This window comes from Anopheles ziemanni, chromosome X, assembly GCF_943734765.1.
Source record: "Anopheles ziemanni chromosome X, idAnoZiCoDA_A2_x.2, whole genome shotgun sequence".
NCBI classification, from domain to species: Eukaryota; Metazoa; Arthropoda; class Insecta; order Diptera; family Culicidae; genus Anopheles; species Anopheles ziemanni.
The window spans coordinates 7,371,404-7,514,877 of NC_080707.1; the positions used below are offsets into that span (position 1 = coordinate 7,371,404).

A 143,474-nucleotide genomic window follows, 5' to 3' on the forward strand; every position below is an offset into this window, starting at 1 on the left:
ACAAAATAATAAAACAGGAATCAAGAAGATACATTTTCATACGCATAATCGTAAACATTCTAATTTCTCCTGTTTGAACTGAAAATTAATTAGAATAGATTCTTTTCCCAATAAGAAAAATTGAATCTTTACAATATTGTACAGTTCATACAAGGCTGAAACACGCATGTCCAAAAACATTTATAGAAAGTAAAAAGAAGCTCATAAAGATTTAGAAAACCAACTAATACAACTATTGTTATGATAGGTCAACTAAAAGCATAAAACATTTCACAATTGACCTTGAATTTGAGACAAAACATACAAACAAAGTTAGTATTAGCTCCTGAGAGCCTTTCTATCAAATTTCATTAGATAAAGAACAAACAAAACAGATAGATTTAGAAAGTAAAAATAACCTGCTTAATATTAAAAACTAATACAACTAACGATATAATAGATCAACAAAAGGAGTAAAACATTTCACAATTGACCTCGAATTTGAGACAACACATACAAACAAAGATAAGCTAGCACCAGCTCATGAGGGGTGTTTTTTTAAAACAAATTTAATAAGATAAAGAACAAACTTCAAAAATTTTACATTGTGTAAAATCACATTGTTTCCTTCGTTTCACGAAGCCAACGGTGGGATCAACGATTAAAAAGAATTAAGATAGCTTCGTAAAAGGAAACAACTCATTCGAGACAGGACAAACGAATGTGTCAAAACGAGTTTATCAAAATTGAAAGTTTTGAAAAACATATTGAAAAATGTTATGTCAAAGAAATGTCATAGAAAAAGTCCCAACTTGTCAAGCATTTGACATTCGGATGCACGTAACGAAGAACGATAGTACACAGGGAAAAATTGTGGAGCAAACAGTTAATGAGATGAAGAAAAAGGCAATTGCAATTGGCGATCTTGCAGTCCGCAAGAAGTGAGCTTAGCTTGCCTCGGCCCGTCGTACGTAACGTTCGTAACATAGAGCGTTACGCAGCGTTTGACATTTGGAGACTTGCTTCAAGGTGTCGCCAACAGGTGGTCACTCCAGCAGGTCATATGTCACACTCGCCGTGACCTAGAAATCGGCGGCGGAGAAAAAGGTCGTCCGGGCAAAACGAAACTCCGAGCTGCAGCTAGAAGGGACGTTTTACGCCTCCCCCACAGCCCTCACCCCCCTGATAGAAGGAGTCCCCCGGACGGGTTATCTAACGTCGTGCAGTAAATGTAAGCTGTTCGCGAGCGGTATTCCGTTAGCTCGATCGCAGAACGGTCGTTACGGCACGTTCTCGGGCGGTTAATAGGTCCTGCAATATATCGCTTAATGAACACCCGACCCTAGCAAATGGCGGGATCGGTTGACTAATTAGGCGGTGCCCCGACTGGCGTCGCGGGATCAAGCCAATCTGTTCTACTCCGAGTCATCGTGCGTTCGCATTGCGACCGCGTTCGGAGCAGAAAACGAGAACGAAACGCCTCTAGATTGAGGAAGCGGTAAAAAAAGAGCAATAATAAAAATCGCATCGAGCACAGTAATTACACACCGCTGTAAGTGAAGGTGAGTGCGGGGGAAAATAAGCAGTAGCAGGTTGTCAGCTGGCTTGGGTTCCGGTCCATCGGACGGGGTCCAATCACTACTGGAGTTATCAAACGGCACCGGCACAAACCAGCTTCCACGGCATCGAGAACATCTAACCGAGTTGTTGCCTAGTATCTTAAGACAGTAAGCTATTTTCTTTAGTAATAAAAAGTAGAAAGTTAATAACAAAAAGTAGAAACCCCACTGAGGAACTTTCCTATACAATCAGGCATAAAAGACAAACTTTTAAACCATGTTCATCTTCAAAACAAAAACTCGATGGAAAGAACATGACATGAGTAAATATTGCAAAATATCTTGAAATTATCTTGGATAAAAGAATTATTGTCGAAATTCATTCATTTTCTGTTATAGAACAAAACCTCAAAGCTTAATGTGGCTTTAGATACTCTTGTTAGATACTCTTGTATACTAGTATATCATTTGTCAGCTCGATACTAACTTACGCAGCACTTGTCTTGTCTCATTCCACTTCTACATTCATGTTAAACTTATAATTTAAATACAGAATTAAAAAGAATATAAAATTCTTTTCAAGGAACCAAGGAACGATTTAGCAGTGCATAGCAAATGTATCGAAAAAGGATGCTTTCTTTCTCTACTAACTTGGTTTCTTGTCAGGAGAATTTTGTTTTAGTTCTTTCTCAAATTTAATTGGTTTAAGTTCAACCACTGTTGGGTTTTTCTTTCATTCCTTTTTCCACGTAATCATTTTTCAATTACTCCCAGTACTTTTTCAATTTCTTTATTATACTCATCTACCAAGTTATTATAAACAACTCCCACAACTCATTTCAAATAAGTAGTAGTACTTAAATTGTAAACTTTCGTATCTCTCGGCCAATAAATAAAAAAAAAAGGGAAAAAGGAATGTTGTTGGTGAAATAAAATGCCAAATATTTCACTCTAGTGAGCCTTAGAATGGGACTAAGGGTGAGCCTTCAGAAGGTAAAAACATTTATAGTACAAATATTTGATTGTGATATATTACAGTACAAATAATATTGACTTTGAAACCACTGCTAGATTTTTCCTACCAACGTGCTGGGATTTTAGCGTGTACTGATGCTAAAAGATAACAAAATAATTAACTCAACACAACATGTAAGAACAAATGAAGTTATTTTCCTGCTCATTGACCTTCTAGATAACGATGTTTGTAGCGAGCTTGCGTTCTTTCTGGTTGTTTGCAGAAACAGCCCGCCTTCGGAGCCGCGGTTTCGGTGCATCAAATGTGCATTCATGCCGAACCCGGGCCCGGCCGGCAACCTTCGACCCACGCACCCGCCGGCGTGCTGAAGGTGAGGGACACCCGTCTCGTGGCGCACTCGGTGGCCCGTTTTGGAGGCTTCCGCCGGCCCAGGGTCTGCCTGCCAAGGGTCAGGGTGTAAGGTCGAATCGGCGGTGCGATTGCGACACGCGCTCGGTGCGCGCCGGCGATAGATAAGATTTATTTTTCCCTTTTTCCCGTGTGAAACGTGCATGGAGATGCAAGGGGGAACTGCAAAGGCTAACGGTTTGCGCGCCATGTGTTCACACGGATTGGGGTTAATTGTGCATCGTGCGCGATTTGATGCGTTTGTGCCACGTACAGCGCGCACGGTGCAGCATGCGATGCACATGCAGGTGAGCCGACTTTTCCTTCATTGATTGGAGTCTTGCATTTTTTTGCTTTGGAATATGTAAACATGTTTTCCCACAATCGTTCTAATCGAAACATGAAAAAAGGAATCCATTTTAATCACAAACTGCATCAATAGATAGATGCATATCAGTACTTCGTTCTTTTTCCATAGGTTAAGCCATTTTAGTGTGACATTTTAGATATGTATAGTGAAATTCACATGCATTGTTTTGTTAAGTACAATTTAACATTTAACTACATTTTTTAGCTTCAATTTGTTGCTTCTGTGTACTTCTGTCCTGTTTTACCTATTTTAAATTTGTTTTCGAATATTTTTTATTTTTTTTTGTTGCAATTTATATCAAACAAAAGGTGGCGAATTGTTTCGCTTTTTAAGATACTTGTTTAATTCTGTATTCATCTGGCAATTTTGATAATTTTAGTTGAGTTCTCATAGCTTTTGGGTTGTTTGTTGTTAGTTTTAAACATAAGACAATAAAGGTTAATATCGAAAATGATACCGGAATAGTTTTTCATAATGATTTTGACTGTTTAAAACTGTCTGTTTTAGCGTGTTTTTGACCGTTTTCTAGCATTTTAGGTACATTTGATATCTGTGTTTATCAGTTTCGTTCTGTTATTAAGCTTTTCAACTTCTAGTTGAATCTGTTTTGTTGTGGTTCTGCCGTTGTTGTAGGTTGCTTTGATTATCTATGCTTTAGAAATCGTTGTCAAAACAACAAAGTCTGATGAAATTCTGTTCTACAACAGCCACCAGTTTTAGTGTTATCATAAATAATAACTTCTCGGAGTAGGTTCAGCTTCGCATTTTAAGCATAACTTTTTGTTTAAATGAGTGAAAATGGTAAAATAATCATGAGTTACTTTAAAGTTGTGAAGGTTGCCTACGCCAGACAAATAGTAAACAAAACACATAATAATAAGAATAATAATAAAAAATAAAAATAAAAGAACAACCTAAGATTCACTCGATTTCATGCGAAGCAAATCGTTTCGGCAAAACTTTGATTCGTGGCCATTGGTGACGTGGAGTGGCGAGCCGACCGGCGGCCATTCGTGCAGCTGTAAGGCCTCGTGCGCGTATTTGCCTCAGCTCTAATCATAATCATTACCGGGCAGCAGCATACACACACTCTAAGTGACCTACCGTTCACCTTTCCAGCAACCGTCTCCAGCGCGCGGCCTCCATCGAGCGGCGAGTGGTCTTTTTCTTCTTCCCCCTGCTCGTTTGGGTGGGGTTTGTGAGGAGCTGGAGGTGATTATGAGTGAACAAGGATGAAGCACCGATCAGCCAGGGTGTGTGAGAGCGAGAGCGGGAGGAAAGTGTGGGCTTGAGTTAGTATGAAAGTAGGTGACATTTATGTTTGTTTATGTTATTCAAATGAATGTCGAAAATGGCCGCCTCGAAACGGAGCGTCTGGTCCGGCTCCGCAGTAGGAGTGGAGATGTATGCCGGGGCGTTAGCTTAAAAGCTTTTCGGTCGCGACCTATGCCTTCCCGGTTGCGGTGTTTGCATGTTTGCGCCCATTTGCGTCCATTAATGACCCGGGCTGGCCCATCGGGCGGCTCATGTCGCCCGGACCAATTGTCTCATCCAATCGCGGCTGCGGGGGGAGCATTACGGGACACCGCCGCAACTCGAGCAGCGCTAAATTAATGACAGCGCCAAACGAGCGCGCGAAGAGCGGCCGAGAAATTCCCATCAATCTTACGTCATTCGATTAAATCAACAGCATCGCCCCGGTGCGGCCGCAACACATTCGCCAAAAAACACAGTGAACGACAAAAGAAAAGCAACAACAAAAAAAAAGAAAAACGGTCAGGCAACAACAAACTCCGCGCGGCTAAACGATGACACACGGTAGCACATAACCGCCTCTACCCGGTCGCCTGGCTGGGTAACAACACGCCGCTTAACATAATGCCTTAAAAAACAAACAAACCCGAAGTGTACCTCTAGTGTAATGACGGGTTAAGTAGTGCATTCAGTATGATGCTGATAACGGAACGGGTAAAATCATACACCTGTCAGTAAAACAAGAAACTGTAAGCATCAAAACTATCATTGGTTACATTAAGAGATGTAGAAAACAAAAGAATGCAATTTTATTCTAGTTTACTTTAATTTCGAGCGTAGGAAAGGGAATGAAGTTATGCACAAAGGACGTGATAAAAGTTACGACATTAGTTTAAAAGTACACATCACATTTGTCCAACCTTTTAGTAGACGTAACCTAAACGACTCTTCTTTTTGCTGGAAGTAATAATAATCATACACAGTCACACTCATTTTCGACTATTTCTAACAGAATTCTGTAATATCTGGCTTCTTGTTTTCCATCACTTTATTGTGCTGATATGTTTCAAACTAAACTATAATTGAAAAAAAAACAAGAAACTGCCACGAAAGAGTTTATAAAAGTTATTTTTTTGAAAGAGCGTTTTATTTTCGCTTAATAAACCAAAAACATTGAAGCGTTACATGACGCTTCTAGCTTTTCAAACTGCTTTCGTGTAGTTTATGTAAGCTTCGAGCATAGAAATAATACGTTTTTACCTTTTTTTTGTTCTTTGTTGCTGCCTCTTTCCGTCGTTGTTTCTATTTATGTCAGGACAATGTATTGACATTTTTCAATTTCTTTCGCGAGTTATGTTTTGTTTCTTCTGTTTATAAAAAGAAAACTAAAATTAAACTTTTTTCCTACTTTATTTTCTACTTTATTTGCTACTTTGTTCTCGACTTTATTTTCTTCTTTATTTTCTACTTCTAACATTTTCGCTTCTAACTCTACTTTATTTCATTTATCTTCTGGTACAGTAATTCTTTGGTTTGTAGAAAAGCTCGCTATGCTTGAGATAAGGTATCCAACAGCGTGTTGGCCCCAGCCTGCGCTAAGCCCGCATATTTGCAGCTTTAGGGGCGATTTTCGACACAGGTGTGTGTTACCGATGCGCGACGCGATTCCCCCTCAGAGGTATTGTGTCTTTCTTGCTACTGTTGTGTCTTCCTTCTCCCCCTTCCGGCCCTGTAGCGGCCTTTTGCTTTCCCTGCCGATGTCCACGCCTTCCCTTGCCGTAGATGGCGCTGCGCTTTCACCTCCCAACTTCAACGGAGTGGCCAGCACTTCTAGCAGCCTCTAATCCTCGCCCGCCCCGCACCCCTCCGTCGGTTCGTGTGCCTTCCGATCCGGTTGGTCTCCGGTTTGGGGCGGTGAAAAAAAGGGGTGGGCACAAACAGGGCAAAATGGAAGAAATAAAATGACACGAACGGCATGAAAATGGAAACACAATGTTTAAAAACACGTAACGTGCAAAAATGCGCCCGGCGGCGGCGGCGGCGGTGGACATTCACGCCGTCCGATATTGCCCAAGGAGCAATCGGGCGTCTGAGATTGAGCCGAGATCCAAGCTCTTGGCATTGGCAGGCAGCAGGGCGGCGTCTCCAACCGATCTACCTTGACTTTCTCTTTCTCGCGCTTATTTTCGATTCGTTGTGCCTTTTTTTTTTCCTGCGAGCTTCTAAGGCTAGGCTACGTGTTTGGTGTGGGCTCTTAATTCTACCGCCTGTGACGAAAACGGTCCCTTAGCGGGCGGTAGCTGTTGGATGGACACCGCCACCGCTGGAACCGGCGGAGGACGCGCCGGACGCGTCGGCGGAACCCTGCGAGGAGCCACCCGACGAGCCGAGGGACGCGTTCAGCACCAGGCTCGTGACGCCACCGACCACCGACGACACGATGTTGCCGAGGAACGCGAACAGATCGGAACCCTTCTGGCAGCACTGCTCGGCGTCCGCGTTCGGGTCTTCCTTGCGCTTCGCCTCCTCCAGCCCGCTGAAGAAGTTCTGCACGAACAGCTTCGGCTTGAGCGGAAGGTTTTCATCCTCCGGATCCTGAAAGTGCGGGAAGAAAGTTGCAAGCGAGCGGAGGGCAAGACAGCTTAATTAAAAGTAGCGCCTTTTTCGGCCCGCCACGATCGGGCCGTGGAACACCGTAAAACTGCTCGATTACACCACAACCTTACCTTTTATGAATTAAAACGACTTTTTTCTGTTTTATATGCGTGTTAAGTTTTCGCTCGAAGAAAGTACGTTGAATTCCTTGCAATTAAAACTCGCTTGAAGAGCGTATTTTGCAGTCAAAATTCGAAAAACGGTAAAACGTGCCAGAAAAACACCCTTTTTCTGAGCTCTCAATTGAAAAAATACATTTCTTTTTCAAAAGTAAAGTTCTCTTTACTCTTTACTCTTACTTTGTTTTAAATTGAAAATAAGCAATCGGAGAACAAAAAATTAAACATTATTAAAAACTGTGCAAGTGCTCTCTGAAAACCAGAAAATATCTTCATTAAATAAATGGGAAACCCAAAAGTAACAACCTCTTCGTCACTAAACAGCTTGTTTGTTGACCAAAATAATGTGTGCAATACTAACAACCGTTGTGTGATGGAAACAAAGGTGGAGAAAAGGATGAAATTAATTAAAACTGTTTGCTTTTTCCAACGAGCTCAATGTAGTCTTTTCGAAGTTGTTTGAAGAAGAAGCAGAAAATTTTGACACAAACAAGATGCAAAATCTTGGCCTACACCCGTCGATGCTACTGTTACTTCAACTAGTAAAGCCACGAAAACTCAAAGAATAGGAAAAGAAAGACTTTAAGTCTTTGATATTTAAATCATATTCCTTTGATATAAAACAAAAAAATACGAGTACGTGTAAAATGGACGAATAAAGTAGACGAAATATGTGGAAATTTTGCGTTCCCCTGACCACAAACTCGATCTAATTACATGTAAGTTATATCGAATTATCAAAAGAAAAACAAAATAAAACTTAACTCTAAAGATAAACTTGAAGAAGAGATAAAACACATTTTATCACAATTGAGAACTCCTATCAATGGTTCAATCAACAACCAATTACCCGATATTGGTATTGTAACACAAGTCAACATGATGGCGTTAACTGCTTTAAGAGCAAAGGTTCTTAATGTTGAAACAAGAGAGAAAGTGTTAGATTAAAATAAACAGTCAAGCTTGCATAACGAGAACAATAATCACGCTTCTAACTTAGAACAAATGAAAGTTAAAACTTAAATCTTTAACTTTTAACCTTCAAATCCAATTCGGAACACGTCAAAGCAAGGATCAAAACATGTCAGTTTTGACTAAACTCGCTCTCAATTGCAATTTCTTCTACGATCTGTGCAACAAACCAATAAACTGCTGCTAACAGCGAAGCGAAGGAGTAGAGGAGTGTGTTCCATGCAGCTCAAATCGCTGATGACAAAGGTTGCTGTTGGCAAACATGGACTCTTGTATCTACTCGGTCTTGGTTACTCGTCGCTTTCGATGGTATAATCCTCCTGCAGCACCCCGTGACATCTAGGCGCACAACATTGTTGTTGAGCGTTATCCCCCTCCACACCCCGCACACCACCGAGCCCATCCTGCAGCTCCTGCCTTCCGTGAACGTGAGAAGCTGTCATGCAATCTTCCGTCGGCAATGGATGATCGTTTTGCCGATTTCGGTTACTGATCCAGCCCGCCATCCTCCTCTATTCTCTCTGTTAACCCTGGTGGCCTTTTAAGATTGCACTTGCACTCCCCTCACAGCCCCCCCATCGGCGTCCCAACCTCCACTTTGCAAAGATTGCACCGATTGCAGCCGGTTAAAACGCACCCCCGGTGTACGTTCGGGCTGCATATAATTTGCTAGCGAATTATGAAACGCCAGAAATCGCCGGTGACGACCCGTGACGCGTGCGCTCGTGTGTGGTCATAGGCGCACGGTTTGATTGATGAGTGAAGAGGCGGCACACAAACACTACCGAGACGTCGACGACGGACGGTGATACGTTTGATGGCGGCTAATGCTGATGATGATGATGATGAAGGCGGTGATCGGCGTTGCTGATGGCGGGGGTTGTTTGGGGCGCACGGTCACACAACACACAATTTGCGCACACGAACGCGAACGCTGGCCAGTGTTTGATATGGTAAAATTTAATTACCACACTCGGTTTGGCGAATGAAAATCGCATCGGTTTTGTTCGCCGATTGGACTTTTCCGATTCGGTTCAGCACTTAGAGGAGGTTTTGCGCCGTGCATATGCACAGTTTATGCCCCCCCCCCTCCTGGGTGCTGCCAACCAATTGTTTACCTCTCCACTCCGCGTGCTCTAACGCTCGATTGCTTTGCGGCACGGAAGGGGTCAAGCATAGGTTCCAACATTTGCGTTTTTAGAAGTATCTAAAAACAGTTTAGCTTTCAATTGACGAAGTTCAGTAGTGGTTGATTTGACACTTTGAGCTCGTTTTGTATAATACAAAACACACTTAACAATAAATACACTTTAACAATAAATGATTTAAACATTTGAAAAGATGCTATGTTTTTGATAATTACTGACGCAACTGTAGGCTTTTTTTTGTTTTGCAAAGTTTGCTCACAGAAAAGGAATCCACTGGACAAGTTACGCATTCCACGTAACGGTGGAACGAAGCATGAAAGTGGAAACGGATACCGAAAAATCGCAATCAAACCCGAGCATGAAATAAAACAATGCGTGTCAAAAAAAAAATAAAAATTTCCCGGGACGAAAAGTTTTTCTTCGGGAGTGAGTTGAGTTATCGTCGAAAAACAAGCTCACTTTGATTAAATGTTTATTACACAAACGATGGGTTGGTTATACAGATTGATAAGTCAAATGAAAGAACATAAGTTTAAGATTAAATCACGCTTTGAAAGTTAAAACAATTTTATCTAGAAGATAACATTGTAAAGAGTCAACATGCCAAGGTCAAATTCACTCAAACGGTATGTCAGGGCTTATCGTTTCAGGATATTAGAATTTTATATTTGGAAAGTGGAAAATAAACAAAAAAAAATATATATTACTCATAACAAAACCAACATAATAAAGGATTTTTAAAAACCCAACTGAGAGTGATTGTAACAAAAAAAACTACATTTGGACCATTGGACCAAACGGTTTTGTGCGTTGTTGAAACAATCTGAAAAATTGTAGCTTGATTTACAAACGTCTAAAATCTTTTATCGTCAACGTCAGGGGTCGCCAAAGTCCGACTTATTTTATCCGGCCCTTAAGAAAATGTGCTAGTGCTTCACACGAAAAACCCATCTCAATTCTTATCGCACATTTTCACGACATCAAGGTTGATTTTTCCCATTTTTCCCCAGTTGTTCATTACCAGGCGACTTCCTAGTATACTTTTCGCTTTACTTCATTCTATCGTATTTGGATTTTTGATTGTTCCTAAGTTTCCCACTATCGTAAATCGTTTACTTTGCATCCAAAATAACTAAAGTACAATATTGAAAACTTCTCTAAGCTAAGTTATTTTGATTACTGAGAGTACGCCAGTTAAACCAACAGAATGCAATTTACTTTGAATTGAGAGTTAATTTCAAGCACAAGTAAATAAATTAACATGCTACAACAAACCAACATTTATGTGTTGAAAAAGTCCAAAATTCAACGAAAATGTTAAATGATGTTCAACTATAAAGTTTCTAACTATCCTATGTATCTTTTATGTAATTTTTCTATGTAGAAAAATGATACTCCATTCGAAGGAGTTTAGTATTACTATGAAAACATAAAACAAAGACTAAAACTGATACTCGTTGAAGAAATACGGAGGTATCGAATTCATGGCTTGATATAACTCATGCTTAGCAGTTGAGCAACACTTCTAAGGCAGGTTAAGGTAGGTACATACCGAGCTGAGGGCAGCGATCAGCGCTCCGAGGAAGTTACCGAAGAACGCACCGTTCATGTCCTTCGCGTGGGAACAAGGACGGAGGGAGAGGTGGAAAAAAGAAGAGAGCCAAGAGAAAGAAATGGATAAGGGTTACGCTGAGGGTGGTGAAGAAGCTGAAGAGTCTTACGTACAGCGCCCCCACCGGATAAGCCCTCGATCGCGATGCCAACGTAGCTGCCGAGCACCTTGCCGAAATTGTCATCACCCTGCGGAAAGGTCAAAGGTGGGCGAATGAAGCAAGCAGAGGTACATGGGGTTCCAGTAGCGGAAACAGGACACTTACCCCGAGCAGGCCCGCGATCAGCGACGTACCCGTTCCGAGCAGTCCCGGCACGTCCAGCCCGCCTGGCTGAAGAAAAAAGGGGCATGCGGAAAAACAGAGGAAAGCAGAATTTCAGCTCTGGCTGTTCTTTATCTCTCCCTCGTGCTCTGTACTCACGCCGAACAGGTTCGTCACCAGCCCGGACAGCGTCCCGATGAGGGCCCCGACGTCGGACCCTTCGTCACCACCGCTCAGCCCCGCGATCAGACCCACCAACCCGCCGGGCCCTTCCTCCGAGGACTCCGACGCTTCCGATTCCTGCGACTCGGACTTCTCCCCGAGACCGTCCACCGACACCGCGAGCTCGTTCGTTTCGCCTTCCTTCCGATCGCTGTCTTCACCCTCGTCGTCCTCTTCGCCCTGGCGACGTTGCACGATTCGCCGGAGGTGAGTCTGGCCGAGCAGCGGTGGTTCGACAATCAACGGAAAATTCCACGATTCATTAGTTTCAAGGGAGATTATCTATTTTCTAGCGTGTTGTCATGTTTTGAATTTGAAATGGTTGGCAATTGGCTTGGATTGCATTTTAACAGTTTTTGTTTGCGGTAATATAAGTTACCTGCTTATAGAGTTTAATTACAATCCAATTTTGATTAACTTGTAATGAATTTAAAACAAAGAAAATATTATTTAAAGATGAAAACCTTCCAAAGCAATATTTCCAAAACCAATATGTTTTCATATACTTAAAACAAATGTGAATAATAACGTCAATAAATATGGATTCCATTAGGTTAATTGCTAAAAATATTGCAGTACCATGCTTTCAGCTAGTTTGGGATTAAATAAATAGTGTTAAACCCCCTGCAAACCTTTCAGCACTGTGTGTTACTACTCAAATGTAAATAGTTTTATCATGACGTTCACAACACAACATGAAAGCTCAACAGCCAAAGCTCAAAAAACAAATAGATTTTGTTTAATAACTTATAAAGGAATGTTGAAAAACTTTTGGCAACCAAGCTTCTTAAATGTTGCTAAACTATTTCACGTTTTATGATGAATTTGATGCTTCAGTTTTGTTTTATACATTTACATCATCTAATGATATAATATTGAACATTGTTGCATGCTCTTTAGATGAAAGGACGATGATAAAGAACCCGAATTCGAGGGCTAGATGGAGTATTGTATTTATATCTTGAACAACTATACAAGAGTAAGCTAAAATATTTCAAATTTTGACATTGAACAATTAGTTTTTCAATTTATTTTTGTTGACTTTTCTACTTCTTCAACACATCGGACGTTCTCTATAATTTAAACTAGTTACTTTTATAATGCTTGCAGTTCCAGGTTGTACTAGGGATCTCTCAGTCAATTAAATAACTGACCTTTGGGAAATGTGAATATTACCAACCTTATTTTGTTTCCCAAAGTTATCAACAAACGTATTCTCTGAATGTAGTTATTGTGAACGCAAAGTAAATATATTATTTTGCCACGAAGCTGGGAAATTTTTAAATGACCAAAGATAAAATGCGATCGAGAAAATCTAATAACAAAATATTAAAATATCGTCTGGTATTGAACACCTTCTACAAAAATGTCAACGCTCCGTTTTATGGAGAAATAAATCAATGATTTATATTTTGCTTCAAACATGTTCTTACGAGCCCGAATTTAGCCATATATTTGGTCTAGATAGTTTGAATACGAATTCAATTTGTTTGGCTTAAAGGAACGGTTAATTAAAGATAATATTTGAGTTATAAAAATCAGTTTTATAGCTTTCTTTAAGAGGATTTAAATGGTCTTTGGTACCTCAAAATTTGATTAAACCTTTTAGGAGTTAGAAATAAAATGTTTTACTCTCCCTAGCTTTCTTTCCGTCTTATTTCACCACTCGGGGAAAATGGTTGTTTCACTTTCCCTTCAGCAGTGAAGTTAGTGCGTTTTCAATCTTTTCAAACATACATGAAGACTGTAAGACAACAACGCGCTGTCACTGTCAAAAAACGATTTAAATCATTCCCATAACACTTGTTAACGTTCGCATTCGAACAGGTGACAAGGGTGCAGAAAGTGACATATAGCGGAGGAGGGCACATACCTGCAGCCCGTTGCGCACCAGCTCCGACAGGCGTGCGCCGGCCTGCGGGAGAGTTTGGGCGAGCAGGCGCTGGACCGCCTCCGTGCCGATGGTGGCGGTAAGGGTGAGCTGCAGCCCGCCCGGCTGCTGCTGCTTTTGCCGCTCGAGCTGGCGAACGGTGCGCTCGAGGCGCGGGGCCAACTGGCGACGCATTTCCACCAGCTGCCGCTCGACCTGCCGCTTCACCTGCGTTGCCGTTCCGTTTCCGACGCGAGCCACGGCCCGGGACCGCCGCCCGACTGCTTGCTGCAACGTGCGGTTAGCGAAGAGGAAGAAAGGTAACGAATATTCATTCACAGGTGGTGAGGGGGGGGGGGGGGGGGGGAAGAGAGGATAAGTGGCATATACAAAAACAGCACACACTTCCATTCATGTTCTCGAAATCGAATTCCCGCAGAAAAGGCGCTCATCACAATGCGCTTTGAATCGTAAAACGAAAGACTTCAATCGGGCGAGCAAGCAAAAGCGACGAACCCCGGGTTTGAAAAAGGGGGGAGATTGCTTCAGCCAGCCAATCTCCCGCAAACGGGCGCACTTTTTTTTTGCAATCTTTCACTAGCATTTTAGGGGTAGGGAAAACGTACAATCTCATCGGCGATCGGCTAATGAAGCTGGCTGGAAAATCGATTTATCGAATTTCACCACCGGGAGCTGCAATTGGCTTTGGACGGACGGTAGAAAAGCGAAACACGCGGCGCTTGTGCAATGTCGTCAAGGCGAAGATTAACCGGGTGCGATCTGTCACAACATGCACACACACACACGCACACGCACTCACAACAAAACAGTGCAAACGAAAACGCAACGATGCTTTGTTGAGCGAAAATTTAGCGCACGGCTCATTAATCATCATCAGGCGCGCCAGCTTCGATCTGCGTGCGGATCCATCGTTTTGGGGGGAGGGGGGGGGGGGGGGGGGGGGGGAGAATGCAGTTACCTCACCTGCGCACGTTTTTGCAGCTCGCGGCGCAGCTGAGCGGGGGCTGCCGTCGGGATGAGGCCAGCCGTTAGATCGAGCCCGGCTCCAAGGATTTCCAGCGAAAGTTGGGCACGCTCGAGCGTCCGATCGATGTTGGCCAGGCGGCGGGTGACATCCTGCGGGCGCGACCGCTCGAACTCTCGCAGGAGCTGCTCCAGACGGGCCTCGATGGCGGCCTCCGCTTCCACCGCACCGACGAGCAGCCCAAGCGTACCGATCTGCCTCAGCAGGTGCCTTTGCTCCGGGTTGACCGCGGGTTGATTGGAGGCGACGGTGGACGGGTGGGCGACCAGGTACGGCACACCGCACAGCAGCACCAGCACTAGACAAACCATCTTCGATTCGACGATCGAAACCGCACCGGATCGGGCAAAGAACTACGGAGGGTTCTGACCGTGCCGGGGACTTTTTACGGCGCCGAAGTCCCACCACAAAAACCCTCCCTTGAGCCCTTCGGCGTGGCGCAATTGGGTTTTTTTCCGATAGGCCTGAACGCACCCGGGAACGCTGATTGATGGGTTTCGAACGCACGGTGACATCTTCGCCCGTCGGTTGCCCCATTCCGAAGGGGGATCGATCGAAACGGGGCGGGCTCGCAAATCGCACAACATTTGCAGCCCGAAGCGCAAAGCGATTTTGCATAATCAAACTGTTGCTGCTGGAAGTGGTTGCGACGATTTTGAAGTCTTTCCCGCTGCCAAAAGAAAATCACGAAAAAGTGAACATACATAAAGTGTGATTTTCTTCGTTTGATCTCGGATATCTTCGATCAGAATCTCGTTGTAAAAGTATCTAGAGCAGAGCAACATGATGAAAAAGAACTTAAAACCGCGGGCCAGCTACCAGAAACGACGTTAAATGTTTTTAATATGATTTAACACGTTGTCTGCCATGGCTATCATTTTTGTTAAAATTAGTTCTTAAAAGGTTTTGTCCCATGAATGAATGAAAATACAACATACAAATTATAGTAATTTTGAAAATTGATTCTTTGGGAGGTCTTTTCTGAGCCTTAGAACACCGTCGGTTTAATACAGTATATAAACAAATTATATAAAAAAAGAGTGTACTAAATAAGTGTGCTAAAACACTTGGCAGTCAACATGTTAAAAGGAGTACCAATTTTTTTTTCTCCGAAAAGTACCCCAAACATAATATAATTAATTTTGATACCTATTTTCTTTGCATCTTTGCAAAATCTCGTTGTTAAAAAAATCATTTAGGCCAGAAAATTTGGAGAAAATATCCCAAGCATGATGAAAAAGAACCTAAAACCTCGGATTAGCTGCTATAAACGACGTTTAATGTTTTTAATGTGATGTAATGTTTCTAATGTGATATCAAACCCTTTTTAACCCTTTCACGACCAAGGGAAATATTTTTCCCATTTACAAAACTCGTTACTGTTTGTTCAACTATTATCAAAACGATACTTTTGAAACGAAACATCAAAGAAAACATTATGTTAAAGGCCTCAAATGTCTTTCTGAACGAATAAACAAAAAAGAACTATGAAAATTAATTGCCCAAAAACCAAACCATTCGTGCGTTCAACCTACAACAAAAACTTAGTATTTGGCAAGTTGATGAATTTATTATTTTTTTTATAGAAATGGCTTTTTTTTAGCATTTTTATTATGTAATTTGTAGTGGAAAGCAAATAAAAGAAATTCCCGATTCATAACCATACTGGTCATTTATTTACTTTTATGGTTTATGGGGTAAAATATTTCCCATGAAATTATAAAAACACTACACATACTGCTAGGGTTTTTTGGTGACATTATCTTATTTTACACCCCAAATAGCCAAAATATTGTGTTGTCAATGTTGCCAATTTTAGGCTTGAACAGCTTACGGTCGTGAAAGGGTTAACACGTTGTCTGCCATGGCTATCATTTTTGGTAGCCAGCTGTCATTAGTTCTTAAAAGGTTGTGTCGCATAAATAAATGAAAATGCAACATAAAAATTAAACTAATATTTAATATTGATTCTTTGAGAAGTCTTTGCCGAGCCTTAGAACACCGTCGGTTTAATACAGTATATAAACAAATTATATATAAAAAGAGTGTACTAAATAAGTGTGCTAAGACACTTGGCAGTCAACATGCTAAAAGGAGTATCAATGTTTCTTTTTTTTCCGAAAAGTAACCCAAACATAATATAAAATATTTCAGTTTTACTTCTCATCGTTAATTTTGATACCTATTTTCGTGGGGCTCATAACTTTTTCAGCATATTGTTCGTTTGCTGTACCTTAAACAAATGTATTTTATTTTATTTCAATTAAATCATTTACTCAAATCATGTTACCGTATCAAAGTTTCTCTGACTTCGCTGACTCGGTTATTAAAACATCTCAGCTTTTATAAGTTTTGAGTGTTGTGAACCATATTTTGTTTCAAAATGGTACCGCAACATGTTTCCCTGGAAGTGAATATGCTGATTTTGAAAAGAATGATTTTTTTAGAAAAATTAATAGTAAAAAAAAAACTATAGTTTTATGGGTATGCTCAGGTTATGCATCTTATGTAGTTTTGAATCTAAATAATGTATTACAACCAAGGAAATGTTGACATATTTCATTACATTTCGGAAACTTGGTCAACAAATAATGAAGTAGAATATGGCACATCCTTAAAACAATAGGTTGTATTGGTTAAACTTGATAGTGGGATGTAATGGTTCCAACTATCCGTTAGTTTGATTTAAACATGTTTTAATCAATCATTTAGTACCAAAAATTTGAAAATCTTGCCACTTATCTAATGGTATTGATGAGATTCCACAACAGATAGGACAATAATATGTATTAAACCAGAAATTAAACTCCGAAATGGCTGGTTTTAAGGTGACTTCTTAACTGATAAACATCTTAACAATTTATGAAGATATAAACTGTGTATGTAGAATGCAAATTATTTACTAACAAGATTACCATCTAATCGCGTATGTGTTACATCTTTGATGAAAGATGTTTTAGAGAGGTTTTAGGTCAAACTGATACAAAATGAAATGTAAACCTTTGAGTGATACTGGTGAGACTTCATTTTGACAAATTTTAAAATGTCAATTAAGTTGTCTTCTCTAGAAGCTACCAACACATCGAAACACAGGGGCCTTCTCTTATCTTCACAAAAATGAATCTAATTTATTTTCAACTCTTTATCCAAATTTGTTTACCTCATTTTGTGTTCATCATGTCACGTATCCATCACTTAGGGAATGTTGGTGGATATAACGGTGTTGAGATGGCCAAGAGATGTCATCGGAACGCCCCACGTTCGATGTGCTGAAAACCCAGCAGGGAGGAAAAGATACGTTGGCCCCAAAACGCTGCCGACCGTGTGCTAGTAAGCTCTGAACCGGGCTTCAATGGGTAAAGGTGTCTCTGCCATGGGAGAACCAACAGCTACAAACGCGATGCACGCTCGAGTTGTTGCAAATTTTGCTGCCGCCGAATCGACGGGACATTTTGGTATCGGGGCGAAGAAAAAAACAACCCCGCCCCGTTCGATGCTGTAATGAGTGACCGAGGGTTGCGTGACAACACCGACAACGCTCACACATGCCACTGACTCACGTGCGTGGGACGCGTACAATCGTCCGTTCCGATCTCGATCTCCCGGCTGGTGGACGTGGTGGAAAACCCGCTACGGTGGGTTGGTTCTGGTCCAAAGCCAATGGAAAGGCTAAGCCCGCGAACCGGTTCGCTTCCGAAACCGGACTCTAACTGGAGTGCAGCACGATCATACGCCACTCGCGACCGTTGTTCTGCTTCGTTTGGTCAGCGAAAAGATGTAAAGAAAGAGAAACATTTGATCTGATGTGAATTGCTCTAGAATGAGTACGATAAAGCAATCAAAACTAGGGATTCGTATTTCACCGATCATCAAACACTTTCCTCCAGGTGTGCGAAATTCGTTAAGTAAATGTTTTCGGATCGATTTCATCAACGGAGACGCTGCGATGGAATAAGTCTGCCTTTTCCTTAACGCTTAAAACGGAACAAAAACACCGCACGCGTGAATTCAATCCGGGGTTCGTCGCTTTTGCTCACCCGTTGAAGTCTTTCGTTTCGTCGTACGTTTCAAAGGCCGATACGCGACGTTTGCATCAATGGAGATTGTTCGCGAAATTTCCTATGCTGATCCAATAATTACATCCTTTCCCCTTCTACCCCCTCCCCTCCCCCTCCACCCCCCCCTCCACCATCGCTCTTAAAATAATTTTAAATTTCTTTTTTAATCATTATTTTTGGTTGAATTGAGATTGCGTTTTGTAAAATAAATGATGTTCTAAACTCTCCCACTTTATTTAAATAAAAGTAAGAAATTATACGCCAACTACGAATATTCCCGTACCTTTGCTTTGTAGTGTGGAAATCAAAGAAATTTCGTTACGAAAACAGAAATTTCCTCATAAGTATTAAAATACGCTTTCAAAACAAACAAACATCTCAACGTTATCAAGAGAAATGTCAAACTAAATAGCACCCGAGTGCGGCGTTTGCTCCACTTCTGGACAACAACAGATTGTGAGCCATATTAAACAGTTTGTGTCGAAATAATGTATGCGAAGCCGAAAAAAAAGGCAGAATAAATGCACAAGAGTTGTCGTAAAAAGCTTGTTCTCTGGGCCTTTTTTTTCTACGCCCGCTAACGTTGATCAAAAGTGGCTTGAGAAAAGGTCAACGAACTTGAGCAACACGGCTCACGGTCCGTTCCGTTTTTTTTTATGGTCGTGATCTTCAGATGCACCCCGAAACGATTCCGACAACGTTTCAAGATTCTCACCTTCGCTTTCACTTTCGTTGATTGCTTAATATGGCAGCTTATCTTCGTGTGGGTGTTTTTCTGCTTCTTTGAATTAGATTATGCAGCCTGCGATGCTGGTTCTAATGGGGGGTGATTTATCAAATCTGCTGAAATGGTCGAGAGGCGACTTTCTCCTCGCTTATAACGCTAATGTATCGACCCTTCCAGAACGATCTTTCATCCGGGACAAAGAAGCAGTGGTGTTCACCCGAGAAACTATGCTGCCCGGTTGGGTAGCGATTAATAATTTCAAACATAAAATAAATGACCCATGAATCAAGGCATTACGATCGGAGCCAGTGAAGCTCCTGCTCGCGTTCCGCCCCCGTCCCCGCTTTCTATCGAGCGTGTTCGGCAAATGTCAGATGCAATCGCTTCCAGGGGGGGAATGCATTCGAGTCAACGCGCGGTAAACGTTTATGACCCTTCGGGGTGTCGACCTTTGCGCAATTGTGTTTGCGCGCTTAAAATTTTATCCCGCTCGAGCACTTTCGGTTTTCGTCGGCACCAAACCGCGTTCTGCAAATGGCTCGCAATCAATCTCATAAAAGTGGTGCGCATAAAAGTGCGCCAGCCAGATCTATTTTCGGGCAACCGCGTCAGGCGTCCCTTGCCTGAGGAATTAAAAAAAGGAAACAGTGAAGAGGGAAACAACCAACGAAACAAAGAAAGAAAAAAATGGTTCCACCCGGGGGTCTTGAGCAACCTTGACTGTGTGGCGTGAACCGGCGGGCGAGTTGCAAGTCACCCTGAAAAAGCCGATCGCCATCCATGCGGGCTGGAAGCTTTCTCTTTTCTCAGTTCCCGTCTGGCTGGAGCTAACCCCCTTCCTCCGACCCAAAGCGATCGTCCGGCGCATTCCCGTCGATGACCGTGCAGAGTGCGTTTGTTTTACTTTTAGTGGTTTCCATTACCTTTACCATATGGAAAACCATTAATTTTAAGGTGAAGTACTTGTGTAAATTGTTACTTACTCTCAATCGAGCAGCCTGTTTTTTACCTGTTTTAATTCTCTACAGAACAATCTCAAAGCGAATCATTTTGTTTATTCATAAGGAAGATCGTTACAGCACTGACTTGAGGGTACCTGATGTACACATGTTTTCTGGACATTAGGTTACTTATTTTACATTAAAGTAAAGGACTTGCCGTGACTTTGCAATTTAATTGCTTTAATTGAATTTTAATAGTATCTGGTTTTATTTTAACCTAATCTTATTATTTTATGGTTCTGTTTTCAGCTTTTCATGTTTAGCTAAAACATCTCAGTTATTACTAAAGCATGTTTACGAAGTTTCACGATTCAAAGTCTTTTTTATTTATTTTTTCTCTTTTATTAATTGTATCAAAGTATTTTTAATTTAGCTTCTTTTACATTTTACTTCCAGCATTGACACTAATGGGAACGAGGGTAGCATTTTTTTACATGTTTATTGATTTTATTACTGTTTAGATTTGTGTAAGTGTGATTTATTTACAATGCTGTTTATTTTACATTTTAGATTGTTCGGTTTTTAGAAAAATCGTACAGTTTTCTTTGCTATGATATATATTTCAAACGTTTCTATAGGTTGCGTTTTTTGTTTTCGCACATAAATTACCATTTTACTTTTAGGTTAAGGAAAATAAACCCATTTTTAGAACTTTTGGAAAATAACGGTTTTTGCAACAAACTTTATTCCTCGTCAGTAAGAGGAAATAAAAATGAAACTTCTCCTCTTTTCAACTTGATCAACTTCAACAGAAACAGCCTCTTTACGATATATTGCTGACATCTTCAGCTCTGTTCGTTCAAATGTAAATTGATTCGTTTTTCAACACTTTACTTTACGTTTTTCAACACTGTTATCTCGTGTTGCATCACTTGCTGTTGCGTTTGCAAGCGTTGGAGCTAAAACCAGTCATCCAGCATCTCCACTGGCGGGAGATTTCCGGCGAGGACAGTCGTATGATTCATACCAGGGTTCCAAGAATCCACTCCTCCACCCTTTCCCGCTCGTTCTCCTTCGAGTTGGTTTTTGTTTCACCCTTTCCGATGCTCGACTCGCGGTTTGGAGGTTTGCGTTGGCGCTTTCTATCGAGGAGGCAGAGTTGGCCGCCCCTTGTCGTCTGCGTGTCGTCTGGCGCTGGTCGACACCTCCGACCCGTTTCTGCCGCCGTTTACAGCATGTAGCTTCTTTCCTACTTTCACGCCTCGGTGTCACACACTGGACACATTATTGTTACTATTATTATTGTTGCGTGCGCTTTGCTTGTCCTTTCCCCTCGCGTGGGTATGCTTTCTCCCTCACACACACACACACACACGAACAAAAAGCTCGATGCACCGGATGCTTTCCCGCGCGCGGCTCTACTCCGCGCGGAAGAAGGAAAGAAAGAAAGAAAAATAAAAAGGGACATCCGGGACGGTCCAAAGACGGCTGGGAGACGCACATCGGCGCACCCGCGCACGAGTCCGGCAGCGAGCGGACACACGCCCGGTAATCAGTGTCCGTCGGGACTGTGACGTGTTCGAGTCGTGTCCGTGACCGTTGTCCGCATTTTCGTCCGGTTGTGATTTTCCTCGCTCGCGCGATTTTAGAAGTCGAAAAAGCGACAACAAAAGGTTAGACGTCTCGCTTGTTGATTGTTGGATGGGAGTTTTGGAATTTTCGCCACCGCGCAACGTCCACCAGACGCCATCAATCAACCAAAAGGGGGAAAAGAGAAGAGGAATACGCGAGCAAAAAGTAAAAAAAAAATACACCGAAATCATCCTAAGCTGAACCGCGAACCGAAAACCAAACCCTTAAAACAAACAGTTAAAAGAAGAAAGGAAAACAATCTCCTGTAATCAACGCTGTATAGAGACGCTTTTCTGCGACGTCGGTTTTCCTCCGGGCTTCGCTCGAATTTGCGTAATCGCACCAACGCACCAACAAGTAAACATTTTACGGACAACGCATTGGCCAAGCGGAAAAGGCGCGCGAACGGGACGGGGTTTGAGGAGAAAAGAAAAGGATGAAACCGAAAAATGGTAACAGGATGCAATAGTACCAAGTTCCCAAATGTCCACGCTTAAGTAAGCGAAACACGTGGCCAGGGGTTGGGAGGGGGATGCATGTGTGTGTATGTGTCTATGTTGTGCAGCCCTCCATGTTTTATATTTTGTTTTCCTTCTTTTCGATGTGGCCCGAAACGGTTATGTTCGGTTTCGGTACCGATTTGATATGGCAGGGTTTTTCTCTGTGTTGTCGTTTTTTTTTGTTTTGTTTTTCATTTCGGTGCTTCCGTGTTATTTTTATTTGATGGGGAAATTTCTCAGTTGTTTCTTCGTTTTTTTTCTCCTTTTTTCTTTCCTACATTCCCGCCCGTTTGCGATCGGTCGCTTCTCGTCCCGTTCCATTCCACTGGCCAGTTTTATTATATTTTGTTACTTCTGTTTTTTTACTGTTTTAATTAACAGCCCCTTTTAATTTGATTTGACGAACTGTTAACTAGCGCTACGGGCTTTTAAGTGTTTGTGTGTGTGTGTGTGTGTGCTTGTTGTAGTGCGTGTGATAGTGGCAAAGTGTTTTTTGAGGCCAGTCGGCACGAACGCAGACATTCCGCGCCCTTCGCGCCTAGTAACCCGCTTCCGGAGCAACGCGGCAGCACTCTTCGAGGTGGAGTGCGAAGGAAAAAGGTGCACGAGGTAATCGAAGTCAATTTTCTCTTTCGGCGAACGGGGTTTGGGGAAGTTCCGAAAAATAAAATGAAAAACGGCTTTTCAACGACGAAAAATTGATATTAGATTGAGCTGAAAGGGCGGTTACGAGGGCAGATGAAGAGGAGGCTACGAAATGTTGCCTATAAGATACCGATTTCTTCCTTTTTGATGCGTGAAAACAAGATAAAAGACTTGACAATAAAGTAACTCTAAGAACAAGACATTCCAACTTGAACAAAATTGAATCATTTTAAAAAGAAATACAAAAAATTATGTCCATTTTGATGTCCTGTTGAACGATGGTGCACTTAGAAGCTTCATTCTGGAATTAATGGTATATTTAAAACAGCTAAAGGATTCGTTTGTAGACATTACTCCTTGTTTATAATGTTCTCTTTTCGGGTTATATCGAGTTTATGAAATAGTTTTTAATGTTTGGTTTTACTATTTGCTTTCCTTATCATGTTTAAAATATTTTCATGATTTAGTCAATGTCCTTCAAAACATTTAGTTAAGAACGTTAGGGTTGAGATGAAAAGGAAAAGCGAAAGTGGTTGTGGACGGCCACGTCACGCTTCCAATCGGTTCGCAACAACGTTCGGTGACACATTCGTCTGGTCACAATCCGGCTTTCGATCCGCCCGTTTTCTGCATCGCATCAGCCCCCCTTTCCCGCAATGCAAAATGGTCGCCACTTTTCCCCCCCGAAGTTTTTGGTGTTTCCACGCTTGAGAAATTATGAAACACGACCACAGCCACCCGAAAACCCTTCACCGGGCGTCGCGGTAGCTGGTAAGACGCTTAGCATCGCAAGCGCGGAGGGAAGAAACATGCAAAAAGGGAAACCGGAGCAGCCCCCAAAAGAAAGCCAAAAACTTCCTGACCTCGGCCGCGTGGAAGAGAAAGGAAACTTCCCGGCCACGTGTAATTGCAACGGCCCCCTTGGCCCCCCACGCCACGTCGCCACGGCGATTGTTCTATGCATCCTTGCATCCTTGAGCTTTGCCCCGTCGTTTTCCTGTTCGTTTTCCCCGCCTTTTGCGCGATCGCTTTGCTTGTTTTGTTTAGTTTCTTCCCGCACGGACATTCTCCGCTCGCGCAGCTCGCCGGGGGTTTTCGTGGAGCCGTGGTCCACGGTCGAAGGCCGACCCCAACTTAACTGCCTTGTCCCCGAAAGCGCCCCCATTTTGGGAACACCACCACAATGTCGATAATGATTTTAAAATGATTTATTTAATGCACTTCGAGCGCGGGTTTTGGGATACGGCCTGAGAACGGTTTAGTCCTTTTCGGCTCTTGTTCGGCGGAATCCAATTAAATTACGCTGGATCCGCCCGATGGCATTGGCCTAAAACCCGGCGTTAGCGTTTGCATATGCGCCGCTTTATGCTATTGTTTTGAAAATATGTTCCACGGTTGATCACTTGCTTACCAGACTGTCGATTTAAATGGTGATCCGTTGTGGATTGCATCCGGAGACGGATTAAGCGTTCTAAAGGCCCCAATCAGCTATAAGTTGAAGGCCCCAAAAACATTCAATACATTCACCAATCAATATTTCATTTCAAATTTATAAAATTTCAACGCAGATCAAACCAAACAGTTTTAATAAGGGATCAAATTTAAATTAAACTACAAGTTTCCGTAATGTTATTCCATTGAAAAGTTTTCAATATTAAAAGCCTGATACGATAAATAATTATTTACTTTATTTATCAACTTGCCAAATATAAAGTTAAATAAGTTAACTTATTTAACTAAGTTAACTTGCACAGAGAGTCATTTTCCACGAGTATCATTTTCTATCAACCAAATTGACAAGCAATTTATTCAGTGGCTTGTTAATTGAATATTCTTTTAGGTGATTTGAAATTGACAATCGTGCAATGTTTTAAAAGGAACAAGCACAAATAATGCTAATAAAGATTACTATATTTTAAAATGTGCAGGACTTTATTGTTGTTAATCTTTGTCCATTATCCTTGAACTGTTCTGAGATTTTTTCTCTTCGTTAATTTAATTTCCGTGGGTTCATGAATCTCACATTTTAATCTAAAACCGCATCATGTTTTTATCGAAACAAGCAACTTTGCTACTAAATAACAAAAGTTAGTCGAATTTTTTAAAAAAAGATAGGACAAAAGGACAGACACTAGGGCAGGTAAGCTTAGTTCACTTACCCTTTGATCCGCCTCTGATTGCATCGAGATCAAAAAATTTTAAATATAAAATAAAAACGTTTTCACATCGCTTAGAACAAACAGAGACAACTTTAAATAACAAGGAATGGCTTCGGTGTACAATCAATTAGGCACTTTCAAAGTAGCTAAATAGATTTAAAATAGATAACTGAAACAGCTTTCATCAACTCTGCATGAATATTAAGATTGAATTAGTGTAGTAATTTCTTTCAGTTTTAATTGTTCTGCTGGATTTTTTTATGTATTAAATCATAAACAATTTTAATAATACAAAAGGTCAACTTTTAATTTTCCCAACCATGCTTTACAATTTATATCGATTGAGAAAACAAATCATAACATTTTGTTCTGTAAATAAGTGTTGTATAAACCCTGCCGAACCGAAGTGTTTAAATATGATCAGTATGAACATGTGGCAGCAAAGAGATCGGAAAAATGAACATCTTTTCCTGTGATACTGCAATGCAAAGCCAAAACAGCTCTTTGTTAACGCTTAAGACGTCATTTTTCGTTCGGAAATTATGCACAAGTGTTGACATAAATGACGTTTTTTCGTTGTTGCATTTCTCAAATCCGTTCCGGAGTAGGAGCGCACACCTGGAGTGAAGCTGACGTCGTACTAATCGATGTAAATTGTTGCTATCGGAAGGATTCTAAATGGTTGCGCAAACTGTAATGCAAAAGATCCCTCCGGTCGTTAAAAAAACGCTGGTGCTTTATGGCGGAGAAGCGAAATCGTTAGGCTGCCGGAAGCTGGGAAGTTGGCGTTGGGTCGGCCACAAATCACGAGCCGGCCTCAACAAAAGCCTCTCCGGATGACGAATGGGTTGACGAAGGCACTGGCAGCCATTGTCGCCATTGTGTGGCGTCGGCGAACGATGCGGTTTCCTTTGGAGCCGCACTCGACTTCCTTTGGTTTTTCGGTGCCGAGAAACCGAGGACGATAGCCCAGGATTACGTCAGGGCCGCCGGTTCCCGTTCCCGTGCCTCTTATCAGAGGCGCTTTTGCGGTTTCTCGGTCAATTCGACGATCCGACCGCTCGGTCGTTCGGGGTTTGCTTTCGGGGGGCGAGGGGGGAGCCCGGTTGTGATGTCACCGGTGCCCGAGGTTGCATAACGCATAATCGGCGCTGGCCCATCCGCTTGGGAACCGCTAAGTGTGTTGCAAGTAGCGTTTCGGCGTTGCGTGCTGATCTTGAGCCGCCCGATCATGAACTGTTTTGTTTGGGCCGTTCAAACACGCAGTGCGGTGAGATGATTGACGTACCCGAGGAGGCCGTTAGAGGCCTCAGCAGAGCGTCAGCCAGATGTGCTGGGAGTTGGTAGAAGAAGCTCTTCGCTATAAGGAAGTATACGGCGGGGTGGACATTCCATTATAAAAGGGAACTAGGTCTCCCACTAGTTTCTATGAATTTCTATTTGAACTGATCCAAAGTTGATGACACCAAAAAAAAAACTGAGGTAATTTAATTTTGGGACATCCAGATAACCCTGGTGTGTTGGTGAAAATTGCTTAACATAGAAAACCGAGGGCCTCTAGTGACGTTATATAACACGTTCACCTCATATCAAAATATTTCACTTGTTGAACGGATACAATTTTTTAAACGAATTAAAAATTAAAAACATTTATCGTTACTATACGGTTTATTGCAGTTTTAATTTGTTTGTTTAAGTTATTCAGTTTTATTTCAAATTTTTCATTTAAGTTTAGCATCACGCAGACGATGTTTTGTTCATATTTTATTCCGCAAGCAGAAGCTTACTATTGGGGTTGGTTTCAATGTTGTTTTTGTATTGTTATAAACTCTATTCGCCTAGTTTTTGATTTCCCATTTATGCTTAGAAACGAAAAATGATCCTATTGTCATATTTTACTCAGCTTTTGCGCTCTTTTCATAGCATAGATACTTTTACTGTTTCCATCACCAAATATGTCGTTGGGTATGTTTCAAGAACTTTTTTCATATTTCGTTCTTGTCATTCTGGTTTATTTCATATTTTTCATTTAAATTTAGGCAACCAACCTACGATGTTTTGGTCATCTTTTACTTCGCCAGCAGAAACTTACTCACGCAACTTGTTTGTTGTTCTAGTCAGCTTGTTTTCAATTGCCTATTTACGCTAAGTAAGGAGTAAATGATATTATTGTTATATTTAACTATGCTATTGCGCTCGTTTCGTAGCTTTAAGTTGGTCTTATGAAAATTTCCATCATCAAAGCTGTCGATTTGTATTTTTTCAAGAACTTATTTCAAATTCTTCTCTTTGGTAACTGCATTTCAACAATTTTTGAAATGTAGATGAAAAATGCATGAGTATATTCTCAAATTATTTCAAACAGAATAAATTTTATATCTGCACGGTTCGATTTGGAGGACATTTATCTTCGTTTTTGATCAAGTTTTGATGGTTTGATCAAGTGTATCAAAAATAAGCAAATGTGTATTTCTCCGTTTTAGGTTATACTGACTCAGACATGCTTTAGGATGGCTTTTCCTTTCTCTATTGTCGATTGAATAAGGGTTTTCTTTATTGAGTCGTTCAATTTCGATCCCTTTTTCCATTCGGTTGGCGATGGAAATATGAAAATTATCTTAAACCCAGCCCGTCAGTACGAAGCGATCATGTACGCGAGCACTTGATCCACGGACGTTGGACTCGCCCCGCCACCGACGCCCTTTCCGCGCGTCGCCCCTTTGATGCAAGTTTCCTTGAGGTAGTCAAGGCCGATCCGAACCCTCCACCCTCCCCCCCACCGAACATTGTAGCGCGTTGCAGCAACCGAGCCAATTGCTGCTCCTAATGGTCCGGGTTTGATGCGTTAGAAAATGAGAAGGGAAAAAAAACCGGTTCGCCACGATGAAAATGAATTGCTGCAAACAACAGCGTGCAAAGAGGTGTCGATAAAGGAAGGAAACGGACTAGGAAACAACGGTTTGCCGACATCGATAGAGATAATGCAATTTTCACCAAACGGTTGAGCGGATCGTTTGATGGAGTTTCTAATCTTATTTCCTTTCCCCCGAAATTATGGACGACGGAAATCTAAACACAGCTTTTCGTGGAAAAACGGATTTAAAACATTAAGTTAACATAAGGAAGGTAGCATATTTGAGCATCTGTAATTTATTCAACTTGCTACAAATTGGTTCGAAAGGCCGAACTTTAACAATCGTGACAAAAACGTGCTGACGAAAATACATGTCGACACCTGTATGGCGTCGCGTATCGCTCCGAAAATAGATCGATCGGATCGTCGGAAGCTGCACCTTGTCTCTCTCTCTCTCTTTCCCTCTCAGCTGTCGCCTGGTCAGGGAAAAGCCACCACTTGCTCTCGAATCGGCATGGTGGTGGCGGCAAAATTTGTGTTTTTCTCCCCTTTAACAGCCCCGTTCGGCGCGGGAAAATCGTTAGCCTAACGCCAAAGGAGCGGGAAAAAGGAGACGAGCGGGACGGCCCTATGCCGGACCGGGCGCGGTGTCGCACGATGATGCCTGCCGCTCTTGCACATCGCGCATCGCAAGCGGGTTTGTGCGCGCCGAGAAAGAGTAGAAATACGGGCGTCCCCTTTAGTAGAGTAACCATTTACCAGTCCGGGCGGCAGCGGCGAACAACCTGCAGTTAGTGGTTAGCGCGACGCTCGCACACATACACAACATATACTTCAAGCAATCAACCAGCGAGAGGAAATTCGCGACCAAGAACCAATTCTTTGGAAATAGAAGCAAGAACAACACCGTAAGTTCCATAGTCGTTATCATCGGATAAAACGGTTGGAGGGAGGGGGGGGGGGGGGGGGGAGAGGAGGGGGAAGCAAAATACTTTCATCCCACACACTCATTTCCCCCAATCCTCCCACCTCTCCCCGATTGCCGATAAATTTTGTGGTGATTTTCGTGGTGAAATATCGAATTAGCGCCAGCTGTGAGTCCTCTAGCAACATACACACCCGCACACACACACACACCGCTGTTACGCGAAGTTGTTGAGTGAGAAAAAAGTACTAGAGAGGGGGTAATGGGTGCGAAAGAGGGAACGAGTCCGGGGGGTGTTTGGGTGGAAAATCAATCTCGTTGCAAAGTGAGGCAGCGCCCTCTGCTGGCAGAGTCTTCAAGGATCTCGCGAGTAGTAGCTCAAAGGGGAACTGAGGGGGAGGGGGAGTGTGAGTGAGAGGGCGAAGGAAAACGGAGCGAGTGAGAGTGAGTGAGATCAATCGGTTTTGGAGTGAGTGAAAGGAAATGTTCGGTTCACGAAAATGTCGTGAGTTCGGGTTTTGTTTTTTGTTTTTTTTCTAGGAGTCACTGAGGCGGTTTTTTGATGAGGAGCTTTTCTTCATCGGCCGCTCCACTCGGGCTATCTGTCTCTTTCTGCCCCTATCCAGCCTCCCCTTTCCCGCGCGTGGTGGGGTTGCACTTTTCACAGCGCACGAATGCGCGCGAACTGCCCGAGCTCGACTCCCCGTTTTTGGGGGGCAGGGCAAGCGCGATTGGTAACTCTCACCCTCTCGGTTGTCGGAGATCGTGTGTGCGAGTGTGTGTTTCCCCCCCCCCCGTACCGCCCTACCCCGCGGCGTGGTGGATATACCCGTGCAGCCCTGAAGCGGCGGTCCCGGCCTGGGTCCCCTTGCCGAAGCTGCCGAAGTACACCCCCTCCACGGGTTGGCGGAGGGGGGAGGGGAGGGAGGGAGGGTGATGTGGGCTGGGTGGGCTCCGTGTTCGGGCTCGCCTGGCCCCGGTGGACGCGAGCGGGCCCCGATCGGTGCAAACGCTCCAGCAAAACACCAGCCGTCGAATCGAACGGTGATCATTTAAGTGTTTGGAGCTGTTAGAGCCACTTGCATCCCGCTGCAGAGAAGCGACCACCAGACACGCGTAGAGTACGCCAGGCTACGCAACCACGACCGGGTAACGCGTTGGGTGGTTTTTGCCTTTAGGGATATCGTTAGGGAGATCCACCATAGAACAGCTACAGCTGCACTTCCCAAGAACTTAGAACTTAGTCGCCTCTAGTCCAAAAGATTCCAAAATTCTAATACCTTCCCGTGTGTGTCCGTGTTCCCCATATCTCTCTTTCTGTCTCTTCACATATCCCCCCTGGATGGTACCACGCACAGGTCCAGGTATCTGCCATTCGAAGCCTGCACGAACGCGAGCCGCAAACCTCTACAATCAATCCCGCTGCGCCCGAAGTCGCGATGAAGCCGTTCAGCAGTTGGAGTAGTGCGACGACACTGGTCGCCCTGGTGCTGTGCGCCGGCGTTGCCCTGGCCGCACCGAGCACGCGCGTCAAGCGTGGCGATGATGCGGTGGAGGTGATCCCGGCCGCCGAGTCTGCCGTCAACCCGCTCGAGTCTCAGGTTAGTGCACACCGTCCCCTGGAGGGTTCACCAATTCGCCATTTTTGCCCTAGGAAGCAAAGCGTGCCAGTGCGTGCGCGATCTGTCAGAACTCGAACCGTGTGCAACGCCAGTGTACGTGAATGAACTGGAAGTGTGGTATCATTGCGACATAACTAGGAATAGGTGTTGGTGCTACTGCGAAAAACTGAAGAGTTCGGAACCTGCAACGTTTGCGGGCATCAGAAATACGGTTTAATACGGTGCATGGTACACGACTCCGAGCACCAGGTACTTCCTAGTGCTCGCTGGCGAAACGTTCGATTGAGCCAAGAATTGCAGAGGCCGCACCCTGACTCTCAATCCAGGGTCAGGTTTGCCAGCAAGGTTCTGACGTACGTGCGTGCGTACGGCTCTCCCACGGGCGGAGGCTCTTTCAAGCCATATGGTGCGATAATTGCCTCATTGTTGATGCGTCTCAGGCATGCGCGAGACCTCCGGCAGTAGAACCCTGGGAAGGCTCACACCTTTTAGAGCTGAGGGGTGCATCCAACCTGCGCATATTTTGATGCTTATCAGACACTGAGTGTGTGTGGGTGTGTACCCTTGACCGTCACCGGAATGACCTTTGTCTTCCGAAGCGTGGTGTGTTTAGTCGAATGGATGATTGATATGCAGCCATGTTGGAGGAAGACCAAGCGGGCGTCACCTGTAACCTTTTGCTGGATGTGGGGTCTAGCACGCTTCCTCCAACCTTTGCCATCGCCCCAACCCGAAGCTAACCGGCGTGGCGAGGCGTGATGTCCACACAACTCCTCTATTTATAATAAGTAGGTCATCGTCATAACCTATCCTAACACCAGAGACGATTCCAGCGTGAGGTGACAAAAAGCTTACACCGAGCGGAACGGGTGACAAGGCATGCGTGAGGAACGTAGTTCGATGCAGCAGGACCAACGACCAACCACGGTGATTTAGGAATCGAATCGAGTTGCTCAACAACCAACACACGGTGTGTCGTACGGTCACCAGAGCCTCTCGTTTCTTCTGCCCCTCCTCAGCATCCGTCAGCCCCTGCTGGGCGACTCAGGAGATCGGATCTGTGGCAAACGGTGTTGCTGCCTCGCTTCGAGTGCCGAACCGTCGATTTTGTTGCAATCGAATGCCGCTGGAGAACCGGTTTGCCACTCTTGTCACATCTCGCATCTCGGTGGGGGAGATTGGGTCAATTTAGACGCAAAATTAATGTCCGATCTAAGGGGCGCCGAACCCCTCGCACGCTAGCCGGTTTAGCATAGTACGCGAGGTAGGTTGGCGCCCCGTGCAGGGGAATGGGGAATTGGAAATGTCAAATCCGTTTGCTGAGGTTTGTTTCAGCAAGACGAGTTTTTGTGTTTGTTTTTTTTTTGTTCCAATCTGTCAAACAATTTTCGCGAGTGGAGTCGTCCGAGCAGAACCTATGATAGGCTTTTCGGTGAAGGTAATCCCTCAGAAGGGGGCGATTTTCATCGCGGCTGGAAAAATCACCCTTTGCGCGGTTGCACAATATAGTTCGGTATAGTTCGCCAATTCGTTTGTTTGTGAAACCCGACACTCCACCGTCCCACAACACCCTCCCATTCGCCACCACGAAGCAAGCGTCCTTCGGATCGGTGGCAACCGAACGTGCACTTTTCTTGCAATCCGCCCGCTGCTGCTTGCGCTGGCAGGTTTTGCATTTTCATTTCATTTTTCCCTTTCCCCCCAACCTTCGCTTGCCTTGATGCAAACTCGTTCGCCAAAGCGTTCTGTATAGCTACGGGTTTGTTGTAGTATGTTTTTTTTTTAAATATCTGAGCTAGCGATTGCCTGACGCTTGCTGGAGTCACTTTTCTTACCGTCGAGCGTTGGTGTTCGAGCATTCAGAGAAATAGAATGGCCTGTGCGGCTATCTTGCTGCCCTTCTGCACCTCGCACTTTTTCTTCAGAGATTTCCTTTCGCTCTGACAAAGCGCGGTCGCTATTCGCAGACACGCCAACATTGGCTCTGGTGCATGTTTATAGGCTCAGCTATATAGCTAGACTTTGGACTTGGGCGTGAACTCCCCGCGGAGTTGAGTATCGCGAAAGTCCCTTGCTCGCGGTAATGCGGTAGCGTTGCAACAAGATCCGTGCCGCCCACTCGCCAGACAACATTCACAAGTATCACGTCGCTCTGCAAGGACACTACCAGCTGGTATCTCTGCTAGGCGACTCCAAGAACAGGCGAGTCCATTCTCCGAATAAAGGGCAAAACATTTGCGACACTCCATGTTTGTTTAAACACCTATTATTAAACGATAAAACATACGTTTTTCGTATGGGGTGAAAGCCCCACTTTGCTGCAAGCGTGAAACCAACGGCCTCGGGTGGCTAGGAGATTGCGCAGGCTAATTCCACCCAGCGAGGTGTCAATAAAACACCGACAGAAACGTATGCCTAAATTAATTCACCGAGCGAAAAACGTCGAAAACAAATCACCGAAACCTTGAAACGGCGACCTCCACTCGGTCGGGCAACGTGTGAAATAGCTTAGCCGAGGTGATCCACGCCATCGACAATCCAAAAACCCCCTCAGTGCGAGTCCATTTAACACGGTTTCGATTTCTTGTGACAGAAGTTGAACCTAACAAACAACCACCGCACATACACCAAAAAAAAAAAAGCGACTCAGATCCGTCGGCCTACGCGGTAATAAAGCGCGTGAAAGGCCGGAGTACGCAAGCGAGCTGAACCGCTTGGGCTCCTGAGGAGCCGCAACCGTAACCGATTGGTTACGAGATCGGCGAAAGCGGCGCGTTTTTCGATAGCCGAAAGTGACATCAGGCGGCGTTGGAGATTCCTCTTCGCCGGGCATGTTACATGAGCGCTATCCTAATCTCTTAGCCTCCTGAGTTGAAGGTCAGCCGGCAAAGTGCGGGACGGTCGCCGAACTCGGTGCCTGCGTGGCGCCGCCAGATGGCGTAATCTCCAAAACTCTACGTCGAGATGCCTCTTGTAGACCATTTGATATATTTTCCGGAAAGTGAGTGGAGGTCGCAGGTGACGCACCAGAGACGCATCGCAAAGGTGGTGATAGCCTAAGCGTTTGTGGAAGCTGAGCAAGCCGGTTATCCAACGCATCACTTTGCTTCCCCACGTTATTGTAGGCTCGAGTTCATCTTCAAACGTCAAAAGAGGAGTCGCACAAACGCATCCCAATTGTGCGCGGTGATTGCGTGAACTTCCTCATCGCTACAGTCCTTACACTAGCTAAAGGTGGGCAAACATCCCAAAATGGCGATCTTCGCGGGGTTCGGCCTCGGAAACAATTCGATTACGAGCGAAAGGCCGGAAATGAAGGGCGACGCAAAACTGCACACGCGTAATGCACTTCGCGCCACAAAAAGTTCAACTAAAATAAACCCCTCCCAGAAGTGGCCGGCCGTTTATCCGTGGCGTCCCGAGTATGAGGAAGCGCCGCAAGCGTTTGTCTACACCGCTGTTCACTCGCTGGACTCGTTGGGAAATGGTTACTGCCCCAAGTCGGTTTAGGAATCGCTTACGGAATAGTTCAACCGGCGACTCGAAAGTCTTACGAGTCTGCCTTAGCGCATTGCGGTGGTCATCGAGATCTTCCGAACCTGGGAACTTCCCCGGATCTCGTGGTTGAATAATATCCACTACTCTGCTAAACCCCGAAAACTCGGTGAAGAGTTGCTAGAGCAATCCTCCAATGTAGAGCTTGAGACCTCGGCTTAAGTGGTTTGTTAAGCAAGAAAGTGCCAGTTGCCTGTCACATCATAAAGCGGTTGTTTTGTCGGAAATTAATCCCACTTGTAACCGTGCCAGAGCTAACAAGAGCGTGTTCACCTGAGAGCGCAGTATGATGATGAAGTATAGCGAAGAAGAGAAGGCTAAAGTGAGCCGAAGATGATCATCTCGATGTTTGTGGCAACTCCGGAGGCTCGATTCGCTTGTGCACGTGGGACAGGGGGAGATGAACCTACCCGGTGACTAGCGATACATCGTATCATCGGCTGTGTTTTGCATAGTATTTGCATCCGCCATCCCATTCATGTTCGGAGCGTGACTTGCAGCGTCACGATGACTTGTCGGAGTGTTTTGGTGAGGCGTCTTCTTCGAAACCCGTAATGGCTACAGCCTCAGGGTTACTGAGGTGCTCTCAATCGCTCGACCTGTCAGCTGATCGAAACCGAACCCCGGCTGAAGAGCACAACCTAAAAGAAAACAGGTTTATCGGTTCAAAAGAAGCTCCGAATGAAAAACGTGTGGAATCCTCTCGCAAAAGCGCATGTTTCCGCTGGAGACGCTGACGCGCGCTCGCGCCGCTGTGCGTGGTCTGACGTAACGGCCGCTATAATGGTGTTCCGTAAGTGCGCGTGCTGGTGATCTTCTTCCCCCCGATGTAGCCCAATCATGCAACGTGCTACTGCTCCACTGTCGGCGCCTCCGTCCGAGCAGCGATTGGAGGTTGTGAATTATGCCTGATATTACGACTCCACACAACCACCGACAGACGCCAACGAACCGTCAAACATGGCCACCCCTTCGCGCAACGTGATTTTTCACTCTCACTTTTATCAGCCTTCGTCCCATTCTCTGCTTTCCTCCATTTTTTCTTATCTTTTTAATGGCCGCGTTGTGCACTCTGCTGACCCAGTTGCTTCTCGATGGCACCCGTTTTTGTTTTTTTCTTCGGGTTCCTCCATTTTTGTTGTTGTTCACACTTTCACCGTACGCGGCCATTACGTGTCTTGTTTCGCGCTCGATTGTTTCGCTTTCGCTTTCCTCTTCCGGACGCTAGGTGTGTGCGTGCTTCATGTGCTGTGAGTTGGACTTTTCATTTCTCCTCGCACGTGTGTGTGTGTGAGCGTGGTTTTTCTTCTTCGTTTCGCTTCACTTACACCACGCGCACGCACGATTTTCGATTACGTTCCATCGCACTTAGCGTGCTCGCACATGCTCTTGACACACATCTGCGCACGCTAACCTACTGTTGTTGTCATCTACCAGGACGCGTTTGTTTATTTGTACTGTTTTCTTTTTTGTTTTCTCCTGTTGTTTTTTTGTTTTACTCTTTCTATCTATGTACATCCACTCTCACGCGCTTGATTTCTTCTGCTTCATCCGTAAACCATTTTTCTTGTTGTTCCTCTATTTTCTATCTTCAAAAAAAAACATAGGACGCGGTAGCCATCGGTGACGACCTTGACCGCGACAAGCGCAAAGTACCGGACCCGAAGTACGAAACCAAGAACGCCATCCTGGGCTTCGTGTTTGGAGTGAGTAGAAAATGCAGCATCCTGCTACGACTTATCATGACCTCCAACCCCTAGACATAAGAACTGGTGTGGCTAACGCTCTGTACAGTGACGATTGGTAGTGTGTTGCGTACCTCGGCCTTCCGCCGAACGATGTCTATGTACCATTCCCCCTCCCTTACACCACCCCCAAAGGGTTCTCAAGGTTGCGGCATAAGATTTTCAAACTGGTGATGGTTTTTTTTTGTTTTTTGCGCAACAGAGCACGACAAAATCTCTCTAAAACCCTAAGTACATTCAGACGCGAACTAAATTATATTAAGGCACAAACGTAGATCCCTTTCTAAAACAGTTCGGGAAGAAATACAAACGACAAACAAAGCATCCTTGACTGTGCATCGACGATCAGAGGAGGTGACACCGTATGCAAATGGGTTTTCGAGCAGAGATAGATGTAAAACGCCCATCAGGTGATCCGACCGTTCGGCCGTAACGGTTAGAATGTAGCCGTCCGCGCTGCTCTGCTACCATTGAGCTCAATCTGTCACACGCTCCGAAGCGCTCCGCAGGGTGGACCGGTTTTAAAGTCGCCCGAAAACGCGACCGGCTGTCACACGGTGGAAAAACCGGATCCCCTCGGCAAGACAGATGGCCGCGTGGAACTGTATCAGTCGGTCAGTTGGTCGCCGGACGGTCGGTTAAGGTCGTTCGGTTTGTTTTGCCTAGTAACGTTTAGGTTTAGGTTTTTGATCGTCGGTAGGACTTACAGCTGCAACTCGGGCGACTCCTAGAAGGGTTCGACGATGGATTGGATCCATTTTGCTTGCACCTACGGTCGGATACTTCCAAGAGAATCTGGCCCATAGGTCAAGGATAGCTGCCACAGGCGGTCGTGATAAAGGCATAGGCTGACATTTGGCTTAGACATAATTTTGGGTGCAGAGACGGATAGATTTCATTTCAAGTTCGCTGACAACACACAGACCACAGGGTAGCCACTTGTCGGGACATTCGAGTCCCAGAAGTTCCCCCACGTTCCCACACCCTCCACCCTCCCTTCCGACCCCTACTAGTCCCAAGTTATTATAACCTCCCAATTCTTGGGTTTCCAAGGGAGGTTCTATTTTTGCTTCACCCACTCTCTTTTGGAGTGAATTTGGTTGCTGCCAAATTCTGGCACTCGTGCAGGTGTTTTTTATGTAAAGCTTTCAAAAACAAACAAACAGACGGTAAATTTTGGGGGAACTTACGCCTCAACAGCACAATTCAATCGGACAGGGAATTGCACAGCGGTGTGTGTATGTGTGTGTGTAGAACGAAATGGTGTGCGTGTGTGAATACAGGCCGTCCGGTTACACCGACTAATGAATGCTTTTCCACTCCCTCGCCGCACGTCGCCCTCCCCCCCCACCTCAATCAATCAAACCGAAACCCCGAAACGAAACGCTTCCGTCGAAAACCCGACAGAAAATCAACTCGTTCATCGACGCGAAGACGCGCTTCATCGACAAGCTGGACCATGCGAACATCGAGAAGAACAAGCAGCACCACATCGAGCCGCCGAAGCCGGTGCCGGACTTCCAGTCGCTGATCTCGTCCGTCATCACGCCCAAGGTGCAGTTCATCACGTCGAAGATCGGCTCGCTGAGCGGCGGCTTCCTCGGCGGCTCGTCCGGCGGCGGCGGCCACGGAGATGATGACCACAACGGAGGCGGCGGCGGCGCCCCGCAGCTCGGCAACATCGTGTCCTCGCTGCTGAAGCTGTCCGGTCCGATCCTGTCCGGTTCGTCCGGCGGCGGCGGCCACGGTGGCTCGAACACGGTGTCGCTGGGCGACCACGACGACGACGAGTAGGCGCTTGCAAGATGGCCTCCGCCGCCAGGTCACGTCCTCCAGCCGGGGGCGAACACTCTCGTGTCGGGCGTGCTGAGGTACCAAGCACTCGGTGCTTGGCGGACCGCTGGCCCGGTCCCCTCACCCGACTGCCCCGCTCGGAGGACCTCATCGACATCGCCCAGACATCATCTCAACATCTCAAACGGCATGCCGTACGGCACACGAACGGGAACCACTCTCATACACCCTCACACACCATTAGGATATCGGAATTTGCGCTCTTATTTAATTTGGCTGGACAGCGTGCCGGCCAAGGCTAGGGCTAGGACCAACTCCTCACGCCTCGGCAAGGGTTCATTAGGGAGGAATTAGATCGATTACTTTTTCTCTTCACTCAATCTCTTCGCTACTTTCCTTCGTTCTTCGTTCTATTTCACTTTTGTTCATTTTTCCATTTCCTTCTACTCTCTTTTGATCATCCTTTCTTTCTTCTACTACCTTGCTCTATCACTTTGTTCTCTTCTACCGTTTTCCCATCTTTTGTTGCATCTTATTTTGTTATTTACTTGATATTGGGGGTTTTCGGCTTAGCTGTCGGAATAATTAAAACTAAATAAAAAAAAAACACAAAGGTTATTTTCATCTATCGCAACGTCCTAACGCTTTAAAGTAGAGAAAAAAGCAAACACACACACAAAACAAAACAAACTCCTCCCCTATACCCGCTGAAAAGCAAGGGAACGCTCAATTTAAAATAATAAAAGCACATACCCACACACTCACACATACACACAAATCCATCCAAACTCTCCACTCATCCATCCTCAATCGCCTGCAAGTGGCGAGTTTTGCCTCAGTTGCTCGTAAGCAATCAGTTAATTTAAGTGCCAACGGGTGATAAGCGGAAGGGAAAGGAAAGAACGGTGAACAGAAACCGACAATGGCACCGGATGCGGAGGAAACGGTGGAGACAAACATGGGTAGAAGCAGCGCGAAGGATACGCTCGTTTTGATTGTGGATATTTAAAGTTGGTTGAAGCAAAGAAGAAAAAAAGCGGTAGAAAAGTGTTTGATAAAAGGAAAGCAGCTAGGATTGGCTCTGTTTGTGGAGGCAAAGGCATATTAGTTACAATAGAAAACCTGAAAACATAGAAAAAAAGAAGAACAATCAACCAGTTGGCAGAAAATCAGAAACTCAACAAGAAACACGCATAAGGAAAAGAAAATGGTATCAAACTAACAGTGTAAGGGAGGAAAGTTGTAAGGTAAACAAACAGGAAACGCTCGCAGGTAAAAGGTAGGGAAAGCGTTGACAAAAACAAACAAAAACAAAACAAAAACACACAGAAACTGAAAACGACACAGAACGCGGTAGCTGATAGAAATTTGCATACAATGTGTAAATAATGGATTAATAAAAAGGAAAATTTTATTCACTATTCGTATACATTTGCCAGTGTTTGTATTTCTGTTGGTGGCGTAAGGAGTTGTATCGTTTTTGTTGGTGGTACGTTAGTCCGGGGGAAGCATGGTGTAGATGATTCTGATCTGTACATAGCTGTCGAATGGATTGGACGAGAGAAATAAGTTTGTTTCACTAACTTTTTCGTGCATCCCCGAACTTAATCCAGTTTCAGTTCTTAACTTGTTTTTATGTTTTTGTTTAACGTTTTCAATTTGTTTTCTGCGGATCAGGTGCCGATGCTTCGATTTTAACCGTTTTATGTATGTTTGTTTTCTTTTCCACGCACACGCTCTCTCTCTCCATCGCCCATCCAGGCAAGCAAACAGTCAGCCCAGGCGGTCAAGGATGCCATCCACCCGACCAGGGCTCCCGTCCCGGTGACAACCGACGACACGCCGGACTTCGACCGGCAGAAGGTGTCCCTGCAGGTGCCGGACGAGCTCTTCGGGAGCTCCTTCACGCTCGTCACCAACATCTCCGGCCGCATCGGAAACCTGATCATGGTACGCGGCGATCGTTTCGCTTTTCCGATGCGATTTTTCCGGCCGATTCTCAGTGACACTTTTCCATTGCAGAGCACCGCTCGTCGGGCTGGCGAGTTTTTCTGGGTGTTTCAGCCACTGTTCGGCAAGCATCTGACGATCGAAATCCCAACGACGACCACGACGACGACCACGCCGCGCACGACCACCACCACGCGGGCCGCCCCCATCACCACCACCACCACCGACACCTCGCTCGTGCTGGATCTCCTCTCGGGTGCGACCGACGCGAACGAGATCTAGGCTTTCGACCCATTCTAGAGGCACACAAGACTTGACTTACGGGTTACGTTTCCTAAACTCATCCGCACTAAATACATATTTATTTCGCACCCCCTTCGCCGCGACGTTCCATTCGGGTCAGCTAGCTTGTTGCGCTTTCTCTTCCGAACAGATCCAACCCCTTCTTGGATCGCCCAAGAGAGCAGCCGAGGAGCGAACCGACTCGATTGTAACGTTTACCGAAGGATTCGGATAAGGTTTCTTCACCGGATACTGATAGGATTTCAACAAAAAGCTGTCCTGTTCCTAGTTTTCTTTCCCTATCCGAAACTTGTTTGTCACTCGTTGAAGATTCATTTTAAATAGTGCACATTTAGGCGCCTCAAGGTATGCAATCGGTAAACCACGTTTTAAGCTCGTTGCTCGCTGTCAATCCCTAGTAATTTCAAAACATTTTATAAGTATTCTTAAACTATTTAATGTATTCTTGTTTTCCGAACGAGAAAAAAAATAATACAATATATCCATGGATCGTTTTAAAAAGAGGTAACGACATTTTGTCTCGATCAAGACACAATACAAGTGACGCAAACTTAACAAAAATATGCCGTTTACCGTGCGTGGTGTATTGAATTGTATGCGAGTTTTTGAAACCCAAATTTCATAGAATACATTTATTTTATAACAGCAAACCGCAGCATACACCTTTTCTTTTATTTATGTATTTTGTTTACATTAGAACAGTTCGAATACAGTACTTGGAATAATCAAATAAATGGAAAATAAATAAGACAATGTAAGGAAAAAGATCGAGAAAAGCTTTAGTGGTTATTGAATTTAACTTCATTCAGCGAAAGGATAGATGCAAAAAAAGAATCTTAGGGTATATTACTAAATCGTTAAAATTCATCTAACTTCCATGACTAATTATGTCCTTTTGGTCGAGGTAAAGTTGCTCATTAAAATTAGAGCGAGGCTGGGACGATACTGCGTGAACAGTGGTTTCCAAAATGGCTGTAATTCTCGTATTTCTCACGGCTTCACGCACCTTTCGAATGCGTAACGAGCGTGTCAAATTGCCTGCTTCTTCTTGTTAGACATTTGAGCTACCTTTCGACGTTTAAACATTTTGCTTAATTATAACGCACGTGAGTAGTGCATGATCGATTGTGCGTTAATTTGGGGTCCATCTTGAGGACAAACCCTCCCCAAACGCGCTAATGGTTCATCGCTGAACATTTGTTTCACGCGCGGAATCGGATGGGATCGTCTTGCAGCCTTCGGGGCTTCGTTAGATCAAGGTCGCGGTCGATACGCATGCCACAGACCATCTATCAATCGCTTCCTGACGTAGGGGACCCTATGCAGGGGGCTGATTCATCTAGTGGCGTCATTATGCGTAATTTGCCCGCCTTCGTCGCCTGTAATTAACCCAGTCTTGACTGCTAGTAGGAGCTGCTAACTCTCAACCTTAAAATTCTAGGTCTAAGCCATCTCAGAGGACTTCTTCTCCGCCGCCCGGGACAACTTTCACTTCTGTGCACGGTGGAGGTCTGCTTCCTGCGTGTTTGAAACCGTTGCGTCAGAGGGTGCATTCCGCTGGTGTGCCTCGGTCAGAAGTGGGCGTCCTCGACACCATGCACCGCTGTGTTTGATCTGCGAGCGATGCATAATGCAGTTGTGTTTGTTCTTGCGTGCGAGCTGCAACCGGCAGGTGATGTTTACTCGACTCTCGGGACAATCCGTTGCATCGGGGTTAGTTAACGCTGACTCGTCGACAGTGTTGCATCGGCGGCAGCGTTACGTTCTCCTGAGGAAAATGTGTCCGAAGAGTGTTCTCTTGCTGGGATTGGTGTTGTTCTGCCAGGTCCTTGGGAAACCAATTGAATCCTCCACCGAATCGTCATCCTCCAAGGACATACTAGACGCGGTGACGTCTGCTGCGTCATCGACAACTTCCTCAGAGGTACGTTTTACAGGCGATTTCCCAAAAGAGATCCTCAGCATAGGTTTTATTTCGTAGAATGCACTCAGCAATGAAGTCCTCCCCACCAAAGCGCTCGTCAGTGCGACATTGCGTGTTCCGAAGGACCCACTTGGAACTACCACCACCACCACTGACAGTATACCCATCTTCAGCCGCACCAGAGTTGAACTTGCCGTGCCCAACGAACTGATCCCGTTCACTATGAAACTGACGGATAGGTTTTTTCGCCTGATCGGCAACTTAGTCCGGGTAAATGAGATTCCCTTCAGGACCTGAAACACACACACACCTCACTGACATCCACACCCCTCCAGGGAACCTCGGTGCGCATCGCGCAGGTGGTCCGTTTCTTTCAGCCGGTGTTCGGATACCATCTGATGATCGACATTCCGAAGGAGCTGGACGTCTGAAGACGCCGAACCAGGAGCTTGTAGTGATAAGAGTAATAATTTATTTACGCACAACTCGTATAGCCTAGCCCTAGAGTGTAAAATAACTTATTGTGCCTCCTCGTGCTCTCCGTCCCGCTCACCCTCCCGCTATGGCCTATCTTATCTCCGGAAAAAACCGGCTCGGCTCAGCTGTCTCCTCCCGGCGGACTCGGTGTCGGTATTTGAATGTACAAATGGCGACCAGCGATCGGCTGGAAAAGCTGCATGAACCTCGCTGTCCGGATGGCCGTGTTCTGGATGGAAAGTATACAAACAGAATAAATTAAATAAAATACTCAAATGGTTTGGAACATTGAAAATGTAAGTCATTAGAAAAACAAACAAACCAAGGAAGGAGAAACGAAGAAGAAACTCTAAATTTATAAAGTTGCAGACATACATAAGTTGATTCAATGTACAAACATTTATGCAATATGTTACTAGAAACATATACATTTGAAAAGGACTAGTAATCATCTGTGATCGGAGAAAACTACATACGTCAGATAATTTGATGAAGTAAATTTTACTGTGAAGTTGCATTGAACAAGTTCTCTTCTTTGTCAGGCAGACTAAAAATATCTATGTTTGCATGTTTTAGCAATGCAATGTACCAGTTGAGAAATAATAGCTGTTGAGCGTTAGATGCTTTAGATATCAGGTTGATCATTAGCGAAACGCAAAAGAAATATTCATTTTGAAGATGTTTTGAAAAGAAAGTTGCTAGCGTTTGTTGTTTGGTCATTGTTCAAATAGTCTTGTAACTTTCAATAGTTTATATTTTTTCTGGTTTGTGACATGTTTTTGATAACTTGTTCGTTATTTTTTTAAGTGCAATTTTAAGGTGCATGTTTTGAAAGGATTAATTTTATCTGAGTTATTAACTTTTTTGTAAATAAATATATTTATTTTAAGTGAAAATATCTGGGAAAGCCTCACCGGAACGAGCTTTGATAAAATTAGGTCAAGATGTAGCATACTTTTAGGCGTTGGAAGCTTCATTAGCAAGTGCTTCGTACGAAAAGGATAAAAGCAAAACGGAAAGGATAGGTATTCAACAATAATTTGAACCTTAGAAGAAACAAGTTATTGAAAAAATGCTCCTGGCGTTATCCATCAACAAGCATCCAAGCGAAGATCGACAACTGTTGCGTCCAACACCTACCGTAATAAAATCCCCAAAGAGCTTTGCCGCCGCCAGGACGAAGTTGGTCGCATTGCCGAACAGCTTCCCGGGCAGCTGCAGCATGATCGTGCCGTCCGGGTTGAACTGCGGCACGTCGTCGTCTTCGCGCGGACTCCGATCCGCCCGGGCCTTAACCTGCGCCATCGGCCTTACAGTTGTGGTGGTGGTGGTGGTGGATGTTGTCGTGGTTGTGGTGGTCCTGCGGGGTGCCTGCGTCGTAAGCTGACCCTGCCGAGCGCTCTTCAGCTGCGCCAGCAGATCCAGGATGGCGTTCGCGGCGGCCCACTCCTCCGGCCGGAACTTACGCTTCGCTCGATACACGTCCTCCCCAATGGCATCCTAAGGATCGCGCACCGTAACAACACAGAAAAAAAAGCGAAAGCGAGAAACAGACGAAAGGGAGAAATGTAATCTGTCACGGCAATCAACATACAATGGAAGCAGAAATACAAGTTGACCTCATTTCCTCGCTTCACTTAAGGAAGGCACACAGAGACGGATCTTCCAATGAGAGGACTGATTTGTAACTTATATTTTTCACTTTTAGATATGCATAGTGAGCAATATCAAACAAATTTTACCTAGTTAGATTTTAGGTATACTTTGATATTGCTTTTTCATTTTTCATTGTCCCTTTTAAATTCTTGGAAGAATGGTTTTTATTTTCCATGTTTTTTTTTATTTATTTATTGAGTTATGACAGACGTTGCCGTATTGTTGTTGTATTTTTCCATGTTTTAATCTCATCTTTTCATTTGAAGTGCCTGCAATACATGGTCAAAAGTTTGTATTTTTACTCATGTAATTGCTTTTCCTGATCGATGCTCAAATTATTCAAAGGATTTAATAATTCGAGTGCGACTCTTAAAAGTGAAAATATCACATGGTGGTTTTTTGAACTTTATAAAAACGTTCCTTTTTTAATAATAAAATAGAATTGCATTTGTCAAAACAAGTAGAACAGAAAGAAATGAGAATACGAAAAGTATTAAAAAGAGTAGTTTCGTGTAGAAAATTATTAATTACTAACTTATTTTTTTAAATCCTTCTCTTGTTACTTCTTAAGTTTCCATTTATAAATATTAAAACCATATGGCACTACTGTATAATGGACAACAAGCTCTTATAAAACAAATAAGTCCAACTTTTGCCTACAATATAAACACATTTAGGATAATTGAAATGTTAAAACCGCTTGAACCCCTGAAATAAATTGAACCGCCTCTGGAGGTACAACTCAAACTAGGCGAACAAACGAACAAACAGGACTAAACAGGACAAGTAGAAAGAAAAAAAAACGAACTGAGGATGTGTTTTTGCCAAATGAAAAGTGTTGAACGGATTTGGTTGTTTCCACCCAACGCGTTTGGACATCCTCTCACCCAACTTGGTTTGACACATAGACTTGTCCTTTGTCTGTTTTCTTGTCGACTGTGACTAAGATGGTGTAATTACACCATGTTTTCTCGCACATCCGGACGGGTTGAGTGGTTTAATTTGGGAGAAAACACACCACTTAAAGGAGAAGGAACCGTCTGCTGACGTCGCTTGCTGTCGGTTTTGCAATAATAGTGACCGTTTCTTGTAGCTTTAATATTTTGTTCGTTTTTTTTTTTGTGTCGCTCGCTTTGTGGCTCGGAACGATTATGATTTATTTTTTCTCGAACTCGTGTACCTCGAGAGATATTTAAATACCAACCGCGGGAAGGAAAGAAAACATTCGGGGATTGAAGAAGCACGAGTGACACGAAATCGACGAAACAATCGGAATCTTTCCGTTTGCTGCCGTCCGTTGCACGGCATCGCCTTGTCTACTTGCGTGTCACAACCTTCCCCTCCCCCTACCTCCACCCACCCTGTGTTGCGCTCGTCTCATAAAACTCGCTTTCGGAGCCGGTAGAGCACGCGCGCTGCGTGGTTTTTTGATTGATAGCAGCATCCAGCCGGAGGACGTTGCGATGGGTCACACATCTGTTCCCCGGAGCTGACAGGCGAATGGTTTGTCTCGCGCGTCTTGTGTTTAGTAATTGCCGACGTTCCATCTCTGCCATCCAGCTCGAGGTATGGATTCCAATGCGCAGCTTTAAGCGCAATATTTATCTTCCCGAAGAAATCAAACCCATTGTTTATGGTCGCCAGTGGCAGAAGCCTACTTATTCGCGCATTTTATTTGTACAGTAACACGGTCGGTTGTGTGTGTGTGTGTGTGTGCGTTTTATCGATATAAGTTACTTTCTCACTTTTTGATTTTCAACAACAAAAAAGAATCATATTTCAAAACAAACAAATTTTTGGTTTCAAAACGTGTCATACTGGTTCGTGACTGCGACAATTATGTTGTAATCAAATAATTAAAAACAACCACAACCACAGAAAAATCCGAACACGGAAAAGGGGCAAAAGTTTGCGCTGCGATTAAAATCTAATACCAACGCAACGTTCGGGGCGGACGGTGTGATTGTACAACGGCTCGCGCGCGCGCGCGTTTGCTATTGCCGTAATGGAAGCTTTTCAGTGCATAACCGGGTGCAGTTAGGTGTCAGCTGCTCCATTAGGCACCCTCCTCGGTGTACATACATGCCACGGCTGATTGCCAACCGAAAGCAGGAAGCGCCACCGCGATTCGGCGCATAATTTCTTCCCCGAAAAACCGGCAAACCGCACCGCTGAGTGTGCACCGATGCACTTGGCGCTGCACTTGCGGTACGAAATTTATAGTCATTCGGTTTAAGCACGTGAAACGGGGAAAAGAAAGGCGAAATAATTAACACGCGATAGGGTTCGTCGCTTCGGCTCGCGTTGAAGTCTTTCGTTGAGTCATCGTGATTTGATTGATTGATTGTAGCCGCTTGCCTTGGAAACGGTTTGGCGGATGCGTTCTTTGATCGATTTCGAAATTAAATCACTCACTGGGCACCTTTAACACGTTGCGTACCGCGTCACCCAAATATGGGTGACGGCAGTTTTAGTACAAAAAAGTTTTTGACCTATAAATAAATGAAAATGCAACATAAAAATTATTGTAATATTTTATATAAATATTTTGGGAAGCTAAGTTTTTGCTTGGCCTTCGAAAACAATCGGTTTAACAAAAATTATAAACAAATTGTAATTAGAAAAATTGTACTAAAAATTGTGCTAAAACGCTTGGTACGCAACGTGTTAAGGTTGTTGTTTCGCTTGTTTGGTGAGAAAAGAAAGACGTTTCTTCGTTGATTGTGAAACACGGTTTTGTATGGTGATGTTTCTTCTATGGAAGATTTACGTAACAGCCACTGTTGTGTACATTCTTTTCCATTAACTATCTTCGTTGTTGTATATTATTTGACTTCCATTAGTATTGCTTTCTCCCCTTCTCTATTCACCCACCTTCGACTGCACCGGATCCAACGAATCTTCGGCGAGTGGGTTGCCGGCCGCGACATCGATCGGTTTCGCATCGCCTCCGCCGACCGAGAGCCAGATTGCCAAAAACACCACACACCAAACAGCCCCCCGTCGGGACATTCGCAGCTCGCGGGTTTCCACTTTGCGCGCCGAATCCCGAAACCCGAACCGCACACCGCTATATCACCGGCTCGATTCGATACCTACAAACGTTCACGCACTTCGGCCACGTTGGACGATAACAGCACCGCGATTGCACCCATCCGGCGTACGCACCGACATCGAACTGAACCGACACCGAACCGACCGACTGTGCCGACACCGCACGAGATCCTTCCGGTGGCGTGTCAAGGACACCTAGCCAGCAGGTGAAGCCCGCAAGAATCGACCGCAAATCCGAAATCCGCCCGGCCGCCGCAAAATGGGATGCGCATGCGTTCGGTTCGACAATTTTGCCACAAATGCCGGCCCCGACCGATCTGGCGATGTGGCGTGTGGCAGCGCACGCTTCCTAGCTGGCACGAGGGGGGGAGGGGGGAGAGGGGCGTTTCGGAAAGAAAGTGAGCAGGACGGCACCACGGCAGCCCGCAACCGCTTGCATCTCGCGGTTTTGGTCCAAAACCGATGGTTTTTGTTTTGCTTCTCTCCCACAACGCGTTCCGCTCCTTCGCCCGCTCCATATATTTCACCATTTATATTTTCCCTCGCGTAGAGACAACACGAACGTGTCGCACACAAATCACAGTGGTGAACGATGTTTTCGATAGTAAAAAACATAAAAAAAAAATCTTAATGCGAAAAGGGCATTTTTTTCTTACATTAGCAACTACATGGTTGAAATCGAAGACCTGTTTCTAATACTTCATTAGTATGGTTCAATATTATTTCGGGTAAGAGAGTAATAACAAAAGTTTATAGGGTGCGTAGAAAAATAAACTAACAAGTAAGTACCTAGAAACTAAAGAAAACATTTGTCAAACAGAATTATGGTTGTTTTGATTAACTTGAGAGATAATTTTTTACAGAAACTCATAGTTTTAGACTTATTTTAAACGCATTTCAAATAGACAGTTTAAAACTTTACATTTTACAACACATTTGAATAGTGTGATCATGATCTTCAAATTTATAATTGTATTTTTATCAGTAAGTTTATACTTGGCAAGCGAAAAGAAAATAAAAACTCTTCATATGAAAACCAAATGAAATAAAATCTAAAATAAATACAAATGTTGATCAAACTTCCAAAGCAGGAAATAGAAGTAGTAGTGTTTTATTGAACAAAATAGTATTGGGATAAATTTAAGGAAGTATGTGAGAGAAAAGGAATAAAAGACTTTGAAAAACCCACAGTTTTAAAGGTGGACTAACAAAATACAGAAAGAAAAAATCATAACCTAGCTAAATCTAGCTTATCCAAACAAATAATCTATTTGATCACTTATCGAACTAGAGTATCAAGTTGCTTACTTCATGAAAACAGTCCATCGTGAAATATGTTCTCTACTTTTTTACTATTGTGTTTTAATTTCCAAGTTTTACAGTATTCGGAGTGGGATTCGAATGCTTTGTTTAAGTGTTTGCAAATGAATTTAGGAAACTTGAGTGAGCAAGAAACTGCAAAGTCATTGTGAGATGGGCGACAAGCTAAAAATAATGAGACTTTTGTTTACACATTGTTTAACTTGTGTAAACTAGCTTTTCACCTATTCTATTGAAAGCTTTAGTTCAGGATTTAGCGAGATGTAGCACAAGTAATATGTTTAACATAATTAATTTTGTTTCCCGCTGCTTCATGTGTTATAAAAAACTAAAAATATGAATTTTAAACCATTATAATGACACCACAATATTTTGCATTGTAATAATAATAACGAATTATCCGATATTGAAAGAAAATATAAATTCTCGTTGATCATAAAAGAACTCTCGTGAGTTGCTTCTTTCGCGCACCACACTGTGTGTGGATGAAACCAAGGCGGACACGAGCATACCGGAGATCCAGCACGCATCATAAGACATCCACACAACGGAGAAGGAAACACGAAACAAACGAAGGCACAATGAGGCCCAGGCAGAAAGTCATTTCTCCCGGCGAATGCGGGTCAAAGTGCGCGGCGATGGTGTGTGTGTGTGTGTGTGCGTGCATTCATCTGGAAGACACGAGAGGACCAGGGACCAGGATAAGTCGCAGGTTTTTCCGAACACTGCAGGGAAAAATTCAGCTCAAAACGATCGCAAGGAGAAATTTCAGAAGTTACGAGATCGATCGGGTTTGATTGTTTTACAGCGCTCCTTGACAGATTCTCCTTGACATCGCCGTAAAAGGAAATCTTTATTGTGCCAACCTTCGACCCCGCGCCGGTATTGCCCCCTCCCCCATGATGCACTTGTCGTCATCGTCGATCGAGTTTTCGCGTTCGGCTGATAAGGTTGTTACCACAAAAGAAAGAGATCGATGAGAGGGAAAAAGGGAGGCAAAAGATAATGAAAACAAAATGAAACCACCGCAAAAAGGGGGAAGGAAAGAAAGCGGGGCGACTGAAACAAAGCCATCGGTGTCGATGGAAGGTCGCTGCGGAAAGTGAAAATGGGTAATTGCGTCTGTTATCTCATCGGTTCGGATCGTTTGCTTGGAAAAATGTTCAACCACGCGTCCGTGCGTGCGTGTTGTTGCACGTAATCGAAGCATAAAGGCGGGGGCCCGCCCCGTTCGTCCTTTTACCCATTCCCTCCCTCCCTCAACCGTCCTTATCGGCGAGAGAAGAAGAAGCACGTGGCGCATCCGCCCGGTTTATGTATGTCCGCGAAACCGTACGACGAATGTAACGGCGCGTAGGCGGCCATCTTTGAGGGGGGGAAGGGGGCACGTTGTTTGCCAAGCGGAGGCAGGGCAGCAGTACACGCACGTAAAGTGCTTTCGATCAAGGGGTTTGCTGGGATTTGTCTTCTCTTTTCTCGTTTGGTTTACACTGTGCACTGTGGGATGCGGTCAAAGTTTGACCTTTCTGGAACGACGCATTCAGTGTCGAGCCGTCGCTATGCTGTTTTGGTAATGCCAGCTGTCAGAGAGATAAATCAATAAAACCAACAAACAAGTGGGCACCTGATTGAAATTAACTTGAAATACACCAAAAAACATTTTCCGAAGCAAATTACTTTACTTTTTAATCCCTGCCAAATTCAATGTTTTCAGTTCAATGCCAACAGTTTGGTCGGTTTGCTTCGGTGGAAGTGAGGCAGTATGTAGGCGGTGAATCTGGTTATAAAAACACCCGGATGTTATGTATTTTAAACATATCTTTTAGTAAAAAAACAAACTAATCAGTGTGTTTATAAGAACCATCTGAAATGAATTCTAAAATGTTGTTTCACCGAAAAACATTACTCTTTGGGAAGTGAAGTCTTTGCTAGGTTTTCTAAAACTGTTGGTGTCACCAATTTCATAAACAAATGTTGCAAATGAAGGTTTTGTAGGAACCACAAACGCTAGCAACTTTACTTTAAACTCTTCATCAAGAGGAGTAGTTGGATGAGATCTTTACGAATGCTGACAAACGCAGGATCTACTCCACCTGGAGCAGCAATTGATGATGAAGACGACAATAGAACTGAAAACCATGCATGGAACTGACGGACTGCCAAAATATTTGATTAGAGAACTTTTCCAATACCAATTGACGTGTCATTTTACTTAATCGAATTATCATGCGTATTTTTTCCAATTCTACATCACAGAATTTTCACGAGGTTATTTTACATTCCAAGGCTAGACTACACGAGTTGTATGAAAATAAATTATTACACTTATCACTCCAATGTTTTCGGGTTCAGACGTCCAAATTCTTCGGAATGACGACCATCAGATGGTTTCCGAATAGAGGCTGAAAGAAACGGACCTCTTGCGCGATGCGCACCAAGGATCGCTGGATAGGTATGGATATGGTGAGGTGTATGTGTTTTAGGTCCTGAAGGGAATCTCATTTACCCGCATTAAGTTACCGAGGGGTCCAAAAAGCCCATCCGTCAGTTTCATAGTGTACGGGACCAGTTCGTTGGGGTAGTCCAGCTGAACCTTGGTGCGGTTGAAGATGGGTATACTTTCGGTGGTGGAGGTAGTGGTCCTTCCAGGTGAGTCCTTCGGAACCCGCAATGAAGCACTGATGAGCGCTTTGGTGGGGAGGACATCAATTCTAAGTGCATTCTACGAAATGAAACCTATGCTGAGGATCTCTTTCGGGAAATCGCCTATAAAACGTACCTCTGAAGAAGTTGTCGATGACGCAGCAGATGTCACCAAGTCCAGTATGTCATTGGAGGATGACGATTCGGTGGAGGATTCAATTGGTTTTCCAAGGACTTGGCAGAAAAACACCAATCCCAGCAAGAGAATACTCTTCGGACTCATTTTCCTCAGGAGAACGTAACGTTAGCAAGCTCTAGAACGCTTTCACCGACGCAACACTCTCCGGCGGGTCAGCGTCAATTGATCCTGACGCTACGTAATAGTGTAGCTATATATACGCTTCCCAGAATCTACCATTGTTTGTATTATATTTGTATTGCTCCTCCTTTTCTATTCATCCACCTTTCACTCCACCAGGGTTTGCTGTATTGTACTTCTTTTGCTTTGGTTCACTATGCACTGTGGAATGCATCCAAAGTGTGACCTTTTTGAATTTGTTTGACCATCCAGTGTCGAGCCGGTTGCCATTTGGATGTAGATGATATTTTGGTAATTTCAAATATCAAGTAGATAAAGCTAAACAACGCTAACACCTGTTTATAGTTACCTTGCAATTTCAGCTGCTTTTCATCGATCAACAAAATAAATTTTCAATAGAAAATGACTTTATTTATACAGAAAAAGTTAACGCTTTCAATTCAATGGTGACGATTTCATCTGGTTGACTTTGTGCCAGGACAGAATTCTTCGATGATTATCTTCAATAAATAAAATTAACGTAAATCATCAGTTTCTTGTGTATTGTCACATGTTTTGAAATGTGTTGTGAATCGTTCCCTGATAAAAATGTAGCATTCGATTGACGAAGCACTGTATATTCGTAAATTTGCATTTATTAAATTGTTTAGCATTAAATCAACTGCATTCTTATTAGTTTTCGGTTTTTTAAATCCAAACAGGAAGAGCTAATTAGATGAGCATGAAACTGCTTTGTTCTGACTTATTTTGCTCACAATTTTCTAGAAAAAAGAGCCTCAAAACTAAACATTGGTTATTTTGTTTTTTGCTCTATTTTAATCTTTATACTTTAACTTTCCCTTCCTAATTTCACTTAATGTAAATATAAGTAGCTTTGAAGTTTTTAAAGCTTAAAATAATGTAATAATTTAATAATGATTTCAAATCAATTATTGCTTTAAAACAATCTGCATCCATAGTGGAGAAAACCGATAAAAGGCAAAGCCGTTAACGAAGCTGCACAATTGCAAAGCTGACCAAACGAGCAAACAGGAGCGCAGTTTTTGGCAATCCCGATAAGGAAACATTCTATTTACTCGACCAGCGCAACAGACAGCGCTGCTGAATGGAAAGAGAAGAGAAATCAAACACTTGCAACTCAGGTCCGTTCCTTTATTTCGCCGCAAAAGGGCGTCGGGCCTGATGTGGGAAAAGTTGCAGCACTTTTCACACATCTGGTGGGCGGTTGCGGTTGCTATTGACGACCGCACGCGAGCACGAACGCATTGAAAACCTGGGAAATGATGCCCGAGGAAAACGTAACCCGGGTGAAAGTTTGCTTTGGCCAATGTGTTGTTGCATGTATGTTTCCGAGCACCTGGAAAACGGGCGTCGTGTAAAGGGATTTTGAATTAAGTTCAAGATAAGGAGACACCATCGAAGGCCTGGGAGGGTGGTTGTATTTATCCACGCACTTTGACTTTTGCAGAGTAATTTAAAAGTCAGAGGGAAAACACACATCTCCGCGCAATAATTTACTCCTAGCGTTCTGTTGCTTTTTAATTCGAATATAATTTCACGGCGACGACGGTCGACACCAAGGCCTGTTCGGTTGCCTTCTTCCGACGCTTCCGAACTACGATCAACCTTTGGCATATGACACGATCCGACCGCCAAGCGCATCAACGACCGGTTTTTGGGAGCCGATGGGAAAGCCGAAAATCGGCCTCCACTTCGATGTGGACCGGCCGTCAGTTGATCCGCCGATGATTGATCGGTGCGAGGCGGGCCAAAATCCCAAAATGCACCGTGTCGTCGCCTCACTAATGGTTCCTCCATCCGGGTCGCCCCCCCCCCTCCCCTTTGCCCGTGAAAATCAATTTGCGACGCACGAAAATACCGCTTCCAACCACGATTCCTACCTTTAGCGGCCAGTTAACGTGCGTGCTGGTGAACGAATTAATTATAACCTGCCGATGCTGCTGATGGAAAATGTTCCCAGCGAATGGTTGAAAAAGCTCTCAAGAAGATGAAGAAGCGCGAAGGATCTTTAATACATATTAAACGTCGTGGAGATGACGGAAAAGCATTTATAATAGCAACAGTATGGTTTTTATTTACAATGTATTATATTATAACATTGTTGTAGGATTAGTAGACCTAGAAAAGTATTATCTTCAGCGAGTAAAGTTTAAAAAATACCACAAGAAGAACAATATTATTCGCATCGGTCTTTAGCTAAAGCTAAAGTTACTAAAATCCTAGTTATTGATGAAATAACGTTTTAAATTAATTATAATACCTACCGAAATATCCTAGAAAACCTTGTTTCTACCTTTTTTAAAATCTCAAACTTTAAAAACAACTGGTCAAATGATGCCGGTTATGAATGTGATGATACTCAGTTTAAGTCTTAAAACAAACAGTTGTGCCTAGATAAATTCAAGTAGTTGTTTGTGAATCCTTTATCAATAAAACTGTTAATGTTGTTCAATTATTGAATTAGTGAAAACAATGATTTAGAATACATTGGTTCTGTTATTAGTGTTAGACATACTGTACAATGTAGAACTAGTTTGTTTTTGCAGCAAACCGACAATTCGTATCAATCGTTATAAAATAGTAAACTTAGATGACGGAATTCGATTGCAAGCTCTTTTCAAAGAATTGCAGTATGAGACAAATGTTTATTCAAAAGTTCCAATAAACAGTTGACATTAAATAAAACATGAGAAACAAGAAGTCAGTTTGTTCCTTTGGGGAAAAACTATACGGCAAAGAAACGATATCGTATTGGAATACTTAATAATTACACATAAAAAATTACATAAAATGCGCATAAACGACCCCAAGGAGTAAAATAAGTGTCTTGAGCTGGAGTGATTTGCATTTGAATGGTAAGGTGAAAGCTTTTTGCGTGATTTCCCAGCATCGCTTGCTTGTCCCGTCCATGTTTGTTGCGCCTGCAGGTAGGCAAGCGTTATGACATAGCGTTGAAATAAGTAAAGCTTCGATAAAACGCGCATCGCCGAACGACTAACGTCAGGACTAATGTATTCTTCGATGGTTTGGTATGCTACGCACCTTCTGTGAGTGTGTTTTGTTCCTCTCTTATTTACTTCTCTATCTCTGCAACGCTCAACCTATTACATCGTTTATAACAACTCAAATCGAAACGGTCCGGTTGTTGCGATCAACTAGCGTGCCTTCTATTGCTGCCCTCAGTCCATCCTCCAGTTTGCAACCGGGCTTCGACACTTCACGCGCGGTTCTTAGTGGGCGACACGCAGCAAACACCCTCCCCCCTCCCGGCTGCGCGAAGAAAGGTAGGAAAATGCCGGCCCCAAAAGCGTGCACGCTGTGAGCAAACAAAGAAGGCAAGCACGGCGGGCCCGAAGAGAATCGAAGCGAGTGGTGAAGAAGAAAGAAGAATTGGTAAACGAAGTAAGGCACAACACTGATGAGAGGGTGGTAAAGCGTGGTTGGCTGCAATGGCGGCTCAATAGTTTCGATTGCACTATCAGAAGTGGAAGGTGCGCGAGAAGCATTCGGTAGAAGCGAGCGTTTGTTTGAGCTCCTCGGTGCGGGCAAGAATATCGCGACAGTTGCCTACAGTGACGCTGTGTGCTTTGCGAGGACCGTGTCCGGGATGTGGCCGTGCTGCGCGTGACGCCCCGAGTGGTCCGGAAAATCCAAGCCGGACACGCGAATGAGGTATGCAAATGGGCGCTGGTGACATTCCAGCCCGGCACGCGGCCGATCAACTTGGTCAAGGGTGCGAAGTAACGTGTTCACCTTGACCGCAGCGTGTCGCGTGGATAGCTCTGATCAGATGACAGATCTCGTCGGTATCTCGCTGCTTGTCTCGTCGGCATTACGCGTCTGTGGTATGGGACGTCTGTTAGAAGTTCTGAAGTTTCTGTTCAAAGATGTTCTTATCCTCGAGGAATTCCAAGAATTATAAGTTCTGAACTTCTAAGTCTTTGGACTATTTCTGAATCGAGAGCCTGTAAAGTCTGAGGTCCAGAACTTCCAACTCTTGGGAGTTCTGGAGTTCCAGGACCTTGGGAAAATCAACTATCATACTTTGAAGAACCTAAACTTCCAGCGATACTGCGTTGTAAGGTACAAGTGTGGTTTACCATGCGTTTATTTATTTTGTAAAGATAACGGCGTTACTCCTACCCCTGGTACCTGTTAGCGAGGACCCTACTGAGGGCGCCTTCGAGCGAGGTGCGAAAGCAGACGAGCCGAAGAAGGTTAGTAAACAATGCTGAAATGCAGCGCATCTCCGCTCGGTGGGCATAAGCCTTACGCACACTTGGGGTTTTGAGCGTTGCGCAATGGCGCTGCAGGAGCAGACAGGCAGACAGCGGCAGAGCCCGACGTTGCGTCCCAGCACCGTTCAGCGTGGACGCGCATTCGAGTGCGAGCTCGAAATCGCCACGACGTGTTGGCTTAGGCCGTGCTCCTAAAGCCTCATCGCTTGCGCGAGTGATAGACCGAACGCTGTGTGTGTGTGTGTGTGTGTGTGTGTGCTTTTCGAGTGAGTTGTTAGTTGCCCGTATAGTGCCCGAGAACATAGCAAAACATTGACATCGAAACAAAAAGCCACCAACCTGACAACATATCAATGACGGGTGGGTGAAACCGATCATAATCGTGAGTCGCTGAGTCCTAACCTTGGGGGAGTCGCTCGCGAGTGGAGCCGCGGCGGCGGCGGGGGGGTTAGCATACACTGTGCGAGCATCAACTGTCAATCCTCCCAACCCAATCAACCAGTCAGCCGAACAAAAAACGAAACTCCGAATGGCGGCGGTTCAGCGAAGTGTGAGAGGAAAAACATGAAGATATTAAAGAAAAAGACACTGGAAAAAAAAACAAGGTAACGGCCACATTTGCAGCTAATTCGACCCCCCCCTCCCCTCCGATCCTCCACACCGCCATTACCACCCCTTCTGTCAAAGCAATCAAAGCGATATGCGACGGAGGCGAATGCGATCGCGTAGGAAAATCTATTAGTCCAATTAAGTCAATTTTATTCAATGGCTTTCCCGCCTCGAAAGAAACCGCCCCAGCGCGAGCGGGGAGGGACGTGCGGGAGAAGGGCTTTTTCCTTGGGAGGTTAGGGCCTGGCCCCGCCAAGCTGTACAATAAATGTGCATTCGAGAGGGCCGTAACGACACAGTGTCAATAGCATGTCGAATGATGAACACTGCGCACAGCGAGTTCACTAACCGGCGAAGCGGGGAGGTTAGGACGGGCGACCTTATGGAAACGACAACATCTTTCTAGCCTCCACGCAAAGGTAATAATTCTTGCCGCCCCAAGCAGAAAGATTGTTATTACCGAGCGGTCCATTACTTTTGTGACCTCAGTGAAGATTTGCTGATTGGAAAATTGTAAATAACGCGACTTCGAGCAGAACACATAGTGCAACGCAGTGGTTCTCAACCATTTGAGAATTGAAGATTTGGTTTGTTTTGCCATTAGAATCATTGGGGAAGCATATGTGAGTCAGTGTTTTAAATGCAAACAAACACAAAACTAAAATAACTTAATGAATCTATTCGGTTCGAAAAAAGTCAGTTGGTTATTCAAGCCTACATCAGTTTAATTTTATTTACTTTTTTTATTACCCTTGTTGGCATTTAAATAATTTCTTTAGTGTACTAATATACATTTTGTTAAGGATCGGAAATGTTAATATGAACCTTTTGAGGGCTCAACATCGACTTTTGAAAACTTTGTTGATCAGTTCCTCTTTTAAAACATACTGGCTTAGTGGCGAGACAGCTAGATATAGAACGCCGTTGCAAACAAACACCTAACACGGATCGAAAGTCCGAGGGTGAAGGGGAGAAGCAAATGAGCCAAAGGAATGACATGAAATCGTTTGTTTTATAACGCTTTGTAATACATTAAATTAAAAAAAAGTCCTCTTGGTGGTTTCCTCGTTAAAAGATTTTCTTATGCTGCTCAAAAAGCCATGATATTAGTTCATGGATGAGGCATATTCAAACGTGTAGGAATAATCGATGTTTTTTTTTAATTTTAAGTTTAATATTTCTGATTGATGTTTGTGATTTTGTAACTTGACTCGTTAATGCATGCACCGAAAAGTAAAGATATTTCTCACGCTTAATAAAAAATGTTTGCTAAACATAGATGTGGGCATTGAGAACCTCTGGTAACCTTTATAGGGTTACCCTAGTGCAGCATGCTGATCGCTGGATTCAGTTTAGCTGGTAGAAAATTTCAAATTAAAAAAATTAATTTTGGTTTGCTTAAAAAGCAAACGATTCCAAAACTATAGAGAGAATTTTATTGAGATAGATTTAAACCCTCATTTTTGAAAACAAAACCATTCAAAATGCAGACTAGATTAGCGTCACTAACTATAAGACTTCTACCTCTACCACGAGGAGCATTTAATTAAGAATCTGATCATGATCAGTGGTGGTTTTCACCGAATTCAAGCACTCTTCCGGCGACCGGCCGACGACGAAATATTTCGCATTCCGCCGAAATTTTTGGGCTGGAGTAATTTGAACCGAGTGTATTCCGATCAGCGATCGCTCATTAAAGCTCGCACTGCTCGAGGGCTCGCTCGATGGCAAGGATGCCCTTTTGCATACATAATAGCCAACGTCGAGACCCGACGAGAAGCACGTGGACTAACGCGCCGATCGCAGCGTGCCGTGAGCACTGAAACCGAGAGTCATTTCGCTGTCGGTTCTTTTTTTAAGACGTTCCTGCTGGCTGCTTGTGCAACTACGCATCGAACACGTTGGAAAATTGGCTTTCGTTAACAATTTATTTTGCGTCACACTGCACACGCAGCTCCTTGCCGCCTTCGCGTAACATAAGATGTCTAACTTTTTCAACGATTGAATCACTTTAAAGTGATAAAGCCAACTTTAAGCAAATACCAACTGGATAATAACTAGATTGAACTTTTTTTACTTAAAATGCAAATAATTTGAGACTAAAAAGGAACGCAAACCGTTAAAAATTGATGGTACGAATCAGTAAAGCGTTTAATAAGTAGATAGGTAAATAGATTCATAGATGGATCTAACAATAAAAAAAAATGATATAGTAAAACAAGAACATTAGAAATGTTCGTGTGTTTAGTTGAATAAATAATCTCTTAAGCTATTTTGAGCCTTCTCAAGCCTTTGAAGGTAGTTGCGTTTTAGTTTACTTCAAGTTACTCAATTTACTTTGCTTATTACGTTTTAATAAAAATCAAGAATTTTATTGTCTTACTATTTGATTGTCTGCTAACAATTTCACTTCTTGTTTTGTTGTGCAGCTTTCTATTCTGGTAACTGGTTTAGAAAGAGACTAATGCTTTGTTTACTTCGTCTCTCTTTGCTTAAAACTTACCTAGGTAGTTTTTTTCGTTTAGTTTCGCTATGTTTTGATTGACTTGAACTGATAAAGATTGTTTAAGAGGATGTAATTGGCTAGTTTCTTGTGTTATTCGTTTCGTTTGCCCCCTTTTTTGTTTTTTTCTCGTTTACTGTTTTTCATTACGTTTTTTCTCTTTATTTCACTGCTTTGTGTTCTGTGCTGGAGTTGGTTTGTTAGTTGTTGGCCGGTTAAGTGATTACCGCGTTAAGTAATACCGCGCAACGTCACAGCATGTTCTAAAAGCAATGTAGTTTGAAAGAAAAGGACACCGTTGACCCGGTTAAATAATATTTGAGCGGTTTGCTGATGGCTTCCTCTGGCGTATCATTGGATCTGCTTTCCCTTTTCCTCGATCAAAACCGAACGCATCGCCATCTGGTTACTCGGTCACTGGACCAGGTTGCATTCACTTTTTTTTTCACTTCTTTTTGGCGCTCGATTTTGTTTTGGCTTTCGATGGTTTTCGTAGCCGTAGGGGTTGTTTTATGGGGTGTGTGTGTGTGTGATTCGGTTTCGAAACCAAACCCCAAACGGGGTCGGAGCGTGATCGGGTTGTTTCGTTCCCCGATGCGCACGATCGCACTGAGTTTATAGAGTTTGTCCCGAGGGTTGCCTGGGATTGTCTGGGGCCTCCCACACCGCCCTCGGCGCCATCTTGGCCCTCCATCTTGGCTACTGCGCGCCAAATTTTTCGCTTCTTTTAATGGAACGTGAACGACGCACGCGCTCGAATTTTCGGTTTTCCACCCTTTTTAACGGTGCTCCTTCACCTTGCCCGGCAGCTAGGAATCCCATCTTTGGTGTGTGTTTGTGTTTTTGTGTGTTTGCTGGTTGTTGGTATGCCCATTTTTTTTCCTCAAACCCCCAAACATTCACTCGGTAAGGCACGCGAAAGACGCCGCAAAGTGGTGCAAAAATAAGCCAATCTTTGGGGCCAGCGCGCTTTACAATCCGTTGAGCAATCGGTTCGCCGCGATTACCCTTCCCTCCCCGGACCCTCCCCCACTCTCCCGCGGGGCCGAAATTCGAACAAGATTCGCCCGTTCGGTCGGGTTCGCAATCGACGGCATTTATTTTCGCTGGCTCTCGGACCAGTTGGCACTTAGGGCGATGCAGCAATGGTCGCTGAAGAGGCGCAACCCGGCTCAGGCCGCGAGACCTTGCGTGAACGGCTGCAGAACGAGTTTGTGAGCAGCAAGCGCGGCTTCGAGCGGGGTGGAGCAAATGTTAAATGTCAACAATTGTCCACCCGTGGCGGAGATGGAAATCGAAGAAGATGGATGCGCCACGAAAAAACGTTAAACCATCGTGAAGCTGCTGCTATGCTGATGTCTTCGCGCCGAGTTTACTGAGGTGCGACCCTGAAAAGGGCTGTTTACAATCGACAATGCGGGGAGCGAGAAGGAATTAACCGTTCATCCACCCTTATTACAAAACGAAAAAAACGAAAATGCAAACGAACTAGATAGAAGGTAAAAGGGAGTTGTTTTCTTTGCATTCCTTACTTAGCAACTGACCAGAAAAATAAAGTGATGGAAAAACTATCAGCAACACGATTTCTGAATAGAATACCACAACAATTAGTAAAAGTCTGATATAAAATATGGTAATTGAAGATGAACGATGAGCACAGGACTAAAAGTTTCTGAAAACTGTTTCTCACTATGTGGTATTTAACTTTCTGAAGAATAGTTTCAGCCTACTTTTCTCAAACAAACTTGAAAACACTCATAATTTATTAAATAAGTCAGAAAACTAGACAATGTAATTCATTCGGTCGAGAACAACAAACGAATTATACTGCTTTGTGGTTAAGAAACACAACTAAAAATGGTTAAGAAACACAATAATTCATCAACTCGGAAGGTATTTCTTGTTCCCAATGTCGTTCATTAGTGCGGGTTTGAGGTCCAGAAAGTGTTTGATAGCAAGCGTGAGCTAAATTCTGGAAACAATCGTTTAATTAGATTTTAAGAGATGTAAAGTCTCGTCAACGAGGAATTTAAACTCGAGTTTGACTTTACACTAACAAACGTCGAGAGATGTATTGCCACAGGAATTGTTAAGCTTTTCCCAATTTCATGCTGACTGCTTCCCACCGTGCAATGGTGGGAAGAGGTGTAAGGAAAAAAAAGGCCGTGTACGCAGCATGAAGAGAACGAGGCAAGCGGCATCCCTTAATGGCGACAAATCCCGCTGGTGAGCGGATGGTGAGAAAAAACATGACTATAATTACCGTGACGCTGGCTACCGGCACTCGCTACCAAACACTGTGGCGTCGCTGACAGCCGAGACAGCTTACGAACGCACCGTCGTCACGCATCATTAAACTTTTGCTTGTGAGACGTACACCATCTCGGGTGTAAGTACCCCTCCCCGGGTGTTATTATTATAGGGCGGGTGGTGGGCGGCAGATGCATGCGGTGCAACAAGTCAAGTGCTCATCAGACACCGCACGGTAGTTGTTAGGTATACACACGCGCGCGCACGAGCCAAGGTCGTGAATGCGTTTTAATGCGCCTCCGATGACGCCTCTCCTGGGGTGCGTTGTTCTGATGCCGCGGATGCGATTGCGCAATCGCCGCACGGGAGAAAGAGAAGGCTGGGAAAGGGACCACGGCGTGTTTGCGGACCTCGTTTGTGGAGCAAGGTGATCGTTCCGTCCAAAACGGGTTCTCCCGGCCGTTCTGCGGAAACCTGGTGTGACCCAGAAATCATGCGAACCTGTCGCGCTGAGCTGTGGACCAGTTTGTGGACCGACGGCGAATACTTTCCCTCTCCGGCGACGGCTTGCAGTCACCCTCGGTAGAAGGTGCCCACTAGGATAGGCGCTTTTTTTTGTTGTCCAGCAGGTAGCCCAGTCAGGTCCTGGATGTCTTGGTGCCCTGCTCGGTTCGGGTTTGCCCATCCATTGTACGCCCCAAAAACTAGCCGACCACTTCGGAACCATTCTCAGTTGCAAGCCAACCGTGGACCGGTTTAAAGCCTTTCTCTGTGCACGCTGTCTCCGTGAGGACACTCCGTTATCGGCGCTGGATCCCGAGTCAGTCGCGACCGACGACGCTTCCTATCAACACACGTCTCAGAGCCGGCCGTCGATCAATCAACCTGTGCAAAACATTTAACAAGATGAACACTGCCCGGAAAGTGAACCGCTGGCTGCTGCTGGTCTGCTCGGTGATCGTCGTTGTGGCACTCGCAGCAGAGAGAACCTCGGCGGCGCCCGCCATTGAGTCCGGCGGTGTGTTCTCGAGGCTTAGCCGGCGCGTCCAGAAGTCAACACCGTCCACCGTGGCGCCCCTGAAGGATACCAGACCGTCGAAAGCGATCGGTCGGTTGTTCAAGAGCCGCTCCGCCACGACGCCAACGGCGGCACTGACCACCGCTGCCCCCGGTAAGGGCTCCAAGACGCTGGAGCATGTGGAGTCCATACGCCAGCGGCTCGATGAGACCGTCCAGAAGGTGCGTGCCCGCTCGAAGGAGTTCCAGATGGGGCAGGAGCAGAAGCGGGTGGACCGGAAGCTGCACCGTGATCAGAAGAAGGTGGAACGCGAAGCGCAGCCCTCCGCACTGACGGCGTCGATCAACCCGCACAACCTTAAAATGCCTGAGTGTCCGGCCGGGAAGGTGTACAACGGGCGTCGGTGTGTGTTGTCGAGCAAGCTGACCAAGCACTGAAGCGCCAACCCTAGACGTATCAAGGGTGCGCCGAGGTGGATTTAAGTTGTGTGCCCGTGTAGGCTAAGCTAGATTACGAATCACTGCTGATAGTGTTTAAGTTCAACAACGATGAATAAATTGTTATCTTCCGTTTCCAAACTCCGATCATTCGTTTCGTCGACTTCCAACTAACCTTGTAGTCTAGTTTCAGGAATCCCAGGAACTCACCCTCTGTTTGCATGTTGATGAGCGTATGCACCGCACTGAGGAAGCCTACGCCTTGCCGTGTCTAGTGCAACGTATCTCCCTCTTACCAGAGGTGCGACTTTACGGTGTGCGGTAACGACACGAATGAGGCGAGCGTTGGCCAGGTTCTACGATTACGCCTGGCGATAGCGTAATGACGATTGTACTTATGCGTTCGCACAGCACGTCTCACCGAGCGGTTGTTTACGTCCCGGTGTGGGGTTAGTGCAACGCCACTCTCACCGATAATTCGTACGGATATAGACGCGGAACCTGTTCTGAGTCGATGTCTTGGGGATTGTCTGTTACGTTGCCGATGGCGGTAGTCGATAGGTGTTGTCTTCTCTAGATTAGAATCGCTGCAGGAACTCCCCGGTGCATGCATACCTATGCAGAGAGAATTCTTCCCGCGGTGGGAAAGCTCAATGTTGATTGGATGCAGGCATGCAATAGCTGGTGCCGGAAGTAGTCCGGTTGAGTGTTGCGCGTAAACATTGGAAAGATATACAACCTCACTCAACCAGTAGTTGTGCGCGTTGGTGATGTAATATGTCATATATATATTTTAGGGTTGACCTTCTCGTTTGAAAGTTGAACGCCGGCGACTCGTTCGTAGCTCCGGAGTAAGTGAGGCAATCCTCTCCCTCCGCGAACACTTACAGCATGCGGCTTGGTACCGATGGTGTTGTTTTTCTTTCGGTATCCCCCTCGAGGCCCAATTCTGGATCACCTTGGACTTCAACCTGCGCCTTCCGTGCTCGCACGGAAAATGGTTCACCTTCTCCGGTGACCTCCAGAGCCCACAGGAGAGTACTTCCGAGTGCCCTCCGAGCGTACGTCCTTCATGGAGCGCATTAACGACACAATATTTAGTTTAACCTTAAACGCCGCCGCATGCAGGAAACGACATGATTAATTAACCTGGCCTGCCACGACGGGCCGTCAGGCGTCTTAATCGATTTTCGGCTGCCATTTTCGGTGGCACCGGAGTTTGCCGCGCGAGTCACCAGAAGCTGTCGAAAGCCTTCGCGCGGACATGTCCTTAATCGGCCCCGGTTGAGTGGTGGAAATTTGGAAAGGCGCCACCTAACCTAGTGGCCTTTAGTGAATCTGTCACGTCTCTTGTTTTTTTTTCCTCCACCGCTAGTGCTTTTTATCGAAGCCACTATAGGTTTATTCGCTTCGCAATCTCCGGGCCCCGGAGGTTTTGGACCACCCGAGCATGGCGACTTGCATGCTGCAAGCCTAAAACCATCGATGTACCAAGCATCCGAAAAGGCTCGTCCAACGCCGGGAAAATATAGAAAGGGAAGATCGCGAATTAAAAACAAAAATGGCCACCTCATTCCTTTTTCTTTCCAAGTGACGCGGAGGTTTTGGAGCCTGGAACCAAAACGCTTTTCGTTCAATTATGATTGCAAACAGGATTAATTGTCATTGCTGCTTGAAAGAAAACGTGCGCAAAGGGTCAAAAATTCACAATTCCAAACATGTTTGGCCGAAAACGGAAAAAAACGAAACACTTTGGGCATCGATTGCAAAGTTTAACGAACGCGCGCGGCTTGAAACCGAAACCGAAAGGAGGCAAAACAAGGGGGCAGATAACCAAAAAAAGAAGAAAAAAAAAACTCCAAAATATACCCCCTCGCAGCATGCTATTTCGTCAGCATGTATATGCGTCCGGCACGGGGTTTGCAACGGCCACGAAACCCGGCCCGGGCGATAAAAGGAAAAATAAATAAAACGATAAATTAAACTAAACGAGCGAATGAAAGAAAAAACGAGTCAAGGTCGCCCTGCCATGTCGACTTGAGGTTGTTCGAGTAGGTTTTTGGAGTCGGTAAGTGGGGCTGGAAGAAATTGGAGACGCCCGTCGGAAAGAGATAAGACCATTAGCGACGCGTTCGGCACGCGAGAAGAGGTTGAACCAAGCGGCGAGATGTACCAGAAGGAAAAAGAAACCACAAAATACTCTCACAATCGGAAAACATTGAACCTGGTGAGCATATCGCTTGTTTTTCTTTTTGTGTGGAGGGAGCAAAGGCGAATGTAAACAACGGCGTTAGACACCGCCGGTGACGTTTTACCTCACTCGGGTACTTGGATCGAACTTGACGGCAAAGTTTTGTTTGCTTCTTCGCGGTTGCATTGATACAAGCGATCAAGAGGAATGGCTGGAATCGGTGTCAACAGCCTTCCCTACTCCACCGAACATGGGACAAATCTGCCTAACCGATCTATCTGAGGGCTTGCAACAGCTTGGCCCTACAAAACTGTTGCCTACAGTCTCTTTCTAGGGGCAATATTTCATAGCTAACGCCATCCTAACGCCAGGCACCTCACCTGATCGGTGGGTAATATAATCCTACATCACGCGGAACAAGAGAACCTCTCACACTTGACATTACGCTGCAGTGGAGCACGTGCCAGAGTACAACAATGTAAATTGTAGATCTCAAACCCCTTTCGAGGCGGCTAGGAAGCTCGAGCCTAGACGAGTATATTCTGTCACCATCGTCATCTCACTCACTCCCCCGTCAAATCTGGGCTTACTCCCATATCCTTTGCTTAACGCAGGCGCAACGTCAACTGCTCTTTGCATATGGCCCCCGCGCGTGCCGGTGCTGGCGACTACTACTCGATCGTTGCACGACCACTACTCGACCACTACCCGCCGTTTGCTAGGCCGAAAACATTGCCAAACACACAGAGCCAGCTCACCAACACCGCTCACCATTGACCGCCGAGCGCACTCCGCTGCCGAGGGGAGGGGACGCCAGGTGGAGGGTCTCGAATATCTAGCAACCGCGTTTCGGTCACCGCCGGAGCCCTCAGGTGTTCGGATTTATCTGTCGGGTTAGGCATTAGTTAGTCGCCGCCAACCGAACGTAACGCCACGCCGATGCGGACAGATCGCGTCGCCTGGCAGTGGATTGCTCGGTGTCCTGGGGTGTGTTTGCTTTCCAGCTTCCAGCCATACGACTCCATCCGCGCATAGGTTTGTAGTATTGGGCAGAGAGTAAACATTCCGGGCGGGAAGGTGAACGGCTACAGGGTGGCCTTAGAACATATCGGGGAAGTTGGGGAACCTGCCGATGGCTACCTTCCGGGAGAATGTTTCCTGGACGTGGAGCTATTCTGGGGTGGGGAGGACCAAGGTAGTCCACCTCCCAGTCCCAGTGGCTCCACTCGTTCCACTCTTCCGCCAAGGTCGTCCGTTGTGTTGCAGGCATTGCACCGCGGCAGGTTCATCGACGTTCCCGATCAAACAGTTCACAGCTCCCGCACAACCGGGAGGGAGAATGTAAATTATACCTTTTGTTGTGGATGTTCATGTGTGTGTGTGTGTGTGTGTGGTTAGTTTTATTTTGTGTGTCTCGATAAACACCAAACGAGTGTGCGTCGCCCAAGGCTCCCAAGTCCACCCGGGCTAGTGAACGTACTTGCTGCGAAAGAAAACTGGTTCACGCGGAAGATCGGTCACGGAGCGGGTGCGGCCTGTGGGGGGGCGACTGCAGATGCGGGTTTTGGGTGGGCTGAGCCAAGGCCGAACGCGAAAGGCCACCGGACCTCGGACGCCACACGCCCGGTGCGACGGTGCACGGTTGCGGGAGGAAGTCGTTGGCCGTTCTCATCAGCAGCGTTGCCTGCGAGCAGCGGGCGCCAGTCACTGTCGTCGTGTCGAGTGATTTTGGTGTTTTGTTGTGCAGCCGAACCTGCAGCCGAAGCGCATCCGTCAATCAGCCTCAAGCAACAAACGACGCCCTCGAAGGGACTGCGGACCTCGATCAATGTTCTTATTCTCTCGGAGCTGTTCTCTCGATCAATGTTCTAATTAAGCGTTTGATCTTTACGGTCCCCGTACAGTGACAGTGTGTAGTGCGGGTGCCTTCTGGAGTTCTAGAGCCGATCGACAAAAAACAACAGTGTCTTAGCGGGGTAGGTGAGCTGTACCACAGATGAGCCCCGGTGCTGGCTAAGCATACCAAGTGACTACCTACCCTCCCCGACTCCCCCAGTGAATCCTGTAGAATGGTTGCGGACGTGCCGTCGCCGTTGGGAAAGCTTGTTTTCGTGGCGTTCCTTCTGGCGGCGAGTGCCATCAGTGCCGACGTTGATCCCGCCCTAAAGCCGGTGAGTCCGATGGCAGCCGGAAACCGGTTTCTAGACAGTCATCTAACAGTCGGTACCCTCCCGCCCAATTCTAGCTGGCACGCGCACCGCGAGGGCTCGGGTTCTTTCACAAGATAACGCATCTCGGGTCGCTGCTGTACCAGCAGTACAACGACACCACCTACACGCTCAAGAATGTGTACGACCTGCTGAGCAACGAGTTCACCGACACCTTCACCACCACGACGCCCGATGTAGGTCCCTTCCCCGTGCAGCTTCCCCCACGGAGTACAGCAGACTAATGTGTATCTTTCTTCCCGTACGCCGAACAGCCACGTACCACGACCACCACACCCGATCCGGCCACTAGCACCACGCCCAAGTATCGGATCTCGCGCGCCGAGCTCGGACGCATCCTCAACCGGAACTACCGCGGTCTGCAGAAGCTGTTCCGTCTCGAGTGGAACGAAGCCTGGAATGTAAGTGTTTTGCGTCTGCACTATCTAGGGGTCCCTTGTTTGGTAGCTCACGAGGTACGGGTTTCTCCCCGCAGCAAACGAAGTACAACATTGATGGGTACAAGCGGGAGCTGAAGAACTCCGCCTTTCCGCCACGCAACAGGACAGCCGGCGCGAGCGGAGCGAACCTCACGGTGCAGGTGGATGCCAAGCTGAAGAGTCCCTGAGGAGGCCCACATGCAGTCAGCCTAGCGACATTGCCGTACGTGCGCACTACAACACCACTGTGATATAGTTCTTGTCGGGAGCAGGACCCGGAACGTCCGGGGGCTCGGTGTAGCGTTTGGGGAATAATCTTGCCCGCCTTTTTCTCCTACTCCTAACTACCAGAAGAACCCAACTCCGGGGCTCGGCGGATATTCTTTCAACTCGTTCTCGCTCGCCGGACACTTACCAGTTTAGTTAGCTCGTTAGTCCTTAGAAAAGACGTGCGTACGTGAGGTGTCTTTCCGGCGATCCCCACATCCATGCTTGTTTATAGCTTTCGTGTTTCCAACTCCTGATGAGAATAGGTGTGCAGGTGTTTGTTTCTACTATTTAGCCATAGGGATTAGGTGTAAGGCTAGTATAATGGTTCAGGGATGAAGCCCCCGGGGGGGAGAAGATGTGAACGAGTCCAACGAGGTACTAGGGAGTGGATAGGGGGCATTCATTGCTAACCTTCGCGGGGTTTGCTGTGGAGGGAACGAATCCGTTCAATAAGTGTCAACGAGCGGCGAAGGCTAGCAGGCATACAGCAGGTGGCAGGCACTAAAAAGACTCAATAAACGTAGGACCAAGTCAAGCGGAGCGCGTACAAGGTGTCACTCGGTTTCACTCTCACACACCAATGGCGTCACCCAATGTCACCCAGGGGAGGAGTCACGACCCGGGCGAGCACTTTTCCGAGCAGCGAGATGAATCGTGCAGATGTGGCAACACGATGGAAGTCGTCGCCGCGTCAAGGTTGTGACCGGCACACCGTTGCTCATCCTGCCCACCAACATGCTCGCTGCACTGCACCGCATTGACATTGAATTCGCAATTTCACCAGCACCCGCCAAATGGCAAATGGCGTCGATTGCAGTTGAACTTGAGACTTGGCCCCAAAATTTCGATCAAATTTCGCACTTTGGTGATGCTCCACCTCTCATCCCAGCCCAATGACGTCCGAAGTCTAGCCTTCAGTGAGTACGGTGCTTTATTAATCATTCACTTAGAAATAAATATTTGCAATACAGCAGCGCAGAGGACCAAACTCTACGCAGACATCCACAGGATGACGGGATGGTTGAAGGTTCCCGGGGTGTTAATCAGTTGAACATTTGATGGCGATCGGAAGGGTACCAATACTCGTTGCTCGGTCGGTTTTGCATCGTCAAGCCTTTGGGGTGTGGGGGATTTTCAACCAAAAAAACCGAACCATTTTAGAACTGCGATCACTGGAAGTGCTTCCCTAGCCGCGTTCGCCACGTTCTTGCCAAGTCGTTCCTTAACGAGAAAGAAAGAAAGTAGCTTGATTAGCGAAACGGATGACAGCGAAGTGAGGCGCCATCCTACCAGGTGCTTTCCGAGGTGCTTGGGCGCAGCGTCCACTGGCGGCACGCCGACCATCAACACTGCAACCAGTACCATCAATACCACGAATAGCCTCCGGAAGTTCATCTTGGATCGACGCTGGACGAACAATCTAACAAACGTGCAGTTCGAACTGATGTGCTATCCTCTGCTCCGGGGAAAGCTTTTTAAGCAGTCACTGAAACAATGGAAACACTTGACGTTCCACAAGGTTATTCCCCCTATCCGGAGCATTTGCTCCTCTTCGATCTCCAGAGGGATGTTGTTTGCAAAGTTGTACTAAGAGTCCAGGACCGCTCCGTTTATCGAAACATTCCTTCTACTTATGTAACCATTCATAGGATGCAGGTAAATACGAGATTGAATAATGGTCCCGGGGATTCACAGGAGGTTCAAGGAGATAAACGAACATTCAGGATGTTATCTAGCGAGTAACGTCGATGTTCTTCTCGATTATGTAAAAGGACTGATAAGAGAAATGCTTTGGTGAAGTGATTCCCATACATTTTTACGGTTATGTAATTTCATTTAGAAAAATCACAAGAATAAACAAACATTCCTTGTATTATTGTCTATTTGGTTAATCTTGAGAAAATGATAGTATTTTAAAAAGAATTTTTACCTATTTCCCTCCAGAATACAATAGACAAATGTTTAAACTTTCAAGTTCAAGAAGACATGTTCAACTATGAACAGCGAAACCAAAAAATCACATTAATGATAGATCACAACATAAGAACTGAAAGAAACCGGATCAACTGTGACTACCTAAACCGAATCATTTCCTGAGTCAACTCTTTTACCACTCGATATGAGTTTGAAATGCACTTTGCAGTTTACGCTGATTTGTGAAAAAATACTATTTGGGAAACTTTGGGTAAATAAGATGCAGCTATATCAAATGTTACTCATTCTTTTGTGGAATTTCAAAAGATCTTAGTGTGGAAACAGTTATGAAGAAAAGAAAACATTTATGATTTTGTACCAAAAAAAAAACGTAAAATAAGCCAAACGTAACACTTTTGTACAAAATAAAACTAACCAAATCGGGAAATGAGTAACTCAAGAAAGTTTAATTTGAATGAATGAATCAATTCCCTATCGTTTGATACGAGCATGCTTTACACATTATTCACGAAATTTTTAGTGAGAACTGGGTAATGGTATGATTAACACAACAATCTCGCTACCAAATACTGCAGGAAACCTGACAGTTCAAATTTCTGTGTTTACACATTTAACTTGTGAAATTGATTTGCAAGATGAAGTTAAGTTAAAAAAATAGATGAAGTTTAGTTAATAGTAACGCATTTCAAGCCGTTCATAAGAAGCGTGCCGTTTTTGAAGTATCGTGCATATTTGTTGAGTCTTTAAATAACTCGAATTATATGTTTTACAACACTGGTTTATTTCCTGTTGAATATATGTTGAATATTTTTTCTACTTGTCCGAAAAGCTTGTCATTTATAGCCGTTTCAAGAGGTTGTTGTTGCTTTATTCAGTTTGTGGATTGATTTGTTGATTGAAGTACTTATTTATTCGTGCGGTTATTTGAATAATTTGGAGATTTCCTCGAATGTCGATTTATTTAATCCAATTCTTGATTAAATTTAGATAACTACCCAATTGGCAAATATGTTAACTTGTTGTTCCTTTTCTCCGGATGGAAATGCATTTGTTTTCCATCATTGTGGGCGAGCTTTCCCGAAAGCTCAGACAATACGCTGTGCTTTTGGGTGCGTGTAGAGTCGTCTTGCAGGCGCTCGCTCAACGGAAAACCCCGAGCTGATGCTTCCTGCCAACGGCCAGCTGCGGTGTGCCTTATCCTCTTCGAACCGAGCCAAGATGGCCACTGTCTCGTATCGGCCGGTGCCAGCATGCTTTCGAACTCCCCTTCCAACTCCCCATCCCGAATCCGGCCGAATGGAAAAAGGGGTAGTGAAAAATAACGCTCCGATGGCGATTGTTTCCAGTGGAGGCGCGGGCCGTTGCGCCGAGCACCCTGAACCTGATTGTGATTTATGGCCGGCCAACATCATACACAGTGCCGGCGGACTGAAACCGAACGGCGGCTGGACCGATGCACCTTTCCACCACGAAATCGTCCGTTGGAATTTGCGAGCGAAACGGCGCCGACCCTAAGGGAAGCTATTTTAATAAAATGTAATAATTTATCTTGTGCTGCTTTACCTGTGCTCACACCGATTGGCCTGCCAATGTGCATCGGCTCGGGCATCGGTGTCGGCATCCAATGGCATCGGTGTGATTGAAAATTTATTATAACATTTGTCATTGCACCGTTTTCACCGCCGGGTTCGGCAGGCAGCCAGGCCCGGTTCGACTCCTTCTTGGACAAACAAACTGCTACTGCCTGCTGCACCAAGGCTCATGGTTTAGTTTATCACAGTTGTTCCCAGAATCGATATCATGAATGTCTGATAAGAGCGGGGACCGAGGGACGGGTTCGCTTGGCGACCGACAGGTGTTGATAGACCGACATCTAGAACACAATTTAAACAGGCACCTGATAAGTTGCCGATACTTCTCGTCGACATTCCCCTTTGCTAGTTGGGATCTCCGCTTATTGAACCTTGTACGATGCATTAGCGACTTCGCTCGTAATCACCAAAGGCAGTAATCTTATCGCCCGACTTTGATTCGTGTTTCGTTTCGAAATTATCGTACGGTGATTAACGAGAGGCTGACTAATTAAATCATAGGTTTTTATTTGTCACGTGGGCGTAGAGCAGCCGTAAAGAAATCGTACAAATCTCGCTACTAAACTAATAGTGTAGCTGTGACTTTTGTTTACCAACAAAAGTCACACGCGCTTACGTACTAGAGCCTTAAGCAGGAGGGTAGAAGGGGGGAAGAAGGGTGTGCAGCAGGACAGTTGGGCCGTATCCGAGGCTGGTACAGGATGTTATCAAGATTTCGTCACCTGAAATGGAACAACAGAGGCTTGCATGAGTACGCTTGCATGGGCCGCAAATGGAGTTGCGTCCGTGCCGACTCCAGCTACCGAAGGTGATTCCCGACATCATCCAAAAGCGACCGCATGTCGGCAGTAGCCCCACCGGTCGGGCTTTTGGCCCGCCTTGCACTTGGAGCTGTTCGGGGAGCTCAGCAGATGTGCCACCCAGTTGGGCGGATCGGGGTTATGGTAAATGACACGCTTCGCCTCCGAACCGGGCGACAACTCCAACAGACACACAGCTACTGTCAGCAGTAGGACAAACTTGAGCACGGAGCTGGAGCTCATGGTCTTCGGTTGGATTCGGTTTCGATCCGGCTGAGCGTATCTCTCCTACAACTCGACACAACGCCGGTAGCAGCGGCACTGACGATAAACAGAACCGTGTATCAGCGGTACCGGCATCTGGCATCACAACATATCGCAGTGTTCGTCGAAGCTACGAAGAGATTACATATCTTTCGGACCCACCTGTCAGGGCTAGCGACAACTTGATCCATCAAATCGACACCCGATTACGGTAATCGGCTGAGAAGGAGGGGCGTTTTGGACGACCCGCGCTAGAACGAGACGGTGTTCCGGCAGATGCCACGGCTGTCCGTCACCTGGCCGTTGCCGCAGCTGCTGCCGGCGAAGTTCGGTGAGCGCAGGATGTTGGCTTTGTTCGCATCATCCACCTCGATCGGTCGCTGGAATATGACCCGCACACCAGCGCACGGTTCTAGCGCTGGCGACAGCAGAACTCCCAGCAGCACCAGCAGCACCAAGCTCACAAACGTTCGTGGGAACATCTTGCCGCGGTGAGGCGATAACCATCGAGTGGAGAATCGAAACCAAACACAGTTTGCACCGCGGGAAGCGAATGCGAGAGGTTCGGTGTAGCGGGCGTCGAAGGTAGAACTTTCCGCAAGTGACAACTAGCCCGGCCGGAGCTTCACTAACGATTTTCAGATCTTGTTGGACTGCCTGCTGCGCAATCGCGCACGTACACTGTGACGCACGCTTTTGCAAGGGACGATTGAAGTGGATTGAATGGTGATTGCGGTTGACGGTGCCTGCCTGCATGGATGGTTGACGGATGGTGAAGCGGTGCTGGCTCGCGTCTAACCCAACACCCGCCGGCACTTGTAGTTCCGATCGAGCTGCTGGCCCGGCGGGCAGATCGTCGGCGCGTTCATTATATTGGATGCGTTGACGGTGCCGTTGTCGCGCTGTGGTTTGTAAAAGATAACCCGCCGCCCCGAGACACCGCCTCTAGCCTTGGCGGTCGGGGACTGCGAATCACTGGCCGACGGAGGTATTGCACTACTTATCAGTAGCAGTAGTAACAGCCACAGTGTTCTTCCACCGTACAGACGCATGCTCACTCACAGTGTTTCGAAACAGCGCACCAAAGAACGGTCTATAGCGTGAGCAAACTTCCTGGAATACGTCTACGCTGCTCACCGTCGAGGGGAGCCTGACTTTTGACTAGCGCTCAAACAACCGATCGTGTTCGAACCGGGGCTGAAATCGGCACGTTGTTTGCTCAACACAACTGCTGATAAGATAAGCGTTCGGGCGTTGTTTTCGTTTTTTTTTTGTTGTTTTCAAACTCCTCTACCCATATGACCTCATACCTGATACCTCTCACCGGTGACTCACGGACCGTTCGATATTTAGCGAAAAATCCCCCCAAATAAACTTGACCACAATCCCTCTTACCCGCGCAAATTACATCCACACGATTCGTCCTAGGTGGCATCGGTGTCTTCAGCGGACGTCACCAGTGCGGATCGTGCCGGCACCGAGCTCGGATCGGCCTCCTTGATAATGATCGTCCCGGGCGCCGGGTGACCGCTGTATTTCGTCGCCGTTATCGATGTTTTAAAGAGGTACTTGTAGTCCGGATTGCTATTCTCGAAGGTCGGCGTCGGGAAGGTGCTCGCATCCGTGGTAGAAGTGGTGCTCGCTACTGTTGTGGTGGACGTGCACGGACGTCTTGTTGTTGTCGCTCGCAATCGCTGGCTGGCGAGAAACGCATTCACGGCCTGGTTCGAAACACCGTAGCTCGATGGACGCTGCCCGGTGCGGAACACCTCGAGGACTTCCTCCACGTGCAGCTCTAGTGGGTGCGATGGCTTGCGGGTACGGAGGTACCGCAGGTAGTCCGGCTTCAGCTGATCTAAGCTAGCACTGCCCAGCAGGGCGGCAAGCACCAGCAGGGGCACAACCAGTGCGTGCATCCCCAACAGTATGACTTCGGCGTAAACGTTCCGAGCGTGTCGTGATGAGCAAACGCACAGCAGCTTAGCAGTCGGTCGACTGACCATCGGACGCCGCGCAGACTTGCCGAACTTTGCCAACGCTAATCGTAGGTCTTGACCTTCCTGCGCGCCGCTGCCGCTCGACTCGGGAACTTATCGCTACCGAAAGAAGCAATCCTAGATGACGAGGTGATGCCCCCGATGCTACCGTTTGGGGGAGCGGGGGGACGAACGAAAAAGAAACAAAAACACCACGGCTTTGTTTTGCCAAGCAACAGAAACAAATACTTTATTCATTGGTAACATGGTGGAAGACGCCGCGTCAAACCTCACTGCGGACTTTGGGACCGTCATGGTTGGACCGCAGCCCATCGAACGAACAGGGTTCTAGCACACGAGATAGGCAGCATCGATGGTCCTAGGGGTGGGGTGCGTGGTGCAGCATCCGCGTGCATGGTCTACTTCCGCGCAAGAATCTTCAGCGAAGGTGTTGTGATCTCCACCTCCTTCGACTCACTGCTGAACTTGTCGCGTATGTACTCGCGCACGTTCGAGGCGTACTCCTTCGCCTTGGATGCACCCTTCTTGACGCCCTCCTTCACCTTACCCACCCCGTCCTGTACGCCCTCCTTCACCTTGACGGACAGATCGCCGAAGAAGTCCTTCACGCGATCGATCGTTCCGGGGCGCTCCTCGCTCGACGAGTCCACCTCAGCCAGGTCGACATCGGTGCGCTGCTCCGGCACAGACTTGGCAGACGCGAGGGTGGCCGCCACCAACAGCACCGCACCAGCCAGCAGTATCACTTTCGACGCCATCCTTGGTTCCTTCGTATTAATAACAAAACGCACTCTGCGAAAACTCTGGAGGAAGTGAAGATACACTCTACAATCTACACAACGTTGCACTTGATGCGAGAACTGAATGCAGCCGTGCGCTGTACGACCGGCTGTTAAAACCTTTGCCAACCAACTGACGGAAGCCGCGCCGATGATCTACCAGGCGACTACGGCGCGCGCACCTACTAGAGCTCCGTCTTGATTGACGAGTCCGAGTTCCATCAATTGGACGCCCCGGCGGCGAAGCGAAGGCTACTGCGTCGATGCCCTGTGAGAAAACTCGCCTTCTGAACCGCCGGCCATCGGAACTAATTGCCCCCAGCTTGGCCGAAGGGTAACCCCGATCCGAGGTCGAAACCGGTTCCGGTGTTCGTGAGTGGTACGCGGTACGTCAATCCGTTGAGCTCCGTTTCGCACTCGCGAAGGTCGACGCTTTGCGTCTTAATACAAGCTCGTCGCCGTTATCCTCCCCACTGGGTGGTGGTGGTGGTGGTGATGCATATAATTTATTTATTAAATCAACGCTGATTGGATGAATACCAAACGAGGGTCTACCGCCTGCCTCGAATCCCCGCTCCTCCCGCTATGTTTGCGGGAGGGGGAGTAGCATCTGAACAGCATCCAAGCAGCTGCGCCAAATCGACTTTCAGATAGTGGGAGCTACGAATCAATCGTAAGCATTGTTGCTTTGCTCAATGTCATTACCGACGGCGAAGGACGAGTGTTCTCCCTTTAGGGAAAAACGAGGCAGTTCAATTTACATCTGAACGATACCACACCCTGGTCCATCCGCTCACTTCCGGTAGCAGGGAAGGGAAATCGTTAAAACCCAATTAAAACATCCCCAGTCCCCATCCAACGAGGGTATCGGATGGGTCGGCATGGGATTCTGGATGGGCAAAGCCAAAGTGTACCGCTTCAAATGAGTCATCAGCTGAAGGTAGATAATGGGCGTCTGGTTACGCTACACAATGGGCCAGCTCGGAACAACGACCCGGTTCCGGTGTCTCTCGCAGATCTTATCGGACGACCAGATCTGCCATCTGCCCGTAACAGCGATGGGAGGATGCTTGCAATGACCCGAGAATGTCTCGGCAATCAAAATAATGTACCCGAGTTTTGGTCTCGGAAGGGTGAATGAAGGTGGTAGTGGCTGGGTTTGGGCGACCGAACGACTTGGCTCGGGGAGGATACCGCGCGTAGGGCAATGACGACAGTGCCGACATAATCACACCAATTTCGTTCCTACTAATCAAATCAATTTATTTGCTTCATTCACTCAAACACGCTGCGCCCCGGCTCGATGTTGAGGCCGCTTCCGCTTGCGAAAGTGTGTAAATTCGTGTTGATGCTGTTTGATGCGTGCGTGCGTGGCATGTCTCAATGTGTGTATGTTGGTCATGGTGAGGTGTCTGGGGTGCAATGGTTAACGTGTGCGCGACCACCGTACGTGTCACCGATGAATGCGTCTCGATGCCACGCGGCCGAGATATTAACGGTAATAGAATTAAATTAAAAAATCACACATCCTAACAGATAACGGCGTGTCGTGCCTTTTGCATACCGTGGGTAGACGGTGGAGGAGGATGAGGAGGAGGAGGAGGAGGAGAAGATGTTGGAGAGCGGATGGACGGGAGGTTAGGATGAGGGATTCAGCTTCACTCACGTCCACTCCACAGAAATCGTGGCTCAACACACGGTACGTTGCGTGCGCGAGGTCTTGCTTAGCCTCTCAGAAGTGTCAGGAGGAGGAGCGAGGAGGGAGTTGGAGGGAAGCAGTAGATGTACGTCCTCAGAATACGTTTCGACACTTCCCGTTGACCACTTCCTGGCCGCTCTTGCAGGTGAGCGGGCTGGCGATGATGAACCGGTTGTCGATGGTGACACCTGTCGCGGCCGGAGTTTCCGTGACGTCCCGCTCGTCGTCGCCCTCCGGCGACTTCTCCGCCAGCATGTCCTTGTCGTTGAAGATGATCCGATCCTCGTCGTACTCGTCGTTCGGCACGATCTTGGCCGGCTCGTTGGACACACCGACGGCACCGCCGTAGCCCGCCAGGCTGTTGCCGGCGTGGGAACCCCCGGTTGCTGGGCGTTCGGTTGATGGAGCGACGGACGAGGTCGTGGACCCATCGTCGGTGCGGACGGTGGAGGTGAGGGCGGCCACGGTTGAGTTAAGGTCGGCCGACTCCGACGGACCGTCCGCGCTGGTGCCGGTCAGCTTGCTGCGCACGTAGTCGTATCCCTGCAGGACGCCGTCCTTCACCGAGCTGGCGGCATTCTCCAGGCTCTCCTTCATCTTCGCCGTGCCCTGCTTGAAGGCGAGCGTCACGTCGTCCAGAAACCGGGACATCTTGCTGCCCTCGGTGGAACTGGCGACGTCGGCGCCTCGGGTGGAAGTTTGGACCTCCTCGGCGGGTGTGGTGACGGGCACTTCCGCAACGGGCGCGGGACTGTCGATGGGGTTCGCTAGCACCATCGTGATAAGCACTGCAACGAGTGCGCATAACCTCAACGGATGGTGCGCCATATTGTCTGCACTTGTAGCTGGAGTTCTCCAACCGATGTATCAGAGCGACTGCTGAGTTGGTGTATAGTAGACGTTCTTTTGACCTATGGAAGCGCAGTTCTGCAAGGGCTTACACACCGTGCTAGACACACCGGCCACACACCAAACTTCCAAAATGTAACACTGACGCTGAACGCACTAACTCTCGCTACTGCCACAAAAGATCTCACGAACAAACGCACTAGAGACCGTTCCAGAGTAGGTGTGAAACGGATTCACACAACCGAAAAGCGTCCTAATGTGGCCGCAACTGACTCGTCGAAGCTCCCGTGCACGAATGAACCAAGGCACGCGGAGAGCGTACAGCTTTCGACCGACCCGACAGGCATTTCTTGCATCCCGCATCCGCGTGAGCGAGCGGCGGCGGGTCCGGGCAAGGGCTACAGCCTCGGCTTCACAGCGCGAAGGTGATGATGATGCTGCTGCTGCTGCTGCTGCTGCTGCTGCCCGTGTGACCACTACACCGACGCGCCGGTTGGCGCACACAGAGCCGCAAAGTACGCGAAGCTAATCCGCACCTGCATGCGAGACCCGTCGAGGTATGGCACGTCGTGCCGCGGGTTCACACTGTGTGGCTGTACGATGTAAATTACCCTCGCCGCGCCGTCGGCGCCACCGAGCCCGCCACCTTCCCTCGGGGGTGATTCGTAAGGTAATTGATGCGGCCTGTGCGTATTGACGTCTAATGATGTTTGGCGTTCATTTGTGCACTGTGATGAAGTGTGTCCAGACACAAAGCCAGGGCAAATAGAATTTAGACAAACAGAAGAAGCGAGCGGAAGAGAGATACATCATTTGGCAATGGTAGAGGTAAACATCGGTCCAATCGGCCACAAATGCAGGTGACGGAGCTCTACCCGGGATCTACCAGCAACTGGTCGTCGGAGAACCGGTTTCCAGAGTGGAGAATCCCCCAGAGCGACGCCTGAGTCGAAGTCGATGTAAAGAGGGCGACAAGACCATCAACAGGGACCGTTTCAAAAAAACGGTTCATTTTGGAGGTTTCCATTTGGCGATGGCGTCGTGTTGGATAAGGAAGCGAAAACCTGGACTGTTTTGACACCCTACGCGGATCGATTGATCGAGAAACCGGTCGTTCGCCTTGTCACTAACGCGTCCACTTTCATCCGAGACCGTGAGCCGTGTCGACATCGGGATGTGACACTTTCACTGGCGGCGTGTAGCGAGGCGAAAGATGTTCGAACAAAAACGAGGTCTGGTTGCACAAGGCCGCAGCAATTGCTATCGCGTACCAGGAAGAAAACACTTTGTTGCAATTAGCTCCGCTCGCTACAGAGGAGCTCGCAGAGTAGTACCGTCTTGGGGAGGATGTTCTCGTTTATTGATATCGCGTGAGTCTTGTGTATGTACGCTGAAGTTGGTCGTTACGATGCTATCGAGGGGACGCAGAGGTTTCGGTAGGGGCCCGTACTATCCGAGCGCCCGAAGAGCACCCACCACCGGTGCTATCTTCTGCGCCGCATTGGCAATCCTGCGACCGGCACGTCCCTGCAAAAGAATGAGAACAGAGTGAGCAGAGTAATGGCACCGTGAGGTGGAGTGAATCACACTCGCACTTACCAGCCGACGCAGTCGCTTCCGGAGGCACTCCGCCTCGCCAAAGAACAGCGCCATCAGCATCAGCGAGACGATCAGAATTAGCTTGAAGTTCATGATGGTACGGGATGGGCTCGAAAAATTAGGGCGGCCAAATCGCTCGGGAGACTGCAACCAATGTCATGGCGTCTACGCCCGACGCTAGACTTTTTATACCCCCCTCGCACGTACTTGAACTCCGGGGATCTTGAGATGTACATGCTTTGAATAAACCACTTGACCGGCGACGACAACAACAGGCCCGTACATCTCTGAAGAGTAGTACATCTGGGTAAACGTTATAGCCGTTGTGCAAGACCATCACTTCCGCCCAATTGTCGTCTTGTCGTGGCGGCAGACAAAGGCCTAACATGACGAGAACTAGATACATACTGGCGTTCGAAGATTGCACCGGCAATCTCCCCCCCGCGCGATTCGCTTCATATAGATAAACCCACGACCTGTCACACCTTGATGTTACTGATTGACTTTGCCAGAATCAGATGGCGACACTGTTACCCGGTGGGTAATACTGTGTATATTTAGAATGTCACTTGCGGTTGCCAGTCCCTTGTAAGGCACTAAATCCACCCTTTACTCCGAACGTAGCCAAACCCGAAGTGCCCGGAAGGTTGCAGTCCCGTTTGCTAAGAGCTCGTCGCTCGTTCGTCGAAATGAATTTATGTCCGTTAGCACTTTCCTCGTTCGGTCGCCCGCTTTTGGCAGGCGCTTACGGTTAAGTTTAGCATGTCTATTCATTTTTCCTGCTTTCTGTTTGTTTCTTGTGCCTGATAGTTTGTTTTTCCTTCCCAGCTCGTAGCCCGTAGTCCGGTGCCAGGGTGATAAATAAATAAATTTAGAAAACACCCTAACCACCGTCAAACCACAGACTTCGGACCGGGGGTAGAACGGGAGATGAAGCGCCCACACAACACACCGAAGGGAAACGGCAAAACGGTGGTTCTGTTCCGCACCCGCCCGCAGGCAGCAGCCGTTCTTGGGAGAAAGCCTTTTCTTGCAGCTGAGATCGGAGGGAAGCAGCCGGGCAGCCCGAAAGGCGCAAAAGGTTGAGCATTTAATGGCAATAAATTAAATTAAGGTGACAGCTTTCAGACGCTTCGAATGAATGTTTGTTTGGGCCGCCATCGCACGGCCCCTCCCCGGTCCCCGTTAATGGTGGATGGCACTGGCCGGTTCCGGGCAGTTTATGGTGTGTCCCGAGAGCTTTCTCCGCCGAGCGCCGGAGACTCGGAGCGGGGGTGGTTGATCCCGGTTGGTGGCGTTAGTGTCGCCCGAACGGGACACGTGTGATCCTGGTGTGGCGTGGAAAAAGAAACCTCACTTTATCGTGAAGCACACCACGGACCACGGGGGGAGGGGGGATATGGACGGAACCCGGTGACGATTGAGCTTAAAATGAAAATAAATGTGCAGCGACCCTGGACCCATGGACAACTGGACAGGGCTTTTCCGCCTCGGCGTCGAGTAAATGATGATTTGAAGGAGGTGGTGTTGACGCGTTCGACGCCTGATGGCTCGGGTTCGGTAGGCTGGGGAACTGCGGGACCACTAATCCTTCAAGAGCCACGCCGGTAACTACAATAAAAAGGAACTAATGTTGTCAATAGCCCCTCGCGCTGTGTTGATTCTCCGAGCTCTAGAACCGGAAGTCGACGTGTGTCCAGCTCCCTGTTCTATTTCTAGCGCCGGAACAACTTGATGAAGAATTGTGTTACGCTCTTACGGGCGTAAGACAAGTAGCCTCAATGTTCTCTCCGGAGCTCGGTGTACTTTGACATTCACGTTTTGTTTGTACGACGAGGAACTACATTTGATTCTATTGTGTAGCTAAGGCAACTAACTTAGGGAATCAGATAAATTAATCAAACCATAAAGCGCAGCTGAAAAGGTTAAGAAAAATGAATCTGTCAGGGTGAGAAAACTTCCTGTCGTATTTTGCAGGATAGGATAGTATAGCTTATAAAATTTATAAAACACTATCAAAAACGAAACACTCTAAGCATTTAAACATTATTTATTCGCCATCAAACATTACAAAAACACTCACATTAGGTCAAAAAGCATTAAAAACTTCGTAAGAGTCGACTTAAAAATATAAAGAAATCAAAAGAATTGATAATTTGATAATTTTTTTTTGTCGATGGTAGCTTTGGATTCTAAGCAAAGTCCTGCTGCTATATTCAAGAAACAAACACATTTAATTAAAAATGAATAAGAGGACAAATGAGGTGGTATTCTAAAAAGTAACACAACTTATTTACCTTTTTAATGTGGCGATGTTTGATGTACGCTGTCCTGATTCTTATCGTTTTATATTTTTACCTTTTACTTTATGGTTTGTTTCTTGATAATGTTGTTGTTTGTACAACACATTTTTCTATGATTTTATTGCAGTTATTTGGTTTTTAAATCTTCTGGCATTATAAGCTTCATCATCTTCCTTTTTCACTCTCTTACGATTTAACACGAATGAAGGTTTCCAGTTTTTTTTAAGTTGCTTTGTTTTAACGTTGGTGTGTTCAACTCTCGGTACATAGTCTCAAGGTATCCAGCTTTGCGGTGCTTGGCCTTTCGACTAATAAACCTTCGCGATTTTCAATGATAAAATGGTAATCATATAAGGTATGCGAAACAACAACCAGCTTGGTACGAGAAGTTGTCAGCATAATACAAAAAATAATAACAACACCAAAAAGAGAAAACCTCTGCGCTAAAAGTGTCGACCAAACCAAACAGCAATAAACTTTCCCACTCACCGAAAGACGTTCCCAAACCCGACGGCACCCCATATGAATCATTCAGCGATCTAAGCCTAGCGCGTGACATATTTCGCCGGCGGGGGTTGGAAAGTTTGTCGGTCAACCCCCTTTTTCGCCACTTACCACACATCGTTTGGGTAGCCGGACGTCGATATACTGGCCGAAAGTTTATCGCAAATGGCGGTGGAAAATCTTCCCGGTGGCAAACATGGTTTGCAGCAATTAAAGGGAAACGAAAGCATAAGTAGTCCCCAAGGTGAGTCGATCTTAAAAGTTAGGTTAGGGGGGGGGGGGGGGGGGGGGGGGAGGAGGTTTTAGGGCTCGCCACTCGTAAGTTAACTCTCGCAGCGATGCGGAAAAGAATGACGAGGATAGTTGAGCCCCCGATCGGTAGATTTAGGGAGCAGAAGACACGGTGCGTTTGGGGAGGATCTCCTTTGAACTCGAGATAGCGATTTGTGAAGGGGTAGGTGAAAGTTTGCGCCTCCATCATCTCACCCTCACCCATAGGACTACACGGTCGGTGTGTCGACGGGGAGTAGCGGGGGGAAGAAATCATTACAGACAAATATCCTCAAACTTCGACAGGAAGAGGAGCACGTTTCTTGTAAAGAAAAAAGCGAACAGCGAACGTCCTTTCCGAAGCGGAACGCAGGAGGCAAAAGAGGCAGAGGGCAAATTTTTCCAACCTCATTCCGTACACGCGTCACGTAGTGATTTTATTTATTATGAAACACTGTATACATTTAAAAGGGAGCATTTTGGGGAGCACCGGAAGCGGATACCGTGGCGTGCCGGCTTGCGAAGCGGTAACTTTCATCTTCAAAGGTGAATCGATTCGGGGATCCTCGATTATTGCAAGAGATTTCTCGTCCTTTCAATCCACCGGTTAGGTTTTTGGGCGTGAAATTTTGGCTTTGACCTTGCCTGACACACACACAAACCCACACACACACACACAGCCACTCACTGGACCGACCTAATATGATTGAGCAAATCCACTTAAAGCTAAGAGCTGAGGTTAAAACCCGGTGGAATATGTGTGGCTCTGAAAGAGTATCTGTGATGGAATAGAAACCGTACCGACGCGATCAGATTTAGAATATGTTTTTTGTTGAAAAACCACTCTAGGGGTTGCAACGAGGAGTGAGTTTTAGGTTCTTTTTTTGTAAAATCTAAAATGTCCACAGGTGTAAAATCTTTGAAGCAAGTCATAGTTCACGTGTTAAGTTTCAAAAACTTTTGTCTAGAACTTTTTCAAAGCTGAAAGCTGATGAAATTAGTTGAATAGTTTTTATTGTGTTATGATAAAGTTGTATAAGATTCTTAAATAATTTGCAAATCTAACTACTATTTGTTGAATAAAATTATTATTGTTTTTAAAAACATTACAATATCAATTTCAATGATTTTTAAATTGTTTATACTGCCATTTGTTGTGTCTTGAAAAGAAACTACTTCGGTGTTAATCAAATCAAAGGTATTTTAATGCCTCTTTAACTTTTAATCCTTTACTTTAACTATTAATGTTTTATTTTAACAAAAAACTTGAATTTGTTTGATACTACTTTATTTATTTCTAATAGGTTGTATAAGATTAAAAACGAAAAAATTCTAACTACTATTTGTTGAATACAATTGTTATTGTTTTCAAAAATATTACAACATCAATTTCAATTATTCTGAAATATTTTATACTGCTGTAGTGTACAAAACAATATCGCAATAACTGGGCTAAGTAAAATATTATAAATCAAGCAAGCTGTGCATCAGTAAATAAAGACGAAAACGCCAGCTTGTAAGCAAGTTCAATCTTGGCTTCCAACTGGGAAACATTTCAATAAATATAAAATGCACTATACTGCCATTTGTTTTGTCTTGAAAGGAAGTTGTTTTGGTGTTAATTGGAATTTTAACGCCTTTTTACTATAATGAATGATCATGTATTTTAGCTTTAAGATTTAAGAGATTTTGTTTATTACAACTTTATTTATTTCCAAAAGGTTGTATAAGATTTTAAAATAGTTTTTTAACTCTCGCTACTATTTGTTGAATAAAATTATTATTGTTTAAAAAATATCACAACATCCATTTTAATGATATAAAAACTGTTCATACTGCCATTTGTTTAGTCTTGAAAGGAAGTTGTTGTAGTATTAATTGGATCAAAGGTATTTTAGCGCCTCTTTACTATAATTAATAATCATTTATTTTAGCGTTAAGATAGATTTTGTTTGCTACTATTTATTTGTTTCTTAATGAAACTATTATTTTCGTTGATTAAACAGTCCGGAAACGAATAAGGTAAACAAGATTTAAGCTTGAAAATAGATGATATTAATTTTATCCTATCCTTACTTTTCTGGAGACCTTATCCATTCTTCTTACTGGATGACATTCTCTCCGTTTTTATCTCCCAGTCTCTGTTCATATCCGTCGTACTCTGACTTACCTTTTCCCCGGGGAGAGGTTTTACAAGAAGAATGCTATGTGCGACATAAATATTCGTTAATCGATGGTTGAAGGCTGACGTAGAGTTGAACCCCCTAACGGAGGATTTCGCCTCGGGATGACGTTTCGGATGCGGTTGCGTTCCAAAGGAGAACAACTCGGGAGTTTTGTTTGTTTCAAGTACGATTTTTACTTAACTGTAACCATATGCGACTGTAGCACGCGGCTGCACTTTTGGTGGAAGGAAGCTCTTTCCGGTCCTCGTCGGACATTCCTTTCTTCCGCGGTGCCTTGACCTGACCTGGGAGATACATGTTGCAAGCGAGAGGAACGCCCCGACGGCGCGTATAACATATGCCTTTGGCCGTCACATACCTAACCACACTTTAAAACGACGTCGGAAGGTGGCCGGATACCTGCGATTCGTATTCCCGTTCCACCGTCTTACATCTGCATTTACAACGCCGTCTAGCAAACGTTTCCTGCGGTTCCGGTGCCCTGTTCCGGCTCACTAGCAAGGTAGTAGATGTGTATATGTATAGATTAGAATTTGGTTTTTTGGATATTTGTCTGCCAGTTTGCGCTGCAAGCGGAAAGGCTTCACAACAATCGTATTCTTTTCGCCTCCGCTTCGGAGGAGTAAATGTTGCCGCTCGTCCTCAGCGAATTGCCCACTCTCCAGTAGATTTTTCATTGCGTGATTAAGTTTGCCTAGATTATTGATATCTCTACTGTTTCACCCCTCGCTTGTACGCACTCAGGCGGGGCAATTCAATCTCGTAGGTTTTTAACAACAACAGTCGCCATATTGTGTCCGTTTTCTCCATTCTCTATTCACTATCCCCTGACCTCGAATACCTCCATCGATCTGCTTCAGTATAAAGTTTGTGCGTGCCGTTGCAGTTTTCAACTTCGCAGCAGGCAATAATAACAAACAGCAAATACCAGAACAACCGAATGGAAACATAAACCCGTAAACCAATGGCATTATGCTGCTGGGATATGTTTGATACAACTCATTAGAACGAGTTGTTCGGGTACAGGGGGAGGAAAGTTTTTTGTAGCGCGTACATTGGTTTAATGCCCTTTTGTTCACTTTTTTAACTAGCATAGTATATTTGTCACATCTCCCGTTTAGTTAGTACTACCGTTATTTGTCTATTTGCTTTTTTGTTTGTTGTAATTTGTCTATTATGTATCTTCATTGATGAGTGTTTGCTTATAGTTCACTTTTCCTTTTACTTTGCTTTCTTTCTCTCTTTGTTTCTTCCATTTTTGCTCTTTTTAATTTACTTATTTTGTTGTCTCCCGCTTTTTCTCTCCTTTCCCTCTTCCTCTTTACCTACCATGCGTTGTTGATTATGTTATCAGTTCAGTTTAGCCCCTTTTGCGGAAGTGTTTGCGGTTTTTGATAAGCGTAGCTGTAAGTTCCATCCACCGATCGCTCGGTCCGTGAAGGTTGAGTAAGAAGGCTGGGCGTTAGTGTTAGGCTATTCATGTTAGCGGCATGCTTGTTTTTTTCGTTTTCCATTAAGGTTTTTGGTGTGTATGGTTTGATTTTTTTTTATTCCTACCGATTTCCATGCGTGCTCGATAGGGTTATCTACTGCACTCGCTCTCTCTCTTTCTCTCTCTCTTTCTCTCCTCCATCCCTGCGTATAGATATGATGATTCTATATTTACAATGCCGTCGACCACGCACAGGTAGAGGCATTCGACATCGCTCGCTACCTACCGTTCGTTCGTCTTCGCTCGGCAACCCGTTTGGAGCGTCATCCGAAGGCGCGTCCTGTGCGCCGGCAGCATCCTCCTCCTGCCCATTATCTTACAGTGCTTCTGAATTGTACAACTTCGCCCGGTCGGTGGTCGGCTGCAATGTGGTTTTGCGCGTCGGAAGGTTGGTTTGCTTCGGTTCGAGGCTGCCGCAAGCGGGAGTCGAAACCATCATGTTTATTTTCCGAGGCCGCGTTTGCTCACTGGCAGGAAAACGAGAAAAGTTTGAACCCCCAAATGAGAGGGTAGGGTGCCGTTGCCCTTGTGCCAGTGCGAACCCCCTTATGCCAAATCAAAGCTACCTCCAATGGACGAACGCTTTTTGTCTGCCCCGTCTACTATTGTCTCGTTCGGTTCAACGATCCGTTATGTTGGGAAAAAGGGAAAATGTTTGGTAGATTGCTAATAAAAAAAAACCCTCCAGCAGCTCATCCGGAGCGAGGATAAAAAAGAATCTCGAATCGAAAGGGACAAAGAGAAGTTTTTCATATCAAGCAATGGGAGCGTAAAGTGTAAATTTCCGCAAAGCAATAGATTTACCAAAGAATTTATTGAAAATGTAACAACAGAGCGAAAAAAAACACCGGAAAAGAAACGCACTCCGCAGCACGGACCTTTTTTTTTGCCTCGGCATGCCCCCACTTCCCTCTGGCGGGCAGGTGAAACAATCGAACAGCGTTCGGAATGAACTTCATTAACCAATGTTTTCCCAGCTTTTTTGTTTTACTTTTACCAAACCCATTTCCTTCCCCCCCCCCATCTTCCCTGCTCAGTTTCCGGTTTTTGTTTTCGGTTCCTCTCCGTCGTCGCAAACCGAGAAAAATGTCATGGCGGTGATTAATGACAGCCTGCCAGGATATCCTGGAATTTTAACTCCATTCCGTTTGCCTTTCCGCTGGCGAAAGGAGCGCGCAATTTCTTTGTGCAAGTGTTCGCCGAGATTGTGTAATGCGCTTTGGTGTGTCAATTAAAGGAACACCGGTCGGATATCCTGCCCTCGGCTGAAGCGGGTTATTCTTTTTGCCCCGTTTTGTCCTTTTCTTGTGACTTCAACGAAGTATTTGTTGAACGAGACGAAGAATGGCAAGAATCGTTGGATTTCTTGGAGGAAAATGCATCATTGTGTAATATCTCAGCACTTGAACTGCGAGGGCAACCATGCCAATCCAGCTGGCATGTTTGTAAAGTGGAGTAGTTTCGAAACGAATCATCAAACAGTTGAAAGTCGTTAATATTTTTTGTGAATCATTGCTGGTTGGCGTTACCATTTAATTTTGTTTTATCTTTACTTCTGATATTCCCACCACAAGAGAATGTGTCATGGGGACTTACACCGATGACTCGGCCTAAATCTCACTCTACAAAGTTTATTTATGTAAGTTTAACGACAACTTCAAGAGCTGGAAAATTAAAATAAACGCCTCGAAAACCTCCCTCCGTAACAATTAAACAAACACAGTAACATAAAACCTCTCCAAAATAAACAAATTGATGGGAGAACCATAAACTGGAGAGCAACTGTCGTATACCTTGGTCTAAAACTAGATGTTAAATTGATATATTGCCCTCACTAAGACACAAAGAACTATAAATGGGATAGACTCATAAGACTACCATATGAAATTATCAACATAAAATGAAAAAAAATAGAACCAATGACACTTTTATCTTCAGTTTGATCGCAGTGTGCAAGTACACACGAAAAGAAGTTGCAAATCAGTACAAACAAACTAAATCATACTAAAGATCAATCAGTTGATCACCACAAATATTTCAACAAGAGCTAAATGTTTTTTAACAATACATGCGCTGATTCGTAACTTAGTTATATAATTTCATGAACTATTTTACAGATTGATAGACAGATTGAGCAATAAATTTATGTGTAAAGCGTTAAAACAAAGCTTCCAAGCAACAACCTCTTTAAGAGATGTAAGTTACTGTTTAGTCATCCTGTTAAGGAAATTTTTTACGCATATTAATATTTTAATCGAAATAAAGTTTTAATTTCTTTTAATAATAATAATGTTTTTTGATTCATTATTAATAATGTTTGAAAACGTATAAAAAAAACTACTATTCAAACAATTTTCACCATAAAACGATAAAAATATTGTTGACTGTACGATGAATTGGTTCGTGAGAAACACGAACAATTTATCAGTCACGTTCGTTTCCGGCACTGGTTTCTGCTTCGGGGAAACCCATTCGTAACGTGGTTTCGGATAATTTCCGGCCGCCTCTGGGGCGCGCTGGCCAACCTTTGTCAATAATGCTAAACATGCACCACTACGCCCCGCCCCCCCCCGCCAAAGTGTTGCGAAGTGGGGAGCAACATCCCGGCAACACAATTTATCAAAAATTATGCTCGGAAAAACATCGCCTCCGAACTGGCGGCAACATTATCGTCCTATCTCGCGTACTCAATTACGCCGTTCCGGGGTGTTCTTTTTCCCCCCCCCCCCCCCCCCCCCCCCCCCCACCCCATCATACATCCCTCTCGCTTTCCTTCGACCACCCTTGCCGGTGTGTTTGCAGTGCGAAGTTCATTATCCTGGCACCTGAACTATTTACCTTTTCCACCCAACACTTTTTCCACGCGCGGGTTGGAGAATTATTCGGATGGTAACATATATTCGGCGAACGAGTCCCCAGCGAAGATGGATAAACTTCCGGTGTAACTAACAACCATTCACCAACCTCCCTTCGCTTCCCCTCCCCCCCAGAATCCACCGTTTGCTGTGCAGTTTTCGATTCCACTTGGGACCTCTCACTTTGCGAACATTTTTGCACGCTTAAGTGAAGCGAAGGGGGTAGGGGGGGGGGGGGGGGGAAGGGGGAGTCGACCACCGGAAAAGGGGTAGGGGGGAGAGGTTTTTCCGTGAAAGGAACATAAGTTTAAACATTCACCGGGCGCATCCCGGGCATTGGGGATGGGGTTTTTTCTTCTTTCTCTCTCTCTCCTTAACCATCAAACGGGAAGCGAGTGAAAAGCAAGATACTCAATTTAGTCACATTCCTTTTTCAATTCCACCCCAACTGGGTGGGCAGCCTTTTTACCTATTAGTTTTTATGGACCGAAGAAGGGGAAAAAAAAGGCAACTAAAGAGGCATCAAAAAGGGGGAAGTAGAAAACGGGAGTAGAAAACAGGAGTAGAAAACCGGGTAAGCAAAATGGCGAAAGAAGGATGGGAACTGCAAAAAACAAAAAAACAACTACCAGCTCCAGCACGTGGAACCTCTCGGTACCTTCGGCAACAGTTTGTAGTTGTAGCTTGTTTTTCCACCTCAACCCCTCTTCTTACCTCGCCTCCTGGTTCACACCTGCCTTCCGGTTCGGTCCATTCCCGGTTGTCCGGTGTTTTAAATTTTATTTCAATGTTTATAGCCAGCTCTTGGCAGCTTTAAAATTTACTGGCTACATTATATCTTGCCCCTCCCACTCCTTTTCCCCACGGTGCGAGGACGAGAAAGGTGTGGAAAGGGGGGGGGGAACAAACCGGGGCAACTAGCCTGTCCACAGCGTGCCCGTGATCACGACGTGCAGCTTGTATTAATATTATTTACAAATTATTTGAAACTTTTAATAGAGTTTCGCCCTGTCGCCAAGGGGGGATGCCTACCGTGCCGGGACCAACACCGACGGTGTCCCAGCCTCGGAGCCCGCAGCGGGACGTTGTGTTCCGGTTGCTTTTATTTCGCTACCCCGCGTCCTAGGAAAATGGAACTCCGCCGCAAGGATTTGAGCAGTCCTGCCTTTGGGTGGACTTTATCAGGACGCTCGTTTATGACTCTCACCATTTTTTTTTTTTTTTTCGCACGTCACTCGTCTGGTTTGCACCTTCGATGTGCCTTTTCTCTTCCACACTGGTTGGATACCTTTCCGATATTGAACGGCAAAAGAAGCTCGGTTCTGTTAGCGTTTTGCATTACCTCATCGAAGATGCAAACCTTTAAACATTTGCCCTTCAACAGCTTGAAGATTTAAGCAAGCGCTTTGATCGAGGAGGTAAACAGGGGTACTAGTTAGGTTAAAAACATAACATTGAGACATGAGTCAAGCGGGCATCCTTTAAAACACGAACATATGGAAGGCACAGTAAACAAACATTAGAAACGAACTGAAGAGGTTCGCATAGCATAAGGGAGGGTTCACATAGGAGTTACCTGCAATCATTTGATTGGTCGCACGTACAGACAACCTCATAAGGACAAGATTTTGATTGGAAGATCCTTCGATACACGCTGGAGTTGGTTTTGGTTTGGTTTTGTTTCTTCACCGCCTGCAGCAACCCCCACCGAAGCTCACTCCTACCGATGCGCCTGCCCCGACCCTTTATCATTCGTATACACACATACACACACACACACACACACACTCACAGACACACATACGCACACACATCCATGCTAACATACATTGATGCTGATCGCTGGCCGCTCCGCTCCGCCAGGTGATCCGATCCGGAACCGTCTGGGTTGGCTCCGTCCATCGAGCTCACGGTACGAACACGACCAAACTATCGTCGTCCTGCTGGTTCGGCTCGCGATCCGACTGCTCCTGCTCCCGCCGCCTCCGTTCAGTTGTGTTTCCAGCTATTAGCTTTGGTTCGGAAGAGAAGAAAAGCCCGCAAAGAAGTCGAAAAGAAAAGATCATTAAAAGGGAGTTCACGGTTTGCTCCTAGACGTTGCGAGTAATGTTGAGTAAAGAAGCTCTTTCTAAAGCGCAGAGCGAGTCACTCTCACTCGCCTTGGAGAGCGGAGCACGAGGGGTTGCTCTTATTCGAGCAAAACACAATACAGAGCGCTAGCGATATTTGCTCCTAAGAGCTCTACAGATCGATATCGATATTCTATCTGAAGAGCACTGTCGAGCTTTATGAAACCCCGTAGCGCTCAGTACAGCTATTCGGAGCGGAAATCGCTCACAAAAGAGGTACCTCCAACTAAGAGCGCAAGAGTGCGCTCAGTTAAGTGAGCGAATCACTGGAGGTACCTCTTTCGCTTCCAACACAACACTAATTGCAAGGTGTTTTACTATGGACGGAATCTTTCCCTGCTATAACTCAGGTAGTGTTGGAAATACTGTAACTCCTAAGCTAAGGCCTGTTTGTCGGAACTCTGCGTGTTGGTTCGAACTAGAGTTGGGTAATTCAGATTCTGATTCATGAATCTCAATTAATCTTGGTTTCGATTTGGAGATTTATTAATCTCTAACTGAGAGTTTCGTGAATCCCGAAGATTTATCCTAGTCCAGGTGAATCTCACAAAAGTTAGGAGTTCAGTTCCTCGTAAAGTTGAAGAACAAAATGAACTAAATTGGTTTTATTTGTTTTCCAACGCAGGAAGGATTCGGATCGGACTCAGAGGTTCGGTTTGGAGTCGAATCGCATCCCAGCCTCGGAACGGATGGTTCAAAACGCCTTTCGGTCCTCCCGCAACCTACCTTTATAGTGAACGTCCTTGTACATAGTTGCACATATTTTTCCCCCTTTTTCCAGTTTGTTTCGAAAGTCAATGTTCGTCCGCACGGGACGGTGCAGCAGTGGCTGCGGTGGCCGGAAGTTGTTGCCGAGCGGCGCCTTCGGGTGATCCGGTCCGCCCTGCATGAGCCTCCGCAGTGCGTGTAGCTGATGGTGGAGATGTAGGAGAGGTAGGAGAGAAGAAGTAGAGACAAGCGCCGGAAGGCAAAGGAAGATCTGTGGTGCTTTACCTGCTGCTTGGTGATGTAGATAGGTTTGTTCATGACGATCCAGGTGACGGTTTCGTAGCAGGCCGGCGCCGTCGTGGAGCCCTCGTACGTCATGTAGTGCTCGGTGTCGGGCAGCAGGTCGCGCACGGAGATGCGTCGCACCGTCGCCTCGTCGCCGCCGTACCGGATCCGGTCCAGCTGGTCGGTCAGCATGCGCAGCTCCGGGTTGGAGAGGTCGCCCAGCTGCAGCAGGATGGCGACGCCGACAATCCCTTGCGCCCGGTACAGCGCGTCGCTGAAGTTAGCGTACAGCTGCGAGTTGTAGCCGAAGATCTGTATCTGCAATAGGGAAGCCGCGGGTAGTAGCTTCGAACATCGCGAACTCGCGCCGTACCAGTGCGACTCACCTCGGCCGGGAAGGTGTAACCCTCGACGCTGTGCTCCGAACCGAACTGGTCGTGCAGGCCGTAGTGGATGTGGATCTCGTGAAACCGGTACCGGTACGAGAGGGGCCCGCCGGTCAGGTTGACGGGCACCTGCGGCGTCCCGTACGCCGAGATGGTCTCGTTGTCCGCCGTGAAGATGACGCTGTGGCCCGTGTTAGCGATCGTCCCGCTGATCTGGTGTTGGTTGGCAAGAGGGGGAGGAAGGAAACGACAAGGGGGATTTAGTGGGCATTACTCTTCTGGTACGTGCGTCGTCTCCCGTCACTCTTCCGGCCGGCTGCAGCCCGCCACTCACTCGGTGCTTGTCGATGTGCAGCGTGCGGAGGTTCGGGTCGAACAGCAGACGCTGCGGCTCCAGGTTGACCGGCGATTGTCGACGTCCCTTGTTGCACAGCGACCACTCCGGGTTGATCAAGCCCCAGAAGGCGGGCCCTGCAAGAAGCCACAAACAAGTGTTGGTCAAACCGATTAGCTTTTGTTAGCTTCTAGGGTTTTGTTTTGACGAGGTGCCCATGGTGCAGCGGTAGCGCGAGGAAACACCACGCCACAGGTGTGGGATCGAATCTCGAAAGAGGCCCTGTCGCACTTTGGGATGTTGTGCCACATAAGAAGCGGAAGGGTTTTGTTATCACTCGTAGTTAGAAGAGCAGTATGGGGCAAACTTGTGTGCTACTTAAATGTCAAATGTAACGAATCAGATCTATTCAGATAAAATGACTTGTCTTCGATTGCCTTTCAAATTGAAAAGTAACAGAAGGTAAGCTGTATATTACACGATATATTTCTTTAAAAAACTACTTAATGTATACTGATTTTGGTGTTCTAATTGACATTGTTAAAGCTATCAAACTCGTGTTTAAAATATAATCAGCCACAAGGAATGTATAATGAGGGTTAACATTGTGATGTTGTTGCAAAAAGCATCTGTTTAAAAACATCTTCTCAACGTATCCTCTTGTAACGATAATGTCGTAACTGTTGTACTTATTTAGTATTCAGAAGGATTTGGGAATTCAGAATCGTGCAACTCGTTCTATTTATTGATATATTCGAGGACTAATGAAACCACATGAACTCTGAACCTTCTACAGGGCGAATTAATTTCATCGGAAAAGTCAAAAGTGTAGAACGAAAGTAGGGTAGTTTCTATTTCAAGCTTTCTCAAACGAAAGATTGTAAAACTCCGTCAAATCTAACGTTTTTTGACTGCTTGTCACCCCGGGGTCGTAATTAAATATATTGTACATGACCTTTTTTAAGATATTGATAAAACAAAATTTATCTTTTCCTTTTTTCCATGATGGTTTACAATAAAATGTGTAAAACCAGGAGAAGTTGATAGAAAAAGTGTGAAAAGTTTATTAACAGTAGCGTTGGCTCGATGGAAAAAGTGTACGAGAAAAGAAAGGTCTAGGTGTTTCTAGGTGTCTAGGCTGTAAAACATATAAACTGTTATCTAGCAATTGAAAAGTGCTGCACAAAAGCAATTTCGCTCAAAAATGTAAAATAGTTTGGCATTTGTTCAAATCATCAGTTCAATTTACTCTTATTTGAAATTTGACAAAACTACTTTTCTACTTTATATTTCAACATTCTCCAATGACCATACAAAGGTTGAGCGTTACATAAAAAGAAATCAAGCAATTGTATGTTTAAACATGTTTAATGGTCGTTGTGCTTTGGCCCCACTCTGCCCTACATTGAACAAACACGGAGAGCGCGACGTCTCAAATCACATTGATTGCTCATGAATTCTTGATAAATCGTTTAGCGCGGAACCAGTCGCCAGTTTTTCCTCCTTTCATGACGTTTATCTTTTGGTGCTCGGTTTTTTTCTTCTTTAAATAATATTTGTCGAGCAAGTGGAAGAGGGGAACAATGTTGCGCAAATCTGCTGACCGGCACTCGCTGGGCAGTTTTCTGGCAGTGGAGTCATAATTCCCCACGGCTTACCGGGACCGGGATTTTCCCCAGCTCCCAGCAGATCGGATGCGGCCGCGGGTTATGGTTTTCTTGTCTTTTGTTCTTCCCCTACATACACACACACGTACACAAACATCCATACTCCCAGCTGGTCATTGGAGGGAGGCGTGCTGAGTCACGTTCGTGCACTTACGTGACCATTCCTTTTTCGGTCGGCGGAATGACATTTCTGCCGTGAAAGCATTAGCCTCTTTTGCCCCTTTTCCCGAAAAATGGAACTGACTCAGTGCACATCAAGAAAGGTCTCTCCGGGAGCAAACGAGAACATCACAAAAAAGAAAGAAAAAAACAAATATTGCCTCGGAAAGTCTTGCGGAACTATAAAAAGAAAGAAAAGAAAGCAAGAAAAAGCCTTAAGGAAAGAAGTTGGATTGAGAAAAAGCGAAGGAAAGAAATAACGATGCATTGAACTATCATTTTTCTTAGTTTTTTTCGCTCAGCTTCCCAGGTGCAGTGGGGTTGTTTTTTTTTCAAACAAGTAAACGTATGAAGAAAAAGCAACCGAAATCTGGCTGAAAACACTCGTAGCGTTTTCCACCGGCTGGTGGGAGGAAGTGAAAACACCTTTGGCTGTAATGATAATCAAACTAACGAGAAGGAAAAGCCTGTAAAGAGCGAAAGTTAAGGAAAAGAAGCATTGCGCAAGCAAGCAAGCAAGCGGGGGGAGGAAAAAAAAGGTTCGTTTATTTCTTCCCAAATCATCGCCGAAAGTAGGTATCGGTGGTACCGTTTTGGGTGGAAAAACTCGTCGATGGACTTTCCACCTTCCCTTATTCCCTCATTCGCCTTCCACGGGAGTTTTTCATGTGTTGTATTGTGTGTGTGTGGGAGTATTTTTTCATCGGGACTAAAAAAATGTTAGTTCCTTTTGACGGTTGCCACCACTTTGCTGGTCAAAGTTTGTTGGTTTTCTACGCTGCTTGTTGATGGCCCCTGGTGGCCTGAAAGGTTGTGGGCTGTGGGTGGAGTTACTCACGAACGAGGAGGAGTTGGCTAGGGTTGGCTAGGAAGTGACTCTTAACGAGATCAGCTGGCGGAAAAACGGCAAACCTTGTACCTCCTTCGACTGCTTGACATTGTGCCAATGTTTGTGAGGAATCGAATTTGTTGTAGCCATAAAATCGTGGAGCGCATTGTAATCGTTTGAGGTATGGAAACCATCACAATAACCTTTCACATCTTTACCTACATCTTGCAATGGTATGATTACTTTAATTTTGTACCTACATAAATGGTACATTATAAACGGTTCACCACAAAAGTTATACCGCTTTCACTAAAGCCTTCTTTATTTAGATGTAATCCAACATTAACCTGTGCCTATCAACTCATTCACCTTATTTCGCTTTAGAACTGTTCCTTTTTTATTGTTTGCTTTGCGAAACTCGAAAAATGCTCTTTGTTTGTGTTTTTATGTAGTTATACCGCGCAAAATAAGACGAATAAAAAACATTTGTTTAAATAACATGAAGCTAAATTATGATTGAATCTCAATTTTAATGACTGTCAAGCGGTTTTAGCTTACTTTTTTATTACAATCTTTTGAAATACAATGTATTTATAACATTGGTTGAACCGTTGATTTTCGAAGGTTACTTAGCTTAGACTTAGCTTCCCGAAGAACTTGTGTTTAATATTTCTACAGTTTTTATGTTGCATTTTCATTTACTTATGGGTCCAAAAATCGTTAAAACTAACTTTTGCTGTCACCCACTTGTGGTCGACGTGGCAGTCAACGTGTTAAAGTCTGAGTGGAAGTGTAGACAAAATCTTAATGTTTTTATTTATTACCTAGAAAATTTTATGATGCATAGAACTCGAAAATGTTTTGAATGCTACTGCTTGGGACTCAGGTAGTTATTTAATAGTTTCTTTGAACGAAATAAAACAATTTAGCTTGCTTAAGCAATAAACATTGCAATGTTTTAAAAATAAAACAATCGCTTCCAGTAAACCAAAAAAAAAAATAAAATATATCTATTTAAAGTAACCATAGAGGCAAATACAATTAAAGATAAAGATAAAAATGACAGCAAATGATACATCGCGAACAAAGATTACGTACTTTCAGCGTGCGGAGATGGAAAAAAAACGGCCGGCGAACCGCATCTGCATTTACGTTCGATGATGATTACCATCTCGAGCGGCCCGATTCTGTTTGCTCACGATGATGAGGCTCGAAACAAAAAAAAAAAAGGGAGGTAGAAGAACGTCTTCCCATGCGGAGCTTTGGGAGGTGGAAAACAATTTGGTGAGCGCATTAATTTGTGGCTAAATCCAAGCAAATGAGCCGGCGGGCGGGTGAAAAAAAAAAAGAAGCAAACAGGGAAGCAAACCGAAAAAAAGGGCAAACACACCGCCGAAGGAAGCAAACAGTCCAGATGCGAAAATTCACACTGATAATTACGCCATCGTTGAACGCGCGCCCGAGAGTAGATTTTTGTGAAGCAAACGATCCTTTTTGTCGACGCGCGGCGTTGGGAAAAGTTTCAGCCTGTTCAGGGCCTACGACGTTGGGGTATTAATTTGAATTACTCAGCAGTTCGCGCACCGTGCTTTTGCGGCAGAACCGAGAGGAGCCGGTTAACAGATCATTAATGATCGGTATGATTGCGAAACAGTGACTCGATGAGGCGAGGCGATGATGCAATCGATAAGAAAACTCCGGGCGGGTACATCTTACCCCCAGAAAGCTCGACGGTGAGTGTCGTTAGAATTATCTTTGGCCCGTTTCATTTATAGGAAGCGTTTTTGAACGTTCGAACGGAGCAGGAAGAGAATGGAAATTAAACAACCCCCTCTAACCCCCGACGGAAACAAAAGCTGGAGGAAAAAAAAACAAATTGCTTTGCTGCAAAGCAGACGCTCACCGGCACGGAACATCGAGCAAGAGCACAGGGGGCAGGTTCGGTGTTCGGCACCGGGATCGATTAATTCGTCCCGGATGCAAGATCAAGATTGATGGAAATGAGCGCCCCTCAGAAGGCGACGGTTGGTTTTATTAGCCTTGCATCTTATTTTCTCGAGAACAAGTAGAGAGAAAAAATAAAAAAAAACACTCACAAACACATACAAACACGGGATGCTAGAAAACCGGGGGGGCGAATGAAAAACCCCGGCTTCGACAAAAAAGGGCGAACGATCTAATCTTTCGATCGGCGATAGCAGTTTCGGGAGGTTCGGCCGAGATCAAATAAAAAGAAAAAGCCGCTCCCGAAATGGCTCGAAATGATTGAAATGCAAATTTTACTACCTCGCCGGAAAGTGGAGGAGCCGAATAAAAAAGAAAACACGGGCAACAAACCAAAAAAAAACACACACAGGTTGGCGCAAGTGAATGAAGTCGAACAACCGAAAGCCCGTTTCGGGAGGGAGGCACGTGGCACGTAGGAGTTTTCCATCGTTTTGTTCGGGTTCGGGGGCGCGCGGGGTCGACGAAGTCGAAGTGCAGATTGTTTTCTTGACCGGCAGCCTCCCCTTGCACCTTCCTTCTGCCCTCGCTGGGCCGTAACAACCTACCAGCAACTTCACGAGGTGCGCTCGGAAAGACCATTTAATAAAAAATAATGTGCAGTTTCCAGCAGTTCCCGAAACTTTACCGTTTTCCTCCCGCTTCGAAGTGATTAAGATGGCTTTCCAACCTCCCGGGGGTAGGAGATGAACGGGTCGCTCCCACCCCTCCTCCGTGAAATTAAAGGTACCCACTTCACCTGGCAAGGAATTTATTACGCGATCGTTTTCCTTTTCGTGATGAAATTGATTCCTCGCGTACCGTGAGTACCTTCCGTATAGCGGGGCGTCCGAGATATTTATTAGATCGTCAAATCGTCAGCTACCGAAACCCGGAGCAAAGAAGCCCGTTGGTGTGTGTGTGTGTGTGTGTGACGATGAAAAGAATTTCGTCCTTAAAATTTGGCCCATCGGAATGGAACCCAAAAGAAAATACTTCCCCACGGTTTGTTTTTGAAAACGCCAAAGTTTTACTTTCGGTGGGGGGACGGGAGGGAAGGGAAAGGTTGGTAGGTTCATTTGAAGCTAATGAAAACTAAATTTCCCCTTTGATTAGCAACACATTCTTTCCGTTTTCGGAATACTATTAATCAAAGATTTAATGCTGCCTAAATTAAAACCGAAGATTCAGGTTGAAAACACAATATGAAAAGGATTTTATGAAAACACAATATGAAAAGAAGATCCCACTTTAAAGGTTTACTTCTAATTTCAAGGTACAAGCGAAATGCACACAATGTATAAGAACTGTAAAAAGATTTAAACGAAAAACAAAACATTGCTGGAACTGAAGTAGATAATTTCTAAATTAACTAGAGCAAAATGTATTGCTATGAAAAAGAAAGTCATAGTGAGAGAAACCTTTGAAGAAAAACAACGAAAAAGACTAGTTTATTTTAAAATTAGTTAACTATTGTAAAGTTTATTATGTTCTATGTAAACAAAAACCTTGTAAAGTAAAAAACTTATATCAAAATGAGTCAAAAACAAAAACTAGTCAGGCTTATTAAAACGAGGATGTATTACATTAAGTTACTATACGAATGACTGCATTTCATGTACAATGCGTTGTAAAATAATGTTGTGGCAATATTTCATACCTTATTATTTTATAGTAAGCATTTTTTCCAGTCTATTTTATCTAGTAAGCCAAAACTAATTTTAATTAGTCTATTCTGTATTAAAGTTATTTCTGGTAAACTTTAAAGAAATTGCAGAAGAACAATTTATATTGTTTTAAATTGGTCGATGATTTTGTAATTGATTTGCGACACTTACATTTAATGTAGAAAACTCAACCTTATTATAAATGAAAATAAATTAAGAGAATATAAAACAACAAAAGGGAGGAAGTGTAATGCAAAAAAACACAAAAAACACATTTCATTTGGAAGTATCGCAATAGTAAAACCCCATTAGCACCAACAAAAAGAATCGTTTCAACACTGCCCGTGCCGTAGTGTATGTGGAAAAAAAAAACAAACCATCACCAAATAAATCAACTGAAGTGCGGTGTGCGTTTAAGGGGATGATAATTTTATGGATGAGTAAAGACTTCCGCCCCTAAACCGCTGCGGGACCATGGGTTGGAAAATGGAAACATAATTTGAACAGGGAAAACGATTTAGAGAAACGCGCCGCACGCTAGAGAGCGCGGGAGTGGAGGAAAGAACAAAAAAAAAAAAAGAGACGAAGGCCTAAATGCCCTAAATATTGGCCGTAAAAAAGCAACAGGATTCGGTCGGGGTTTGAAAAGTTTCCCACGCTCATTTGGGGAGGGAGGGGGGGCGGGTTGTGGAAAATGCGATAAAAACACCAAAAATGGTACACGAAAAACAAGCTGTCTGGTGGGTTTGGTTTTTGTTTTGGTTTTGGCGAACATGGAAAAGCGCGTGCATGTGTTAGGATAGGCTTTTGTTTTTGTTGTTTTTTTTTTGAGTTTTTCTCACTAACAAAACGGATCATATGCACAATCCAAATGCCAGACAACAATCCCATTATGGCCCTACCAGTTCGTTTATCAGCTTTTATTTGATAGCTTTCCAAACAGGTTGCCTTTTGGTCGTTGAGTAGCTTTTCAATAATTAAAATTTGCTTTCCAAACGAAAGGATTAAAGATCTACATTTTCCACACTGCGTTGCACAAATTAACAGCGGCTTTCCACCAAGTGTGAATTTTCCCTATTTGCTGCTGTTTGTTTGTTCCATTTGGAAGTAATTTTCCACCCAATTTCCGGCGGCATTTCTGCCGCGTTGGTTTTGTTCTGTGTTATAAAACGGCACACACCACCAACCATGCAATGTTCCATGGGTTACATTCCGAGAGTCATCGTCCTGTGTCGCTTTCCCCCTCGGTTTTCCTTCCGAGTTTTGCTCGAGTTTTTGTTATCTCGAGCTGGTCGGCCCGAAGCCCGAAGGAAGCTGAGCTGCTACCTATTCATTATTAAAATTAATTGTGGGAAAACAATCATATGGTTGACACTCTTTCCTTCTCGCTCCCTGTGTTTTTCCTTCCGATGAAGTTGTGTAGCAAAACTTTGGTCCAGTGTTTCGCTAAGCTAAGCTGTTGGGAGTAATCTTTCTGCAAAAACGAGTCGCTCGGTTACTTACCGGAGATGCCATCATACGTCCACCATTCCTCCCAACTAACCGCTGACAGGGCTGTGGAAAACGAGAAAAAGCACAGGGAGAAATGGTTAGAAAAACACGGTGGAAAAACTCTACCTATTTGTACTGGCTGGTTTTATTTTTCGTTTTTCATTCCTCTCGCTTGCAGCAAGCTGACCCAAATGTGGGCCCAATTAGTCGGCGTACCGTTGGCATTCGTTCGACAGTTTTCCCGACAGGCACGCGTGGAAAACGCAACATACGCCAACCCCCGGGTTCGTTTTTGCTACGCTTTCCCATCAATATGCTTCAGCCCGACATCGATCCGATGATCGACATTTCGATTTGCAAAACTTGCCAGTTTCCGGTGCCGGAAAATATCCCCCCCTTCCCCCTCTCCCTCCCACACACCTCGGGTAGGTTCACCGTAGGAGGTTTGTAAATCTTGCGCCGTCCCGAAAACTCCCGCCCTCAGGTGGAAAACCGTCTGACCCGGCGGAAAGCACATTTCGGTAGTTTTGGCGCGCAAGTTTCGAGTGGAGTTTTTTTTTTCTTCCCCCAAGAGAAAAAAAGAAAAGAAAAAAGCGAACCGTAGGAAAAGTAAACTTTCCCACTAACTGGCAAATTGTTGCGGCATGCGAAGACGTATCGGTTGCTGATGCTTAATTCGCTTCAGAAACTCAACGAATGCGGGGGAAAAATCGAGGTAGTTCGAGGTGATATTGTAATAGCTGTTTAGTAGGAAAGTGAAGAATTTAGCCCGGGGTTGCAGTTTCTGGCTTGCACTTGGCCTAGGGAATTAGGGTGGCAACACCAGTTTTGACCCATTCCTAACGGAGGTGAAAGGAAAACATCGTGAGTAGAACGGGCTTTTTTTGACAAATAAAAAAGTGCCTCCACTAAAGTGGAGTAATCGGGTTATTTACTTGTCTCGTGCTTGAGAAATCGTCGTAGTATCGCGGTAACGTAACGGTAAACACGAGCTGACATGGAAAGTAACCCGACAGTTATTTTTAGATGCAAATCAAACCAAATTCGGCGCATTTTATTTTAATTAAAAGTGGTTAAACGTGAAACTTAAATGTATGGCGCATGAAACACGCTGAAATAAAAAGATGGTAATGAAATTAAAAAGATTTAAATATCAAATTCTCGTTCCCAACGTTTGTAATTGGTAGGAAAAAAAAACTACCAACGAAGAAAGTATTTAAACGAAATGTAGAACACCCATTACGAACCCAATTATCATCAATTAATTACCATTACTTTACAATCATTTAAAAACAGAAGTAAAAATGAGACACGAATGAAGCTGTACCAAATGTGAAACAGCAGCCTTTTTAAAACATCACGAAACAAAATAACATGTGTGCCAAAACTAACGCTGAAAGAACAACAAGAAGTGTATAATTTACAGAAAAATGTATTAGAATAAATTAGTTTACAAGAGATTTGAACACGGAATCTTTGAAACCATGTTTTTTTTCAAGTTGAGAGCCTTAGATGTTGCTTGCTATTCTGTTCTTGGTTCAAATTCTCTGCATTTCAGAGAACAGTGTAGGTTTACGGTTTAAAGCTAGGTTCACACAAATTGTTGTTAATTTTAAATTGATAGAATTGTATTTCTGTTTTGCTATATAAATGTAAGCTTTATGATTGTTTATAAAAAGAAGTAAACATGAGATAAGAAGTTGTACCAAACGTGAAACAGTAGTCTTATTAAGACACCACGAAACAAATGAAAACGTATGCCAAATCTAACGTTAGTATAAAGGTGAGGAGTGTCTAATTTACAGGAAAAATGTTTTATAATAAATAAATTAATACGAGATTTGAACGCAGAATTATTGAAACCAATAAAGTGGGATATAATATTGGTTAAAACCTTTTTATGAATGTTGCATGAATGCAAAATGAATGTTCAACCCGATTTAAATAAACATGATATAAAATTCCAATTTAAAAATTGAATTGGAATTACAATTTACTTCAAATCTGCAACGTTTAAGCTTATCGTAAACGAAAATCAAAGTGCAGCAAATCACAGGTCGGGTGGGTTAAAAGTTGTTGAAATTTAAATTGAAATAAACAGAGAGCTAAAATTTATAACCCTCCGCCCGCAATTCGTCACATTCATCACGTGCCCCACCGAGAAACGGATGTTGCCGACTCAGTGTTAAGCTCGGCGTGTACAAACGGTCGGCATGGGGGGGGGGGGGGGGGGGGCAGGGAAAACCGGGCAGCATCCAGAACGGCAGACTCGTGGAAAAACAGCAACAGAAATTAGCCCCGGACGGAAAGTTTGTTTTAACGGAAAATAAATACGGAGCCCTTTCGCGCCCCGGAAAAACCACCCCGCGTCTAATTTTCCAACCCCACCCCTTTCGCGAGGGGGGGGAAAGTGTCCACCGGTGTGCTCGCCCCTGTCTCGTTCGTCCCTGTTCCGCCCGCCTCCCCCCCCACCCCGGGGTTGGTTTCGGTTCGGTTGGTTTTCGCGCAAAACTTCAACGAAGGAGTTCGACGCCAATTCTGGCCCTATGGTCTCTGGCCCCGGAAAAAGCGGGGTGCCGAAAAACGATGATGAATATTTGAATTTTTATCACTAAACCCATCCCCCTCCCCTCCCCTCCCCCTCTCCCCCTCTCTTGTAAGATCAAGAGCCGCTCCGGCGGTGGTCGAGTTGTACCGTTTTATTTGAGGAGTTTTGCTCCGAAAATTAAAACCAACTCAAGCGGGTGGCGACGGTGTGTGTATGTGTGTGTGTGTGTGTGTGTGTGTGTTTGTGTGAGATTTCGGAAGGATGCAGCTGAGGATGCACGCTCGATACGGAAGGGCTAGAGAACTGGCCGCCACTTTCGGACCGTTTAAACGCCCCGTAAAACGATTCGGAAACGAGCTCGAAGATGGTGGCCCCCCCCCCCCCCCTATATTCCCCACCACACCTCTGCCAAGGAATGTGCCTTCTGGGCTTTCTGGGCAGCAAGTTGGGGCCTCCATCCCGGAACGATAATAACACATAATCACGGGGAATTTCACTTATAGAAAACGATCTGAACTGGGCATCCGGCCAGGTTTAGCCGTAGGAACGGTGGGGGGAAGGGAGAGGAGAGGGGTTATACTCACACACCCAACTCAGCTACACACACACACACATGCCCAGGGAGGCAGTATTTAAGAATGTTGCCGAAACGGGCGGCGTTCGGTTGCTTTCAGCTCGGAAAACTCCGGAAACCGCCGAAGGAATGTGGGAAATCCTATTTGCGGAAAAACGGACCCCATTCAACATTTGCGCCGCCCCCTCCCCGCCCTTCCCCGCGAAATCTTAATCCCTTCGGACTAAGACTTTCCGCAACTCCGCCTGGCGTGAGGCGCGAGGCGAGAAGGTTTAGGTTTGTTGCACTGCTCGCCATTAGCTTCGGTTTTTGCAAGGACTACTGCACCTTGCAGAGGGTGTTCCATTTTCCCTCCCCCCCCTGGTTTTTCTCTCGTGCGAGCTTCATTTTTATTACAACCCATCCAGGAATCGGGTTCCGACTACGTTTATGACTCGCCCGTGGAGGCTCTTTAGGTTAAGTAAAGGGTAACATTATGTGTAGGTGTGTGTGTGTGTGTGTGTGAAAGGCGTGCACAGGTGCATAGCGGGCTGGAAAGCCGGGAAAATTCTTCCAAACCCCCAAAAAATTCTATCGACATCGACCCGGGAGGATGAAAACCGGCGACAACCACACAATGATATCACGGTGGAGGGGTTGGGAAGAAGGGGGGTGGCAAATGGCGTGTGGTGTATAGATTCAATTACAAAACTACTATAGCCCTTAACCCTTCTTCACCCCACTCACCCCCCCGCACCTAAACCCAACCACAATCCTTTGAGCAAAAAAAAAAAACAAAGCCCAAATCCATTTGGAAGCCTCGACGTCGGGAGCTCCTGAGGCCGGGGAAAAGCTATCAGGAGGGTGCAAAGAAAAACCTAGGGCGAAGGGAAAAGAAAACAACGAAGAAAAAACCCAACGCATCCCGTTCCGAATCCCCAAATGTATTGAACTGGATGGCTCGGGATATAGCCGGGGCTTTTCAATTATATTTTCTCCACCATTTTGCTAAGACTCCGGCCAAGGGAGGGGGTGGGAGGGGGGGGGGCACATTTTTCGCATGTTCCGAATAATTTCGTTAACCAGCCGGGCCATCTGGTGCGGGGGGGGGGGTGTTTTTCCGTAGCGATCCTACTTGGCTGCTTTTTGTGCCGCTCGTTCTGTTCTGGTTCTTCCGGACAAAAAGCAATCCTTTCACTTTGCCAAAATTTGATGAAGCATACATGACGGCGAGAGAGGTGGGGGGGGGGGGGGGGGGGTAGAGTGAGGAGTGATAGACGAGAGGGTACGGTAATCGGTGGTAATCGATACGGTGGCGGGAAAGGATGCGTGCAAAAGGCCATTCTAGGTCGGAAGTGTTTGACCCCGGGAAATTTGTCGAGATTGCATCGGGAACGCTTTTCTTTTTCTCTTCTTGTGGCCAAACTGTGTGCCGATTTGCTAGCTTATGGGCTTTCAATCCATACCTTTTTTTCCGGTTGTACATTGACAGACAGAGGCGCCCCGGTTTAGGTTCCGGAAGCTGCAATGAGCTAACCCTATTTTCAAATTCTTGCAAGGTGGAAGAAAACAAATGGAAGGAAAAGCGCCCGGAAAAACGGGTACGGAGCAGGTCGAGTTTCTTGTCGCCGTTTGACATTGTGCAGCAAGCGCGCGCCCGTTGCTGTGTTGATATTAGTGATGTGCGCTCTGAGTGAGAATGAGTGAGTGATTCGAATCTTAATATTGAATGAACGATTTAAATCCTAACAGATAGTTTTTGTGACTCCCTTTGATTTGAATCCTTAACTGGGATTCGAATCCCGAAAGAATGAACGAGTTGGTAAAAGAGTCGCTAGTCGCCATAGAGATTCGAATCCCAAGTTGTGATTCGAATCCCAGTTTGGGATCACTACATGGGCGACTAGCGACTCTTTTACCAACTCGTTCATTCTTTTGGGTTTCGAATCCCATATAGTGATTCCCAAACTGGGATTCGAATCACAACTTGGGATTCGAAACACAACTTGGGATTCGAATCACAACTTGGGATTCGAATCTTTATGGCGACTAGCGACTCTTTTACCAACTCGTTCGTTCTTTCGGGATTCGAATCCCAGTTTAGGTTTGAAATCACCTCGAAGGTTAATAAATCATTTTACACGTTTTAAATCACAAAAGAGTGACTTAAAGATTCGAATCATCGTTATGATTATTCACTCTGATTCAAATCTCTAAAAAGAGTTGTTATTCTCATCACTAGTTGATATCAATCAAAGCCCGGTTCGCCAAACGGTTCGTGTTCGGCAGTTTGCCTACCTTGCAGGCGCAATCAGAAAGTTCGAATTTCTGCATCTGCCATCAGGCAAAGGTCATCGGCTCAATTGCTTTTGCGCGCCCCTCCCCCGGGCTGTGTGCTCATCTGCTGCACAAATCATTAATTTTTCCCCGAGCGCTTGGAGGACGGGGCAAATCGGGGGAAATGTGTGTGTGTGTGTGTGTTTTTCCAAACCCGTAACAATAGTGTGTATTCCACCTCCATAAAAGAGATAATTATGATGATGTTTACTTAAGGTGGAATCAAAAGAGACTTTGTTTTTGCTTTTTTAAATTGCTTCCTCCCCCCCCCCCTTCCCTTCCTCCTCCCCCACACAAACAGACTGTAAACAATTGGGGCGACCGTTTGAATGGTGACGAAAAGTCAATTTAATCCCGTCACGTTCGCCCGATCGACAGCATCCAGTTTGCAGGCGAGAATAAACAAACAAACAAAAAGAAAACACAAGAAGGAAAGTAAAAAAAACCAGAGCTCGGTGGGAAAACAATAACTCCTCCCACCCCCCCCCCCCCCCTCTCCCCTCCATCCACATCCGCTTCACAGCCACGGAAAGGGTAAACATGCACGCGTGCAAAATGCAATCGTTTCCTGATCGTGAGCGCTAATGATCGGAGTGGTGGAGTGTCAAACGTTGCATTCGTTTGTTTGTTTGATTGTTTTTTTTCTTTGTTTTTGCTACCGGAAGCATCAGGCACTTCCGGCACCGGGGAGTGATTGGGAAGGATTGTGAAAGTCACGTTTTGGCCGTGCCACTCAATCCTCGGATGCCGTGGCTTCTGATTGAAAAGTTAACATTATCCAGCGTTTGCAAGAATCTATTTTCTGCCTACTTTGAGGATGGAGAAAATTTCTGGAACAAAAAAAAACTATACCAATTCTCTTAAATGCACTGCAAATCAAACGCTTCAGATTGAACTTTGCAAGCGTGTTCAAATTCAAGGAAAACATCATTCATTTTGCTCAAAATATCTGACTCCTTATGAAGTATGTCTTTCTTGGTGTTCGCTGTTTTTATTATCATTTTATGTTGCGATATTTTGGGTGTTTGAACTGAGTGTAATATCTACAACCTACGGGGACTTTTACGTCACATTTTCTTTTTCGTTAGCGAGTTACATGTTCCTTGGTTTATTACGTTTTTGTAAATCCTTATTTGTTTCTTTTTCACTATTCCCAATATTTTCAAAACAATTATGGATATTGATTAACATTTTTAGATAACACATTTAAAGTGTGATTAAAATCATTTGAAGTAGTCATTTATTTAACTAACACCTTTCTCTCAAAAGTGAAATTGAAAACAAACGTTTATTATTTCTAACCACGAACTGCCACGAATCTGTTCTAATGAGATTCAAACCGAGCATCCTTTGTGTGGCTTCGGACTTCTGCACGGGGTCGGTACTCCAAGGCTCACCCTATTGCCGATTTGGTTCGTCATTTCTTAGCTGAATTCATAGACTCCCCGCACCGCTCCGGAGTTTCGGGGGAACCGGATTCGGTTAGCGCGATAAGCGCCATAAAATAGCCAGCTATCCGCGTGCACTTTCGAATGTCGCTTTATTTGGCTGCTTTAAAAAGCGGTCCGTAGGGCTTATCGGAGCGACCGGGAGTGCGTGGGGGGGGGGGGGGGGCACCGGTTGAACGGGAGCCACGTGCTCGGAATGGAAGAAGCAGCACAAACGTCGACTCTGTTTTTTTTTTTCAAAAACAAGCCCTTAAGGCTGGAGGCCGTAAACCAGGCGGAATCGTTCTGAAACGAAGGGAAAGGGCCCCTGGAGAAAAGAAAACATTTACCGAAACGGGCCGGGGGGGGAGGGATGGGGAGGGGACATTGACGGCGCGAAAAGCGACTGCCACTCCTCCTTCACGACAAACAATAAACAAACGTAAGCTCATCATCGTGCCGGGGCCTTTGATCTGCTGACGACCCGGGGTGGATCGAAAATCGATAAGCTACGATAGACGCTACAGCTTATTTACATCGATTGCCAGTCGCTGGGACTACCATTAGATTACAGCTTGTTTTCCGTTCACCCCGTGGAAAGGTTTTTCAGGCGCGGCAATGTTTCGATGTTCACAACAGCGCGGAAGACTTCGAAAGAGGGCTTTGTAGCCATTGCGACCACTTTAACATTTACAATCTGTTTTCCTAAGCTCTAAGATTCCTTTCCAACAGGTGAGCGGGTAAGGTTCCCTTCTCACCTCATAAAATGTTTTAATTTTCCTGGATGATTAAACAGATTTACCCCGTTGACAGAACGTCGTTTACTATTGAAGATGAAGCGGTTGAAAGAATATAGGCACGTTACAGGGTCTCGATCTATATAATGGAATGTTTCAAGTGGAAAATGGAAAGCTTCATGGACACTAGGGATGTTTACAGACGCATCGGGGAACTTTGCAACCATACAAGGGAATGTTACAAACAGCAAGAGCTAATCTCCCCAGTGAGTTTCCACTATTCCCCTAGCTACCTGACACATTCCCCTATATGATTGCAAAGTTCTCTCAATCGGTTGAAAATATCCCCTATGCGTTTAAAATGTTCTCTATATCAATTGAAACATTCCATTATATGGATCGAAAGCCTGTATTTAATGCGAGGATCTCCACGTTTACTGTTACAAATCCGTTTCTTGAAAAACGAGTGTAAACAAGTGGATGAAAAATCGAAGGTACATATTGTATACATACATTCATACAAACAGTCACGGATCTAAGTAGACAAGTAAATTACAAAAAACAAGGCTTTTGTAAGGTTGACAACTTGCTCCTCTGTACTGTAACCGGTTGTAACGCTTTCTGTTTGTTATGCACATTTTCCTTAGCTGTCTGACACATTCCTCTAAATGATTACAATGTTCTCTCTACCGGTTGAAAATTTCCCCTATGCTTTTGAAATGTTCCCTCTACCTATTGAAACATTCCATTGTATTGAACATTCCCTGTATCTGATGTCCTGATTATTAATGTTTTCAATTTCGTCAAAAGGATTTAAAATGTATCTAATACTTAATTATCATCTTGGAATTGAACTTTTGTTATCAGTTTTTTAAAGCCATCTATCTTTTAAGAACTTTGTCGTCTTCAAGTTGCTTCAATCGTTATCAGCGAAGGCATTTTTTTTACATGCTTTACTTGGTGTTTCAGCCACTTCTGGCAACATAGTGCTTCCTGCCGGTTAACACCACTAACCAAAGTGGCCGATAAAAGGGACATTTCGGTTCGCCTTCGTCGAAGAAAGGGAAGCCGCACCGACTCCGTGAAGGCCGGGAGTATGTGCTGAAACATATTTTATAGCGCACCCACACCGCAACCGACTCCCCAAACCCCTCCCAGCGCCATGGCGAACCGTTTGACTAAATGGTTCCGATGAATTATGGAGGCAACAAAATTATACACCTTTCGACCTCCTGCACCGACCGCGTGGAAATGTGAAATGCTTCCCAGTTTATCGCTTCCATCGCATCGGCGGCCATGGTAGGACTCGACCCTCCTCCCCCTGCACCCCCCTCCTCTCGGTTTGAGGCGGTGCTGTTTTGATGAACTACCTTCATCCGGGCACTTGCACTTCATTCATCCATACTCCTCCTCCTCGGGGCGAACCTATCATGGGAACTTCACCGTGGGGGAGGGTTTTCGGATCGATTATCCGGCGATCCGGAACGCCGTAGACCTTCCGGGGGAAAACTCTGGTCCCGGCCGGGAGTGCAGCAGACCCAGATCGGCAGAACCTTGCAGATTTATGCTATCCTTCGTGAGCGAAAAGAAGCAGCAGGCGAAACGACCTCTGAAGGGCCAGGTGTAAGCGCTGTTACACGCCGTCAAGTGTCGATTCCTCCGGTACCCGAAGCGTTAACTCTCTACTGGATAGCTATTGGATAGATGAGAAGTTGAGTGACAGGCAAACGAGATGAATGACTTGTCTCTGCTGTCGATGTGCGCGTTATGAAAAGGTTTCCAACGAACTCTCGCTCCCGAACTTCATGGCAAGTTTGTTTTTATTCCCAATCCAAGGAGTTTGGAAGGCTTTCCTAGCCGACTACGTTATTCTTCGTCCTGGGAGGGGCCGAAAAAGCATCACTATCAGTCAAATAGTCACCTATCACCCGGGCGCAACTTCTCTTTAGGCAACTTCTCGCCTCTATCCGACCCGAGCACACAAAGAGTGCCTGTTTACAACTGGAGCACCCTGAGTCTGCCGTCTAGGGACGAAGGCTCAGACTTTGGCCCCAGACGAACGAAAGTGTTGCATCGGTTTCGTTTAGCACCTGGCGTTTATGCAAAATACAAACTTCCGGCCCTGCAGGCATCGGTCTCCACTCCATGGTGGATCTCCCCTAAAGGGAGAGAAAAAAACCCAAACAGGCAGGTCATAATAGTGAGCGCCAGCAAAAAAAAAGAGGGAACGTACGGTTGCTAAATCCTGCAGGGAAGCCGGAAGCAGGAAGGCAGGGGCAATGTATAAATTTATGAAATATTGTTTTGGATAACGGAACAGTAGGTCTCTCCCTCTGGAGCTTCATTGAGGGAGAGACTTCGGGAAGTGCCTTGTGGCTAATAACTGAGCCGATGGTAGAGATGATCTAGACATAAGGATAAGGAACCCCAGGGTTGAGGCTATGAAAAAGATTGGAGACTCCTTACGCGTGCCAAGTACCACGACGCAATAAGTTCCGCCATTGAGAGACGATAATAGATCGTTACCAGAATTAAAATTGATTGAATTTAGGAGCTTCCAGGAGCATTTTTGGATGTCAATATCCGACATCAAAGTTTTTCGCGAATTTCAACTGCACGTGGATTTCCCCCAAAATTGCCTCGACCCGCTCGAGCTATGGCTTCGGAAGGAATTTCGCATTCCAGCACAGAGTGCCGTTATCGTTATCGAGCGGTTTTTCGCTGCAGACTTTGAACCTGGAAGAGGCGCACCTTTGCTTACTGGTGTATTTTGCTTGGCCTCGGCAATATCTCGCCAGCCAGGAGAGCTGATCGAACGGGATGGGTAAGAGGCAATGGGAGGTGTCGTAACGTCTATCATTATGTAATCAAATTACTAACCAACTCGTCACCCTCCGTCCCCCCCTCCTGTTAAGCATCACCCTTAGGCTTAAATAACCCGGTGGACTGCCGGACTATCGAGGGCGTACCGTGCAGGAAGTCAGCCGGTACGGACATCCCGTCCCGGGGCGGAAGCAACCGGGCAGGAAGGTACCCTCAAGGTGGCTGGCTGGCGAAAGGGAGCGCGACTGGGTGTGAAAGGTTTAACGATTTTCCCATTAGCGTGACGCAATTAATGGTAGGCAAGTGTTTCGATGCCATCTTAGCCATCCTCGGCCGACAGCGTTCGATCTGGAACCGGCGGATCGCGGGAGTGTGCTGCAATTGTGGGCGACCTACCGATATATGTATAAATCAAGCAACCAGGTAAGCGCCGCCATATTGGCAGCCATATTCGATTGTGATGCTAGTTTTCGATTGCCTACCTGCAGGCGGCCGCACCTTGCATCGCACCCACAGGGTGCTCCCATCGAAAAAAACGTGACCGGCGACCGTTTCGCACTAAACCCCGTGGCCTTGTGGCGTCGTGCAACGTGCAGGGGGCGAGTCCACTGGCTGGAAGAAGGCGAATGTCAGCCGAAGGAGCGCTGGCCGTCAAACTCAACCGTCGATAAAGGGTGTTGCCCGCAACAAGGATCCGGTCCAGCGCTCCGGCTTCCGGCTGTAGTAGGAGTGGCCGTTCCACCTCCACCTCCCTTCCCACAACCCTTACACCGCAACCTAAAAAAAAACAACCTGAAGGTGAGGATGGAAAATTTAATATCTCTTCCCGAGCCCTCCGCGTTCCGACGTTGGAGACAGTTTACTTTACGACTATTTTCGACCGCCGGTCTTTCGCCGGTGAATCAACATAGGAGTGGCCTCAGGAGTTTTGTGTCTATTTAGAACCGTGTGTTTATATTTTCCGAGGCAGAAGCAAAAGGGTGTACGGTTTGTAGTTTTCGACCACGGCGACATAATTAGTGGAAAGAATCGAGCCGAAAAACATCGACGCGGGGCACAAATTCTATTCAGGAGGAGGGAAGTAAATAAGAGGAACACCACCACCAGCCAATAACACACACTTTTGACTTCTTCGAGCAGAACGCGTCCAGTTTTTCAGCTCCCTTCCCTTTATTTGCTAATGAACATTAACACATTTCACAGGACGCGGGCCGGGCGCAACTCGGATGGAAAGCGAGACCCGAAAATAACGTTTATGAAACTTAATGAAGCGAATAGCAGAAGGTCGATTTCTCCAGCGAAGGAAGTTTTCCCGTGGGCAAGGCAGCTGCAGCTCGGACTGCTGCCACGTCCGTAATGAGCGTCAGGCTCGGTGGTGCATGTGGACAGTGGCTTCCTAGGAGCATCCTCCCTCGGGGACAATTATATATCCGGTTTGGCTAAGACACTGACAAAGACAGTGTCCGATCCTTTTCCTTTCTTTCCGAATCCGACGAAGGAGCAAAAAGAAAATCGGGTTCGAAAACCATGCAGCAGGATTCCCAAAACGCGAACGTTAGATCCCTATTTTCTTTTTTCTTTGGTTTTCTTACCAAAACCCTTGCGCGTGTATGTTTGCTATCCCGCTGTGTGTTTTCCCTGAGTCGCTTCCCGATGTCATTACCATGCGCCAGGGAAAAGTGGGCGAAGAATTACTGCAAAACCACCGCCTTAAGCCAGCTGCCAGACGGGACTGCATGTTCTTAATGGCTTCCCCGGGTTTTCCTTTCCGCGGACGGGGTCAGCAATTTGACCCCCTTTTTCCTTCCTGCCCTTCCCGCGGGGAGGAAGGCGGGCGCGGTGCGATGCAGTGTCGGGCTATCCGCTACGGCAGCCCGAAATTACGGGATCTCCCGGCCAGCAACCTGCTCCAAATGACTGTAATTAGACGAATCCGGTCGCGAAAGGGGGGGGGGGGGGGGGCGGTTTTCCCCCATTCGGCGGCAAAAGTCAACCCTCCGGTGGGTTCGGAAAATGCTTACCGGACGCCCGAGAGACCCTACCTGGGCCGCTCGCTACGTTTTAATGGGCCGAATCGAGTGGAGGGCTGCGAGCGTGGGTTCGGATGCGATCAAATTTTAACTTTATCCGTCTTAGAGTGCAAAGCAGGTCGTTTTCCAGTAGTGGCAAACAATTTAAGACCGGTGTGAGATGGATATGATTATGAACTAACTTGTGCGAGAGAAGTTCATGCATTGGCACACTTAGTAAAAAAGGTCAATTGCTCTGCTTTCAAATCTATTGACTTTGAGGTAAACTAAATTTGCACTAGTGTAACAAATTTCGTGCACAAATATAGGTAATTAATTCAGCCTATGACACTTTGTTCAAAAGTAGACTTTCTAAAATATAAAACAACGGCTGTGTCAAAGAACAATATAAATTACTTTAAAATGAAAAAAACAATAAACGAACATTTTCTTCAACCTCCGAAATGGAAACAAAAATTAAAGTGCACCTAGAGGCACAGCAGAGCGAAGAGTAAACAACAAATCTTCTCTACGTTGAGAAGTAAGTGTAAAAGCTTATTTAAACTATCGCAACTTTCGAGTTATAAAGTTGAAACTTTCAAGATATAAGCCGTTAAATGATAAACGCATTGCAAACTTTACACTAATGTCAAACTTTGGTTAAACTTAACATTTAATACCTCGGTTTGATGAATTATGTTGTTTCTCTTCAATGTTTACATTTGAGTGTTATGTAATACCCTTATTTTACCGTGAAAATTAATTGTTTTAGTTTGGTATCGTGATTTTATTAAATTTTTCAGATTTATTTGATCAACTGTGATTCTTTTCGAGAGTGTATGAGTTGAATTGACATTAAAATACCACTGTTCAGCTATGCTTTCGAACTTTTATCATTTTACAGAAATTTTTATGTATGTTTTTCGATCAATCCATACTTCACAATATATTAATTGTGTTTCCTTATGAAACGGTAATATCTTTAGAATATTTTCCCAGCTTCACTATGCGAGGAAAATCTTCTTTTGATGGGCAGTTCGATTAAGGAAATTGCACAAGTGTAATACTGCACCGCATAAAAGGGGGCCAGCTCTCTGGCCAGGTGCTACAATTTGCCCATTTGTCTCACTTAGGGTGAACTTTCTTCTGCGCGCCCGGAAAAATGGAAATGACGGTGGAGGGAGGGGTCAAATAAAATGCGGAATAAAAATCAAAGACAGGCGGCGAGCCAAATCGAGCGAACACCATTCCCAAACTGCTCGGTCATCGTCGATTGCAGGCGCGAAAACGCCCGAGTTTTTCCCTCGAGAGGATCAGGATTCCATTTTTCAAACTATAACCCGTTCGGCTCATTGCCGATCGGAAAAGTTTCGGCGAAAGCGAAGCGTGCTGCGTCAGCCGGAAAATGAGTCGACGGAAAGTGTATCCGAGCAAGATCGGGAAGCTGTATTCCTTCGTGAACGACGTACCATTAATGAATGTCTGTTTTCGGTACGCAATCCACTGGATAGTAGGGTTCTGGTTCAACTATGTGGAAAATCGGAGGAAATTGTAAGATTTTGCTTGGTTTATTTTAGAGTGTTTGTTTTGCTTCGTTGATCTTGTGTCGATGATTTCATTACCAACATTGTTCATTAGTTTCGGGCGGAAGTTTCTCTCTGCTTCAAATTCCTTCCCTGCTTGTTTGATCGATATCGAAACAAAGTTCTATGTATAGTAATTTTCCAACCTAGTTAATCTTCTCACCAGTTTTTGGTTGATTTTCATAATTCAAAAGATGATCTAACGATCAAAAGCAAAACAAACTGCATAAAACTCCAGCTGGAAATAGCTTCGTTAAGTGACGTACGTCTTCCAGCACAATGTAGAACTGGCTGAGTGTCCTCGAGGGTGTAGGGCACCGTGCTTTGCGAGTGCGTGGTGCTAGATAAACCTGCTTCAACATTTTCAAAAGGATTACTCAAACGAAACACCTGAGGCTGCACCTTGAGCACATTACCCCGCTGAAGTCGCTGCTCTTTTTGTGTGAACACTTCCACCCGAGCGAAGGAGGTAATGTGCGGTGTTTGTGTGTGTGTGTGTCGTTGAGAATCGGAGGATAAACACTAAGCCACCAAGAATCACCCTAACATGGAACGCAGACACAATAACCGCGACGGTCCAAGAAACGGACAGCCAAAGTTTAAATAAAGCTCAAGCTTTAAAGGTCTCGTATGTGTGCGAACATGCAAACAACGCCGCCCCCAAAACCGTGGGACCGTGAAACGAAACAGATGTGACAGGGGCACTTACCCTCCCGCCCCAATTATATGAATTTGAATCGCAGCAGAGAGACGGGGCACCCTGCTGTGCCGTCCGGAAAATGGCGCTTTCCACTCCGGGCTGTAGCCGTTTTACTTTGTGTGCTTGTGTGCATTGTTTTATTTATGTTCGCGTTTGTTTGGCTGGTTTTGTTTTTCGCTGCTGCTGCCGTGTCCGCGGAAAAGCTAATCCAGTGCACCGGACCGTGGCGGTGCGCAGTTTGCCGCTTTTCCGCTTCGAGTCAGCACATTACAACAGTTTGCAGTTTGCGATTCGGTGCTTTTTTGTTGATGTTTAATTTTCCCCCGCGTTGGTTTTCTTCAACCGGCTTGCCGAAAGACGGCCCGTTTGGGTCGTGGTTTTCCCGTTTCTGTTTTCCAAACCTTTTGCATATCACCTTTAAACGTAAAGATTCAATGTTATTGTTTTAATAGTTTCATATTAGAATTTTATAGTACGCAGCTTCGCATAACAGTTCAATAGTGCATCGAGCTTTTTCACCATTTTGCTGAAAGATATAAAGCAGTGATGTCAAATTCAGTTGAGCATTCCGCAAATCCTTCCAATTTATGAAAATATGTTCTTATCAGTGTGCTTTTTATTTAACAGTCTATCATGATAAACACATTGAAAAGTTTGGTGAAATATATTACCGCTTATAAATTTGCTGAGAATCATATCGGTAAATCTCTTATTAATTTCTTTGAATAACTAGGTAACTCTCTACCAAAAAGCACAATAATGTTGAAGAGCAAAAGATGTTTAAATAAACTTGATATGATTTCGTTAGAATTTTGAAAATGATTGCAAGTCTTCAATGCGCTTGCGACGGATTTCTACCCGGTTCCAATGAATGAGAGTGCATTCTAAAACAAATTTAAAGGAGAAGTTTACATAAGCTGCTTTGAAGTGCATTCTATAAAAAAAAACTTATTCCGAACGATTCAAAGTTTAATTAAATTTACAGCAAACATTACATCGATATTAAGGAAACAGCTTTCTATCCTGGCCAACTTTTTTTTACAAATGAATCAAAGCATAACGGAAAAGTACAAAAATGCTGCAACACTCCAATGACAAGGATAATAAATCCTGAGCATAAAATAAATTCCATTAGCGATGATGAACATACTTAAGAAAGAAAGTTTTTCCGAACTAGAAAATCCCAAAATGGCCGAATGTTTGAACGCTTTGCTTTGCTGTTACGATTGAACAAGGAATTAATGTGTTTACATTCGTACCAAACACAGTTCGTTGTTGTGTTTAATTGCAAACTTTGATTAGCTCAAAATGTACTATAATTATGTGGTCTGAAAGGGAATATCCGGATTGGGATCATCGTAAAGTGTTGAACCGTTTTAGTGTTGACCTGCCAAGAATGTATGACAAAGGGGATACTTTAAAAAGGATACATGAAAAAGGAGGTAAAAAAAAAGTTTTCTCTCCCAAACACAAACACACACACACACACACACACATAAAACTTGTAAGAAAGCAAAGTGTGTCACTGGGATTGCCCGGAAGGGCGCAGTAGAATGCAAAACAATGTTAACGGGGAAAAACAACATCATAATAACCATCCTCCGGGAAATTCGCCTCCGTTTCGCTCAGGTAGGAACGAGGAAAAAGGCGAACTTCGGTGAGGCGGGGGTTGCCGGGAGCATCGTTTTAACACCATCAGTGAGCGATTTACATAATCGTGTGATGCAAATGCACCGAGCACCAGCTGATGATGCTCGGTGCTGGGGGAGGAAGGAAGGAAAGGGGCAGAAAAGGATATGTGAAAAGAGAAGGAAAAAAAAAACAAGAATAATAGCCAAGGGGGTGGACCAACACCCATACACACACACAAAAACTATCTTTCATCAGCGAGAATCCAGTACACCCTTGAAAAGGAAGGAAAAAAGCAAGAGAATGGAAAAAAAGGGGCAGTAAGTGCCCTGTGAAAACAACAGCAGGAGTGCACTGCACTTTGCTCGGGGAACGTCGACGTTCCGAAATGTAAAACTGCCAAAGAGGCGAAGGACGGGCACCGGATCTTCTCCCGGCGAACCGCTTCGAGGGCTGCAGGTGTTTATGAAATCTTATAGCACACTTCACTTTGGGGAAAAACGGCGTACCTTAGCCTAGGTCGGTTCGGGACGAAGGGGATAGTGTTCCCCCTCGGCGTAAACCCGGGATCCGGAGCTGGCAACCGGGAAAATAAGTAAACGGAACAACAGCACAAAGAGGATGTGTGATGTCCGCTTTATTAGGTTACATCGTGGCCGAGTGGGGGGAGAACGGGCTGTTTTATGCACTTTTTGTGTACCGCCCGGTTAAGCTCTCTGTATGAAAAAAAAAACCCGACAAAGATAACACAGAGTACAAGAAGGCACTCGAGGCCCTTGTGACGTCCGGTTCGTATCACACTTCATCTTGAAATTGCATCACCCGACAGTGTTTCGTTTCGGAATCGAATCTATTTCAACCAAATCAAAACAAACGGCTGTCAGATGCACTATCGGTGAAATGTCATCAAAAGCTAGAAAATACTTTGAAGTTGTTGACAGGTGGATACTCTTGAGCTAAAATAACACTACAACATACAACCGCATGGGTATGTTTCTACTTTCCTATCATGTTACAGCAAACAATAGTTTCAAATTAAACGAACCAGGGAAAGACTTCCACAATTCCTTGGCAAAACGAGTTCAAACATGGACAAATCAGGAATGGTCCCACTTGAAGCGCTGTCGGACGGACGGAATATATCCTTAAATTTATTTCGTTCCCTCACATCCCAACCATCTCCGCGTCCATCTTTGTAGGAGGGGAAGATACTCGGGCCCGGTCGCTCGTTCAAAGTGCAATTTCATCATCCGTTGCGACGGAGTCTCTCTTCGGTCGCAGTCAAATTACAGACAGCTTCTTTCAGGCCACGGGCAGGAGGGGAGGGGGACGGACGGACGCTTATCGTTTTTTTACAGCCCGGTTTGATGTCTTCGTACGCAAACCATATTTTAACGTGGGTTGGTACCGGGCGTAGCATCAAACGGTCCGAGGTAGGCCTTCCCTTGCACAGAAGTAATGTGTGTATTTTCATGCTCGGAACATCGTGCCATAACTCAAGTTTTCCTGCGAGTGGAAGAGATACAGGGTGTGGGGGAGGGAAGCACTCATAAATGCTACCAGTCACTGGGAAGGCGGCTTAAATGTGACTTCGGGAGGAAATTGTCGCCCTCGCTATGAAGGCGGACGTTAAACCTTCCGCGTCGTCAGGACAGCAAGTAGACACCTGAATAGGTTACAACAGTTTGTTTTTATTTTCTTCCGAATTCGCGAACGATCTGTTGATTTTTAATTCCTTCGCCCTTGGCAGTTCTTTAAAGTGAACCAACTCTCATAAGTCTCTTGCGTTGGGAACTCTAAAATACTTTCGCCTTCGATTTAGACTAACTAAACGAGACGTTATTGTACTACAACGTATGTCCCGTAAAGCAGTAGAGTACTGATCAGATCTTCTAGACCTTGGGAGAAGAAGTACTGGTTACCATCCCTTCATTGATTTGGTTGTACAAAATAAGAGCAGAAGATATCAGAAGATCTATCAGAGATCCAGATATCAGTATTATCTACTAGGAGTAGAAGATCCTCTTATAGAGAGGAGGCATATCAGAGGTTCGAGGAAGTGGCAAGTAACCACAATCTACTGAAAATCTGAAGAGAACCAAGAAAGCGTCAGTATATCTACCAACTGTATCCTAATTTGAATAACACAATTTTTGAAGTCGTCAGAAGTTAGGTCTTAGGTTAGGGGTTAGGATAGAAGAAAAAACCAATTGTTCTACTAATTATTTGAATAACACTTGTGAAGATAGCCGATGCTGGGATTAATAAGAATATTCTTTATCCAAGAAGAAAGACTTTACCTAAATCTGATGTAGTCTCTATGAGAGCTTAAGAACTTGAAGTATATTTTACTGGCTAGGCTTTGTAAAATTAGTGTTAAATGCCTCAAACGCCAGTAGAAACTCTGTCCACTTTTGAGTCGGATCTAAGACGAGATTGAACTTGCTGGGACCACTCAGATATTGAAGTACCACTTAAGTAAGTAGTTAAGGAACTTGGTGGAGATTTGATAAAACGAGGCAGAATATTTTGTCTTAGTAAACTTCCAGTTCGACGGGATTATAGAATGTTGTATGTGCAAGATTTACGACTGTGAAGTGAACCGCGTCACATCACAGTCCGGAGAGGATGAAAATATGCCAACGAACGAACCAATTCCAGTAGTACTCACCGGGTATTTGAAGCAGCAGTAGCACGGCAAGCGCTTTCAGGTTCACCAGCAGTCCCATCGCTGAAGCAAAGTTTTTTCCAACGCGCCTCGCGCAACTTCTCGTCCTGTTCCGGCCTTGTAAACCGCGCACCCGATGATGATTTCCGGACTTTTGGCCTCAGCTCTTCCTCGGAGCGAACCCTGGAATTGTTCCTCTGCCCTGACGCGACTTTAACCCGGATCGGAATTTTTGTCACCGACACTCTGCTCAGGCATCACACACTGGCACACACCGTGCGTCCAAGTGCTGCATGGTCACATGTGCGAACGGCCACCCGGTCTCAACGTAATTAGCACCAACACGGCCGCATCGTACGCTCGGGAGACACTGCAGCCCGCTCCGGTGGGGTTTCTCTCGCGGGTGACGGACGCACTGGGCTGGGGGCGGTGTTCACTGGACGCTGTTCGGTTGATTGTGGCTGGGTTTGATAGGACCGCCCGTCGGTACTGTGCGTGTACTCAGCTCCTGCGCCGCGCTATCCATCTATATGGTCGTCATCCTCGCATTGCACACGAGGGGGTCTAAGCCAACAGGTAGTGGAGGCTGGAAGTGGCCGTATTACCGACTCCTGTAGCGAGAGACAAATACCAGAAATGCATTAGCACAGAGGTGGATATTAAGAGAACAATTTGCGAACTACTACTGTACATGCCAGAGGCTACAAAGTCTGTATCTGAAGAGCTGGAACTTCTTCTTCATCAATTCTTGTATTTCCATTAACAAAACAGGTACTCTGAAGTATTGAATCTTTTTTGTGGAGTACTTCAGTTCCAAACAGTAGGCAGGAAATCGTAGCAACAATTCAATAATGGTCAGGAATACTACTCCTGAAGTAAATTTGTGGCATGTACGCCGTACGCCGATAATTACACCCCTGATGGCGATTACAGGTATGCATTAACGTGTATCGCAGAAAAAAAACTATGTCGGCCAATAAAAGAAAAACAATTAAAACGGTAACACAACCCCGCCCACCCCCCGGCAGGACGGTGTTCGCTTGCATCTTGATCCCCGGCCTTCGAACTGTTGCATACATTCATCACCTCGAGCGTGCACATCTAATTCACCGGTTAGTTAGTCCGTTTGCTGTATAGCTTCACATTAGCGATGAAAGCTGAACCTTCGCATGCGGAGCTGTTGCACTGTTGGAAGCGGTTTAATCCAATGCTTGGTGGCTAGTGGCATCCCTCTCCGGCGGCAGATAGGAATGTATTGGTTCGAGGGAAATGTTATACCCAACGCGAACCGACCGTTGAACGGTGGGAAGCATTGGTGGTCATCACCGGTGTAACTGTCATTGTAGGAACAATTAAATTGAATTGCCAAATTGAGCTGAAGGGTTGCTAGAAATGGTTCTTAAACATATTGTGTCCTATAAGAATAACAATTTTAAATGTTTTTCAATTGGAAAGGTTTCTAAATTTGAGGATAAGTTTAAAGATTTTGTTTTCCCTTTTTCCGCTTTCTTCAAACTTGCCTTCGTGGAGAGTAGTAAAGAGCAAAATCTGTTTATCATCGCGTGGTTGGGTGGTGGGATAGCTATGAAGTAGAGTTGTGAAATATTTTAATGAGAGATTCATGACTCAGAATGACTCTTTCCTTCGTTTTCGAGATCAATGAATATTTTAATGAGAGATTCGTGAAGCTCAATAATTCATTAAAGTTAATAGAACAGAAAAGTAAAACCTTCAAACTTGGGAAGAGACACCCGTTTTTTTTTGTCACTTAATTCACGCTGAGGAAAGAATCATGACGATGAATAAAAAAAAGGATGCGATGTGAAAGATTCATGAAAGAGTCATAACGATTAATTCACGTTCTGAAAGATTAATCAATGTTTAAAGATACAAATTGAAAATGAAAGATTCATATGAATTCATGCAAAAGATTCTTAAGGCAGATTCATTTACTGCTACGACCTAACTGTGTAAATTGTTATGTATACAACAAACAAGGAAAAGGTAAGGTGGAAGATATGAAAGAAAAAAATAAAAGTATATCATAAAATTTCCAAATTAATTTCAGGTTAAGAAACCTTACGCTTCCAACGTTCAAGCGAACCAGCTGAACGTGATTAAAAATACTTCCACTTTTTTGTTCCTAGCGGTCCCACTGTGCACGGTAAAGTTGCTCTTGTGCGAAAGGGTCGATGCAATGAAGCGCCGAGCAATGCATCGAATGTGAAGTGCAATAATTTTGTACAGACACCTCGCTAGGTCCTTCCCCACTTTCCCCCACTCTCTCCCTCCCTCTTTCCCATTCTACATTCCGACGAACCTTATCCAATGTATCTATCATTGGCTGACGTACCGTTCGTTGGGGGAAAATAATTACCATCGAGCACGAAATGCTGCCAATTTTGGGATGGCAAAGGGAACGGAGGAAGAGCGAGGGTAAAAAGGGGGGGGGGGGGGGGATGCAGTTGAAAAGGCAATGGATCGTATTGCTGCCCCGGTTGCATGCATTTGTTGATGGCGCCCGGCGTTCGATTCGTTACCGTTCTTCGACGAGTTTGGGCTAATTAAATACAAAATCGCTTCGGAAGAGCACGAGCTCGCCTCGGGCGTGCATACACTTAAGGTCAGATGCAGTGGCCTCGACGCTCCTCCCTTCTCACCCACCTCCACGCGCCCCAGTACCTGCCAAAAATAAGCTAACCTTTTGCGGATGGATGGCAACCTTTTATTATCTTGTTTAAGCTTTCGGCGTTTGTTTTTTTTTTGACTCCCGGAAGAGCCGTTTGGGAAATGGCCGACATTTTGCCTACCCCCGAAAAATGTGCGGAACTTTAAATCGGAAAAAGTGCAGATCGAACCCATTTATATCATTCCCTCGACTAATTACGAACCCAGTCGTGCTGCACTATGTTTCGTCAGCACACAACTCGCATGGAGATCCACACACACACACACACTTTCCCAACCAAACTCCAAGCAGCTGCCGGGAAAGGGAATCGATTCGTTCCGCCGCCCGGGAAAACTCCGCTCCGGTGCGCTGCTCACATTTTGCCGGTCGATAAATTCCAACGCAATCGCGCTATTCCCTTCCGACCACCCCGCCCCGCTCCGCATCCCATCCTTCTGTTCCTTCTTCGACTTCGACAAAAGATAGTTTCCCAGGATTGACTGGTTCCGATTTTCGGCATCTCCGGCAACCGGGGTTCGCTTAGTTTTGTTGGAAAATTTTAATAAACATAAATTACTCCCCGCACGCCGGGATTCGATCCCTTCCATTCGCCTTTTGGTGCTTTTGTTGCCCGCTTTTCTAATGCAGTTTCCTCTTACAGAACCGGTGCGCATTTTCCCTCGATTTTCGATTTTCCCGAGCAACGGGAGGAGGGAGGAGGGAGTGGACGAAAATCTCGTGCGAGGAAATGCAACCACTCGAGCAGAGAAGTCCTCAATCTCGCGCTTCCAAAACCCGACGGGTGATATATTCATGCACAAATACTTTCACTCCGCTCCGTCGGCGGTTAGCCCGGTGGAGGGGGAGGCTCGTTTTTCCGTGGGGGGAAGCAGCTGAATGAGAATTTCGTCTCGCTTAGGCAATTCTCCATCCTCCCACGTCTTGGTGAAAAAGGGGACATACGAGGATCATCATCGCTGTTCGCCAAAGGGGAAAGGAGAAAATAAATATACGAAACATAAATCGTCCTCGTTTGAGCAGTTGAATTAAAATAAGAGAAGAAAACAAAACGAAAAAAACTACCTAACATAGGCACAGAATATGCAAACAGAATAAAACAAGTAGAAAGTTTTTGTTTTACCACTCGCACGCTTATTTTTTATTCTGTACGAACATATTCTTCCAGTACTTTCGAGCACATCGTTTTGAATCCAAGTTGATGAAGCGCAGCAACTCAATCAACCAGTAGAAAATCCAGAAAAAGAAAGAGAGGGATAGTGAACGGGCCATAGTTTGCATCTCCCATCCCTTCTTTGACCGGCAGGTAGGGCCACTCCCCTCGACCCCTGCCCTTTCGACAATCAGGTTGCAGTGGGGTTCATCAACACTCACACCCGTGACTTCGATGATTGATGAGGGCGGGCCGGAAATAGTTTTGCTCTTGTTTTTCCTTTCTCCCTTCCACTTGTGTGAAGACTTCATTTCGTCTGGCATGAGCTAACGCTGGTAAGAGCCTTGAGGGTTGATGAAGGACGCCGAAGGTTGGACGGTTGGGCAGAGTGATGTAAGGAAGCTTTAAAAAATTACTGTTGGCATACATGAATGATAAAAACGAGTTAATGTTGTTTGAAGCAAAAGGTTGCTGCAACTTGTTCAGTTTTCTAAACAAGGAAGAAAACTTAAAAAAACGGCTGAAACAAAAAGAATATTAATTTTAGGAAATAAAATGAAGAAAAGCACAGAAAACTCAGATTAAGTGAAAAGAATTGAACAATGTACCTCATACTCGAAATTTAAGTTGAGTAGTTTGATACATTACTACGTTTACCAATGCAATACAAAATATTGCACAAAACGATACGAAACATTAAGAAATATTTCAAATGAGTGAACTAAGATATGCCAAATGAACTATTTTTCACAGGTAAATAAAACAGTAGCAAACTGAAGCTCGACGTGTAAGGCTTCCTTGCGACTCGAAGACCATCTGAAAATTGCTACACGTCATTTGTTCTATTCTGGTTATAAAAGAACTAACAATGCTTAGAAAAAGAAAAACAAAAGAACAAGAAAGAAATAACTGAAAATAAATATACAGGTAAACAGAACGTCTTTCTATATACACTTTTGGTCTTTGAAATAGTATCTCTTGAGAAGAGAAAACATTTGAAGCGGTGAACCAGTAACGATCTTTAATTTAAGCTGTTTTTAAAATATAAGCGTTTTCTGTTTCAAACTTTAAGATTATGTTTACAATTACAGAATAATAAACGGTTGGAAAATTTTCTCTTTTTCAATAAATTATTATGTAAGATCTTATCTTTTAACGATATGTATTGTTTTAGATTTGTGCATTTCTTCATTTACCCTCTTTCTTCACTTCTTTTGAATGCACGATCGTTCTTCTCTGTCCCTTTTGCTTCGAATGTTGATTAACGCAGTCGTTAGTTTGTTGTGGAATGGTTTTGGAGTTCTTTTGATTGTTTTTCTTTGACCTTAGAACATGCGAGTTCAGGGAACAATGAACAATGGGGAAGCTGATGGCGGAATGGATCCGTGAATAAAATCGTTACTCTAAATCAGCAAATGCAACCATTTTTGCTCGGCCCGGCCCGTGGTCAAACTCCCCGTGGGGAGGATACCAAGGAACGCACGGGTTTCTTCCATCCTTCGAATCCAAATCCGCTTCCACCTCACGCTGCAATCAACGGAAAACAGCACTTCCGAGCGGGAGCAAGTGGAAAGCAAACAATCATAACCGAGTGCCCATCAAATTCGGCAAAGCTGCCGCCGCCGCCGCCGCCGCCCGGGACTCGCTGCAGATGGCGATCGGTCGCTGGCTGCACCGGAAACGGAACCACACGTATCCGCTTCCCGCACGCGCGTGTCTGTGTGCGCCGAATGTGCCGAAACGTAATAAAGCCGTAAATTGAGCAACGTCGGAGAGTCGGGACGTCGTAAAAAATAAAAGGGAATATCTGTATTTGCACGACTGTCCCTCGAATGTGCCTCGTCAGTCAGTTTTGCCGAGCGCCGAGTGTGAGTTGAGTGATCAAAAAGTTTACAAAAAAGGAGGAAAGCAGCACGAAAACTCGCCAGCATGTTGGCGGGGAGGGGGGGGGGGGCACGTGCAGCGGAAGGATAATAAATAAAAAAAAAGGCGAGCGCGAGGCGAGTGAATTCGAAGATGGCTGCATTTCAAGTGGCCTGCCAGGAAAAAGGGTCAACAATGTGCTTAACCATATATCTCCGCAGTTCATGTTTCGGTGGAGGGGGGGAGGAGGGGGATGGAGGTGGGACTGTACAACATAATTGAATTTGGAATTGGCAAACACCACTCCACCGGCAGCGATATTGACAATAGGACTGTGGTGAAATTCTGCAGAGACGCAGATTTCTTTGCGGTGATGGAAAGTTACGGATAAGTAGTACCCCGATGCAGAAGTAGTACCACATACATCTAAGAACTTCAGGCCATGCCACCGGCCGAGTGATGCAGTGGAGATGTATTCTTGGACGAGTACTCCAGCTTCCGGCCATAATCAAGCCTCGGGAGGAGGGAAGGGACGTAGTCCCCGGTGAAAGTTTTGACTTCAGCCTCCAACACCCGGTTGTTGTGCCGTTTTTTCCCTCACTCCCTCCCTGTTCGAGTCCCCTGACGATTGTTTACTGCTATTGCGGACGCCTCCACCCGATCGATTTCCCGTCGGTGGCAATTCCATTAGCTGCCGATCGTTCGCCAGATCTAGGTTCAGCGCCGTTCGCCGACTTCGTCTCCGGCGCCGAGTGCGTCAGGAGTCTCCCCGGGCCGGGAGATCGGTTTCCGGTTCGTTACGCTCGGTCTGCTCCAAATCAGATTAAGTGTCGATTAGAATATGAAATTCATACCCGAACCTCGGCTCAGCTTCCAGCTTCGTTCGCTGGAGCCGGGGCTGCTTCCGGGTGCTCCGACAACGACGACGACGACGACGATGACGCTGACATCGGCGGTGAACGTCCAGCTCGTGTCCCGCTGTTCCCGGTGCAGACAGTCCAGGGCCGGAAATCGTGCCGCAAACCGGCCAGCGTTTAAGCCGGAGCGAACTCAAAGCAGGCCCTCGATTCCAAAGCGCTTAGGGGGTGAGGGAAGCTACAGAGACGCCCAGGAACGGCACAAGAAAACCCCCGACGGGCTTCGCTTCGGTCGGCAGACCGTCACGAGAGAACGAACGAACGTACGAACGAACGGACGAACGTTGCGAAGTCCATAAAACATGCACTCTCCCGTCCAGGAGATGGACGTCTTGTCGGAAGTCAGCAACGTCGGAGTGTCGTCTGGCGACTTCTCTGGCCGTTCGCCCGGGTGCGTGCTTACGTTTCCGTTGTAGCGTCCGAGCTGGAACCACCGGACAGTTTTCGTTTCCCCCATTGCAATGTTTTCCGACTTGCAGTCAGCCAAACTGACTGCAGGGGTAGTTAATTAAATGAACCACTAGCAGCTGCTTCTTCATTGCACCGGAGTGCTCCTACCTTGGAGCAAAGATTTGAAAGACCGACGAAAAAACAAAAAACTAGACCTCAACAGATAGCTTCGATTCCTCCGAATTGCTCCTCAAACTCTGCACAGTGAGTCCAACAACTCAATGCACTGTGGGCACCTTAGAGTAAACAAAAGTCGTGTTTAAAAAGGTTCAATAAATATATCTTCAACAGGGTGCTCTTCAATAATTTCCCTTCTAGTCTGTGAAACGAAGTAGCTTGACTTTGAGAGGGTTAAATCCAAAGATATTGATAATCATTCCACCATCTTATCAAATAACTGTTCCAACTTATTCTAACGGGAGAAATTTAGTCCTTTAGGGTGAAGTAAAACTTCCTACTTGGAAATTGATCGTTAAAAACATCACTAAAACAAACTTCTGAGTTATGAACACATAAAAAAACTCGTTTTTCCACAACTTTTAACCTTGAATCCATGAATCTCTGTACCGCCTCAGTTCAGGAGTTCAATATTTTAGTTGTTTCCTTGTTTGTTGTTTTAGTTTGAAGAAAATAGGGTTTTCAGAACTCCGTTTTTCACATCTTTTAACTTTGAATCCATGAATCTCTGTACCGTCTCAGCTCAGGAGTTCAATATTTTAGATGAGTCCTCGTTTGATCTTATAGTGTGAAGAGAACCTGCTTGGTATACGTTTTACGTGAGTTGGTTGTCTGCTATCCATCCCGATAAATGACCATTGTGCGATGGTTGGAAAGAACAATAATGTTGATCCGTCCCGCTGACAAGAGCTGCTCCAGCGATGGCTAGAGGAGTAGTCCGTTGCTCGGATCGAGTCAAAAAACCGCGACATCAAACGTGCCGGATGACAGGAGCTTCCCCTGCCGATCGCTTAATCATTCCCCGATGGCGTCGGGCTCGTGTCCCAGGGTAAAACCGAAGTTTCCTGGGTCACCGACGAACCTTGGAGGAGGGAGCGAGAGAGCGAAGGGGGGGGGGGGGGGGTGGCTTGAAGGTGTCACCCGTGGTTTTTACCCTGTCAGCGGCAACTGACAGTTTGCCGCTTCCCTAAACTTTTAAAGACACTCCTTCACCGGTCGAAGACCCCCGGAAGTTACTGTCCACCGTACCCCTTCCCCATCCCTTCCCTCGGTGCTATCGACTCCGCCCGACAGTCATGTTTAGCGGTTGTTTGTGAGTTGACCGCCTTACGGTTACGGCGTCGAACTTTAAGTTTGACGTGTTTGCGGATGTACGAAGCCTCCGTTTGGCTTTCTACCAACTCCAGGTTTTTGGGACGCTTCCGTCTGTCACACAGTCGGTTCCGCTGCATCTGGATCGAATATCGTGGATAATTGATTTCCAGTCCGGAACTTAGACTAAGCCGAGACGTTCATCTCTTGCCCGATGGAGCGTTGAAATAATGAATCTCTAAGAAGATTAGAAGAACCTCGGCGAATAGAAAAGGATTGGCAATGGACACTCCAGATACCGGAGTCTCCTGGCTCTAAAGCTCTATTTCTTGCGACAAGGAATCGGGTGTTCACCATCTTCGAAAACATACATCGTTTTCGTTCAATTACTTACTTTCGTTAAAATAACCAATGTAAACCCTCTTCGCCATCGTGCGGGAGTTGAAGTATCCAGGCCTGGTCGTTTGAATTGATTTCTCGAACTTGTTTCACGTTGGTGGTCAGGCATTGTTGCATTCGCCGCAGGTCGATTCCGCGTGCTTCCATCGTCGAGCGGTGGTGTTTGTTTTGTTCCAATTCTTTCCAAACGCTCTTCACCAAAACATAGAATGGAAACGAAAAACATTCCTACCGAATCGAACGGAATGGAAAACTTACTCACCCTTTCGCTAATGGCGAGTGGGGGCCTGGGCCTCCCCGGTCTCATCACGGCACGAAAGCCGGAAGATCTTGCCGGAGCGAGTTTCATGTTACAACCGTATCTAAACAGAAATGGAAGGTATCGGCACAACAAAAACTCGCCTAAACAGGAAAGAAAGTAGAGTCGATAAAGTAAACTCTAGCACACACACGATACGAGTATCGGCCAACTTCCTGCAGTTTTCCCCTCCCTCCCGTTGGCTCAATTAGTAGCGAAAAGCGAATGTCAATGGAAAAGAGCAGGAAAAAACAACCGGCTGCCGATAGATCGAACGGTGAGTTCGGTCAAACACTAAACTTCGTACCAATTTGGGAGTGGGCAAACTTTTGCTTTTCGTAGTCCCGAGTCCGCCGAGATATAGGTGGAGACCCGTCGGCCCGTCTGGGCGAAGAGGGATATTTCTTTTCTGCAACTTACTCCCCAATGCACGAGGGCACACGTATTCGTTGTATATCGCAAGCTGGGATTGGCTTTTACTTAATTGTGGACCCCCGATTTGCCGATACTTCCGAGCCCGACTCCCGAGCGCCAAACCAAAGTCGACAAACCTATTACATTTCAGCGCTCGCAGTGAATCAGCGAAATCAAGTAAGGAGCGAACACGAACGCCACCCCGGATGCTTCCGGGAAGATCCGTAAATAACGGCGCACCAACGAAGGATCCCACACTCGGGGCACAATGGGCGAAACGAATCGATATAAGATAACCTCGGTGGAAATGTGGAAGCAAACAAAGCCAGCTCCAGGTGCCCAAGGATGGCCTTCGCAAAAACGCGTCGGGTTGGGTCACCGTTCACCAGACTGATCCTCGACTGACGCCGGAGAGAAACAAACACAGGAAAACTCGCGCAAATGGCGAGACCGTATCGATTTGTGGTCGAGCCGCATCTATTTTTCGCGATGTTGGTCATTGTGTCGTAGCTGTTGCGTGATAAATGCAGTGCTCTAATGGACAAGCGTAGATGGAAACACAACACGGAGTGACCGATACGATGCTACTGTAATGGTCGAACTATTAGAATGTCTAAAAATATGCAAAATTAAACCTAGTTTTAAAGCTCATCGAAATCAATAATAGCAAAATTATACTATACGAAAACAGAATTAAAATAAAGTGCTTATTCAAAGTACTAAGTTTAAAGTTAAATTTAAACTATCGATGCTTGTCATTATAATGTGTTTGGCACATTTTCACATTTGTAATATTTGATATTGTTTTACATTTGTTTAGTCGTTTACTTAGACATCTTTAAAAAAACTTTAATCAAATTTTTATGTTTATTTAGTGTTCTTCGACTATACACGAAGTTTTCAAATGTCTTACTGTTTAATATTTTATTGAATACAAAAAAGAGCAAAAGGAAACGGAAATATGACCTAAAACAGTCTTTACTTAATATTAACGTCACTTAATATCAGGAGTTAGACACATTCTTTGCATTTTTATGTGTGATATTGTTCTCAAATTTTCTTATTGGTTTCGTTTTTCGTTTAATTAAAACCGTTTTTGTTCAAAGTGTTTTATTTTTAATTTAATTACAACATGTTTGAAGCAATGTGTAGAAGTTGTGTTTTTAAATATTTGATATTTTTCTACAGTTGTTTAAACGTTTACTAAGACATCTTTAAAACAATCTTTGACCAAATTTTTGTTCATGTATGTTAAATGTTTATTTAGTGTGCTTCGATCATACATGAAGTTTTCCAATGTCTTACACGTAGGAAAAATTAAATTATAGTTTTAAATTTGATCGGTTACCAAGACAGCTAAAGGAAACGGAAGTAAGACTTAAAAATTCTTCACTTAATATTAACGTCACTTAATATCAGGAGTTTGGCACATTCTTTACATTTTTTATGTGTGATATCGTTCTCAAGTTGTTATATTGGTTTCGTTTTTCGTTTAATCAAAACCGTTTTTGTTCAAAGTGTTTTTTTAAATTTAATTACAACATGTTTGAAGTAAAATGTAGAAGTAAGCAAATTTAAAATAATGTTTAAACATTATTAGATTCTAAGATAGTAAGTATGTACAAAAACCTTACCAAAAGCATTGCTTAGAAGTAAGTTTGAAAACATTAGTGCGTCACAACAACCATGATATGATAAGTTTGACCCAATTTTTACTCTTTCATAACGCATGTCTTTAAAACTGTTTTCGTTCAAATCTTTATGTTTCTTGTGATTACACTAATCTTTTCGTGTGGTTCATTTTCCAGTCCAACCTTTTGTTTTCGTACCTCGATCGAATCGGTCTCTCGCAGCGGTGTGTAAGGAGTGTTACACTCTGTTATGATTCTTACGGGCCCCAGCCCTACCCGAGCTGTTGCTAAAAACCCAGTGAATGTTGCAAAAAAGTCCAGTGACTGACGTTGTACGGAGAGAGCGCCTACGACGTCTAGACGAGCAGACACGCGAAACACTGCATGGTTGATAGCATCGAATGCAAAATTCGACTGGCACCGACGATGATCTGAAACACACACACACACACATATCCATGAGCCCAACTCAAATGGGTTATCAGCAGGATTTAACGTTGCTGGAAGGCCTCGTACATCGTGCGATTGGATCGGCGCGTTACAGGAGGGGTGAGCGCCATGTTACTTCTTAGCTCATCGGTCCGATGGGCGTACATCATGGATGGCAATGGGGGTGCAAAAGGTGCACACCAGCACACAAACGGGCGAGACCTACCGGAAATGCAGAACATTGGCTGGGAGCTCGCTCCGGTCTCTAGCAAGCCCGGTACATATAGCCCAGGTCCGGGGGGAACGAGGCAAAGGAATGTGTGATGTTTTTCGGGATAGGTGTGTTGGTGCCTAGGCTGACTCCATGTAAAAACGCGCAAGGGAACGCCACGCTTGGGACGAGACATTGATCAGGACTGGAGTTCGGAGTTCGGAACGTGCTGCAGCTGGAAAGGAGCTATTCCGGAGTGTTCGTGCTAGCGATGATGGAAAAGATGATGAGGATGATGGTGGTGGTGATGGTGGTGACCGTGATGATAGCGATGGTATCGGTTTTATCGAGCGCGCCCGGCTACCAACTTGACCCATCGAGTGCACCGACACTCGAGCGTCGTTTTTCCACCGCAAGCGCTAGACTCCACGGTTGCCGACTCTTCAGCAGCTCCGCAGGCTGCTTATGCAATGAGCTGGAGGGTTCGGTATGGAAGCAACCCCCACTCACAGCATTCCCACTCGACGGTTCGAGGTCGGCCGGTCCATGGTTGTGCCGCACTTCACCGTGAACAGAATAATTGTTTTGCACAAACGCACCGAAAACCGGGAAGATTTGCTACAAACTCGTATCCAGGCACGTCCGCCCGTGTAAAGCTCCACTCCCCCGACCCGCTCATCAATCTCCCAGCGCAGCCAATGCCATCCTGCCCGGTCGATGACCCCGCCGAAGGGCAACAAGACAGCCGATAATTGCCATCGAATGTCATCATCATCGCTTCAGCACGCCCAATTAATCGGGGCCTGGGTGGGCGTTTTATCCGCTCTTAAACTAACACTTTCGCCATCAGGCCCTTCCACCATACCCACCGCTCCCAGGCATCGAGGTGTGTGCGAGTAACCTGATTTCGGTGTGAGACGTGGGATAATGCACCTCAAGAAAGGGAAGCAAAGGATAATGGAGCTGTCACGGAAAATTATTTATACCTATCGTAAATCCCTCCGTCCTACGCTGACGGCACGGGTTCCTTTTGACGAAGACATTTGCCAGCACCACGGGAACTGCGAGATATGAAATAAATTTATTCAACACCACACCGGCGAGCGCTTGATCATATTTTTGTGAGATCCCAACCCGAGCTCCTGACGTAACGGTAGCGTGAGAAGTCAGTCAATCTAGAAGTCGTCGGTTCGAATCTCGAATCTCCCGTCGTTAAAAATGACTAAGCGGTTATAACACACAGTCTTCTAAAACAACCCAACAAAAAGTAGTTGGGAGTTCGCTTTTTCCATCAAACAGTTCCATTTGGAGGAAGTAAATGTCTAATAAAAACAAAATCAGACAATCTTTATGTTTTCTCTAGAGCAGATAGCGACCCGAACCTTCGCTGGGGATTTTTCCTTTTTTTCCTCATCACTAATATTCAAGTTTAGGTTTGTTTTAAACTTGTGTTTACAAATATGTCAAAGTATTCGCAAAAGGTTAGTAACTAGCAACATATTACAATTTGTAAGTTGTGCTTGATTCACAGGAAAGGCTTGTTTCACTCATTTATCATCATTTTTAGCAACTGAAGCGTGTTGGTGCATCTTTTTGGCGTATTTGTAAAGAGAAGAAATATAGAAGAAATCTCTGGTAAAGTTTCGTATCGTTATAAGCTTTGGAGAGGTGAAAACCTGTCACTGTTGTTTGGAAGAAGGGCTGGTTCTATCTCCCTTACTTTTTTTTTTTTATCAATCCAGTTACCCTATTTCTACCTATAACAAACAGTTTGTAACGTCGTGTTCCATTGTCAAAAAGAGAAACAGCTGTAATTCTTGTAGAAATGAATTGTTATGCTGTTGTTTATTGCGTAGTTCTTAGTTTACAAGCATTTTTAAGTATTTTTTTGTATTTTCTAGTGAGTTTGAGTTGAACTCAAGCAAATTATTACAGTGTAGATTTTGGTCATATTTCAGAACTACGGAACAGCATTGCGAATCGTTTTTTACAGCGCAACCGAGATGATTGAACGCTTCTAATTGATGAAAGTTGCTTTCATTATGGATTGTAAGGAAATGCTTCTTTTTCTGTCAAATCAAACCAACCAGTCCATCGATTAGAAAATAAAAAACAAATTTGTCCCGATTGTCGGATACGATCGGTGCACTAGGCAGAGACGAGGGGCAGGTGTTTCAAAGACGAAAAAAGCCGACACTGAACATCTCCCTCCCATCCGGCAAGGGGAGAAAGTTTTTTGGATAAAAATGCACCGATCGGAACCGAACCGGCCGCCGATGGGAAACGCATTCGCTGCTAATCCGCTTACGATTTAAACTGCAACGAGCTGCGTGGTGCGGCAGGTCCGTGCACGATCCATGTGCTGATGCCCGGGTGCGCCGTATTCGCATCCCGGGTTCTGGCCGATCGTTGCCCCGGCGAGGGAATCCATGCTGGAAAAATAATTCTAGCTAAGCCGAGCCCCGAACGGTTTCGGCCCATTTTACGGTTCCGAGCGCACCCGATTCCCTATTCCCGATGGAGCCAGGCTCGGAGCACGCACCTACTCCCGATGAGAAGTTTGAATTCTTCTCCCGGGCTTAGAATGGAGTGGTTAAAACCGAGGATTAGAGTTTCGATGCCCAAATGGTCATCGGCTTAAGGTGCCGGTTGAGAAAATAATTTGGATAGCAATTTCTTTATTCACCGATTCCATTCAGTTGGAATTTTAGTTTTGTAACGTTGATTACCAGGTCTTATTTTGAATCGATAGAGTTCGCTGAAATGAACTTAAAATGTAAGAAATGTAGAGCTCTAAATAAAAACTAAACAAATGTCGATTGAACCAAAAACCAACATTGGAAAGAATAATAGAAATGAAAATATGGAGAGAAATCATTGGAAAAAGTTGAGTAACGTTGATTACCAGTTGTTTTATAACATTAACAGTCATTGGAATCAGTAAAGTCCTTTGAAAAGGTGATAAAATTATACGGAAAATATGGAACTATAAAATAATAATTACATTGTAGTATGGGAAAGATGATAATTAAACAAACCAATTAGAAAATAAGAATAATTGAATAATACTAAACGAACATTAGATGAAAGTTGAAACTTAAATGTAAATTTGAATTTTAAACAGGCCTTTATGAATCTCTCGAACCATTTGACAATCTGGGAAATATAACCTTTTTAGCTAGTTATAATTACCAATAATTGCAAAACATTATGTCGTATTCAAAAACTAAAACAGGGTAACAAACTAATACTCGTTATGTCGGAAGTAGTATGTCCAACATCATATGTTTTATCACGCGAAACGCACTTGTACTCGCACCGCAAAGCCTAAAGTGACACGCCAGGACGAACCGTCGACCGGAAGCGTGCCTACCTGTCAACAGCAGGCGCTGTTGCAGCAGCCACGGACATAATGGAAGCCCCCAGCGCGACGTCCGGTAAGTAACAACCATCAATATACACCGCGGACAACCTGTTCCTGTCATCCGGAGCATAAGTGCCCCATATTGTTTGCCTAAGTGTAAATGGCGACTCTCCTTGCTTCCCGCTGGTCGCTTCCTTTCCGATAGAAAATAAATCACATGAAACATCAAACACATCGAATACACACCGGTGCCTGGAGCATAACCGTCGGAACTTTGTGGCTTATCTGGCCGAGAGTTGTATATTCTCCACGAGACTCTGTGTTGCTTCCAATAACGCTTTTTAATTTGTCTTTCAACGATCGTGCCACTCTTTTGTTGAAGTCCGTGGGGAAAAGACCACTGCCTGCCAGTTGCTACGCATGTTGTACGTGTGGTTGTTGAGTTTTTCACATGGAAGGACTAAACCAAGCTTCCAAGGAGCTACTTCCACCCATCAGTCGAGGGAAAAACTAGCAAAACAGGCGAAGGGAAGTGATTCGACGTGGAAAAAGTTAAAGTTTACTTCATAACCAACGCTGTTTAGGTAATCCCGGCGCGTAAGGTGCGTCGGAGTGGGTAAGAGAGTAAGCAAGCCAAAGACAAGGTCCTACGAAAAGACCTCCTTCCCGATTGGTCGAACAGTTTCATCGAACCAAACCTTCCAAAAAATATTGTACCAAGGAAGGGTAGGGAAAACAGGTGAAACCCGAGGTAGTTGATGGTTTTTTTTCCCCGATCGTAACGGCGGAAGGTCGCCCGGGGAAGCCAATCGGGAAAGTGAAGGGATATACTACTTTTCCCCAACGGGCGTCAGCTTATACATACAGATTATTGAATTAAACTTCAAGCTCAAACTTGTTCCCGGCTCTTTTGGCAGCCTTGCCGATTTCCCGTTTTTTGCGCTTTTCCCTCGGCAGGCCAATCCACAGATTGACACACCGGTTGATACCAACACACGGCGCAACATCGACAAACAGAGCAATACAGTATCGTTCCACTAAGTGGTTTCCCAGTCGGGTTTGCCCCCTTTTTTCTGCGCACCGTTTCGCGTTTTCCGTCTTGAAATCGGCATCGGGCAGGTGAAGTATGGCAACCAAAGAGACGGAAACCGATTGTGGTCGTTGCCCGGCGAAACGGTCAGCCTTGGCGATGAACGCTGGATTTTCGGGCGGCGAAGAAAATTCGACATTTGCTGAGCGAAACTTTTTCCAACCAGGGCACAGGCAAGCTGACAGCGACGGAAAAGTTTCCCCCGCAAAGGGGACGGAAAAAGGCGAACCCTAACCGACAGAGTGGTCGCAACTTGAGTTACAATCGCTGTACGCACCGATGGGTCAAATAGTTGAGATGCCGGAGGGAGTAAAAATTAGTCACGCGGTTAAGTAGATGCAGTCTTTTAAGACAATCCCAACGTTTCCACAATTATTTGATTAAACTTTTTGCTTCTCTTCGCTAGAGCTTTGATTTGAAACTTGTTGAGAGCTTGTAATCCACTATACATGTTTACAGCATTGCCTTATATTTTTTAGATTAAACAATAGGTAGATTTTTTTTCAAAGTACTTGGAAAATAGCAAGAGAAGAACCTTAAGCAACTATAGTTCGAACCGATTTTTTTGTTGTATGAATTGCAATCGGATTTCGATTCTGATTTCGTTTTCAACTATTTGTATACATTCATACAAGTAAAACCAATTTCCCTAACTATCCGAATCTTGCTGTTCATTACGACATCCAAAACCTAACTCGAGACGACATAATAATTTTCTATTGGAAACTACTCGCTTAAATACTCTTCTCATGATCATTTAGTTTTTTGTGCATTTTTTAACAAATTCAAAACTATTCTACTGTTAAAAGAGAAACTTTTGAATAAAGTTCTAATAGCTACTATCTGATATTTTGTTTTCTCAAAATCGCTCCAACTATTGAATCCTTTGACCAATATGAATATCGATTAGGGTATACATTAACATGCAGAACAATGCACACTTTTATCTGTGAAACAAATAACTTCAAATATCAAGATTAGACCGAAACCCGTTAAAAGAAAACATATACAACTAAGATATAAGATATAATAGTTAGAACAGGATGAAGATTTGTCGAGTGAAATGAATGTTCATTGGATGAAAAATCCGAATATAGAAGGAAAACGGAATAACACTCAAAATTAAAGGGCAGTAAGAAAGAAAACATGGAAATAGAAACTTGAAGCGACTCTGTATTTAAAGTTAGAAGTTCTTGGTGGAGATTTTCATAAAAAAGTTTGAAATAAAAAACACATTTGAGAGTCCTTGAAAAGTGAACACTGGTCCTATTCTAATTTACAAAATGTCGAAAAATAAAAACAAATTAAAATATAAAACACACACTCTTTTCGGTTTTTAAAATTCTTCTAGTACATTTAATGCACAGATTGATCCCACAGCGCGTACTATTCCTTACCAAAACCACCAAAAAGGTTACTTCCTTTTCCCACCGTGCAAAGTTGTGCAGAAACGTTGGCAATAGTTTTATAATCATGCTACTTCCTGCTTCCAGCAGCGCCAAATAACAGAGCAGCAAAGGAAAACAAATTGGGTAAAGAAGAACTAACCTAGATGAAACAGATTGCCGTGCCCCGGTTGTAGGGTAACCCCGGAAAGTTAAGTGGATTAGTCGCCGGCAAACGGGTCTTTCGGGAGCGCTCGACGCTGCCAAACCCCCATCTGGGAGCGGGTGAACGGGCGTTCCGGTCCACCGCCAGGTTGTCATTCTAGTGTTTGCTACTATTTGGCTCCCGTTTGTCAGTTTAAATTGTCCTTCCCTATTCGTGGGAAGTGACAAAAAACAGGGGGAGTGCGTTTCACTTTCGCAAAAATGGTTGTTTAAACATCGAAGCATGTGACGAAGTTTTGCATTACGCTGGGAAGTTATGATCCCGCCATAAGCCAGCTTTTCTTAGGCGAAGGTAATGGAAAATGATAAGCTCGCCTCTAAAACACAAAAATTAAAGCGCCATTATTAGGAAAACCCGAGCTGGGGGACGGAATGTGGGACAAGATTATGATAATAAATTGAATAATAGAAATGGTAAAATTGAAATAACCCAAAGAACCAACTATAGCAACAAAGTGAGGAGGTATCGTATTTGTTTTGAGCCCCCTCCTTCCCACTCCTGGGTGACTTCTCGCCTCTCCACCCACGGTTTCGTTGGCAGACGGGTTGAACCTGGTTGAAAGGTGAAAACCATCGCCGTTTCCGTTTTTCCGCAAGTTCACGCAGACGGGGGTAGCCAATGAAATGAAAGTTTTTCATAATTTATCTCTCCCTCTCCCAGCCCGGCTTTCCACTCGTCACCCTCCGTTGTTCGAGACGAAACACCTCGGCAACACTCGAGCATCTGCCACAGTGATACAGTTTCGGTGAGGTTTTCCCAACCGGGGCGTGATGAGGAAAAGATTGCGAGACTCGGTTAAGGATCGGCGGAATGAAAATCAGGCAATGGCACATTTTTTCCCACCTCCCCCCCGCCACAGGAATTTCCCAACAAAATACCATTTCACCACTCGGCACGGCCTTCCATCCCTTTACAGATAATATTTTCTTGTGCACGTGTGTGTGTGTGAGTGTGTGTTTTGTTCGCATCCGGTTTCAGTCATCTCAAGCCAACCCTTCGGAAAACGCGATCCCAGCGAGGTGGCTAATTTTGTTCATCTCACATTTTGTCACCTTCCAAATAAGGGGTTTTGTTTCCTCCCCCCCCCCCCTTTCCTTTCCTTTTCTCCATCGAAATCTTCGCCATCATATTATGCCACTTTGCGGTGTGCCTTCTTTGTATTTGCAATGCTTTATTTTCTATATTTTGCACAAAGCACCCTGCTGTGAGTTTTCCATTTCATTTTGTGTTTTATTAACATTCCTTCTTTTTTCTGTTTTTTTTTTCTTGTTTCTAGTTTTTCTTTTTAATTGCTGCCCTTTTTCCGTTTTTTGTAGTGAACGATATATTGTATTACATTTTATTATTTTGTCCTACAAGAACCTTTCAGTTTTTTTTTTTAGTGTTGTGTTATCATTTGAACCAAACTCTTTCCTTATTCCAAGTTCATAAACTGTTTTCATTTGTCCAGTGAGTTTTTAAGTATTCTTTATCAGTATCAGTAAGTGTTTTATTTAACCCCTTCACAGTTTCCCCATTCCATCACACCAGATGGAATTTGTACTGCTTTGCCCTTTGAGTTTTTTGTCGCACGTTTTGTTTCTACTTGCGTTGCGCGTCGTTTATTTCGAGTGCACCTGCTTCGAAAACACGTTCTTACGTGGTTGTAAACTTGTATTCATATGTTTGATACTAATCGGTGCAATTGAACCAAAGTTTTGCTTTTTATCGGTAATTTATTGTTGATCACAATAACAAATAATGCATAAGCAAACTAACCATTGTTTTATCAAAACAATCCGAAATTTTTTGGAAAATATAATTTTTTTTCCTTCGTTTCTAGATCAAAAACTACACAGAAACGCAAAAAAAACAGTGTGATAATTTTTGAGCCATTTTCTCAACTTGGCTGGACTGTGAAAGGGTTAAAATGGTCCCGTATTTTAACTTACAATAAGGAATCTCAAGTTGAAAGAAAATGGTTAACATTAAATGGCAACCTTTTTATAGTTTAGGAATGATATAAAACAATGATGGGAGAGAAGAAATGTTTAAGATATCAAGGCATCCCAAGATAACAATTTTTATTATACATCAATTACGAAACTAAAAATTGGATAGTATAACTATAAACTTTTATGATATATAAATAACATATGCAAATTATCATTTACTGCATAACGCAAATAAATGGATTCATACTGCTTCATTTTCCTTGTATATGCCGTTTTATTTTACCTAGAAAGGCACCTTCGCAATCACATTACGGCTGAACTATGCGAAAATCACCAAATACACAAATGTACCAGACCGGGAGACACACTTTGGAGCTGGGAAGAACCTGGTGCACCGTCACCTCCAACACCATCCAGAACGGAACGTGGTCGGGAGATGAGCAATTGAATGAAATTTGTTATTTATACCATCATAATATGAAAATGAGAACGAGCTGCCATCGTCGTGTGAGCCGGAACGAGCGCGTTACCTCGACGTACGCCAATTTGCAATGGTAGGTTTTCTGATTTGTGCAGTTGCTCTCGTTTGATTTCCACCCCTTCCACTGGTCTTCCCTTCCCCTTTGAGCCCCACAATTTCCAATCATCTGCGTGGCTATCTGGTTTGGGCGGGTTTTGCTCTCAGCCTTTCCGCCAACATCCGGATGCTGTTCCGGTGCAAAATAGAGTTGCGGTTGTTTTTTTTATGTTTGTTTTCATGTCCCTCATTTTGCTGCTCGCTTTGCACCTAGTTTTCCGGCTGTTTCCCATGGTAATTGCGTTACGTTCCTTCCAGGGTTGGGGGTTTTTCCCTCCCCTTAGCAAGTCGATTTTACCGTTCGAACTCTCGTTTTCTTTCACATCCGGTTTGTGTGTATACGACCGACGATGTTTTTTGGTTTCGTTTTGTTTAGTTGGAGGATACGTAAAAAAAAAAATTCAAATCAAATGGTATCAATCAAAAGCAACCGTCACCGAAGTCAGGCCCTGTTTTGGATGACAAACGATGGTCTAATCGAAAATCGAACCTCTTCCGGTGCAGGACGGCACACCAGCACCACCCTCATGGTCAACCAGGAAGAAAAGTGCAATTTGCATCCGAAACGCCCCACCAGAAACCCCCCCTTGTCTGAATTGAATCAAAAGTCAAACACGACGGCGCTGACGAATCCATAATGCAATGCAAATAGAGAATGGATTTATGATTATTTGACGCGACGCGCGGCCGGATTGCGATCGACGAATAACTTTTTTCCATTTTCCGCTGGTGCAGTGCCCCTGGTTTCCTCTCCATCGGATCGTAACTTTCCCTTTTGTCGTGCATACACTGACGTGCGCGATCAAAGCAACGATCGGTGGCAGACTTTTTCCACCAGACAAGTTAAAAAAAAGGGAGTACACACCCCAACACACTGAAACGGTAGTACATTTCCAATTCCATTTCACGCGACTCGATGCATTTTGTTTCTGTCTTCCCCTTTATTCCTGTGTTCTTGGGTTTTATTCCTGTTTTTCCTGCCGCCATTTGACATTTCAGTCCGTTCTTCACAAACACCGCGACGGAATCACTCACTGTACGCCCTAACCTCAAAACGTCGCGTCGGTAGGATTTGTGTCATGCAGATTCCATTCCAGCGAGGCTGGCGTGTGCCAAAACCATCAAAAATGCTATCATATTCGTAAAATGGGCCGCAGTTTTTCACTGTTTTTCTTCATTGCCAGACATTTGCTGTGGATTTCAGCGACTCCGTGACGTTTAAATTTGCTTCCAAAAGTGGCTTAATATGGTTTTAGTCAAGGTACGATAACAGATACCCGCAGTTCAGTTGCGTTATATTTTCTGATCCGGAATCTGTGAAACCCAGAAGTCTTTGTTTCTTTTACAGAAACACTCTTATTTTGGTCCGGTCCAATATAAACGGGTTTGGATCAAATTGATGTTTCCCTGTCTGCCCTGCGTTTCCTATTTGTTGCACAATAATTCCCACGCTTCCACCCAGCAAAAGTTGTGCCTTTCGGTTCGGCTGGAAAAAAAAGTGCAGCCTTTGCCGAACGTTCCCATTCCCAAACTTCAGCAAACAGCGAAAAACAAAAAACCCAAAACTATGAAGGCTTTAGAAAAACACACCAGACCGCTTCACCCTTCAGGTGCAAAGGTCCAGCATGCGGCGAACCGGTCCATCTTTTATGCCGCACCGAACCCACGGGAAGGTCTCCCGGGGAAAGCGATGCACGAGGATCGATTATATTCGCCCCTTGCACTGGCCCGCCGCCGAAGAGTGAAAAATAAAACAGCAAAACGCTACCTGCGAGACGTACGGGACGCTGCTGCACGAGCATGAATAAGCGAAGAATTTATGCTTTCATATACCTGATTAGATGAGTGTAGTTTTCGGGTTTGGCTGTTCGGGATCAGTCCGTCCCGAAACTGTACACGCTTCATACCTTATTCGTGTACCTCTTTTTCGGATTCCACTTCGAGTTTCTAGTTTGAAGAATTATGGTACAGTTGGTAGCCCACTCACTTTTCGGGAGGTTTAATTGCAATTTTTCCCTCACTCCAAGTTTTCGCAATCTATTAATTTTTCTATTCGAAAAGAAAAACTATCACTTTTAGGCTTAAGTTTACCATGGTTCTAGTAAATATTCAGAAAGCAACCAGAGAATGTATTAAAAGCGTATTCTGAGCAGAAATTATCCCACGCTGTTTCTATTTCATACTTTTGTGCACTTTGTTAAGTTTACTGACTTTAAGTTCGCACTTGTTCAAATTTTCATCTTATACAAAATATTCTATTATAAATATTCAATACTCTTCTTTATTTTCTTCTTTTCTTTACTTCTTTTTCTTACCTTAAAGGGTAAGCTTTTTTTTAATAACTTTTGGACGCTTCCGGGCGTTAACATTATTGATCATCAAATGTATGTAGGCAAATTAAGTTTTTCATTCGTCAACAATATCTTTCTTTTATTTTTATGTAAATTTTTAATTTACACTATGCACACTCTGAAATCAAAAGCTGCTTAAATTAATTTCAATGCAATGCAGCTTTGAATGAAAATCATTTCTCAGGGATCAACAAAAACGAGAAAAAAGGCCGATATTAAAATTACTCCCCAGTCATGAAATCACAATTTTTCCAACTTCTCCACCGATTGCAATTGCGGAAACTTTCATTGGTAACTCTGAGCCAACGATCGGTTGTCGAACCACTTCCTGCTAATGGCTTCATTGAAATCGTTTGGTGTTTTACGTAACGCCATGTTTCCCACGGACGCTCGCTGCGGCCTGAACTTTCCCCGAGAGACTTCATTCGTACAATTGATTGTGTGTTGTATCATCGTGTGCACGGCAGGTTCGAAAAGCAGTTTCGTTTCATCAAACCATTCAAAGGTAAATGAAGTATCGTGAAGGAAAACTTAGGTTTGTAAGGAACTTTTTGTTTTTCATTTTTATGTCAACAATTACGTAACGGTCTTTACTTTGGTTTTCATCTTTTATCCACTTTGTAATGTTTTTTATTCGAAGGACATAACTTTTAATTACATAGTTACACTAAAAGGAGAATTAACGAAATGAGATTTGAAATTTTTTTCATTTCTTTTATCTTTTTCCTTTAGCATTTTGTAATTTAAATCAGAGTGTTGCTGTTAGATTTAAAATTAGAAAACCTTAGGATCGCTCCTCAACACCGAAAAGATCACTTTCTTCTTACGAAAAACATACACACGCTCACACCGAAGAAATTTTCTTCTCAAGGCTACTTCCTAAGGCCCCCTTCCACCTCATCCTACCTGCCACCGAAGCGTTCGATCGCGAGATCGACGTGAAAAGCAGTCGTCGTGAATTTGTTGGTTTGATTGTTGGTTCCGCTGGTTCCTTTTCGGATGTGAACGTCACTTGCGCAATTGCACGCACCAACTTCACGTTTTGGTTTTTCGCATCTACAAATCGCAAAATGGGGAAATCTTTTACGCACGCACCTTCCTTTTTCTTTTAATTTCACTACACTTTCCCGGAAAGCACCGAGTTGGTTGTGATAACTTGTACGAAGGGGAAACTGATTATTTGAGCTTCCGATGGTGGTTCTTCGCAGTCGAAGCACAAACTAGGGGAAAAGCGCGTGTACTGTTCATGATCTCGACCGATCGTGCGGGGAACACTGTGGTAAACGATCCCTATCTGCCGGAGGAAAGATTGATCCTGGATAGGGACGTTCCGAGCAAAGGATCACTCAATCGGATGGTCCGTTTCGGGTTGCGTGCTGGAATCGAGGATCGAACTGTCCCTTATCCCGAAGCCGTTCACCCTAAGGAGTGTTCGTTCGGAGCGCTCCAGAAGCCACCAGTCACAACCGGAATCAAACAACAACTAACTGCACGGCATAGTAATTTCCCAGCGTCAGGACCTCGGTTTCGGAACGCTCGTTCGGCGGCCGCCAGCTGTTCCACGGTCGACTCCAGTTCGGCAACAACGACTTCGGCCTGCCGGCAAAGCGTCACACGACACGCGGACTGGCGTC

At 45.1% G+C, this 143,474-nt stretch overlaps 8 protein-coding genes across 8 annotated transcripts; 2 read left to right on the plus strand and 6 right to left on the minus strand.

The window, feature by feature from the left end:
- Window positions 1-6,811: 6,811 nt before the first annotated feature.
- LOC131290675 (uncharacterized) lies at window positions 6,812-14,741 on the minus strand. The gene is made up of 7 exons (XM_058319838.1): window positions 14,370-14,741; window positions 13,389-13,673; window positions 11,453-11,728; window positions 11,297-11,362; window positions 11,145-11,219; window positions 10,972-11,031; window positions 6,812-7,120 (listed from the first exon to the last, which is right to left on the minus strand). Exons 1-7 carry the CDS (start codon window positions 14,739-14,741, stop codon window positions 6,812-6,814), a joined length of 1,443 nt encoding a protein of 480 aa, XP_058175821.1.
- Window positions 14,742-30,310: 15,569 nt separating this feature from the next.
- Window positions 30,311-37,587, plus strand: LOC131291293 (uncharacterized). Its single transcript, XM_058320486.1, has 3 exons — window positions 30,311-30,472; window positions 35,656-35,754; window positions 37,201-37,587. The coding sequence occupies exons 1-3, from the start codon at window positions 30,311-30,313 to the stop codon at window positions 37,585-37,587; spliced, it is 648 nt and encodes a 215-aa protein (XP_058176469.1).
- A 4,775-nt stretch (window positions 37,588-42,362) lies between these two features.
- On the minus strand, window positions 42,363-46,909 carry LOC131290676 (uncharacterized). Its single transcript, XM_058319839.1, has 3 exons — window positions 46,772-46,909; window positions 43,382-43,741; window positions 42,363-42,470 (listed from the first exon to the last, which is right to left on the minus strand). The coding sequence occupies exons 1-3, from the start codon at window positions 46,907-46,909 to the stop codon at window positions 42,363-42,365; spliced, it is 606 nt and encodes a 201-aa protein (XP_058175822.1).
- A 19,660-nt stretch (window positions 46,910-66,569) lies between these two features.
- LOC131291297 (uncharacterized) lies at window positions 66,570-67,335 on the plus strand. The gene is made up of 4 exons (XM_058320495.1): window positions 66,570-66,671; window positions 66,746-66,904; window positions 66,983-67,129; window positions 67,204-67,335. Exons 1-4 carry the CDS (start codon window positions 66,570-66,572, stop codon window positions 67,333-67,335), a joined length of 540 nt encoding a protein of 179 aa, XP_058176478.1.
- Window positions 67,336-73,432: 6,097 nt separating this feature from the next.
- Window positions 73,433-74,011, minus strand: LOC131290678 (uncharacterized). Its single transcript, XM_058319840.1, has one exon. It carries the CDS (start codon window positions 74,009-74,011, stop codon window positions 73,433-73,435), a length of 579 nt encoding a protein of 192 aa, XP_058175823.1.
- Window positions 74,012-74,354: 343 nt separating this feature from the next.
- Window positions 74,355-74,763, minus strand: LOC131291309 (uncharacterized). The gene has a single exon (XM_058320506.1). It carries the CDS (start codon window positions 74,761-74,763, stop codon window positions 74,404-74,406), a length of 360 nt encoding a protein of 119 aa, XP_058176489.1. The 3' UTR covers window positions 74,355-74,403.
- A 1,813-nt stretch (window positions 74,764-76,576) lies between these two features.
- LOC131290680 (uncharacterized) lies at window positions 76,577-77,260 on the minus strand. The gene has a single exon (XM_058319842.1). It carries the CDS (start codon window positions 77,258-77,260, stop codon window positions 76,577-76,579), a length of 684 nt encoding a protein of 227 aa, XP_058175825.1.
- Window positions 77,261-90,530: 13,270 nt separating this feature from the next.
- Window positions 90,531-102,224, minus strand: LOC131290874 (carbonic anhydrase-related protein 10; the record flags this gene model as incomplete). Its single annotated transcript, XM_058320059.1, has 7 exons — window positions 90,531-90,553; window positions 91,397-91,580; window positions 91,664-91,981; window positions 92,050-92,262; window positions 92,384-92,520; window positions 100,192-100,242; window positions 102,191-102,224. Coding segments are annotated over 7 exons (960 nt in total), but the record flags the coding sequence as incomplete, so codon positions are not given.
- Window positions 102,225-143,474: the final 41,250 nt, after the last annotated feature.

Excerpts from the sequence above, each read along its gene's own strand:
- LOC131291297 (XM_058320495.1), top strand. The coding sequence starts at position 66,570 with ATGGTTGCGGACGTGCCGTCGCCGTTGGGAAAGCTTGTTTTCGTGGCG. Across the intron at positions 66,672-66,745 it reads TTGATCCCGCCCTAAAGCCG|CTGGCACGCGCACCGCGAGG; the intron begins GTGAGTCCGATG and ends GCCCAATTCTAG. Across the intron at positions 67,130-67,203 it reads AGTGGAACGAAGCCTGGAAT|CAAACGAAGTACAACATTGA; the intron begins GTAAGTGTTTTG and ends TTCTCCCCGCAG.
- LOC131291293 (XM_058320486.1), top strand. The coding sequence starts at position 30,311 with ATGAAGCCGTTCAGCAGTTGGAGTAGTGCGACGACACTGGTCGCCCTG. Across the intron at positions 30,473-35,655 it reads TCAACCCGCTCGAGTCTCAG|GACGCGGTAGCCATCGGTGA; the intron begins GTTAGTGCACAC and ends AAAAAAACATAG. Across the intron at positions 35,755-37,200 it reads TCCTGGGCTTCGTGTTTGGA|AAAATCAACTCGTTCATCGA; the intron begins GTGAGTAGAAAA and ends AAAACCCGACAG.
- LOC131291309 (XM_058320506.1), bottom strand. The coding sequence starts at position 74,763 with ATGGCGTCGAAAGTGATACTGCTGGCTGGTGCGGTGCTGTTGGTGGCG.
- LOC131290678 (XM_058319840.1), bottom strand. The coding sequence starts at position 74,011 with ATGGTCAGTCGACCGACTGCTAAGCTGCTGTGCGTTTGCTCATCACGA.
- LOC131290680 (XM_058319842.1), bottom strand. The coding sequence starts at position 77,260 with ATGGTGCTAGCGAACCCCATCGACAGTCCCGCGCCCGTTGCGGAAGTG.
- LOC131290676 (XM_058319839.1), bottom strand. The coding sequence starts at position 46,909 with ATGTCCCGACGGGGGGCTGTTTGGTGTGTGGTGTTTTTGGCAATCTGG. Across the intron at positions 43,742-46,771 it reads TGGATCCGGTGCAGTCGAAG|GATGCCATTGGGGAGGACGT; the intron begins GTGGGTGAATAG and ends CGCGATCCTTAG. Across the intron at positions 42,471-43,381 it reads TCTTTGGGGATTTTATTACG|AACACGGCCATCCGGACAGC; the intron begins GTAGGTGTTGGA and ends CTTTCCATCCAG.
- LOC131290675 (XM_058319838.1), bottom strand. The coding sequence starts at position 14,741 with ATGGTTTGTCTAGTGCTGGTGCTGCTGTGCGGTGTGCCGTACCTGGTC. Across the intron at positions 11,363-11,452 it reads TGGTGACGAACCTGTTCGGC|CCAGGCGGGCTGGACGTGCC; the intron begins GTGAGTACAGAG and ends TTTTTTCTTCAG. Across the intron at positions 7,121-10,971 it reads TGATCGCTGCCCTCAGCTCG|GATCCGGAGGATGAAAACCT; the intron begins GTATGTACCTAC and ends CCGCACTTTCAG.